General features: G+C 47.1%; 6 protein-coding genes, 1 long non-coding RNA gene and 1 pseudogene across 12 annotated transcripts; 6 read left to right on the top strand and 2 right to left on the bottom strand.

Moving 5' to 3' along the window:
• Positions 1-34177: 34177 nt before the first annotated feature.
• SPATA31F1 (SPATA31 subfamily F member 1) lies at positions 34178-40395 on the top strand (the record flags this gene model as incomplete). The annotated part of the gene is given in 7 exon segments (XM_082656904.1): positions 34178-34321; positions 34899-34944; positions 35493-35553; positions 36580-38113; positions 38117-38765; positions 38768-39807; positions 39811-40395. Coding segments are annotated over 7 exon segments (4059 nt in total).
• Positions 40396-58880: 18485 nt separating this feature from the next.
• LOC309823932 (small ribosomal subunit protein eS12-like) lies at positions 58881-59278 on the top strand (annotated as a pseudogene). Its single transcript has one exon. The product of its transcript is annotated as a small ribosomal subunit protein eS12-like (transcript).
• A 4232-nt stretch (positions 59279-63510) lies between these two features.
• On the top strand, positions 63511-64623 carry CCL21 (C-C motif chemokine ligand 21). The gene is made up of 4 exons (XM_082656061.1): positions 63511-63642; positions 63743-63863; positions 63959-64141; positions 64223-64623. Exons 1-4 carry the CDS (start codon positions 63576-63578, stop codon positions 64245-64247), a joined length of 396 nt encoding a protein of 131 aa, XP_082512187.1. The 5' UTR covers positions 63511-63575; the 3' UTR covers positions 64248-64623.
• A 7591-nt stretch (positions 64624-72214) lies between these two features.
• Positions 72215-96179, bottom strand: LOC309823930. The gene is made up of 3 exons (XR_014296882.1): positions 96098-96179; positions 85717-85829; positions 72215-73285 (listed from the first exon to the last, which is right to left on the bottom strand). It is a non-coding gene; the product is annotated as an uncharacterized lncRNA (long non-coding RNA).
• Positions 80041-81680, top strand: CCL19 (C-C motif chemokine ligand 19). The gene is made up of 4 exons (XM_082657585.1): positions 80041-80203; positions 80881-81007; positions 81235-81328; positions 81419-81680. Exons 1-4 carry the CDS (start codon positions 80143-80145, stop codon positions 81437-81439), a joined length of 303 nt encoding a protein of 100 aa, XP_082513711.1. The 5' UTR covers positions 80041-80142; the 3' UTR covers positions 81440-81680.
• Positions 95823-96842, top strand: LOC309823928 (uncharacterized protein; the record flags this gene model as incomplete). Its single annotated transcript, XM_082656599.1, has 4 exons — positions 95823-95886; positions 96185-96252; positions 96503-96562; positions 96686-96842. Exons 2-4 carry the CDS (start codon positions 96206-96208, stop codon positions 96840-96842), a joined length of 264 nt encoding a protein of 87 aa, XP_082512725.1. The 5' UTR covers positions 95823-95886; positions 96185-96205.
• A 3266-nt stretch (positions 96843-100108) lies between these two features.
• On the top strand, positions 100109-100708 carry CCL27 (C-C motif chemokine ligand 27; the record flags this gene model as incomplete). The annotated part of the gene is made up of 3 exons (XM_082656600.1): positions 100109-100178; positions 100319-100454; positions 100648-100708. 3 exons carry the CDS (start codon positions 100109-100111, stop codon positions 100706-100708), a joined length of 267 nt encoding a protein of 88 aa, XP_082512726.1.
• Positions 100709-100915: 207 nt separating this feature from the next.
• IL11RA (interleukin 11 receptor subunit alpha) lies at positions 100916-110346 on the bottom strand. 5 transcript variants are annotated; one of them, XM_082656761.1, is made up of 13 exons: positions 110262-110346; positions 106902-107001; positions 106553-106613; positions 105703-105872; positions 105451-105565; positions 105268-105300; positions 105016-105182; positions 103790-103953; positions 102843-102984; positions 102379-102498; positions 102164-102260; positions 101828-101910; positions 100916-101323 (listed from the first exon to the last, which is right to left on the bottom strand). In XM_082656761.1, the coding sequence occupies exons 2-13, from the start codon at positions 106999-107001 to the stop codon at positions 101307-101309; spliced, it is 1269 nt and encodes a 422-aa protein (XP_082512887.1). In that variant the 5' UTR covers positions 110262-110346; the 3' UTR covers positions 100916-101306. The 5 variants fall into 5 exon arrangements, with proteins under 5 accessions (XP_082512887.1, XP_082512886.1, XP_082512884.1 ...); XM_082656760.1 differs by lacking the exon at positions 110262-110346 and adding an exon at positions 110084-110164; XM_082656758.1 differs by lacking the exon at positions 110262-110346 and adding an exon at positions 110062-110116.
• Positions 110347-111268: the final 922 nt, after the last annotated feature.

The following is a 111268-nucleotide window of genomic DNA, read 5'->3' as shown; positions in this document are numbered from 1 at the left end:
GGGTATTAATTTTTCTCACTTCTTGTACAAGAACAGAATTTGAGAAAAAATGGTAATGTTTTAAGCTCCAGTGGAGACAGAAAAATCTATTTTTTATATATAAAGAAAGAAAACAAAATAAGTGTTTTGGGGGACAAAAATAGTTTGTATATAAAAGAGGGTATTTTTTAATCTCAGAATACTTATAAAGTCAATGGTTTGAATTCACTGTTAAAAATTCTAATGAAAAAATATAAAGCGACATGCAACTAAAAATACAATGCCCAGGAAAGTTGTCACACTTCACTTAAAAAAAAAAACACCAGCAAGAGACTGCCAGGGGCTGGTAAAAGGGAGGAATTGAGAGTGACTACTAATGGGCTATGGTTGCTTTGCGGGATGATGAGAATGTTCTGGAATTATATTGTGGTAATGTTGCACAACTTGGTGAATATACTAAACCCCACTAAACTGTATACTTTAAATGGTGAATTTTATGGTATGTGAATTATATCTCATTCAAAAAATACACTAGTATTGATTTAACATTTTGCTGAATGAAAATATGCATGCTCAAACCTCCCCATGGTTTACGCATGGTTTAAGAGTATAATCTCCAGAAAAACGCAAATCCCCTAACTCCCTGGTTGCCAGCATTCTCCTCCTTAAATAATGAACAGTGAAAGAAATGTTACATGTAGTTTCGGAAAATCACCTCTTTTGAAGAGGAATTGTGGTTAGGGTACAGGTAACTCAGAGTCCTTTGTTTCAGGTGATTAGGGACTCATCCTCACCAACAGCCTGATAGGTTTTGCCCTCCTAGAAGCCGTACTGCCTCCCAGACTTCCCCACTGAAATGTCTCCAAAAGCCAAAGGAGTCAGTACCTGACCCCAGGGTGGGTCAGCAAGGCATGCTCTTTGGTTTTTGGTTTTGGTTTTCAGTGGCCTGAACCAGCTAAGTTATTCCCAACTAGAGTCTCGAACTTACCTTTGTTCATAGGTCCAGGCCCCAAGTAGCCTGCTGAAAAAACTTAAATAGCAGCTCTTATTTATTGTAATACATAAGCTAAAAACATCCCTCTTGTAGAATTAAAACAATTCTATTTATGATTTTTATGATCATGTTAGCACACAGAGATTATAATTAGCCACAATGTCCGTTTAGCTTTTCAAAGTGTGCCTTCTCTCTACTGGTGAGATCTAGTTCGGTTTGTTTTTTGTTTTTTGTTTTTTTTTTACTGGAAAGTTGGTTCTGTCCTCAACAACTCTACCATGGATTCCTGTTTTCTGTTTTTTGGTCCCAGGAGAAAAAAAAGTTTACATTTTTTACCAAAAAGAATGCCTTGCTGGTGGGGAATTGTCAAACTGAACCAGGGAGGGATGGTTATTTTTGTGCCATGGTGTGATGAAAGTTTTGCCACTGCTGTTTGCCTAGGTGGCATCTATGGAGCCTAGGTTAGAATAGGCCTGACACCTATGTGTTGATATATGGTACTCAAGTTTAGGTGTTTGGTGCAATTGCACAAAACTGTGTTGGTATACATGTTATTGTGTTGTCTTTATTTATTTTCCCACAAAGTGTCTATATTTGTCTTACAATCTGTATATAATAGTATACCTTTGATACAGAAGTATTATCTTGGTCTTTGCTTCTGGGTTGTACAGCCAGTGCACCCAACTTGATTAGATTAGATAGGTGCCTGTGATTAACAAAGCAATCATCTTTAACTAATTGAACCTGAATAGATATTTTTGCAACAAAATCCAAATTAGAGACTTATAGCTCCATTAGAGACTTACAGTTAGCAATCTTGTTTAAAGAAAAGCTACTTATAGCTCTTTCAGTTGCCTTGCTAGGAAACCAAGATTATTACTAGCATTTGACTTCGTGAAGGTGTTCTCAAATTTAGAGTATATTTTTGGTAAGAACAAAAATAACTAATGTTTTTAACTTGAACTTAATTTGCTACACTTGCATAGTTCTATGCAAGTAACTCACCTTGTCTCAATTTTTCCTTGGAGAGCTTTTAAAATCACAGTTAAACTACACTCTTTTTTATGTATCCTGACACAATGGATAATATTTTAGTTTTGTCATGGAAAAGAACATTGGCTATGGAGACATTTTTCACTGTTAACTTTTAGCCTCATGCATTTTCATAATTTATTTTTTCCACTTGCTGCTTTATATGACATATGTGACATTTGATTATTTAATACTAAATATGATTTGCATGAAGCCAAAGCGTACAACCCTCTTGCTGAAGATAAAATTGAGTTTAAAGATATTTATTTTCATATTTGTACAGTGATCGGCTTCAGAGTCACGTTTTTTGTGGGCTTTTATTGTATATGTGTATGAGAAATTTCATATGTATATATTAAGAAGGCCTCAGTACTGAATAATTATTTTATGATTTTGATTTACATGGTTGACATTTTCATGGTATCGGCTATATTTCGTTTATACTGTTTATTTCTCTTCAAACCATTAATAATTATCCCGTAAAGTGTAATTTTTATAGCAATGCAAATGTCTAAGGAACTACAAATATTTTCTACATCATAAATTCAATAAAGCATGCTTGCTTTGGCCTTCTGGTGTTTCTTCAGCTTTGCTGCAGGCATTGCTGAAGTAATTTTAGTCCTACGATGTGCCTACGTGAAACCCTGCCTCTAAAACACTGGCCTGGGCAGCTGGCTGAGAGAGAAAAGGATGAACACATGGTGTGTGGTACTGTGGCACATCATGTCATCTCGGCCAGCGGGGCTACAGGTCGACCAGCTTGGGGTGTGACAGCCAGCAACAGTAAGGCTTTCGCAGAAAAATTTCAGGACGTGCTCTGGCAGTTCTCATGACCTCAGGGGTTAGGCCCCTCCTCTGACACCCCTGCGTGGCCCCCCACCCTGCCTAGCTAACTCCGCTCATCCTTCTGCTTTAGTTTAAACATCACTTCCTTCAGGAAGTTTCCCTTCTCAACCCCAAACCAGGATGAGGCTGCCTGCTTTCACCTGTAGAGCCCCCTTCCTAACTGGTCAGCATCCTTATTGCCCTCATACTTGTTTAACTAGACATAGCCTCTGAGCTTTATCCCTCTTGTCTGCTGCTGCCTCCCCTCTGCTATACACAGTGCTTGAATGGGAAATCAAAGAATTAACTGTTTAAAGGCAGGCTTTGCAGAGTTTCTGCAGACACACATACACAGAGACATACATACACAATACACAAGGACAGTATAAATAAGAGGCAACATATTTTGGTGGCCACAGGTCTGAGCTCTGCAGCCAGCCTGCCTGGGTTTGAACCTGGCCTCATGTACCTACTAGTCGCTAACTGTGAATAAGGGGCTTAATCTTTGTGTACCCCAGCTTCTTCATTGGTAAAATAGGGGTGACAACAATACCTTTCTCATGGAGTGGTTGTGAGGACTATATGAGTGTATGTATGGAAAGGCTTAGAATAGAACCTGGCATTTTGATCACCCTCAGTGAAAAAAGAAAAACTTTTGAGGCACCACTGATCCCATTGGTCTTGCTCAGGGCCCTGGGTACTACCATCAATATGACAGAACTCCCGAAATTTACCAGATTACTTTGAGGAATGGGGCATTGTAGAGGATTCACTTGGACATAAGTTCATTTACCTCCCACGTATATTCTTGGTATTTCATTAGGCACAAAGTTGGGGTATCATATAGGACAGAATATTCTGTAAAGAGTAGATTAAAAGAGAAGGAAATCATTGAGAGAAAAATGAGGGCCTGAAAGTTAGAATGGAAAGTTGTGAATGGAGTCCTTATAAGCGTATGCTCTCCGTTTATTAAGGGGTGACTGGATGAAGTAGTTGAAAGGACGAAGAATGTAACAGAGCTCTGACTGGGCTTTCAAATCTAAATGACAGTAAAAATGGTGGTGGGTATTGGGGTTATTTAAATGGAAACTAACCTTTATACTATGACCAATAGCCTGTTGACAAGGATTTCCTGTGTATATATCCAAAAGTCCACAGGATGGGAATGAATCTCCAACAAAGCATATTGTTTTGCAAGCCGTAAAATAAAAAATAACATCTTTTCTTTCCAGATCTAGACATTAAGATGTTTTCATAGCTGAAAATGGAAAATAGGCACAAATGCTTCAACTTGAATTACAGGTTAAGCTAAATTTTCAAGTGCAAAATTCTACGAATAATTACCCAGTTTTAAATTTTTTTCTGCATATCAGGTTTATTTGTGAATTTATATTTCTTAAATTTCTGTAGAATGGGAATTTAGTTGTAAGGCCCTTTAACTCGTGACCTCTCAGGCTGGCAGTTCAGGAACCATGTTTCGTGGTATTTGACATACATTTTTATAGAGTCCCTGACTGTCCTTAGGATTTGAGCTTTCTGAAAATTTCTCAATCCCAGTTTTCTGGCACATCTTCCCACTGCTGTGCAGCAGGGTAGAACTCAAGAGCTGGATAAAGATCTCTTCAGAGGAAGTTCTGAGTTCCAGTGTACTTTTAGGAGTAAAACTAATGCTCTTTAATTCGCCACAAATATCTTCTCTTCTTGATCAGTCATTTCAGAAACAGATATATTTACTCTTAGATAATATCCAAAAATTTCTTAACATGACCCCTCAGGCCCTCTGTGATCTGACTCCTAACTGTTCCTTTGCTAATTCAGTTATGTTTATTGAGCCTGACTGTCATGGGTGCAATTCTAGACCCAGGGGATGCACAGTGAGTAAGATCTGAAGCCGACTGCGTTCTGGTGGAGGCTGACAACAAACTTGTAAACAAATAAAGAAGATCCACATTCTGCCTCCTCCCCCTCTTTCTCCACCCCAAAGTCCCCAGTCGGGCACAGGAAACTGTCCCTCCGTCAAGCCTTGCTCTCTCCCCTCCAGCCCTTTACTCAGCTCCACTCTCTGCCTGGAACACCACTCTGTCTGCTCTCGTCATCTGCTTGCCCAACTCCTGTCTGTCCTGCACATCTCATTTCAGAGACCGCTTCCTCCCAGCAGCTCTACCCAACCCTGGGGTCTGAGCTAGAGCCTCTCCCCCATGATTTCTACCCCCAATGCCCATGGTAGACTTGGAGACTGCATGTCTCACCAAGATGAGCAGGTTACTTGTGTGCCTGGCATGCTGGATGATTTGTCTCCTGCAGCCGTTTAGACTTTACTGAGTGGGGGTAACCTTTCCCCACTCTCAGTGCACACTTCAGCAGCCTCATGACTTAAGATTCCTCTAGATCAGGGTCTCAAGGGTTTTTTTAATGTCACAGACTCCTCTGAAGCTGAGGAGCCCCTTGGAATAATGTTTTTAAATGAATAAAATGAAATACGTAGGATTATTAAGGAAACCAATGATACTGAAAGACTGTTCCCAGTCACAGATACCAATAATCCTATTGGGGTTTGTTGCTAGCATTTTATATTAAATGAAATGCTAAATTCCAATCAGAGTTTAGTAAAAAAATAAACATGTAATTTTTTCCCATTCAAGGTAGAAATATAGATTTTTACCCATAGACCCAATGGGTCCATGGCCCTAAGTAAGAACCCCTGCCCTGGGTGAGAAGCTGCAAACATAGTATATTCAGAAGAGAATTCCCACATAGTAATCAAAACTCCGAGCTTGACTTAGTGGTATTAGTCCTCTCCCTGATCCAGTTCAGTTCTGCTACAGCCTGGAAGCTCGCTGTGGGAAGCGGGGATTGGTCCCCCTGCTCTGTCCTACATCCCTGACTACCACTTACTGGTGATACACTCCCCTCCAGGTTCCAAGCAAGGGGAGCATGATGTTAACATTATAGATGCTGTTTTATATGTTAGCAAGCCAAATCTCACAGAAGAAAAAGAATGCATGTGGCCAATTGTTCTTGACCATCAAGTGTGCTGAAGTTTAAGGATAAAATGTGGTCCTTGCAGGAATGTGTAGTAATCCACCTCCTGCCTGTATAACTGCAGCTCTGAAACTAGTCTGATTTAATCATCCCTCTTATAGCCATGAATATGGGCTGAGGAAGTAAGAAAGGTTAAAGATTGAGGATAATTGGGTTAAGAAGCAGAAATAGTGAATGTTTTCTGGGGTGAGATGGCATAGCATTTTTCTCCTCTCTAAAACCCCACTGAAACTAGAATCAAATGGGTTTTTCTTTTAAAGATGCAGAGCCACAAAGGCAGAAGACAATAGGAACAAAATAATGAAGCTGGAGAGTAGATGGAAAACTTGGAACCGAGTTAACAACCTAAGAAAGCTGAACCCTAAGGTAGTGGGGGAAAGCTGAGAGCAATCTAGGTTTACACTGCCAATTTCCCAAAGGCAGAAGCACGTACCTCTGGAACTGGGAGTATAAGGGAAGGTGGGGTGAAAGTAGTTTGAGAAGCAGTTTTATCCTTAAATATTGTTCTCTCATGCTACGCCACTACTACTCTGACCAAAGTCTGGAGATGTATTTTCTGGAGTAAAACAGAGGGATGCTAGATTGGGGGCTATATAAGGCACGGTTGAGTGTGTTGGTACTGTTCAAAAAGCAGGGGAGTTAAATGACAATATGTAATCTGAGCGCTCAGTGCTAAAAGCTAATACTACCCACTCAGCTTTCAGAACACTGATGCTTTTATCTTCCAGAGATTGAAAGACTTTTCCCTGGAGTAATGACCAGATAAGAGGAAAGACCTTTTCTAAGAAATGCACCCTGCCTCCATCACCCTACAGTAAAGTTCAAAGTTGGCAAGTCGTTCCCATCACTCAGAACTTTCAATCAGGATGTTAGCTCCCCTGAACACCTGAAGGATCACTGGATTTTTGTGGAAAGGTTCTAACATGGAAAACAGAGACCAAATAAAACAGAAAAAATATCAACTTAGGGAAACAGAGCTTATGCAGAGAAAAAAAATCAATATATTTAGAGAGATAGACAAAACTACTGCAGCCATGAAACAAGAACAAGATACTACCAATAAGGAACATTCATAAATCAAAAATAAGATCTTAGAAATTCAAAACATGACAGCATAAGTTTACAAAAAAGTAAACAATATAGAGTTTGAAAGACAGATTTGAGGAGTCTTACAGAAAGAAAAGTGCAAAGAAAGAGAAACCAGGAGAGGAAGGAAGTCCAATATCCAAAAATAGCTGTTACAGAAGGAGACAACAGAGAAAGCAGGATAACACAATCAAATGTCAAAAGCAATTGATAGAATCTCCCCTCTCTGCTCCCTGTTGGTTATTGCTTAGATCTTTCTGGAGAACTCACCTGGGAGGCTGCTGTAGCTCTCTTGCCTATATCCCACTTCCACTGCCTAACAGCTGCATGGAATGAATGACACCTGGAATGAAGATCACAGCAGGACATGGAGAGGGGCTTGTCCCTCACCCCCAAGGGTAGGCAGGGACAGAAGCAGAGAGGAAGACCATGTAGATGGGGGTCTGAGTACCTGGGGCAGAAGCTGGGATGTTCCTAACCAGGGCATGTAAGGGAGAAAAGCCAATCTGCTTTGCACTCAAAGGAGCTTAGAGCCAGGAAGCCAACTCAAGGTCCAATACTTTTGGAGGAAGGAGCTGAGTAAATCTCAGCTGCAATCTGTTTGCCCATAAAAGAGCAGTGGGTTTAGCATTGAAGCTTCTGGGAAAGAACCACAAACACAAGAGGTTTTCTAAACATAATGGGTTGGCCAAAAAGTTCATTCGGGTTTTTTCCATAAAATGTTATGGAAAATACCTGAGCTGGTCGAGTTCCTGCCAGCAGCCTGTACTCAGCCCTGCGCGGTGTCTCATTTCTACACCACCTATACCTGGGATCCGTCACCACTTTCCTCCTTTCCACCAGCCTTGCCTCCCTGAATATTCATGTATCCTTTTATATATACTTACTTTTATATATGTATATTTATATGTATTTCATGTATATTATATGGTGCTAAACTCAGTCGGCTGTATCCCCTCCCAGGATTTGCCTGGTGCCTTCCCCTTAGAGGATGACTCCTGTCCTTTCCCCAACCAAAGACTGCATCATATAAGCTTGCCAGCTCCAGCCCTTCATTCCTGTCATCCTTCCCCATTTCTTCATTACGTCCCACTGCATTTCAGAAAGCACCAGAACTACTCACCTTGACTGTCAAAAGAAAACTTTAAGGCTTTAGAAACTGTCCTGTCCCATTAACCAGACCAGAAAGTGGCCAGGAATCTAGAATTTAATGCCACACCTAAGTCTTTAACAATCAGATAAAAGGCTCAGAACTGAACAGAGTCTGTGGCCCCTTCACCTCTTTCTGAAGATGTCCAATAATTGGCTATTTCAGAGAAATATCTGTTTATCATTCATGTAAATATGTGAAATTCTCTAAAACCCTTGGATTGAAATGGAGAAAGCTGGGGAGGGAGGTGGCTGAGAGGCAAGCTGAGATCTGTAAGCATCTACTAAGAAATGTAAGCCCCTCCAAACTACTTGTTGTCTCCACGCTCCCTCACTCACAGACTGAATGAAGTTCCTCCTACAGACTGTTTTAGGAGGTCATTCTGAGACATTCCTAGAGCTCCTTCCTGCTTCCTGTTCAGTCAGCCTGCATCCCACCCCCACCCCCAGCACCACCACCGGATGGGTGATCCACCACCACCGGCAGCCTGGCTGCATTAGAATGGATCTCTTAATGGTGGCAGTCACATTCCCTTGACCTCCTGAGAAGGCATAAGCGGACCCTGTCCTAGCTTCTTCTGTTAACTGGGTTGGAGCAGGAACTTGTCTCCCTGGAAGGAAGGCTGGAACCCCAGACCCTTCAGAAGGCCATGGCAGAACAGCATAGCTCAGGGCTGTGCTTGTTCCACTCGATGTAGGTTAAGTATAAGTAAAAGATTCGGCTCACCCCTTTCCCTTTGGAAGGAAACTTCTGGCTGAAGTGGCCAAAGAATGATTTCAGAGAAAGATGATAAACATGAACAAAGGGCAGCAAAACTACAACACAAGCAAAACATTACAAAATCCTTGAGCATGTGGTTTTTACAATTTTCAGGCCAAATGTGTGACCCTTGGAAAGGATGCAAATTCTAAGGTCAAAGTCACAAGGATGGAATGTGGAAAAAATCATCAGAGTTAGAATCCTAACTCTGACATTTGACAAGTTACTTAACATTTCTGAGCCCCAGTTTCTTCATCTGAGAAAGGGAGAATAACTGTACATCCATACCCAAAACATCATTCACTGTTAATGTGCTGGTAATTCCCAAAGCCACTTCTCTGCACTATCCTTTCCTCTGAGCTCCAATCGTACAGCCAACAAGCAGGGGAAGCTCCATCTTGCTCCAAAGACAATGCAAATTAATTCAAATTTTCCAAACGTCCACCACCCCACCAAACTGTTTTCTAATGTCAGGGAATGGATGTCACTATACATCTACTCAGACCATACACCGAGTCAGTCACTGGGTTCTAATTTTGGTATCAAGTTGCCCCTTTTCCTCTATTTTTTACTGCCTCTGCTTATAGTTCAGTTTCTCACTCTTCCTTTCCTGAATAATTACAATAGAGTCTCATATCCCCAGGGCTTAGAATAGTGGCTAGTGTACAGCAATACCTTAATAGTACTTGAATCAATCCAAAGTCTGGACTGAGGGGGCAGATAAATTACTGCATCAGTGTGATGAGTGCTATGGTATGTGAGGTCCTGCCACAGGAGGAAGTAGTCAGCTGATGAGGAGGACTGTAGGATCACATAAAGGGGTCACAATGAAAATGACCTTGAGAGGCATCTTGCATTTAACAATTAAAATATTTGAGTACTTACTATGTGCCAGGAACTATGCCAGACATTAACAGTCACCAAGACACAGGCCTTGCCTCCATGGAGATCATTATCTTGTGTAGTAGAAAGTCTCACATGCTCAGATTGTCTAATCAGAATATACACTTGGATGTCCAAAGTTTATCTCAAAAGTGAACTAATTCCCTGTGCCACCACTGCCACCACCCAATCACACATACCAAACCTGCTCCAATCACAGTATTTCCCACATCAGTTAATGGCACCTTTCTCTTGCCAGTTTTTCAGGCCAAAAATATTGGTGTCATCCTTGATTTTATTTCTAACAATCTGTTTCTGATCCATCAGTAAATCCTATTATCCCTACCTTCAAAATGAATTCAGAATATAACCTCTTCTTGCCTCCTCTGCTACTATGATTACTGCAGTAGTTTCATAACTATAATCACTCTGCTTCTTTCTGAGACCATGAGAATGTGGTCTATGTTGAGGATAGGCCATATCTATCCTCAACATAGAAGCCTTATAGTGCTCAGGGAGGGTACTGGCTACAGATGATAGACAGATGGATGGATAGAAAGACAGACAGAGGTATATAAAACCAAGAGACCAGGTAAGGTCACCAAAGGAATGAGTATAAATGAAGGAGAGATCTAAAAACTGGGCTCTGGGACATTCCAACATTAAGAAATTGAAAAGGGAGGGACTTCCCTGCCGGCCAGTGGTTAAGACTCCACTTTTCTACTGCAGGGAGCACAGGTTCTATCCCTGGTCCGGGAACTAAGATCCCACATGCCGTGAGGTGCAGCCAAAAAAGCAGAAAAAAGAAAGAAACTGGAAGGGAAAAGAGGAACCAGTAAGCAGAGGAGACTGAGAAACAGTAGCAGGGAGGAAGGAGGAAATCCAGAAGAGTGTGACATACTGGAAGCCAAGAGGGGAAAATACGGCAAGGAGAAAGTGATCAACTGCATGAAAAATTCTGAATTGGCCAAGTAAGATGAGAATCCAGAGTTGAACACTAGATTTAGCAACACTGAGCTCACTCATGGCTTTGAGAACAGACTCACATGTGATGGAGGTGAAGGCATGACTGGGGTGGATTCAAGGGAGAATGAAAGAAGAGCAGTTGCTGATAGCAAGTGTAATCAATTCAAGGAGGTCTGTTCCACAGAGGTGCAGAAAAACAAGGATACAGCTGTAAGAGGAAGAGGGGCGCAGAGAGGGGTTTTTTTGAAGGTGAGAGACAAAGTGTTTGATGTTGACATAAATGATGCACTTGAGGAGTGATAAACTGATGATGCAGGAGAGCAAAGGGAGAATGCTGGAGCCCTGTGGTGGTTACAGGTGAGGGGATGAGAGCAAATGTCCAAGTCCAGGAGATGGCCTTGGAAAAAGCACAGAAACTTTGCTGGTGGCTAATAGAGAGAAGGAAGCATTAATGAGGTAAGACTTTGAGTATTAGAAGCAAGATTGCTCCCCCATGTACGACAGTGTGGGCAAAAACTCAAAAGGGTAAGTGAGGAGCTGGGAAGGGACCATGGCTGGGGGTGGATGGAGGGGTATGAAGAACCAAAGCTGAAAGCCACAGGTGGAGACGGATTTTGGAAGTTACGAGGGCAAACTACTATTACAGCGTATGCAGTGGGTGTCCAAGGTCGCTGAGTTGCTGATCATGTGTGTGAAGAAGGTGCTCTTGGAAGACAAGCAGCAAGAAAGATTGCAGAGAGGTTCTAGATGCAGGCAGCCTTGCGCATGAGGCTAGAGGCACAGTGCAGGTGTGGCATCCTAGTGTCCATCCAGAGACTGGAGATGTCTGAGGGTAGGAGGAGAGACCTGGGAAGCAGAAAGACAAAGAGGCTGCCCTGAGTGATGGAAGGGACCTCTGTTTTGGACATCTCATTTCTCTCAGAAGGTGGCACGTCTGCATTTCCACCTTCTGACCTACCACAGAGGAGCCAAAAGCTGCAGGAAGGGCAGGAAGTGCTGTAGCTTCCTCGTGCTGTGGTATGGGGACTGTGGGATGCCCCTGCCTCACTGATTCCTAAGGAAATCCAGGATGGCTCAACATACCATCAAACCAGGACGTGGGGCATGACTCTTCCTCTGATAGGACCCAGCACTTAGCACAATGTGTCCTGCTAGCAGGATGCAGAAAAGCCAGGAGGCGAAGAAGCATGACTGTGTCCCTGCTCTGAAGGGTGATTCTGTGCCTAACAGATGGGAGCTCAGGCCCTGCTGTGGCCCCCCAAGCTGAGGAGGCACAAGGTCCAGGCCTGCTGAGCCACACCCTCCAGTGTTTTCCTAAAGCATCCCCAAAGATCATAGGGGGTCCTGTGGCAGGCACATCCTCCATGCCTGGTGAGAGCTGGGCAGAGAGCCACAGAGCAAGGAGAGGAGAGGGAGGCCCGGAATGAAGGGAATTGACTCAGAAGGGTCACAGCAGCATCACGTGGGAAGCTGAGGTTAATGTGCACACATCCTGGCTTAGGTGGAGCGGGTCCTTCCCATGTATCCCACCTGCCACGTGCCGGCATTGGCTTATGCTGCTGACCAAGTTTTGCAACAAAGGGCTAGGGGCACAGAGATGAGCTGGAACCAAGACCTTACGGATTCTCAGTTCTCAGCAAAATCAAGAGCTGAGAGAAGACAGAGTCAGAGCCTATGATTCATGCAGGATGTTGGAGAAGGATGAAGCCTTGCTCATCCCATCCTATAACCCTAGCACAAGCCCCACCTTCCAGCTCCCCCTCGGCTCAAGAAGTAAAATCAGAATGAAAACTCTCATGGCAGGGCACAAAATCAGGTATTCACTGCTCCAGAATTGCTGGTAGATGCTAGGGATATAGCAATGCTTGCTTGGGAACTTTGGAGTTCGCCTCTGCCCTCTGAGATACCATACTGTCGTGGCGAATGGCTCTGACCTTCTGGAGCCCTTCTCCTGGGCTCTGCAGAGAGCATTTCAGAATTCTACAGAGAGCATTTCAGGCAACCGAGTGCCTGCAGTGCGGGAGAATGGCTTCTCCACAAAATCACTTCTCTTGTTAAACACCAAGTCCCAGCAAATAGGGACCGTGGCTGCTTTGTTACTGTACCTCCTCACTGCAGCCCACGCAGGGAGGGCAACAACCACAGGATGCGCACAGGGGTAAACCCCAAGGCGCTGCTGCTTCCTGCACCTGTGAGAGGGGCTGAGCCTCTGCTCCTCACCATTCATCCAAAGCCGGCTGCTCCACCTGCTCCACGGCACAGGCCTGGGCTGTCACAGAATTAAGGACAAGAGTGGTTCCTGTGTCTACGGCAGGGACAGGAAATAAGGGAGGACAGCCGTGAGGGTGTGTGGGGATGTGAGGAATGAGCACAGGCAGGCCTGTAAGGTGCTGGGGGACGCAGAGGACCAGATGCCTAACGGGGCTTGTGGAGGACTGTCCATTCCCATGCGCACAGACAGTGAGGCCAGGACCCTGAATACTTGATCTGGATGAGAGCGTGGGGAGGAAAGAGGGGGCCTGAAGGAGATCTCTGTTTCCAGAAGGAGGGGTGCATGCTGCCAACTGCCCCCTTTCCCGCCTTGTCCCCCTCCTCCACTGTAACTTCTCTGGGTCCACAGCCGGGTAAAGAGCATATCGGGGGCTTTCCAGAGTGTAGCATTCCCCACACAGAGGCCTCAGGGGCAGGGCCCTGGGCAGGCAGCCGGACACATGGGAATCCAGAGAGTGGGAAGGGAAAGGAAGCCAATCTCTTGCAGTAAATAGTGCTGGCAGCTGGGGCGCATCAGGGGAGAGGGTCAGGGGAAAGTGAGAGGCCAGAGCAGAGTCTCACACACAGTCAAAGACACATGCGTACAGACACCTAGCCACACAGACACATACACAGGAGGACATAAAGTCAACAATGCCACTCAGAAGCTAACTCAGAGTACCCAGAGACATGTTCAGGAAACACACCTACATAGACTCATGAAAACCCTGAGTCAGACATGCCCCAGCAGACTCTGGCACCACACACATGCAGACAGACACAGCCCATCTTGCACACCCACAAACACAAATGCATTCCCAATCCATCCTTCCCAGCCTTTCTCCCCGATAAAACTAATAGGCCACCTCAGGCCAGGTCTGTTTATCCACCTCGAAACTGTGGTTTGTAATTTCTGTCCCATTGCCTGTCCTTTAATAAGGACAGTCTTGGATCCACGCACACACCCCTGGTCTCAACAACTTGGCTGTGTGCTTTTAAAGGAACGCCACGGTCAGCAAGTCAGTCCCCTGCCCTCTTCAGCAGCCCCGTCCTTCACCTACACTCCCATCCCTACCCCCGGGAGCGTCCCCAGTTTACCGCAGGCTCCTGACCCTCAGTCTCTCCGATGCAGCAGAAACAGAATCTAAAGGAAGAGTAAACCAGACAGACCTACTCTGTCAAAATCCCCCTCAGGAAACTGTGAAGAACCAGCTCCTGACTCGTCAGGAAGGAGCCCTTGATACAGGGCATGACCACATGTGTCGCTCTACCCCAAACTTCAACTGCAGTCCATGCCTTTCAACCCTAACCCTAACCTCAACTCCAGCCCCATTCACAAACAACTCTAAAACCAGTCCTTCAAGTGAGACCCTCAGAATAACTGTACCTCATAAAGGTAATGCTGCTGGGTATTACCCAAAAGATGTTTACATGGCCAGGTAAGTTCAGGATAGAAAACTGCGATGTTCCCTCTCCCCAGGAGCTAGATGCCTACTTCCCTCTAGTCGATCGCAGCTTCAGGGATCATAGGGCCATTTATAACTCTCAAGTGCAGAAGGCCAGAAAATGTCCAAAACCTCTCATCTAAACCAGATCAATATCACACAATACGCATAAGGTTAAGTCCCTCTCCAGACTATCTCAGAAGCTTAAAACTGACCCCCAACACAAAATTTATCTCCTTGACCCATTTTGATCTCAATTTCAAACTCAAACAGTATCCTACTCCAACCCTAACACAATCCTAATCTAAGATGCACTAGCTCTTTTTTTTCCTAAAGATCGAGTTAGCTTTACTGAACAGTTCATGAATTGGGCAGCATCCCGTTTAGCAAGTAGAGGGGAGCTCTAAAAGGCTACAGAAAAAGAGAGGTTTTTAAGAGTATGACAAGGAAGTCAAAAACAAAAACAGATTATTTCAGGGTTAGGTAATCTATCTATAGGGGATGAAGGAGATCTATGTGCCAGGTTACCTCATCTTCCTTTGGGGGATGGAAAGGATTACCTCACTGGTGCGGACCAGAAATTTCCATACTGATCAGTTTGGATTACATTCTTGGAGAAGGCTGTAACTTCAATAAGGTCAGGTATTAAGTCTTCCTTTTAGCATAAGTGACTCCATTTTGGGCCTGTCATTTCTTTTTTAACAGGGAAGTGGTGCCAGATCAACTCAGATAGGACACCCCTACTCCACCCACACTTCAGACTGCTGGAGAAGAAAGCAGACTTTTATAGACCCTTTCAATTCTCACCATGTAGATAAGCAGATTCTCCAGCTACTATAGGTGAGATCTACAAGATGCACTAGCTCTTATCAACAGGAACCATAAACGCAATTCCAAATCCTACTTTAACATCACCGTGATTCCAGCCCTATGCTTACCACTACCTACCTCCAATCCGTAACCACTATGTCAGTGCTGTTCCAAGCATAGTCCTAACTCTAACCCTGTCCCTAGGTAGCCACACTATGAGTAAAGTCTGCAACTATGCTGGGCACACAAATATCACACACTTATGAAGGTAATGGGTCATCTGCAGTCCAGGAAGCAGTAGCTTCCTCAGTAACAGCTGCACAGTCATCAGGGCAGCTGGTCCCTGGTGGGCTCAGTGCTCAGCTGGGAACCCAGGAGCACCAAGGCACCCAGGCCCTTTGACCCTTGTTACATATACAAGCGTACAGGGGCCCAGCTCACCCCAAGCCCTGTTCTAGCCCAGCTTCTGAGCTGAAATTCCTGCCATACCCCTCCCCGGCTCCTGCCTGCCAAGCTGGGAGCATCTGTTGCCCTGAAAGCCCCACCAGACAGGCACAAATGGGCCTGGGGCCTGGAGCTGAAGGGAATGTGGCCTCTTCCCAATGTGGGCAATTCCAGACTCCTGCAACACCCGCACCTAGGACCTCCACCCCGGAGCCAGGCCCAGGTGTCCGTCCTAAAGAGGCAGTGGGTCTGCCGACCCTGGGGGTGAGTAGGGGTGGATTAGCACACCTCCTCTCCCAGGCTCCAGGGTCTCAATCTGGCGTTAGGGTGTGTTCACTCTGCGCTCATCAGCAGACGTAAAGCTGAAGTGAGCCACGTGCACCTCCCTCACCTCTCACCCTCGGCACCAGGACCTCCGGTGTAGCAGTCCTCTGTACCTCGGCCACCGCAGAGATTGTCAAACACTACCTAGGCTCTCTCGAGAGCTCACACCAAGCCAAAGCCTTCACCCAACAGACTGGAACACTTAGGTGGATACTCACAGGTCAGATGTGTAGCCATCCGAGTCTCTGCGTCCCCTTCCTTACCGTCTACATCCAGGCTGGCCTGAGGACAAGACAGGGGCTTGGTTCAGGGCTGCAAGCTCCAAGATACGCACATGAGGTGCTTGATAAATTAACAAAATCAGCTTTAACTTCTAGAAAAACAAGTGATAAGGACTGTCAAGATCTGTGCAGGGTGTGAGATTTTACTCTATTTGTAACGTAACTAGCTATCCTGTTACTGTTCCATGAATGCTGGCAGAAGACACAAGACTCCTGGATCAGATATAAAGGATTTTATTACTCATAGCACAACCATAGCAAGAGCTTTAGCATGGTTTTTTGCGTCAGTTTCCCATGTCTACCAAGTGCCATGGGGGTGGCACAGGATCTATGATAGATGCCTGCACATACAGTGGGCTGTGTTACAAGAGAGGAACATCTGTAAGGCAGTAAGGCATATGTGTGCAGCACTGAGGTTCCGTGATTCACAGCTTATTTTATAGTAAGAAACAAGCCTGATCTTTTTCCAGGGGGAAATGTTGCCTTATCTGTCAAGGTTGATTGTTGCAAATACAATCCTGAGAAATGGCATGGAAAACAATCAGGGCCTTGTATTCTTGGCATACCCAGTAAGAAAAACATTCAGGAATACTAAAGGTCCATGAGGGTTTGCCTCTCTCAACAGTGATTAGCAATGCGTAAGAACAAATGGTTCATGAAAAAAACAAAAACAAAAAAAACAGCTTTCCCTATGCTGGAAGAAGTCCCAGGAGAGACACTCTGGTTAAAAAAGAAGTCAATTAACAAAGACCCTACAAATTATGCTTATTCATTACTTCTTTAGCTGATAGGTGGAACTGGGGATTTCTTTGTCCTTATCAAGGAAGAAAAGAGAGAAGACATTATCATAGGCACAACTTGAACGCTGAAAAATTTGTGGTAACCTGAGAAGGGTTTGGAAAAAACTTCAAAGGTCAGGGGCAGGTGGTGGTAAATAGCAGTGAAACAAGAAAGTAGAATAGGCCCATGTGGCTGAATGAAATGGAAGAAATGAGAGCAGATAACAACCTAAACCTTTCCTTGTTTGCAGAGACAGTCTCCAAGGTGGCTTCCCCTCATGATTCCCACCTCCTGGTATTCATGCTTTGTGTAATCCCATCCTCGAGAGTGTGGGTGGACATGTGATTTGATTCTAATCAACAGCACACAGCAAAGGTGATGGGATGTCATACATATGATTATATTACATTACATAATATAAGACTGTCTTCTAGCATACTCTAGAGACTACTTTCTGGCTTGATGAAGTGGCCACGTTGTGAAACCCCATGTGGAAAAGAACTGCAGGTGGCCTCTAGGAATTGTGGTGGCATTTAGATGTTGACAGTGGCCTCCAGCTGACAGCCAGCAAGAAGCTAGGGCTCTCAGTCCCACAACTGCAAAGAAATGAATTCTGCCAACAACCAGAGTGAGCTCGGAAGACTCTTCCCCAGTCAAGCCTCCAGATGAGAACACAGCCCAGCTAACACCTTAACTGCAGACTTGTAAGACCATAAGCAGAGGACCAAGCTGGACAACTGACCCACAGAGACTATGAGATAATAAACTGTGGGTTGTTTTAAACCACATTTGTGGTAATTTGTTACACAGTAATAGAAAACTAATACACTGCTGTAACCGTGAGAGTAAGAGAAGCATCTGTAAGGCAGTAAGGCATACATGGGCAGCATGGAATTTGCGTGTATGCAAGGCACACCCTAATTCCACAGTATGAGCTAGGGAAGAAATAGGGAAGGAGAAGGCATCTAGGGAACTCCTCTCCCTCAGCTCATTCTATAAAGACATGTAGCTATGGAGAGCCTGCAGCCCTCCTAATAGGCTGTAACCATCTCATCCTGCATATTAAATGTAAATTATCCTTTTGTGCCTTCATTTGATTCTTGATGTGGGACTGGCAGACATTTGTAAAAGGCTCAAAAATGTAACTAACTGTGATCTTTAGAACATGGGGAGGGGTAAACCCCAGGCAGTAATAAAGCAAAAGAAACCTTTGAAAAGGGAAGTAGGGATTTCTCTGATCACAGGAGAAAGCTACTAAATTTTGGAATTTAGTCAGTTTCCATAACACATCACATTTCTTTTGGATATTTACCCCAGAGTAGAATTGCTAGGTTATATGGAAGTTCTTTTTAACATTTTGAGGAACCATGAAACATTTTCTACAGCAGCTGCACCCTTTACATTTCCACCAGCAATGCAGCAGAATTCTAATTTTTCCACATCCTCGCAAACATGTTATTTTCATTTTTTTTTTCTTTTTGAGAATAGCCTGCTGTGGATGCGATGTAATATCTCACTGCGGTTTTCATTTGCATTTCCCTAATGACTAATGATGTTGAGCATCTTTTCATGTGCTGGTTGGCCATTTGTATATCTTGTTTGAAGAAATGTCTATTCATGTCCTTTTCCCATTTTTGAATTGGGCTGGATTTTTTGCTGTTGTTGAGTTGTAAGAGTTCTTTTTTTAACTGGATTATTAATCCCTTATCAGCTATATGATTTGCAAATATTTCCTCCCATTCCATGGGTTGTCTTCTCACTATCAAATGATAGTGCCCTTTGAAACGCAAAAGATTTAAATTTTGATGAAGTCCAATTTATTTTTTTCTTTTGTTGTGCTTTTAATGTCATACTTAAGAAACCATTCCCAAATCCAAGGTCACGGAGATTTTCACCTGCTTTCTTCTAAGAGTTTTATAGTTCTAGCTCTTAAATTTAGGCAAATATATACTCTTGCTTCTGTCTCTAATATTTCTTCCCAAATAAAATCTGAAAAACAGATTTCATGATTCCAACCTTTATGACCTTTATCAAGTTGCTTAATCTAAGTCTCAGTTTAATTATCCCTCAAGGGATAATTTCACATTATTTTAAGAGTTATACGATTAAACGTAACTAGTATAGTGCCTCGCACACTGGTGCTCAATAATCCTATGTATCCTTTCTTTTTTCCTTCAAAGTACTTTCTTTACAGGACCTGCCAGAGTCAGTTATTCTACCTGATTTTACTGTTTTCTTCCTGAGAGTCAAGCCCAGAGCCTCAAATCTCCTTTCTTTGCTTCAGAGGTCTCTCTGGTCCTCTCCTCTCTTACACCTTGTTCTCCTACTTAAGTTCCTGCCTCCACTAAAATCCAGCTTGAAGCCAACTGGGCTACCACGGAGAATACACATTCTAACGGGGTTCGGGGAGGAATGGACAAAGGCGCAGTCCCACAGGGCCCCTGCCTCTCGACCACGTTGGAGGGATCACAACTTAAGGCACACTGAACCCTCAAGGAGGTCAAGGCCAAAGACCTTTGGGCATAAGGGAAGTTACTCCTGAACCTCTCCTTCCAGTTAGAGATTCCTTCCAGGCAGTTCTGAGGAACAGTCTCAGGTCCTCCTGTATATATACAGCGGTCCTCTGTGGGGTCCATCCCCACAGTGCAGGCTCCCGAGGCTCCCCATGTTCCCAAATGCTCTTCCACTGAGACAACACCAGAGACCACCCTTGCCGTCCCGCATGTACACAGCTGGTCTCTCTGGGGCTGGTGTCCTGCACACAGGGACTCCCCGTGGCAGCAAATGCAGAGAGAGCCCTGAGAGTCTCCATTCGCACGTGGGTCTTCCATGGGGGCGGCTCCGCACACCACTTCCGGGACGCTCCCAAGAGGTAGAGGCAGGGACACTCGTGGCTCATATGCACAGGGACCCCCTCGGGGGCGGCTCCCATACAACACCTCAGAGTCCGCTGCCCGCAGACCCGCCCCTCACGGTGCCTGCCAGGTCCCCGCCGACCCCGCCCCCGCTTACCGGGACGGCCACGATGCTGGACACTGGTCCGGCGCTGGCTGACCCTAGCCTAGCCGGGTTACCCGAATTACCCGAGCGCTGGGAGCAAGCGGCGCGGGTGGAGCAGCACGGTGAGATGGCGTCAGCCCGCGCGTCTAGAACACACCCACCCTCCGCGCCCCACGCGGGGTATGGCGCGTGCGCACGCGCGAGACGAAATCCGCGGGCCTGGAGACGTGCGCTCCGCCCCGCCCCGCCCCGCCCTCCTGCTCCTCCACGCTCCTCTCGCGCGCTTCAGTCGGCTACAGCAAGCGAGATGAGGCGCCAGAGGACAGCTGAGGAGCGGCGGCCCGCCCCGAAGAGCTGTGGGTCCGGGTGCCAGTGGACGCTCCCCACCAGCGCCGCGGCAGGGTTAGTGCCCGCCCTGAGGAGGCGGCCCGGGAGGGGGCTCCTCGGGGGCTGCGGCACCTCCCAGTACCGCCCGCGCCGGGGCGAAGCGTCCGGCCGCCCGCTCCTGCCTGGGGAGGTGAGAATGACTCACCCGGCGGCCTCGGCTGAAGCCAGCCTCTCCTACCGAGGCCAGCTGCCCACTCAGGCCTCCGGCCCCACGACCCTGGCATCAGGGCATAGACTTTAGCAGTACCGCACAACAGAGGGTCCAAATGAGCCTCACAAAGTGCTTGACTGGCCCAACTCTTTCTGTGCGCCGCTTTCTGAGATGATTGGTCTTCTGTCTCCATCAGCAAAGCTGTACCCTGATGTGGCCCACTTTTTGCTGCAGCACCCTTGTCCTTCAGACTATCCAGTTAGCCGTTCTGAGGGCTGTAATGTGCATTTTTACCGAACTAGGTACTTTGAAGAAAGTGGGGGTAACAAAAAAAGTTAAAAGTCATGAAGCCCCCCAACAACTAATTATAAAGCAATAACTAAAGAAGTACAAACGATATGCTGAGGCTCTTTTTATTTAAATTATTTTTTAATTTTTTAAATATTTTATTTACATTTTAATATACCCCAAGTTTCCAGATGAATTCAGTTTCTATGTCACAAATACAATTCACTTCATCGTGTGGGGAATACAAAGAGGAACTCATTTTGTCCTTACTACCATGAAACTTACCAGTAGGGAAGACAGTACAAGGTCTTAAAGTACAGTGCTATATATTGCTCTCACTTTTAAATGAAATGCCACACACTAAACAGTGTACATATTAAGTAATTTAAACTTCACAACGTCACCATAAAGTACCATACTTTGATTGTTTACATTATACAGATGTAGAAAGTGAGGCACAGAGAGATTAAACAACCTGTCCAAGGTCACCTAGCTAATAAGTGGAATCTGGGTATTCTGACTCCAGAGCCCATACTCCTAACCGTTGGTTTTACTGTACAGCCTCCAGGACCATGTTTACAATATGCAGGATCCCAAGTAAATGTTTTTGCAAGGACCCTGATTATGTAAACAATTTGATTAAAATATGTATTATGAAATTCATGACCCCATGTGAAGTATAATATTTTATTAATGAAGATTTGGGGTAATGGGTAAAGAAGTGGGACTTACATATTTGCTTGCTGTCATATCAGTGCACATAAAATTCTTGGTACTAAGAACCATCTCTTTTTGTCTTTATTTCAGATGCATCATTCCTAGCTAATTTCACATCTCACACATGAGAAAAAGGTAATCATGGTATTATTACTCACAAGGTCATAACTTCAGAACCTTTTTGTTTTGAAACAATATAGATCTTCTTGCCTCTCTAGTTTCCTAATACCATTTATTTAACGCTAGTTACATCATTACTTATGCCACCACATCATCCATCTTGCCACCTGCGAATACAGGCTTCTAAAGACTCTTTCATTGGTTGCTACAGTGTTTCATTAATGATGAGCACAAATGCAAATCTTACCCAGAGTATATAGTCAAGTCTGAATGGTAATTTGTTTTCTAGATTGTTAAATTTACCCTTTGGAATTTTATAATGTAAATGTAGAACAATGTACCTCCAACCATGTCTTTTCTTGAATTCTTTAGGCCATAAGCACAACATTCCTAGAATAATCTTTTAGTGCTGACTGAACCCCTAGCTTACTCACACTGCTACCAGCAGGGAGAATAGGTGAGAGGCCATTGGCTGGTCAAGAAGAGCAATCCCATGGCACAGGATTATCCATCTGTCTTCCAGCATGACGTAAGAGCAACCAGGGAACAACCCTTCGTGATAAACACACTCAAAAAACTAGGAGTAAAAGGGAATTTCCCCAGCCTGATAAAGGGCATCTGCGAAAAAACCACCACTAACATCACTTAATGGTAAAAGACTGAATACTTTCCCCCCTGAGATCTTGAAAAAGAAAAGAATGTTCATTCTCACTACTTATATTCACATTGTACTGGAGGTTCTAGCCAGGTCTATTAGGCAAGAAAAAGAAGTAAAAGGCATCCAGATTGGAAAGGAAAAAGTAAAACTATATCTATTCACAGAACACATGATCTTATACATAGAAAAGTCGTAAGAAATGCACTTAAAACTACTAGAATTAATAAATGAGTTCAGCAAGGTTGCAGATTACAAGCTCAGTATACAAAAATCAGTTGTATTTTTACATACTTTCAATGAATAACCTGAAAATGAAATATTTTAAAACTTCCATTCTTAATAGCATCAGGAAGAATGATACTTAGGAATAAATTTACAAAAGGAGTGCGAAATGTACACTCTGAAAACTGAAAAATTATTGAAAGAAATTAAAAAAGATCTAAGTAAGGATTTTTTTATGAATCACTTCACTATATACCAAAACTAACAGCACTGTAAATCAACTACTCTTTTTTTTTTAAGAAATTTAAGGAAAAAAGATTTTTTTAAAAATCTCAGGTTCATGGATTGGAAGACAACATTATCAAGATGGCAATACTCCCCAGATTGATCTACAGATTCAACACAACACCTACCAGAATCTCAGCTGACTTCTTTGTAAAAATTGACAAGCTAATTCCAAAACACACATGGAACTTCAAGGGACCTTGAATAACCAAAACAATTCTAAAAAAGAATAAAGTAGGAGGACTCACATTTCCCAATTTCAAAACTTATTACAAAGCAACAGTAACTAAGTCAGTGTGTTACTGGCACAAGGAGAGACATATACATCAATGAAATAGAATTAAGAGTCCAGGGATAAACTATCTATGGCCAACTGATGGCCAACTGATTTTTGACAAGAGTGCCAAGACCATTCAATGAGGAGGAACAGTCTCTTCAATAAATGGTGCTGGGGGCTTTCCTGGTGGCGCAGTGATTGAGAGTCCACCTGCCGATGCAGGGGACACGGGTTCGTGCCCCGGTCCGAGAGGATCCCACATGCCGCAGAGCGGCTAGGCCCGTGAGCCATGGCCGCTGGGCCTGCGCGTCCAGAGCCTGTGCTCCGCCAGTGTGTTCATTACATGAGTCTGCCCTTGTTTAGAAAGACACTGATCCCACTGTCCTATCCACACAAGTACCCTCTGTCAGTAGGTACCAAATCAATAAGTAAACCTGTACTAAATGCCTAGTCTACAAAAAGGCATAAGATTGGCTTTGGCTCTGACTCCTCAGCTCTGAGACAGAGGAGCAAGGGCTGGGTAAGTTGCCGTAGAGGAGTTTGCAGCAGATGGTTTTAATGGCTTAGTGGGATGACAGTGATTGTGGGTTATCTGTAAGGTAAACAGTGCACCAGTTGGAGCTGGTGCCAAGTTTGCTGAATCTGATGATTTTGTCTGGGGCAAGAGGTCAGGCTAATGGGAGACTGAGAAATGTTGCAGCAACAAAAAGGTGGCAGTAGCTGCAGGAAGCAGGAGCTGATTGGATAGGAGATAAAGTATTCTGTTCACCTTCTCTTCATCCCACTGGTGTGGGAGAGTCCCACCCTAGGGTTCTGGGAATGGCCAAACACACAACACCTGACACTGGACCTATATGATTGACAGCAATTTATTAATCACATATATTCACAGCCCAGGGGAGGAGGACACAAAACACCATGTAGTGCCACACTGCACTGTTCTCAGAAATAGACTGAACAAACGGGCTACAAGAGGCAGGCTTTGTAGTAACAAGAGGGTGAGGTGACCCTTGGTTCCCATGGGAGGATATGATTGGTTTGTTTGAATAATCCACATGCTGTGGGGAGGTGAAGCCCATTAGGTTAAGGACGGGTCGCGTTCAGCTGGTCCAGCTGACAGGGAAACTAGTGAGTAGGGGACTTTTCCCACTGGGCGAGGGGCATATCTGGTGAGAGTAGAACTCATGGTTAGGCCTCTGGGACCCTGTAAGGCTCAAAGATGTCAAGGCTCAAAGGGACCCTGTAAGGCTCAAAGATGTCCCTACATATAGGGAAGGAATAAAAGCTATTTTGTAGGTTTCCTGACCTGCTATTTAAAAGCTAATACAAGCTGCTTTTTCCTTGTATATTCACCTTATTTGATTTTTATTAACCAATCATTCAGTGCTGTTTGGTAGAAAGTCTTCTTGTTCTTGTATTACGGAATTTTCAAGTTCAAGGAAGTTGTTGAAGGTTAAAATCCATCCCAGGTTCAGGTGGGACTATTCCTAAATTATCTTAAATGTAAGGATCTATTTTGGTTTTGAATAGATAATAAGAGGTTTTTAAAATAGCATGTAGTAATTGTTTCTTTGTATTGATTCACTTTGCTGTACAGTATAAACTAACACAATATTGGAAAGCAACTATACTGCAATAAAAATAAATAATAAAACGATGATACTATATATAGGAAACCCTAAAGACTCCACACGAAAACTACCAGAACTGATAAATAAATTCAGCAAGGTAGCAGGATACAAGATTAACATACAGAAATCTGCATTTCTTTACACTAACGATGAAATATCAGAAAGGGAAAATAAAAAACAATCCTTTTTAAAATCGCATCAGGGAGTTCCCTGATGGCCTAGTGGTTGGGATTCCAGGCTTGCACTACCATGGCCCAGGTTCAATCCCTGGTCAGAGAACTGAGATCCCACAAGCCGCCAAATAAATAAATAAATAAATAATAAAAATAAAATAAAATTGCATCAAAAAAATAAAATACTTAGGAATAAACTTGACGAAGGACGTGAAAGACTTATATGCTGAGAACTATAAAACATTGATAAAGGAAACTGAAGATGATTCAAAGAAATGGAAAGACAGCCCATGCTCTTGGATTGGAAGAATTAATATTGTTAAAGTGGCCATACTACCCAAAGCAATCTACAGATTTAATGTGATCCCTATCAAGTTACCCATGACATTTTTCACAGAACTAGAACAAATAATCCTAAAATTTATATGGAACCACAAAAGACCCAGAACTGCCAAAGCAATTCTGAGCAAAAAGAACAAATCTGGAGATATAACCCTCCCAGACTTCAGACAATACTACAAAGCTAGAGTAATCAAAACAGCTTGGTATTGGCACAAAAACATATATGGATCAATGGAACAGAACAGAGAGCCCAGAAATGAACCCACACACCTACAGTCAATTAATCTTCAACAAAGGAGGCAAGAATATACAATAGGGAAAAGATAGTCTCTTCAGCAAGTAGTATTGGGAAAGCTGGACAGCAGCATATAAATCAATGAAGTTAGAACACTCCTTCACACAATACACACAAAAAAAAACTCAAAATGGCTTAAAAACTTAAATATAAGACATGACACCATAAAACTTCTAGAAGAGAACATAGGCAAAACATTCTCTGACATAGCAAAGTTTTCTTAAGTCAGTCTCCCAAGGCAAAAGAAATAAAAGCAAAAATAAACAAATGGGACCTAATCAAACTTATAAGCTTTTGCACAGCAAGGAAACCATAAACAAAACAAAAAGACAACCTACAGACTGGGAGGATATGTTTGCTAACAATGCGACTGCCAAGGGCTTAATATCCAAAATATACAAATAGCCCATACAGCTGAATACCAAAAAAACAAACAACCTATCAAAAAATGGGCAGAAGACCTAAATAGACATTTCTCCAAAGAGGACATACAGATGGCCAGCAGGCATATGCTCAACATCGCTAATTATTACAGAAATACAAATCAAAACTACAATAAGGTATCATCTCACACCAGTCAGAATTGGCCATCATCAAAAAGTCTACAAATAATAAATGCTGGAGAGGGTGTGTAAGAGGGAACCCTTCCACACTGTTGGTGGGAATGTAAATTGGTGCAGCCACTATGGAGAACATTATGGAGGTTCCTTAAAAAACTAAAAGTAGAGATACCATATGATCAAGCAATCCCCACTCCTGGGCATATATCCGAAAATCTCTTATTCAAAAAGATGCATGCACCCCAATGTTCATAGCAGTACCGTTTACAATAGCCAAGACATGGAAGCAACCTAAATGTCCTCCAACAGATGAATGGATAAAGAAGATGTGGTAGTTTTGGAACCAAGATGGCAGAGTAGAAGGACGTGCTCTCATTCCCTCTTGCGAGAACACCAGAATCACAACTAGCTGCTGGACAATCATCGACAGGAAGACACTGGAACTCACCAAAAAAGATACCCCACATCCAAAGACAAAGGAGAAGCCACAATGAGACTGTAGGAGGGGCGCAATCACAGTAAAATCAAACCCCATAACTGCTGGGTGGGTGACTCACAGACGGGAGAAGACTTATACCACAGAAGTCCACCCACTGGAGTGAAAGTTCTGAGCCCCACGTCAGGCTTCCCAACCTGGGGGTCTGGCAACGGGAGGAGGAATTCCTAGAGAATCAGACTTTGAAGGCTACTGGGATTTGATTGCAGGACTTTGACAGAACTGGGGGAAACAGAGAGTCCACTCTTGGAGGGCACACACAGAGTAGCGTGCACATCGGGACCCAGGGGAAGGAGCAGTGACCCCAGGGGAGAGTGAACCAGACCTACCTGCTAGTGTTGGAGGGTCTCCTGCAGAGGCAGGGGGTGGCTGTGGCTCACTGTGGGGACAAGGACACTGGCAGCAGAAGTTCTGGGAAGTACTCCTTGGCATGAGCTCTCCCAGAGTCCGCCATTAGCCCCACCAAAGAGCCCAGGTAGGCTCCAGTGTTGGGCTGCCTCAGGCCAAACAACCAACAGGGAGGTAACCCAGCCCCACCCATCAGTATTCAAGAGGATTAAAGTTTTACTGAGCTCCAGTGTACCAGAGCAACAGTCAGCTCTACCCACCACCAGTCCCTCCCATCAGGAAACTTGCACAGGCCTCGTAGATAGCCTCATCCACCAGACGGCAGGCAGCAGAAGCAAGAAGAACTACAATCCTGCAGCCTGTGGAACAAAAACCAAATTCACAGAAAGATAGACAAGATGAAAAGGCAGAGGGCTATGTACCAGATGAAGGAACAAGAAAAAACCCCAGATAAACAACTAAATGAAGTGCAGATAGGCAACCTTCCAGAAAAAGACTTCAGAATAACGATAGTGAAGATGATCCAGGACCTCGGAAAAAGAATGGAGGCAAAGATCGAGAAGATGCAGACATGTTTAACAAAGACCTAGAAGAATTAAAGAACAAAGAGACAGATGAACAATACAATAACTGAAATGAAAAATACACTAGAAGAAATCAATAGCAGAATAACTGAGTCAGAAGAACGGATAAGTGACCTGGAAGACAGAATGGTGGAATTCACTGCTGCAGAACAGAATAAAGAAAAAAGAATGAAAAGAAATGAAGACAGCCTAAGAGACCTCTGGGACAACATTAAATGCAACAACATTCACATTATAGGGGTCCCAGAAGGAGAATAGAGAGAGAAAGGACCAGAGAAAATATTTGAAGAGATTATAGTCGAAAACTTCCCTAACATGGGAAAGGAAATAGCTACCCAAGTCCAGGAAGCACAGAGAGTCCCATACAGGATAAACCCAAGGAGAAACACGCCGAGACACATAGTAGTCAAATTGGCAAAAATCAAAGACAAAGAAAAATTTTTAAAAGCAGCAAGGGAAAAATGACAAATAAATACAAGGGAACTCCCATAAGGTTAACAGCTGATTTCTCAGCAGAAACTCTACAAGCCAGAAGGGAGTGGCATGATATACTTAAAGTGATGAAAGGGAAGAACCTACAACAAGATTACTCCACCCAGCAAGTATCTCATTCAGATTCGATGGAGAAATCAAAAGCTTTACAGACAAGCAAAAGCTAAGAGAACTCAGCACCACCAAACCAACTCTACAACAAATGCTAAAGGAACTTCTCTAAGTGGGAAACACAAGAGAAGAAAAGAACCTAAAAAAAAAACCCCAAAACAATTAAAAAATGGTAATAGGAACATACATATCAATACTTACCTTAAACGTGAATGGATTAAATGATCCAACCAAAAGACACAGGCTCACTGAATGGATACAAAAACAAGACCCATATATATGCTGTCTACAAGAGACCCACTTCAGACTTTGGGACACATTCAGACTGAAAGTGAGGGGATGGAAAAAGATATTCCATGCAAATGGAAATAAAAGAAAGCTGGAGTAGCAATACTCATATCACATAAAATAGACTTTAAAATAAAGAATGTTACAAGAGACAAGGCAGGACACTACATAATGATCAAGGGATCAATCCAAGAAGAAGATATAACAATTATAAATATATATACACCCAACACAGGAGCACCTCAATACATAAGGCAACTGCTAACAGCCATAAAAGAGGAAATCGACAGTAACAAAATAATCGTGGGGGACTTTAACATCTCACTTATGCCAATGGACAGATCATCCAAAATGAAAATAAATAAGGAAACAGAAGCTTTAAATGACACAATAGACCAGATAGATTTAATTAATATTTATAGGACATTCCATCCAAAACAGCAGATTACACTTTCTTCTCAAGTGCACATGGAACATTCTCTAGGATAGATCACATCTTGGGTCACAAATCAAGCCTCAGTAAATTTCAGAAAATTGAAATCATATCAAGCATCTTTTCTGACCACAATGCTATGAGATTAGAAATCAATTACAGGGAAAAAAACATAAAAAACACAAACACATGGAGGCTAAACAATACGTTACTAAATAACCAAGAGATCACTGAAGAAATCCTCAACAAAATACTAGCAAACAAAATGCAACAGCACATTAAAAGGATCATACACCATGATCAAGTGGGATTTACCCCAGGGATGCAAGGATTCTTCAGTATATGCAAATCAATCTATGTGATACACCATATTAACAAATTGAAGAATAAAAACCATATGATCATCTCAATAGATGCATGAAAAGCTTTTGACAAAATTCAACACCCATTTATGATAAAAACTCTCCAGAAAGTGGGCATAGAGGGAACCTACCTCAACGTAATAAAGCCCATATACGACAAACCCACAGCAAACATCATTGTCAATGGTGAAAAACTGAAAGCATTTCCTCTAAGATCAGGAACAAGACAAGGATGTCCACTCTCACCACTATTATTCAACATAGTTTTGGAAGTCCTAGCCATGGCAATCAAAGAAGAAAAAGAAATAAAAGGAATACAAATTGGAAAAGAAGAAGTAAAACTGTCACTGTTTGCAGATGACATGATACTATACATAGAAAATCCTAAAGATGTCACCAGAAAACTACTAGAGCTAATCAGTGAATTTGGTAAAGTTGCAGGATACAAAATTAATGCACAGAAATCTCTTGCATTCCTATACACTAATGATGAAAAATCTGAAAGAGAAATTAAGGAAACACTCCCATTTACCACTGCAACAAAACGAATAAAATACCTAGGAATAAAGCTACCTAGGGAGACAAAAGACCTGTATGCAGAAAACTATAAGACACTGATGAAAGAAATTAAAGATGATACCAACGGAGAGTTATACCATGTTCTTGGATTGGAAGAATCAATATTGTGAAAATGACTATACTACCCAAAGCAATCTACAGATTCAATGCAATCCCTATCAAATTACCAATGGCAGTTTTTACGGAACTAGAACAAAAAAATCTTAAAATTTGTATGGAGACACAAAAGACTCCAAATAGCTAAAGCAGTCTTGATGGAAAAAAACAGAGCTGGAGGAATCAGACTACCTGACTTCAGACTATACTATAAAGCTACAGTAATCAAGACAATATGGTACTGGCACAAAAACAGAAATATAGATCAATGGAACAAGATAGAAAGCCCAGAGATAAACCCACGCACCTATGGTCAACTAATCTATGCCAAAGGAGGCAAGGATATACAATAGAGAAAAGACAGCCTCTTCAATAAGTGGTGCTGGGAAAACTGGACAGCTACACGTAAAAGAATGAAATTAGAACACTCTCTAACACCATACACAAAAATAAACTCAAAATGGATTTGAGACCTAAATGTAAGACCGGACACTATAAAACTCTTAGAGGAAAACATAGGAAGAACACTCTTTGACATAAATCACAGCAAGATCTTTTTTGATCCACCTACTAGAGTAATGGAAATAAAAACAAAAACAAACAAATGGGACCTAATGAAACTTAAAAGCTTTTGCACAGCAAAGGAAACCATAAACAAGACGAAAAGACAACCCTCAGAACGGGAAAAAATATTTGCAAACGAATCAACGGACAAAGGATTAATCTCCAAAATATATTAACAGCTCATGCAGCTCAATATTAAGAAAACAAACAACCCAATCCAAAAATGGGCAGAAGACCTAAATAGACATTTCTCCAAAGAAGACATACAGATGGCCAAGAGGCACATGAAAAGCTGCTCAACATCACTAATTATTAAAGAAATGCAAAACAAAACTACAATTAGGTATCACCTCACACCGGTTAGAATGGGCATCATCAGAAAATCTACAAACAACGAATGCTGGAGAGGGTGTGAGGAAAGGAAACCCTCTTGCACTGCTGGTGGGAATGTAAACTGATACAGCCACTATGGAGAACAGTATGGAGGTTCCTTAAAAAATAAAAATAGAATTACCATATGACCCAGCAATCCCACTACTGGGCATATACCCAGAGAAAACCATAATTCAAAAAGACATATGCACCCCAATGTTCACTGCAGCACTATTCACAGTAGCTATGTCATGGAAGTAACCTAAATGCCCATCGACAGATGAAAGGACAAAGAAGTTGTGGTACGTATATACAATGGAATATTACTCAGAGATAAAAAAAGAACGAAAATTGGGTCATTTGTAGAGACGTGGATGGACCTAGAGACTGTCATACAGAGTGAAGTAAGTCAGAAAGAGAAAAACAAATATTGTATATTAATGCATATATGTGCAGTAGAAAAATGGTACAGATGAACCAGTTTGCAAGGCAGAAATAGAGACACAGATGTAGAGAACAAACGTATGGACACCAAGCGGGGAAAGCGGGGCAGGGCAGGGGTCAGTGGTGGTGAGATGAATTGGGAGATTGGGATTGACCTATATACACTAATATGTATAAAATAGATAACTAATAAGAACCTGCTGTATAAAAAATAAATTTTAAAAATTCAAAAATAAAAAAATATTTGCAATGCATATGCAAAGAGCTAATTTTCATAATATTAAAAAGTAGTTGTAAATCAATAAGTAAAGATAAATAATCTATTGGCAAAAAATAGTAACAGAGAATTAACAAAAAAGGAAATAAACATACAAAAAGGTGCCTAGCCTACCTTAAAATAAATTTGTAAATATACAAGATACATTTATCACTTCTCAGGTTGACAAGGATAAAAAATGTGACATGTATGGGAATAGAGGCACCCGTAGGCAGTTTTGGTGAGGATACAAATCCATACAACTGGTGGGGCAATTAGGCAATATCAACACTTAAAATACTCAAACCTCTTTATCCATCAATTCAACTCTTAGGAATTTCTCCTACATATATATCCATACTTGTGTACAATGACATATATATGAGGTTCGTGTCAGCATTATTATTCAGAGCCAAAAAAACTATAATTAACTAAATTTACATATAACTAAATAACCGAATGTGACATTGAAGATAAATTGTGTTGTAGCTCTATCAAAGAAGACTGTACAGCCATCAAAGAAAAGATACACAAGATATATTCATATTATTAAATAAAACAGGATAAGAAGTGTCTGTAATATGTTTCCATTTGTGAAGAAAAATATATCACTTTATTTATGCCTCCTATGCCGAATCAATTCTGAAAGATACACAGGGAAGGAAAACGGCAGACAAGAGTAAGAAAGAGACATACTACATACCTTCTTCTGCCTTTGGAATTTTGTACCATGTATATGTGTGCCTACTTTTAAAAAAAGCAATTACTTTTAGTTATTGAAATAAAATAAATGCCTCCATCAAAAGACCTCATCCCTGCTCCTCCAACCTTTCCCCTCAATCCAATCCAGTCCACCCACCTGCACCTCTGCTAGAGGTAGATTGCATTTCTTACTGCCAAATGAACTCCATGGCCCATGCATCTACTGGTAAGTTTCTCTCCTACACACACTCCTTTCACCCACAGCCTGCCCTTAGACATTCAACTCCAATGTCTCTCCACCCAGGAGCCTTCTCTGACTATCCATCAATGCTTTTTCCCCTCAAGAATGGGATGTTGGGCTTCCCTGATGGCACAGTGGTTGAACGTCCGCCTGCCGATGCAGGGGACACGGATTCGTGTCCCGGTCCCGGAAGATCCCACATGCCGCGGAGCAGCTGGGCCCGTGAGCCACGGCCGCTGAGCCTGCGCGTCCGGAGCCTGTGCTCCACAACGGGAGAGGCCACAACAGTGAGAGGCCCACGTACCGCAAAAAAAATAATAATAATAAATAAATAAATAAATAATTCCATTGCTGGCTCTTACTTTGTGTGGATTAGTCTTCTTTTGGAAACCAGATAGTGAAGTGTCTTGAAAGTAGGAAGGCAACATGACTAAAATATCTTTGTACCCTTGACACTGCCCAGCTTAGGACTAAGCACAGATTGATGGCTCACCATGCCAGATGGGTGAAGGACTGGATGCTGGAGGAAGAACCAAGTAGTAACTTCAGAGATACTGAGGCCAAGAATTTTTTGGCTGGGAGACCACTTTTACCAGGGAAAGACTCTCAAGGAAATTCAGAAATTTTGAGATATTGGAGTCATATCACGATATCCACAGACAGCCAAGCAGGTAACATAATGTCTAAATCAATAGTCAAGGTGTAGGAGTGATGGATCCTGGGGCTGGTTGGAAAACACCTGTCATTCCTAAAAGTTAGCAAAATCCAGGTTAAAAAAAAAAACGAACTCCTCAGGTAAACAGCATATATCCAGAGTAGATATATGGAAGTGGCCATATATTCCAATAATCCTTAGTTGGAAGTGGCCACTTATCTCTGTAGGAAGTCATCTTCCTGAGCAAGTGGAATGCTGTCACATGGGTAGAGGTGCTTTGGAACACAAAGCTTTGGATAGTCCTCCAGAAGTGAACCAGATTCATGTGCCTCCATTGAAGGCAGTGTTTACATTCTCTTCCCACCACACAGAATAGAGGCTTCCCTTCCGCCACATATTTAAATTTAAAGATGCTGCCACCTTGGCCTTTCCCTGCCACATCAACTATGGTCCCCTTCATGCACCTCTGGTTTCCCATCACCCACTGCCTGTAACATCAAAGTTCTCCATTCCCAAGCCATACCAGACTCTGCTGTCCCTAAACTCATGTGTGCTTTGCACATATATTTCCAGTACAGGTGGAGGAGTTTATAGAGGTTCCTCTGTCCCAGCCACTCTTCCTCAGTTTTCGGGGAATGGGTGACCAGACAACTGTTGCAAAGGAAGAGCCGAGCTGTCAGGCTGGTGGAGGGTGTGGAGAATGAAGACAAAGTGGGAGCACAGACACTGCCTGTGAGCGGCGCCTTCAGTCCTTACAGACAACCAGACACCCTCATCTACAGACTGAATCACCAGTGAGCTTCCCTAGACAGGTAAAGGTCTTTGACACCACACCTGCCTTGTGAAACAGGAGGGCTTTGTGATACAGTCTGGTGGCCTGGTTCTGTCATCTGTGAGGCGGAGGCCACAAGGCATAGCACTGGGAGTCATCAGGCACCAGGACCCTGAATGCCTACATATAGGGATGGTTGGTCTCCTTATGCTAATGAGGTTTAGACCATGCTGAGCCTGACTTCTGTTCTGTGGGATTTGGGGTATCCCTTATATACCTATGGCTCCATCTTCATTATTATCCTAATTATCTGGCAGGTGAAAAAGAGTTACCATGGATTAACACTGGAACCTAAAAGGAGCTGCTGCCTGGTAGGGAAACACGATGACCATGGCTGAACCAATCAAGCCTCAGATAAGATACATTCAATTACTCTTTATAGTAATTCTCTTTCTCAGAGCCTAGAAATAATTCTTTGCCAGGCCATCCCTGCAGTGTACTCTAATTGAAAAATCAAGAATCTCTCTATCGGGCTTGGGTTGAGTCCTAGGTAAAGTGGAATCCACCTCACTGGATCTCTTCTGACCTCCCAAAATGGGGGATTTTTCTGATTGGTGGACTTAGTAAGCAAAAGCCCTTGGCTGAGAACCACTGACCATTTAATCAGTTCCATTATTCCTCCTGTGTCACACTAAATCCCCTGAAAATACTGTCCTGGGAAAGGGGACAGGAGGTATGGAATGTGGAGAGCCCTGAAGTAAGCACACAATAAATAGAAAAATGAAATATTCAGGTGAAAGGGTGGAGTACAGGAAGGCAATATAGGACAGTGTATAACATACAGACAAATATATAGAAACAGACTGGGAAATGTATATTTCCTTTGTTTCACTTTAGACATGAAAAAGAAAATCGTGTCCCAGCTTCACACTCTCTTTGACCTTTAAGCGTCACCGGAAAGTCAGACAAAGGGCTAGAGATGCAGCATCAAGAGGTAAAGTCCCAGTCTCTGCTCTGACTCCCCTCCACTGTGGGTGAGATTCCCATGAACCCTGTCCCTCGATGACCCCTGGTGCCAGGAGCCAGGTGCTCTAACCACTGAAGGCTTCAGTTCTCCAAGTTGACAAAATCTGCCAGAAAACTGTTTTGGGTGGGAAATCAGAGTCTGGAAATGTTCCAAAATTCTCTACCTTACCCCTGGGAATGAAGAGTGAGGAAACAGGGAAGAAGTCCTTAATTGTGTCATTTACTAGTTTTATGTTTACTAGTTTCCACTTCCCTGTGGAAGTCACTTCATCTTTCAGTCTTGTTACCATGAAATGGGCATCTGATGATCCTGCCTCACTCACAGTGTAGTTGTGAAGATCAAATGAGAGTAGGTCCAGGAGAGCACACCATACCTGGTTGAGTGGTACACAGACGTGCCTCACAGCACTAACTGTTGGGGTTTGCGGTCTCCTCTCATTCAGAGGCCTTCAGCTTCCTATAGGATGTCCCTGGGTCCACTCCTGCTCCATGTAACACTGTCACCTGGTTTCTCAGCTAGGAGAATTTCCCAGGAAGAAGCTGAAAAGCCATGGGAGCTGCTCTCTGTCATGAAAAGGTGATCTCCTGCTCTTTGCAGTCTCCCAACTCCCAGCCTGGTCTGTGATCATTTCTCTGCTTGGCCTGGGGCAGGGTTGGGGAGAAGGACAGTGGCTGAGAGGGAGCCAGACAGTGGAGCCTGGAGCACTGGTTGAGAGCGTTGCCAGGGCAGAGGGGGATCAGATATTTCAGGAGAGAGGAGTTCCCTAGTTCTGCTCTGTGCTAGGCTCACAGTGGCCCTGGAATTCAGAATTTCACTAGTGCATAGTTCATAAAAGACTCTACATGGGTTTGCACTCAGCCACAAGACAAGTTTTACAGTCAGGAGGATGGATAATTGAGTGAATAATTTTCGTCATTTTCATATTCTCTTTACAGCTACACCCTTTCAAGGGCAGCCCCCTGGACCCTGCTGACATTACCTCCTCTGGTTCTGTCTTCAGCGGAGCCAGTTCCTGGGACAGCCCTCAGACAGGAGCTTGTCATATATTATACCCTTCTTCTCTAAATCTCTAGAGAATGGGGATGGACTCTCAAGAGATGTTGTGTACACCCTTTAATCCCCAGAACACAGAATTCCCAAAAGGATCTCCTTTTCTACAGTTTAGAAATACTGAATACCAGGCTGCGGCCTAAGCCCGAAAAGAGAATGACTCCAGGTTCTACCTGGTGATGTTCCTGGTGCTGCCCCATCAGCTAACCATTGGCTCCCCCATCTACCTGGTTCCTTCTCCTAGTTCAGCTTCTCAACACAGGTCAGCAGGGAACTCACCCACCTCCCAGTCTCTCAAGGCCCTGTGCTCCCAGCTGTTGTCTGAGACCTCGCCCAATAAGCCCCAGGCCATCAGCCCAGCCCACCATAACTTGCCAAATGGCATTTCCCTAGGAAAAAAAAAAAAAAAAGCACATGAGTAAACACCCAGCGGATGCAGGCCTCAGGGTTTACAGGACTAGGGGAGGGCAGGCACAATCTCCAGGCCACACACTTGTGAAGAGGCAGATGTCACTCCATCAGTAACAAACAGTTGCCATGTTTCCCTCCCAGCCGGGGCTGGCTTCCTCAGGAGGGGAGTGTGCAGCAGCTCCTGTGTGCAGATTCCTGCTGCCAAACCTGCGATGCCATGGCTCTGGAGATTCAGCAGGTGGTGGTGGGTGAGAACACCCTGATCTCCCCCACTTCAAGGAGGCTGTCACAGGGCTGCTCTTACCTAGAGATTTTGTCCACGTCTAAAGTGTCTTCTGAGCAGAGACTGGAGCATCGTTCCCCACACTCCAAAGACCTTTCACTTACATCTGCAACCCTCACAGTGTCAGAGAAATCCTTAACCCAGTCATCGGCCCAGTCAACAGGTGCAGCTAGCATCCATGATTACTGGGCTGAACACCTCAAGCTAAGGCAGGGATTTCAAGTACCAGAGGTGCCCAGGGGCCCAGAGACTATGTTTTCTTCAAGGTTTGAGGAAACTAAGGTTTCAGTGAACCTGCAGGAGATGATGCAGAGCAACCCCAACCTTGTCTATGGGAACCAAGGCCAGCAGCCCTTGAATTCTCAGGTCTCTCTGCGGACCCTGAACCGAGAAGTCACAGCCCTGACACATGCTATGGCCTTACATGTGGTCACTGTCCTCCCTGCCCACCTGTTATTCCTCAGTACTGAAGTCCGGAGGCTTCTTGAGGTACATGTAAAAGGACTGATGCACTTCCAGAGGTGGAGGCTCCCCAGACGTGTGGAAGAGTCCCTGAGGCAGCTTATACCAGATCCGCCATTATTTTACCACCCTGTACGTAACCAACCAGACTCTTTCATCCAGAATGATACTTCTCAGTTCTCTACTGAGAAATTTGGGACCGTTTCATACCAGAACTGGGGTTCACGTACGGTCGGCCAGCCCAGCCAGGCCTTCTGGGTTTCTAAGTGGTCCATTATGGACCCAGAACAAAGACACTACTACCAGCAAATCCCAGACAATATGGCTCTAGCCTTGCCCTCTCCAGCCCTTAAAGAATTAAGTGGCCTTTATCTAATGCCTGGGCAACAGGCTAACGACTCAGTGGGCCATGTGCAGCCGAAATATAGCCAGCCATTCTGTGGCCTCCCTTCTCTGCACAGTGAGTCCCGGGTTGACACTTTCTTGGATTCTCAAGGCCTCTCCATGAACGGGAGCATGTCCAAGCCCCCCTTGAAGCATCCTTTTCTCTTCAAGGAGCTCTCCTTCCTCCTTCTGATGCCTAAAACTCCACTCCAGTCAGCTCCACCCTCTTCTCCATCTTCCCCAAATTGGATTGCTCCAACTGAGCACCAACAAGCTCAGATCAATATCCCGTTTCTGACCCTGGATGAGTGTGAAGCCTTGGAGTGGCACCTGCTGCAGAGGCAGCTCCAGCTTCAGTGGGGCTTGCCAGATGTTTTCCAGAGAAATCAGCACACCCAGAGCCCCATGCAGTATAAGCCCTGTGACAAAGCCCAGTCTTCTGAGACTGTGACAACTTCCTGGCCAGGGCAGCCCATCTCAGTCCTCACAAGGGAACTACTCTTGTTCCCAGAGCATGCCAGGAGGCTGCTGGAATTCCACCTCCAGTGACAGTTGATTCACCATCGCCGGGGCCTGCCCCAGAAGATCCAGCAGTCCATCCATTTGCTCCTGTCCCCTGCTGACGAGCAGACTCTCTCCTGGAGCAGCACAGCCCTAGACAATGTGGACGTCCCCCACCCTACAGCTCTAGAGGGCACTGGCGTTGGCAACCCATTCCCAGCCGTCAAGGACCCAGGGTCAGTCCCTATGCCGCACTTGTCTGACCAGGCCAAGGCAATATTGCAGAGCTACATCAACTCCAAATGTGGGCAGATTCACCAGGGCAAGGTTCCTGTCTGCGTATGTGGCTCCTGGGAGTGCAGAATTCCTGGGGTCCTGGAAGTGGCTCCCTTTACCTGCACCCCAGAAAGCAAGCCCCTAGAACTACAGGCAGCAAATGATCCAGACAAACAACAGAAAATTACACCCTGGATGCCAACGGCCCTTGAGCAGCAGCAGCAAACCTCACCAGGTGCTAACACTGAACATCCTAAGCTGCCCCAAGCCCTGTCCGAGGGAGCCACTGAGACACTGGAGACAGCTTTACGGCACAAGGATCTGGCCTTCTTGTCAGGGATGCCTGCTGTTTATTATGTGGCTCTCTCCACGGCCATGGCCCCAGCAATAACTTCCCAAGCTGTGAAAACAGAGATGGTGCCTGGCCTGTCGAATTTCCAGGAGAACCTCTGACTCAGGTGACCTTACCTGAAGAGCAGGGTCTAAGTCCTGGGCCAGGCTTTCAAGATGCCAACGAGACTTGTGCAGACATTGCAGGTGAATTCCACGCTGAAGTGCAGAGGGAAGGAATAATCAAGATGGTGCCTCTAGAAAGCCAGTCAGAGCCTGCGAAGCCATACTCACTCGGGGAACCCATCTTGGCCAAACTAAATTTCCATCTGAGAAAGAAGATCCTAGAGATACAACTGGGAATTCCCCTAAAGGCAAGGGAGCCCTGGGAACAAACTGTAGCAATGCCAGAGAACATATGGACACAGGAGTCTCTTGGGAGTCTAAACAACCACGGAAAAACACTGCTCCAGGAGCTCCCCATCCCACCAGATATGCCACGTGCCCTGGATCCAGAATGGCTCCACCTCAAACAACAACTGGCCACTGAGTTAAAGGCAGTGCATCAGAAACAGAAACAACCCAGGTCCAGGGCAGTACCCCATGATTCTGTCCACTGGGCCTCCAAGATCTCACAACCCAGTGGGGACATGACAGAGACCCAGGCACTTTGTGTTCAGCTGGAGGCCAGTGTGAACAACCCCAGCCTAGAGGAGCCCCAAAGCCCTGACAAGAGCAAGGACTCAGCCCAAGACCCCACACTGGCAGAAAAGAGAGAGAAGCCAGGCAAACCCAAAATGACAGGGGACCACGGAGAAGGGGATGCCGGGTTTGCAGTCTCTTCCACAAGAGAAAAAAGCCACTCTGCTGAAGCCCAGAGGCCAGAAGGGATGCTTCTGAACGGGACACCCTGCAGCCCCTGGCAACAGAGACATCGCTATCACCTTGGTTCTCCCTGTCAGCACAGTCCCCAGCATCACCCTCAGCTTAAATTCCCAGAGATACCTCCTGGAGTCCCTGTGGGGAAAGATTCTGAGAAGAATGACCTGCAAGACAGTCAAGCCAAGCTCAATGTCATCCTCAAACCAGCAAGCGTTCCTGAGACTGTCCAGCCTGTGGTGCCCCAGGCATCATAGGGCCAGCCTTTCCTGGGCCAACTCATTCCAGGTAAGCCATTGCAGGGCCAAACTTTACAAGGTCAGGTTTTGCAGGGGCAGATGATGCTAGGCTATACTCACAAGAGGCCCAGCCTTCCAGAATCTGGCTTGAGAAATAAGATGAAATCTTTTCTACACTGTATTAACCCCAAAACCAAAGGCAAAGGGCATGAGGAATCCATGTCCTCCCCATGTGAGAAAGTGGCTAACACAAGAAAAGAAAATGTAGCAAAGAGCCTGGCTCCAGCCAAAAGTCCCAAGGGTCGAACTAAGACAGAGGAGACAAGAGGGGACCCAAAGGCCCAATTTCTGCCTACTGAGAAGCAGGTGGGCCTGGCCTTCTTGGATGGTCCCCATTCCCCAGACAGTAAGCTCCGGCACCGCTCCCACTCCCATCAACTCCACTCTGCCTCAGTCCTGGGCATCCCCCGCCGCTGCCCTCGGCACTGTCCACGAGTGGCTTGTGCCATCCAACCAGGGGACCCGCCCTCACTCTCACCTCTCACCTCAGATGGAAACATTGGTCTGCTCAAGAAGACCCAGTGCATTCGAAAGACTCTGTAGTCTCCTCAATGTCTGCGTCCCTTGAAGAGGACTGCTACTGTCATTTTCATTAATGTACAGGTGGGCAGAGTGCCACCCAAAATATACTCTATATCTCTAAGCAGAGAGGTGTCTGTCTGCTCCTCCTCTCTACTGTGGTGTGTTCAAGGAAGGCATAAGGGAGGTAAATGTCCTTTTTATCTAGGGAAGGAGTTTTAACTCACACTTAAGCTGGGTCGCACTCCACACAACAACACCCCCTCCCCGGACTGTGGATAAAGGAACTGGAGCAGAGAAGGAAGGCCCTTGTCTAAGGTACACTGAAGGTAAAGGTCAGGCTTGACTTCTATTATGGCGACCTTGGGCCCAGAGGAGCCATGTGGACATGAGGATAGTACTGTCAAGAAGGAGTGGCCAGGAATCCCACAGGCAAAATTCACTGATGACTTCTATATATGCCCACAATCTGGAGGGGAGTGCCAGTCTTCCAACCTTGAGGAGGCGCTTTGTTTACCAACAGCATGTAGCTAATATGACTAACGTCAAAAGCAAATGGTAGAATCTCCCCTCTCTGCTCCCTGTTGGTTATTCGTTAGATCTTTCTGGAGAACTCACCTAGGAGGCTGCTGTAGCTCTCTTGCCTATATCCCACTTCCACTGCCTAACAGCTGCATGGAATGAATGACACCTGGAATGAAGATCACAGTAGGACATGGAGAGGGGCTTGTCCCCCACCCCCAAGGGTAGGCAGGGACAGAAGCAGAGAGGAAGACCATGTAGATGGGGGTCTGAGTCCCTGAGATAGAAGCTGACATGTTCCTGGGACTTCCCTGGTGGTCCAGTGGGTAAGACTCCACGCTTCCAATGCAGGGGGCCCAGGTTCAATCCCTGGTTGGGGAAGTAGATCCCGCATGCTGCAAGTAAGAGTCTGCATGCCGCAACTAAGAAGTCCGCATGCCACAACTAAGAAACCCGCATACTGCCACGAAGATCCCGTGTGCTGCGACTAAGATCCAGAATAGCCAAAATAAATAAATATTTTTTTTAAAAAGAAGCTGACATGTTCCTGAAGAAGGCATGATAAGAGAAAAGGCTGGTTTGCTATGTACTCAAAAGAAGTTGAGCCAGGAAGCCAACCCAATACCCAAGTGCTTTTAGAGCATGGAGAGGAATAAACTGAGTTTTAGTCTGTTGTCCATCGTGTGATGAAAAGAAGTGAGTTGAGCCTTATTGTCCAAAGGAAATGCAAATTAATTCAAAATTTCTGAACACTCACCCCCCACCCAACAAATCTGTTTCCCAATGTCAGGGATTGGTGTAACTATAAATCCATGTTTTTGCTCAGCCCAAACATGAAGTCAGTCACTGTGTTCTAATCTCGATATATCTCAATTTTGCCCCCTTTCTCCTGTGTTTACTGCCTCTGCTTGTTAGGTTTCTCATCCATAGGTATCTCATTCTTGCCTGAGTAATACAATAGTGTGTTATAACCCCAGGACTTAGGATAGCGGCTGGTGCATAATAATACCTTAATAGTACTTGAATCCAAAGTCGGGGCTGGGGAGGCAGACAAATCATTACATTCGTATGATGAGTGCTATGGAATAGGGAATACTGCCACAGGATTACTGGGGTACTCAGCTGATGAGGACCCCAGAAGGGTCACAATAAAAAGAACCTTGATTATGCTGTACACCTTAAACTTATACAGTGCCGAATGTCAATTATATCTCAAAACTGGAAGAAAGGGGAATTCCCTGGCGGTCCAGTGGTTAGGACTCCGCACTTGCACTGCAGAGGGCACAGGTTCAATCCTTGGTCAGGGAACTAAGATCCCACAAGCCGCTCGGTGTGGCCGAAAAAAAACTGGAAGAAAAAAACTTAAAAAAAAAAAAAAACCTTGAGGGCTTCCCTGGTGGCACAGTGGTTGAGAGTCCACCTGCCGATGCAGGGGACACGAGTTCGTGCCCTGTTCCGGGAGGATCCCACATGCCGCAGAGCGGCTGGGCCCGTGAGCCGTGGCCACTGAGCCTGCGCGTCCAGAGCCTGTGCTCCGCAACGGGAGAGGCCACAACAGTGAGAGGCCCGTGTACCGCAAAAAAAAAAAAAAAAAAACTTGAGATGTGTCTTATATTCAATTAAAATATTTGCTTACTTACTATATGCAAGGTACTACAGTAAACACAACAAACACACAGGACTTACACCACAGAGCTCATGATTTGATGTGATAGACAGTCTCACCTGCCCAAATTGTCTAATCAACATAAATACTTGAATGTCCAAAATTCACCTCTATAGAACAGTGAACTCCTGATTCCCTATTCCAACCATCATCTAATTACACATACATGCTCCAGTCACAGTATTCACAACATCAGTTAATAGCAACTCCATCTTTCCAGTTCTGAACAAAAACACTGGTGTCATCCTTCACATTTTTTTTCTAACCATCCACATCCAATCCATCCTGTTGTCTCTACCTTATGAAATGAATTCAGAACATGACCACTTCTCACTCTCTCTGCTGCTATGATTACTGCAGTATTATCATGACTAATCTCCCAGCTTCTGCCTGAGACCACACTTCCAACAGTCTTTTCTCAACAAAGAAGCTTGATGGTCCTCAGGGAAGGTCCTGGCTATAGATGATTAGATAGAAAGATAGATTACATCATGATGATGATGATGATGATGATGATGATGAAGAAGAAATGGAGGAAGGGGTGAGGGAGGGGAGGGGAAAACGAGGGGGAGGGGAGTGGGAGGAGAAGAATTAGGAGAATAAGAATAAGATAGATAGATAGATAAATGGAGATGTAAAACCATGAGACTGGATAAGATCGCCAAGGCAATGACTGCAAATGAAAAACAGATCTAGGACCAGGCTTTGGGATACACCAACATTAAGAAATTGGAGAAAAAAGTGGGAACCAATAAGCAGAGACTGAGAAGTAGTAGCCAGTGAGGTAGGAGGAGAACCAGGAGAGTGTGGCATACTGGAAGCCAAGAGAGGAACGTGTTTCAAGAAGAAAGTGGTCAGCTGCATGAAAAGTTGCCAATCTGCCAAGTAAGATGAGGACTCAGAGTTGATTATTAGATTTAACAACATAGAGATCATTCATAGCCTTGAGAAGACTAGACTAAGGTCAGAGACGGAGGCAAAGGCATAACTGGAGTGGATCCAAGACAGAGAGGAAGAGCAACTGGTGATAGCAAGTGTAATCAACTGCTTTAGGGAGTTTTGTTCCACAGAGGTGCAGAAAAATGAGGAGATAGAATCAAGAGGGCTTTTTTTTTTTTTTTTTTTGCGGTACGCGGGCCTCTCACAGCTGTGGCCTCCCCCGTCGCGGAGCCCAGGCTCTGGACGCACAGACCCAGCGGCCATGGCTCAAGGGCCCAGCCGCTCCGCAGCATGTGGGATCCTCCCAGACCGGGGCACAAACCCACGTCCCCCGCATCGGCAGGCAGACTCTCAACCACTGTGCCACCAGGGAAGCCCCAAGAGGGATTTTTAAAGGTAGGAGATATAGCTTGTTGGATGTTGATGGAAAAGAACCAGTCAAGAGGAATAAACTGATGATGCAGGAGAGAAAGGGGGAACTGCTAGAGCAATGTCATGGTGCAGAAGTAACAGAATAGGAGTGAGTCCCCAGGTTCAGGGGTTGGCCTTGGCTAAAATCAGTAATCAGTAATGAGGAGGGACTTTGTGTATCATGAAAAGAATGGTTTCCCTACAATTAAGAGAACAGGGCAGGGGCTTCCCTGGTGGCGCAGTGGTTGAGAGTCCGCCTGCCGATGCAGGGGACACGGGTTCGTGCCCTGGTCCAGGAGGATCCCACATGCCGTGGAGCGGCTGGGCCCGTGAGCTATGGCCACTGAGCCTGCGCGTCCAGAGCCTGTGCTCCACAACAGGAGAGGCCACAGCAGCGAGAGGCCCGAGTAGTGCAAAAAAAAAAAAAAAAAAAGAGAACAGGGCAAATACCTAAAGGGGTGAATGAGGAACTGGGAAGGGTCGTGGCTGGGGGGAGGGCTGATACAGAGAGCCAAAGCCAGAGATGAAGAGGAATGCTGGAAGTTACCATGGCAAGAGGTTTTTTAGGGCCTAAGAAGTCAGTAGCAGCATGTGAGCCCAAGTGGGCAAAAAAAAAATAGTTGAAGTTGGTGATCACATGTGTGAAGAGGGTGGTCTTGGAATATAGGGGGAGAGATGTCAGAAAAAGCTCTAGATGCACAGAGCATGAAGAGGATGGGGCTTGAGACTGAGAAAAAGGGCAGGTGTGGCATCCTAGTGTTCATCCAGAGACTGGGGATGTCTGAGGGTAGGAGGAGAGAACTGGGAAGCAGAAAGACAAAGAGGCTGCCCTGAGTGATGGAAGGGACCTCTGTTTTGGACATCTCATTTCTCTCAGAAGGTGGCACGTCTGCATTTCCACCTTCTGACCTACCACAGAGGAGCCAAAAGCTGCAGGAAGGGCAGGAAGTGCTGTAGCTTCCTCGTGCTGTGGTATGGGGACTGTGGGATGCCCCTGCCTCACTGATTCCTAAGGAAATCCAGGATGGCTCAACATACCATCAAACTAGGACGTGGGGCACGACTCTTCCTCTGATAGGACCCAGCACTTAGCACAATGTGTCCTGCTAGCAGGATGCAGAAAAGCCAGGAGGCGAAGAAGCATGACTGTGTCCCTGCTCTGAAGGGTGATTCTGTGCCTAACAGATGGGAGCTCAGGCCCTGCTGTGGCCCCCCAAGCTGAGGAGGCACAAGGTCCAGGCCTGCTGAGCCACACCCTCCAGTGTTTTCCTAAAGCATCCCCAAAGATCATAGGGGGTCCTGTGGCAGGCACATCCTCCATGCCTGGTGAGAGCTGGGCAGAGAGCCACAGAGCAAGGAGGAGAGGGAGGCCCGGAATGAAGGGAATTGACTCAGAAGGGTCACAGCAGCATCACGTGGGAAGCTGAGGTTAATGTGCACACATCCTGGCTTAGGTGGAGCGGGTCCTTCCCATGTATCCCACCTGCCACGTGCCGGCATTGGCTTATGCTGCTGACCAAGTTTTGCAACAAAGGGCTAGGGGCACAGAGATGAGCTGGAACCAAGACCTTCAGGATTCTCAGTTCTCAGCAAAATCAAGAGCTGAGAGAAGACAGAGTCAGAGCCTATGATTCATGCAGGATGTTGGAGAAGGATGAAGCCTTGCTCATCCCATCCTATAACCCTAGCACAAGCCCCACCTTCCAGCTCCCCCTCGGCTCAAGAAGTAAAATCAGAATGAAAACTCTCATGGCAGGGCACAAAATCAGGTATTCACTGCTCCAGAATTGCTGGTAGATGCTAGGGATATAGCAATGCTTGCTTGGGAACTTTGGAGTTCGCCTCTGCCCTCTGAGATACCATACTGTCGTGGCGAATGGCTCTGACCTTCTGGAGCCCTTCTCCTGGGCTCTGCAGAGAGCATTTCAGAATTCTACAGAGAGCATTTCAGGCAACCGAGTGCCTGCAGTGCGGGAGAATGGCTTCTCCACAAAATCACTTCTCTTGTTAAACACCAAGTCCCAGCAAATAGGGACCATGGCTGCTTTGTTACTGTACCTCCTCACTGCAGCCCACGCAGGGAGGGCAACAACCACAGGATGCGCACAGGGGTAAACCCCAAGGCGCTGCTGCTTCCTGCACCTGTGAGAGGGGCTGAGCCTCTGCTCCTCACCATTCATCCAAAGCCTGCTGCCCCACCTGCTCCACGGCACAGGCCTGGGCTGTCACAGAATTAAGGACAAGAGTGGTTCCTGTGTCTACGGCAGGGACAGGAAATAAGGGAGGACAGCCGTGAGGGTGTGTGGGGATGTGAGGAATGAGCACAGGCAGGCCTGTAAGGTGCTGGGGGACGCAGAGGACCAGATGCCTAACGGGGCTTGTGGAGGACTGTCCATTCCCATGCGCACAGACAGTGAGGCCAGGACCCTGAATACTTGATCTGGATGAGAGCGTGGGGAGGAAAGAGGGGGCCTGAAGGAGATCTCTGTTTCCAGAAGGAGGGGTGCATGCTGCCAATTGCCCCCCTTTCCCGCCTTGTCCCCTTCCTCCACTGTAACTTCTCTGGGTCCACAGCCGGGTAAAGAGCATATCGGGGGCTTTCCAGAGTGTAGCATTCCCAAGGTCAAGTCCCACACAGAGGCCTCAGGGGCAGGGCCCTGGGCAGGCAGCCGGACACATGGGAATCCAGAGAGTGGGAAGGGAAAGGAAGCCAATCTCTTGCAGTAAATAGTGCTGGCAGCTGGGGCGCATCAGGGGAGAGGGTCAGGGGAAAGTGAGAGGCCAGAGCAGAGTCTCACACACAGTCAAAGACACATGCGTACAGACACCTAGCCACACAGACACATACACAGGAGGACATAAAGTCAACAATGCCACTCAGAAGCTAACTCAGAGTACCCAGAGACATGTTCAGGAAACACACCTACATAGACTCATGAAAACCCTGAGTCAGACATGCCCCAGCAGACTCTGGCACCACACACATGCAGACAGACACAGCCCATCTTGCACACCCACAAACACAAATGCATTCCCAATCCATCCTTCCCAGCCTTTCTCCCCGATAAAACTAATAGGCCACCTCAGGCCAGGTCTGTTTATCCACCTCGAAACTGTGGTTTGTAATTTCTGTCCCATTGCCTGTCCTTTAATAAGGACAGTCTTGGATCCACGCACACACCCCTGGTCTCAACAACTTGGCTGTGTGCTTTTAAAGGAACGCCACGGTCAGCAAGTCAGTCCCCTGCCCTCTTCAGCAGCCCCGTCCTTCACCTACACTCCCATCCCTACCCCCGGGAGCGTCCCCAGTTTACCGCAGGCTCCTGACCCTCAGTCTCTCCGATGCAGCAGAAACAGAATCTAAAGGAAGAGTAAACCAGACAGACCTACTCTGTCAAAATCCCCCTCAGGAAACTGTGAAGAACCAGCTCCTGACTCGTCAGGAAGGAGCCCTTGATACAGGGCATGACCACATGTGTCGCTCTACCCCAAACTTCAACTGCAGTCCATGCCTTTCAACCCTAACCCTAACCTCAACTCCAGCCCCATTCACAAACAACTCTAAAACCAGTCCTTCAAGTGAGACCCTCAGAATAACTGTACCTCATAAAGGTAATGCTGCTGGGTATTACCCAAAAGATGTTTACATGGCCAGGTAAGTTCAGGATAGAAAACTGCGATGTTCCCTCTCCCCAGGAGCTAGATGCCTACTTCCCTCTAGTCGATCGCAGCTTCAGGGATCATAGGGCCATTTATAACTCTCAAGTGCAGAAGGCCAGAAAATGTCCAAAACCTCTCATCTAAACCAGATCAATATCACACAATACGCATAAGGTTAAGTCCCTCTCCAGACCATCTCAGAAGCTTAAAACTGACCCCCAACACAACATTTATCTCCTTGACCCATTTTGATCCCAATTTTAAACTCAAACAGTACCCTACTCCAACCCTAACACAATCCTAATCTAAGATGCACTAGCTCTTTTTTTTTTTAAACATCGAGTTAGCTTTACTGAACAGTTCATGAATTGGGCAGCATCCCGTTTAGCAAGTAGAGGGGAGCTCTAAAAGGCTATAGAAAAAGAGAGGTTTTTAAGAGTATGACAAGGAAGTCAAAAACAAAAACAGATTATTTCAGGGTTAGGTAATCTATCTATAGGGGATGAAGGAGATCTATGTGCCAGGTTACCTCATCTTCCTTTGGGGGATGGAAAGGATTACCTCACTGGTGCGGACCAGAAATTTCCACACTGATCAGTTTGGATTACATTCTTGGAGAAGGCTGTAACTTCAATAAGGTCAGGTATTAAGTCTTCCTTTTAGCATAAGTGACTCCATTTTGGGCCTGTCATTTCTTCTTTAACAGGGAAATGGTGCCAGATCAACTCAGATAGGACACCCCTACTCCACCCACACTTCAGAGTGCTGGAGAAGAAAGCAGACTTTTATAGACCCTTTCAATTCTCACCATGTAGATAAGCAGATTCTCCAGCTACTATAGGTGAGATCTACAAGATGCACTAGCTCTTATCAACAGGAACCATAAACGCAATTCCAAATCCTACTTTAACATCACCGTGATTCCAGCCCTATGCTTACCACTACCTACCTCCAATCCGTAACCACTATGTCAGTGCTGTTCCAAGCATAGTCCTAACTCTAACCCTGTCCCTAGGTAGCCACACTATGAGTAAAGTCTGCAACTATGCTGGGCACACAAATATCACACACTTATGAAGGTAATGGGTCATCTGCAGTCCAGGAAGCAGTAGCTTCCTCAGTAACAGCTGCACAGTCATCAGGGCAGCTGGTCCCTGGTGGGCTCAGTGCTCAGCTGGGAACCCAGGAGCACCAAGGCACCCAGGCCCTTTGACCCTTGTTACGCATACAAGCGTACAGGGGCCCAGCTCACCCCAAGCCCTGTTCTAGCCCAGCTTCTGAGCTGAAATTCCTGCCATACCCCTCCCCGGCTCCTGCCTGCCAAGCTGGGAGCATCTGTTGCCCTGAAAGCCCCACCAGACAGGCACAAATGGGCCTGGGGCCTGGAGCTGAAGGGAATGTGGCCTCTTCCCAATGTGGGCAATTCCAGACTCCTGCAACACCCGCACCTAGGACCTCCACCCCGGAGCCAGGCCCAGGTGTCCGTCCTAAAGAGGCAGTGGGTCTGCCGACCCTGGGGGTGAGTAGGGGTGGATTAGCACACCTCCTCTCCCAGGCTCCAGGGTCTCAATCTGGCGTTAGGGTGTGTTCACTCTGCGCTCATCAGCAGACGTAAAGCTGAAGTGAGCCACGTGCACCTCCCTCACCTCTCACCCTCGGCACCAGGACCTCCGGTGTAGCAGTCCTCTGTACCTCGGCCACCGCAGAGATTGTCAAACACTACCTAGGCTCTCTCGAGAGCTCACACCAAGCCAAAGCCTTCACCCAACAGACTGGAACACTTAGGTGGATACTCACAGGTCAGATGTGTAGTCATCCGAGTCTCTGCGTCCCCTTCCTTACCGTCTACATCCAGGCTGGCCTGAGGACAAGAGAGGGGCTTGGTTCAGGGCTGCAAGCTCCAGACCCCTACAGCAAACTTAAGGTTCGGGTGGGACTGTGAGGTGAGATGAGCCCAAGCCAGCAACCGAGGGCAGAGGAATGGCTGGATGACAGACCTGGGGCCCCAGATAAGGAGAAGGATAACAACTCCTCTCACCGTCGCAGGTCCTTTCCTGGGGGCTGCATCTACATCTAAGCTCCACTTCCTTCCAGGTTCTCTTGGTGCCTCCCTCTCATGCCCCCACCTCCACCCCATAGGCTCAGACACCTGCACCCTAGTGTATGGCAGGGATTTCCTGTCATCCTCCTGGTCTGAGAGTAGCTATTTCCAGCCCTGACTTTATGTCCAGCCAGGTTTCTACCTCCGGCAAAGTCCCCACTCTTTCCTTCCCTTCCTTTAGGGCCCCTAACTTAGGTTCTAAGCCCCAGGAGCAAGTAAGGAGGTCTCAATGCCTCCAGTATGGAACATCTCCCTGAGGCCGGTCTACCACTACAGGGTCAAGTTCAGAGGTAGGGACTTAGGGTAGATCCTAGGAAGAGCTTCCCAAATTGAGGAAAGGCAATTGAGGATGGGACCTAAAGCGGCTGTGGACACCATCTAACAAACAAGAGGCCCTCATGATGGCACAAACAAGGGGAATGGGGCAGTATGTCCTGGGAGAGAAAGGGAACCTAAGATTTTAGAAGAGGAAACGTCTTAGTCCCCAACTCTTCCCTGTCATGTTCTCCCTCATTCCACAAGCTGTGCCAGGGCAGAAAGTCCTCCCCTCAGGAAGATTGGGGGTACATCATCCCAGCTTCCTCTTCCCCCAGACCACCTTTGTTCCCTTCCACTGGCTCTGAGCCCATCTGGAATTTGGGATGGGGAGCCAAATAGGCCCAGGTGGCTCTCCCAGCCCCACCCTACCAAATTCTTGGAAGTACCTGGACAGCTTGGTAAAAATACAGATAAATATATACAGCTTGGTAAAAAATACAGATCCTTTGGCCCTATTCTGAGATTCTGTTTAAGATGGTCTGGGGTGGTGCCTCTAATTCTGTATTTTTAATAAGCTCCCTGAGTGATTCTGAAGTGCAGCCAAGTTTGGAAACAGTGTAAACAATCTAATATGATATGACTCTGGAATCATAGACATGTCCCCCCAAGTCCATGCTATCCCACCTCTCTGGGAACTCTTCAGAGATAGGCTGCTCACTACTTACTTAGCCACTTCCACAAAAGGTAGGGCAGGTGTGGAAGGGGAGATTTTAGAGATGGGAATTAAAAGCTTTCTCATGCCAGGATTTGCCAGAAGACCAGGTAAAAGACGCAAGAAATCTTATCTCCTTGTTTTTTCCCGGTCCTGTTCCAGGAATGCCAGCCAACTTGCCAACTGGGGCACTCCCTGCCCTGCTTAAGGTCTCAGTCTGTTGTAAAACCGCAGACTCAAGATCTCAATGATCTCTCTTCAAATTCACTCAGGTTCCAGCCCCTCTGTTCTGTGGGCCTTGGGAAGGCCCATACCACATCCTCATCCCCATCTCAACAATATCCCCATCTCCAATCCCCATCCCCTCTGCATCCCAACCTTCCCCAACAGCAACACCCCTATTATGGGCACAATCTTTCTATCACTATCTTGTACCTGGCCCATGCTGTCCTGACTGCATCCCTCCCAATCTCTCCTCTCTATATCTCCCTATGGTCTCGTATTTCCATAAAGCTGGGGTGAGCCTGGTGGTGAGGGGCACACTGGGTTTAGCACTCTGGGAACCAGATGGATTTTCCAGTCCTAACCTGGTGATCACAACTCTGAGGTTCTACACTGGTTTTAAACATAGATTCTAAGTCAGGACCTGATAATCCTCACACACTACACTCCAGCATAAATTCCAAATGGAGGGCTTCCCTGGTGGCACAGTGGTTAAGAATCCACCTGCCAATGCAGGGGACACAGGTTCAAGCCCTGGTCCAGGAAGATCCCACATGCTGCAGAGCAACTAAGCCTGTGCGCCACAACAACTGAGCCTGCACTCTAAAGCCCATGAGCCACAACTACTGAGCCCGTGTGCCACAACTATTGAAGCCTGTGTACCTAGAGCCCATGCTCTGCAACAAAAGAAGCCACCACAATGAGAAGCCCATGCACCACAACAAAGAGTAGCCCCTGCTTGCTGCAACTAAAGAAAGCCTGCACAGCAACAAAGACCCAATGAAGCCAAAAATAAATAAATAAATAAGTGTTTAAAAATTCCAAATGGATAAAAGATTTAAAATGTTAGAAATTAAATACAGAAATGACAGCATGAAAAATGTCAGACTAGAAAGCTCTAGGGTCAGTCCCTCCACCGAAGCAACCACTGAGCTGAAAAGAGCAATTGGAATCACCTATTTCAGAATTCTGGAACCTAACTGAGCACATAACAATCAGGGGAGTGCTTGATGAAGGCAGAGGATGTTGATCTTTCATAAGAGAACGTCATGCATGAACTAGCTACTAGTCAATGCTGTAGGGACGGCAGCCCACATTCCCGGAGTGGCTGGCTGGTGGCAGAGAACCTTGTCCTCCAAATATTGGGGGTTTTACATTTTGGTTGGTCTGGGGGTTCCCGGAGAGATAGGTGCAGAAGCTTGCCTTGGTTTTAGCCCTCTTGGGCTGCAGTAGCTTCCACAGTGGCATATATCAGAATATTTAAGGGGACATAACTCTTTTGTGGGAGAGGGGGAGAGAAATCTTTATCAGGTCATTGGCTGACCACAGAAGTAAGAGAACAGAAACCTCAGGGACCACACACAACAAAGAATACACTTGGCAAAACTTATTTGGAAAAGTCAAAATGGACAGCTACAGCCCTCAACAAGTAAATATCTGAAACCCCTAAGGAGTGGAAGAATCAGATTTCCAAAGACACCACATTTTAATACTCAGAATGTATAGTTCTCAACAAAAAATTAACAAAGCATACAAAGAAACAGGGAAGTATGACCCATTCACAGGAAAAAAAAGAATTTGACAAAAATCATTCCTAAGGAAGCCCACACATTGGACATATTAGATGAAGACTTTAAATTAACTGTCTTAAATATGCTCAAAGAGCTGAAGGAAACCATGGGCAAACAACTAAATTCTAGAGCCAAAAATACAATAACCAAAGTGAAAAAATTCACTGAGGGAGTTCAACAACAAATTTGAGAAGGCAGAAGAAAGAATCAGCATACTTGAAGATAAGGCAATTAAAGTTATTGAGTCTGAGGAGCAGGATAAAAAGATAAAGAAAAACGAACAAAGTCTGAGAGCCCTATGGGATATCATCTAACATACTCACCACAGGAGTCCCATGAGAGAGAGAACAGAGCATAAAAAAATTTTTTGAAGAAATAATGGCTGAAAACATCCCAAATCTGATGAAGGCATGAATATACATATTCACAAAGTTCAAAAAATTCTAAGCAGAATAAACTCAAAGAGATCCATACCAAAACACATTCTAGTCAATTTGTTGAAACCCAAAGATAATTGAAATTTTGAAAGCAGAAGAGAGAAGTGACTCACTACATACAAGGTATTCTCAGTAATATTAACAGTTGATTTCTTCTCTGAAACTATGGAGGCCAGATAGCAGTGGGATGATATATTTAAAATCTTGAAAGAAAAAACTATCAAACAAGAATTCTGTATCTGGAAAAACCATCCCTCAAGAATTAAGGAAAAATTAAGACATTTCCAGATAAACAAAAGTACAGGAAGTTCATTACCAGTAGAATTGCCTATGAGAAATGCTAAAGGGAATCCTTCAGGATGAAAGGACAGGACAATAAATGGTAACTTGAAGCAATACAAAAAAATAAAGACCTCTGGCAAAGGTAACCACATAGGTAAATATAAAAGATAGTATATTATATTTTTGGTTTATAACTCCTCTTTTTTTCCTTTGAGAATTAAAAGGCATAAATAATAATTATAAATTGATGTTAATGGGTACACAATATATAAAGATGTAATCTGTGACAATAACTATATAAAGGAGGTAGAACTAAGATGTATAGGAGCAGAGTACTATTTGTTTGTACTATTGGAACAAAGTTGGTATTATTCAAACTAGATTATAAGTTTAAGATGTTAATTTCAATCTCCAAGCTAACTACTAAGGAAATAACTTAAAAATATACAGAAAAGGAAAAAGAAGGGAATCAAAATGGTACACTAAAAAAATCAACTGAATACAAAGAAAGGCAGTAATGGAGGAAATGAGGAACAAAATCATATAAGACATACAGAAAACAAATAGCTAATTGACAGAAATAAATCCTTCCTTATAAGTGATTTAAATAAATGAGTCACGAGTATGAAATGTACAGTGTCAATATAATCAATAATTATGTAATATTTTGTATGGTGACAGATGGTAACTAGACTTATTGTGGTGATCATTTTGAAATGTATAGAAATAGTTCCTGCACCAGGAACTAACATAGTGTTGTAGGTCAGTTGTAATTCAAAAACAAACTCATAGAAAAAGAGACTGGATTTGTGGTTACCAGAGGTGGGGGTGTGGGAAGGGGGGATTGGATGAGGGTATTCAAAAGGTACAAAATTTCAGTTATATTAATTATGTTGTACATCACATAACTGCATAACACTACTATATGTTGTATATGAAAGTTGTTAAGAGTAAATCCTAAGAGTCCTCATCACAAAGAAAAAAATTTTTTTCTATTTCTTTAATTTTGTATCTATATGAGATGATGGATATCCAGTAAACTATTTGTGGTAATCGTTTCATGATGTATGTAAGTCAAATCATTATGCTGTACACCTTAAACTTATACAGTGCTGTATGTCAATTATATCTCAATGACACTGGAAGAAAAAATAAACAACATGAAAAAATAAAGTAAATGAGTTCAACTCTCTAATTAAAAGGCAGAGATTATCAGAATGGATTAAAAAAAAGCATGATCCATCTATATGCTATCTACAAGAGACTAACTTGAGATACAAATACAGAGCTTTAAAGAAAAAGGATGGAAAACAATATCCCATGCAACTAGTGACAAAAAGAGAGCTGTGGTAGCTATATTACTGTCAGACAAAATACACTTTTTGTCAAAAAAGGTTATAAGGGACCAAAAGGACATTATATATTGATAAACTGTTTGATACAGCAAGATACAACAATTATAAACAACTGACAGCCAAGCCTCATAATATATAAAGCAAAAACTGACAGAATCAAAGAGGAGAGTTGACAGTTCTACAATAATAGTTTTAGAATTTAATATCTCACTTTCAATAATGGATAGAATAACCAGACAGAAGATCAAGAAGGAAATAAGAGAACTTGAGCAACACTATAAATGAATTAGACCTAATAGATATACACACCAAAAACACTCTGCCCAACAACAGGAGAATACGTATTCTTCTGAAGTTCCCATGGAACGTTCTCTAGGACAGACGACATGATAGGCCACAAAACAAGTCTAAATAAAATTTTAAGACTGAAATCATACAGAGTATCTTTTCTGATCACAATAGAATAAAACTAGATATCAGTAACAAAAGGAAAAGTGAAAAATTCAGAAATATATGGAAATTGAACAACACACTCAAACGATGCATCAAAGAAGAAATCACAAGGCAAATTAGAAAATACTCAGACAAATGAAAACAAAAACATAATATATCAAAACTTTTGAGATCCAGTGAAAGCAGTGCTAACAGGAAAATTTATAGCTGTAAATGTTTACATTTTAAAAAGATTTCAGGGACTTCCCTGGTGGTCCAGTGGTAAAGAATCCACCTTACAATGCAGGGGACACGGGTTCAATCCCTGGTCAGGGAACTAAGATCCCACACGCCACAGGGCTACTGAGCTTGCGCACCTCAACTAGAGCCTGCACACCACAATTATAGGGCCCACTCACCGTGGAGCCTGTGAGCCACAACTAGAGAGAGAAAAACCCACACACCACAATTAGAGAGAGGCCTGCGTACCACAATTAAGACCCTGAATGCCACAACTAAGACCCAATGCAGCCAAAAAATAAATAAAATAGATAAATAAATAATAAATAAATCTTTTTAAAAAAGAAAGAAAATACTTTGAGACAAATGAAAACAAAAACATAATATATCAAAACTTTTGAGATTCAGTGGAAGCAGTGCTACGAGGAAAATTTATAGCTGTAAATGTCTACATTTAAAAAGAAGATTTCAGGTACTTCCCTGGTGGTCCAGTGGTAAAGAATCCACCTTCCAGTGCAGGGGACGTGGGTTCAATTCCCTGGTCAGGGAACTAAGATCCCACATGCCGCAGGGCAACTAAGTCCATGCGCCACAACTACTGAGTTTGTGCACCTCAATGAGAGAGTCCACGTGCCACAAACCACAGAGCCCACATGCTCTGGACCCCGAGTGCCATAACTACAGAGCCCACGTGCCCTGCACACCACAACCAGAGAGAGAAAACCCACACACCACAACTAGAGAGAAGCCTGCGCACTGCAATGAAGAGCCCAGGCCGCAACAAAAAGATCCCACACGCCTCAGCAAAGACCCTGTGTGACACAACTAAGACCCAATGCAGCCAAATAAATAAATAAATAAATAAATAAATAAATAAAAAGATTTCAAATCAATAACCTAACTGTACACTTTAAGAGATTAGAAAAAGTCAATAAAACCAAACCCAAAAATAGCAGAAAGAAGGAACTAATACAGATTAAAGCAGAGACAAATGAAATAGAGAATACAAAAAATAGAGAAAAATAAACAAAACAAAAAGATGGTTCTTTGACAAGGTCGACAAAACTGACACAATTGAGGTTAGACTGACTAAGGAAAAAGAAAGAAGATTCAAATCAGTAAAATCAGAAATGAAACTGGGAGCATTACTACAATTTCATAGACATGAAAAGTGTTATGAGAGGATACTATGAACAATTGTACATCAACAAATTGGGTAATCTAGATGAAATGGATAAAGTCCAGAAACACAAAAATTATCAAAACTTACTCAAGAATAAATAGAAAATCTAAATAGATCTATAACAAGTAAGGAGCTTCAATCAGTAATGAAAACATCTCAACAAAGAAAAACCCAGGACCAGATGACTTCACTAGTGAATTCTACCAAATATTTTTTTTCTTCCAAACATTTAAAGAAGAATTAGCATCAATCCTTCTCAAACTCTTCCAAAAAATTGAAGAGGAGGAAACATTCCCTAATTTTATGATGGCAGCATTACCCTGATACCAAAGCCAGACAAGGACACTACAAGAAAATAAAAGTACAGGTCAATATCCCTGATGAACATAGATGTAAAAAGTCTCAACAAAATACTAGCAAACCAAAGTCAACAGCAGATTAAAAGAGTCATACATGGCGATCAAGTGAGATTTATTCCAGGGATATGAGGATGGTTCAACATCCACAAATCAATCAATGTGATACACCACATTAACAAATTGAAGAATAAAAATCATATGATCATCTCAATAGATGAAGAAAAAGCATTTGACAAGTTTTAACACCCATTTATGATAAAAACTCTCAATAAAGTGGGTATAGAAGGAACGCACTTCAACATAATAAAAGCCATGTATGACAAGCCTTCAGCTAACATCATACTCAAATGTGAAAAGCTGAAAGCTTTTCTCATATGATTAAGAACAAAAGATGAGTGTTTATTATCACCACTTCTATTCGACTTAGGACTAGAAGTCTTAGCCAGAGCAATTAGGCAAGAAAACTTATATATGTACATAAAATCCCAAACACTTCACCAAAAAACTGTTAGAACTAAGAAACAAATTCAGTAAATTTGCAGAATACAAAATCAACATACAAAAACCAGTTGCATTTCTATACACTAACAGCAAACTATCTGGAAAAAAATTAAGAAACAATCCCATTTACAACAGCATCAATAACAATAAAATACTTAGGAATAAATTTAACCAAGGAGGTGAAAGACCTATACACTGAAAACTATAAGACACTGATGAAAGAAATTGAAGACACAAATAAATGGAAGGATATCCTGTGCCCTTGGATTGGCATATTAATATTGCTAAAATGTCCATAACTACCCAAAGTCATCTACAAATTCAATGCAATCACTATCAAAATTCCAATTGCATTTTTTCACAGAAACAGAAAAAATTCTAAAATTCATGTAAAACCACAAAAGACCCCAAATAACCAGAGTAATTTTGAGAAAGAAAAGCCAAGGGGCTTCCCTGGTGGCGCAGTGGTTAAGAATCAGCCGGCCAATGCAGGGGACATGGGTTCAAGCCCTGGCCCAGGAAGATCCCACATGCCGCGGAACAACCAAGACCATGCGCCACAACTACTGAGCCTGTGCTCTAAAGCTCGCGTGCCACAACTACAGAGCCCACATGCCACACTACTGAAGCCCACGCACCTAGAACCCATGCTCTGCAACAAGAGAAGCCACTGCAATGAGAAGCCCACACACTGCAACAAAGAGTAGCCCCCACTCACCACAACCAGAGAAAGCCCAAACACAGCAACAAAGACCCAATGCAGCCAAAAATAAACATTAATTAATTAGTTTAAAAAAAAAAAAAAGAAAAACCAAGCTGGAGGCATCATGCTTCCTGATTTCAAACTATATTACTAAGCTACAGTAATCAAAACAGTATGGTACTGGCATGAAAACAGACACATAGACCAGTGGAATAGATTACAGAGCCCAGAAATAAACCCATGCATATACGGTCAACCAATCTTTGAAAGGGGATCAAGAGCACAAAATGGGGAAAGGATAGTCTTTTCAAAAAATGGTGTTGGGGCTTCCCTGGTGGCGCAGTGGTTAGGAATCTGCCTGCCAATGCAGGGGACACGGGTTCAATCCCTGGTCCAGGAAGATTCTACATGCTGTGGAGCAACTAAGCCCGTGAGCCACAACTACTGAGCCTGCGTGCCACACCTACTAAAGCCCACATGCCTAGAGCCCATGCTCTGCAACAAGAGAAGCCACTGCAATGAGAAGACTGTGCACTGCAACAAAGAGTAGCCCCCGTTCACTGCAACTAGACAAAGCCCATGCACAGCAATGAAGACCCAACTCAGCCAAAAATTAAATAAATTAAGAAAAAAAATGGTGTTGAAAAAAATGGATAGTTACATGTACAAGAATGATACTGGACCCCTACTGTACACCACTCACAAAAATTCAAATTAAAAACTTAAATGTAAGACCTGAAACCATAAAACTCCTAGAAGAAAACACAGAAGAAAATCTCCTTGGCATCAGTCTTGGCAATGATATTTTTGGATATGATAACAAAGGCAGAAATAAACAAGTAGGAGTACATCAAACTAAAAAGCTTCTGTATACTCTTTCCCTGCCTCCGCTGAGTAACTCAGAGGTGGAGGTTGGGGTACATTCAAGATTCAGTTCCACCCATTACCCACCACCATGGCCGAGGATGGCACTGGTGCTGGAGGTGCAATGGACGTTAATACTGTTTTGCAAGAGGTGCTGAAGACCACCCTCATCCGCAATGGCCTAGCACATGGAATTTGCAAAGCTGCAAAGTGTTAGACCAGTGCCAAGCCCATCTTTGGGTGCCTGCATCCAACTGTGATGAGCCTGTATAAGTCAAGTTGGTGGAGGCCCTCCATGCTAAACATCAAATCAACCTAATTAAGGTTGATGACAGCAAGGAACTAGGGGAGTGGGTAGGACTCTGTAAAACTGACAGAGAGGGAAAACCCTGTAAAGCAGCTGGTTGCAGTTGTGTGGTGGTTAAGGACTATGGCAAAGATTCTCAGGTCAAGGGTGTCATCAAGAAGTACTTCAAATGCAAGAAATGAACAAATTAAAGACTTGGCTCTTTAAAATAAATAAATAAATAAGCAAGTTTCTACACAGCAAAAGAAACAATCAACAAAAAGAAAAGGCAACCTAGGGACAGAGGAAATAGGAGAAAATATTTACAAACCATATATCTGATAAGGGGTTAATACCTAAAATATATAAGGAACTCCTACAACTCAATAGCAAAACAAACAAAAAAATCTGACTAAAAACTGGGAAAATGACCTGAATAGATAGTTTTCCAAAGAAGACATTCAAACAGCAAATTGGTATATGAAAAGATGCTCAACATCAATAATCATCAGGGAAATGCAAATCAATACCACAGAGATATCACATCACACCTGTTAGGATAGCTATTATCAAAAAGATAAGGAATGGAATATAACTTGGCATTAAAAAGAAATTAAATATTGATACATGCCACAGCATGGATGGACCTTAAAAACATTATGTAAGTGAAAGAAGCCAGACACAAAGAGCCACATATTATATGATTTTCCATGTGTATGAAATGCCCAGAAAAGGCAAATCCATAAAGAGAGAAAGAAGATCAATGGTTGTTAGGGGCTGGACAGAGCGGGGGGGGGGGGGGGGGGGGATGGGGAATCAGTGCTTAATGGGTATGGAGTTTCTTTTTGAGGTGATGAAAATATTCTAGAATTAGATAGTGGTGATGATCACAAAACGTTGTGAATATACTGGAATCCACTGAACTGTACACTTGAAAATGGTTAAAATGGTGAATTTTATGTTATATAAATTTTACCTCAATAAAAAAAAGGATGAGGAAAAAAAAAAAAGATAAGGGATAAGAAATGCTGGAAAAGGTGTGGAGAAACTGGGAACACTTTTGCATTGTTGGTGAGAATGTATATTTGTACAGTCATAATGGAGAACAGTATGGAAGTTCCTCAAAAAATTAAAAAAGAAATACCATATGATCCAGCAATCCCACTTCTGGGCATATATCCAAAGGAAATGAAATCACTACCTCAAAGTGATATATTCCCTTGTTCCTTGCATCATTATTCACAAGAGCCAAGATATGGAAACAACCTAAGTGACTGTTAATATAATAGATGAATGGATAAAGAAGATGTGAGAGAGAGATATATATATACACACAATAGAATATTATGCAGCCATAAGAAAAAGAAGGAAACCCTGCCATTTGTGACAACATGGATGAACATGGAGGGCATTATGCTAAGTGAAATAAGTCAGAGAAACACAAATACTGTATGGTATCACTTACATGTGGAATAAAAAAAAAGGTCCAAACACATAGAAATAGAGAGTAGAATGGTGGTTGCCAGGGGCTGGGGGTGGGGAAAATGGGGAGATGTCTATCAAAGGGTACAAACTTTCAGTTATAAAATGATTAAGTTCTGAGGATCGAACGTACAGCATGGTGATTGTAGTTAATAATACTGTATTGTGTACTTGAAATTTGCTAAGAAAGTAGATATCAAGCATTCTCACTACAAAAAAAAAAAGGAAAAGGTATAGCTATGTGAAGTGATGGAGGTGTTAATTAACTTGATTGTGGTAATTATTTCACAATGTATACATATATCAAATCATCATGTTGTATATTTTAAATGTATACAATTTTGTCAATTATACCTCAGTAAAGCTGGGGGAAAAAAACATAAGGGGAAATCTTCATGGCTTTGGATTTGGCAATGGTTTCTTAAATATGACACTAAAAACACAGGCAACCAAAGAAAAATAGATAAACTGAATTTTAAAATTTTGTGCATCACAGGACACTATCAAGAGAGTAAAAAGATGGAGCTGGAGGAATCAGGCTCCCTGACTTCAGACTATACTACAAAGCTATAGTAATCAAGATAGTATGGTACTGGCACAAAATCAGAAATACAGATCAATGGAACAAGATAGAAAGCCCAGAGATAAACCCACACACCTATAGTCACCTAGTCTATGACAAGGGAGGCAAAAATATACAATGTAGAAAAGACAGACTCTTCAATTAAGTGGTGCTGGGGAAATTGGACAGCTACATGTAAAAGAATGAAATTAGAACACTCCCTAACACCACACACAAAAATAAACTGAAAATGGATTCAAGACCTAAATGTAAGGCCAGACACTAAAAAACTCTTAGACGAAAACATAGGCAGAACACTCTGACATAAATTGCAGCAAGATTTTTTTTGACCCACCTCCCAGAGTAATGAAAATAAAAACAAAAATAAACAAATGGGATCTAATGAAACTTAAAAGCTTTTGCACAGCAAAGGGAACCATAAACAAGACGAAAAGACAACCCTCAGAATGGGAGAAAATATTTGCAAATGAAGCAACCGACAAAGGATTAATCTCCAAAATATACAAGCAGCTCATGCAGCTCAATATCAAAAAAACAAGCAACCCAATCCAAGAATGGGCAGAAGACCAAAATAGACATTTCTCCAAAGAAGGCATACAAACCATAGATGGCCATAGATGGCCAACAAACACATGAAAAGATGCTCAACATCACTAATTATTAGGGAAATGCAAATCAAAACTACAATGAGGGGCTTCCCTGGTGGCGCAGTGGTTGAGAGTCCGCCTGCCAATGCAGGGGACATGGGTTTGTGCCCCGGTCTGGGAAGATCCCACATGCCGCGGAGCGGCTGGGCCCGTGAGCCATGGCCGCTGAGCCTGCGCGTCCGGAGCCTGTGCTCCGCAATCGGAGAGGCCACAACAGTGAGAGGCCCGCGTATCGCAAAAAAAAAAAAAAAAAAAAAAAACTACAATGAGGTATCACCTCACACGAGTCAGAATGGCCATCATCAAAAAATCTACAAACGATAAATGCTGGAGAGGGTGTGGAGGAAAGGGAATTCTCACGTACTGTTGGTGGGAATGTAAACTGATACAACCACTATGGAAAACAGTATGGAGGTTCCTTAAAAAACTAAAAATAGAACTATCGTATGACCCAGCAATCCCACTACTGGGCATATACCCTAAGAAAACCGTAATTCAAAAAGACACATGCACCCAAATGTTCATTGCACTATTTACAATAGCCAGGATATGGAAGCAACCTAAATGTCCATCAACGGAGGAATGAATAAAGAAGAGGTGGTACATATATACAATGGAATATTACTCAGCCCTAAAAAGGAACAAAATTGGGTCATTTGTAGAGACGTGGATGTACCCAGAGAGTGTCATACAGAGTGAAGTAAGTCAGAAAGAGAAAAACAAATATCATATATTAACACATATATGTGGAATCTAGAAAAATGGTATAGACGATCTTATTTGCAAAGCAGAAATAGAGATAGAAACATAGAGAACAAATGTATGGATACCAAGGTGCAAAGGGAGGTGGGTGGGAGGAATTGGGAGATTGGGATTGACACATATACACTATTGATACTATGTACAAAATAGACAACTAATGAGAATGTACTGTATAGCACAGGGAACTCTACTTAATGCACTGTGGTGACCTAAATGGGAAGGAAATCCAAAAAAGAGGGGATATATGTATATGTATAGCTGATTCATTTTGCTGTACAGTAGCAAATAACACAACATTGTAAAGCCACTGTACTCCAATGAAAATTTTAAAAGAGAGTGAAAAGACAACCCACAGAATGGGAGGAAATATTTGCAAATCATATATTTGATAAGGGTCTATTATCCAGAATGTACAAAGAACTCTTACAATTCATTAGTCAGATTTGTATTTTAGGAACAGTCCTCAGCCTGCTTGAAGGAACAGGAGAGTGTGGAGCCTGGAGTGAAACAAGTGTTCCAGAGGAGAGGCGGTAAGGCCTGCACCAAGACAGTGGCTGGGGATAGAAGGAGGGCCTTTCAGGGACTTCCCTGGTGGTCCAGTGGTTAATAAGAATCCACGCTTCCACTGCAGGGGGCGCAGGTTCGATCGCTGGTCAGGAAACTAAGATTCCCGCATGCCACCTGGCACAGCCCAAAAAAATTAAAATTTAAAAAAAATTTTAATTTTTAAAAAAAAGGAGAGCCTCTCAGATTCAACTAATATTGAGGAGGTAGACTCAGGCAGCTTGGGGGACTGAATGGCTGTGTGAAGTTTTCATTTCCGCATACTAGTGAGGCTGGTTGCCAGGACAGGATCTGTCTTTCAGGAAGGAAAAGGAGGGAGATCCCTATACTTGCCTGGACAGAGTAGCTGGGGATGGGGGAAGTGAAAGTGTCTGCCTGCATAAATAGGCGGCACACCAGTCCCAGCCCACACACGGACCCCCAGTTTGGAGCTCTCCACCTCGCCCGAGCTCTACCGTGGCCATGGGTCAGTCGCTGATTCTGAGCATCCTTGTCCTAGTTCTGGCCTTCTGCATCCCCCAGACCCAAGGTATCAAGGAGGGAGTTGCCTAGGATGGGGGCAAGGGGGTGGAGAGGCCGGGGTAGGAGCCTCCAAGCAGCCCCTCACTCCCTGTGAACCCCACCTGCAGGCAGTGATGGAGGAGCACAGGACTGTTGCCTCAAGTACAGCCTAAGGAAGATTCCCACCCACGTTGTCCGCAGCTACCGGAAGCAGGAACCAAGCCTGGGTTGCCCCTTCCCAGCTATCCTGTAAGTGGGTACAAGGGGGTGGGTGCAGGCTGGCAGCTGAGTGGGAAGGCATGATGGGCAAGACTAAGACAGGCTTGCTAACCCCTGAACCCTAGGTTCTCACCTCGGAAACGCTCTCAGCCAGAGCTATGTGCAGACCCTAAAAAGGCCTGGGTGCAGCAGCTGATGCAGCGTCTGGACAAGCCAGCAGCCCCATGGAAACCAGCCCAGGACTGTAAGAAGGACAAGAGGGCCACCAAGTCTGGCAAGAAGGGAAAGAGCTCCAAAGGCTGTAAGAGGTAAGGAAGCTAAAGGGACGGGGGGTGGGAAGTGAAGGGGAGCCTTGATCATCCCCTCAAAGCCCTCTTCTGCCCTCCCAGGACTGAGACCCCAAAAGGGCCATAGCCCAGTGACGAGCCCGGAGCCCAGGAGGTCCCCACCAGTCTCATCAGGGCTTGGAGCCCCAGCCCAAGGGACAAGAGGTGGGCTAGGAGAGAAGGAGGACTCAGGGGGCCCAGAGCAGCCACCCCATGCTGGCCTCCCCTCACCCCTTCTCCAGCTTCAACCACCCCTTCTGTATACCCACCCTACCCTGCACGGCTGAGCTGCCCACATCAGGCCAGGCCTAGAGAGGCAGAGAAGGGAAAGTCCCATAGGAAATGTGAGAGGTGGCAGCAGGACTGTCCCCTCTGAGGAAAGGTCACCCAGGGCCCTGGACCTGACCGTGCTCCACACTGCACCCACCTCGTCTTTGTAAATATGATTTATACCTAACTGAATAAACAGCCATTCTGGCCTTCCTCCCAAGTATCTGTTCCTGTGTGTTTGTGTCCACAGAGAAGCCACTGTCACCACAGGGTGGAGTCACACACTCTGGGGTCCTGGCCAAGAGCTCAGGCTGGCAAATTCTATATCCTCACCCACCCCAAGAGTTTCCTTGCTTCCCAGGTGCCCAGACCTGTGGGCAATAAAAGGGAGGCTGACAGGCAGGGTGGGACTTGGGCTGCCCCTGGTCTCTGAGAAATCCCTGCCAATGAAGAGACAGTGGATCCCAGGCACATGTCCCCAACAGCTCCATAGGCCTCTGAGACCCTGAAGAGATCCCTTCCCTGATTCTGCCCAGCATTCTTTCACTCCCAGCTTCACCGGGGACTGCCTCCCCTTTCCTTGGGGTCTACTGGAGGGAGGCGGGAGCCTGGGCCTGCCGGTAACACAGGTGAACACAAGTTCTACTGAAACCTGCCCTACGCAGAGTTCCAGCCCTGGGAGCCCTCGAGAGCCCCTATCTCCTCCCAAAGACCCCAGAGGACTCCCTTCCGCCCTGACCGGTGAAGCAGGGTCTATGACCTCTCCTTATTGTTTGATGGGGCTATGTGCTCTTTATTCCTGAGTTCTCTGTTCCTCCCTCGGCTTCCTTCCAGTTGGGAAAGCATCCTCCCCTTCCCTTTTCTCCTTTCTCCCCTAGGCGGGGCCTGGGGCACTTTAGCCCCTTTAACCTCTTGAGGCCAAGGAATAAGTCTCCAATGGCAGGAATTTGGAACCCCAGAACTCAGATGTAAATTAGTCTCCTCTCCAAGAAGGCTCCAGTCTAACTCTCCTCTACCTCTCCCTCCCCAGAGCAGAGATCCTCCAATTCCCCGCTTCGCCCTTAGGCTAGGAGAGAGAGGACCATTAGATGGGGCCAGGCCACGTGGGAAAGAAGGGAACAGATCCTGGGAGAGGGGCAAGGAACTAGAGGTGGTTGCCACCACCTTCTCCTTCCACCGGGGCCTGCGCATGCCACAGCACTTACCGCTTATTATAGTCATTAAAATATTTGCTCTCTGCTCCTTCTGAGTACAGTGAAGACAGGGGATGCTCCCTACCTATCATCATGCGGCAGGTGTGATCTTAGTCTACAAACTCAGATGTTCAAGATTTACTGTACTTTAAAATGTTCTTTCAGGAGTTCCCTGGCAGTCCAGGGGTTAAGACTCGGCACTTCCACTGCCAGGGCCGGGGTTCAATCCCTGGTCAGGGAACTAAAATCCTGCAAGCCACATGGCATGGCCAAAAAATAAAATAAAATGTTCTTTCAATGAACCTACTCCAAGCCCCTGCACCAGAGCGCTGGCATTCTTGGGGTCCCATCTGCCAAGGGCTGTGCAAAGGTCAAAGAAACAGCAAGGCACAGGAGAGGCTTCCTACATGCCCTCTACCTCATCCCATCATTGGACATCAGTCTCACCAGTGAATGCTTTGGCCCCTGTGTTCCCAGCAGGTATGACTCCCCAGGTCCTGGACTCTCAAACTCTTAGCTCTGTGCCACATTTGAGCCATGGGAGCTCAGCTATGAGAGCCTCCGGGCTTGGACCTAGCTTCCCCAGACATCTCCCCAGAGCCATCTACTCAGGTGGCTTGCTTGCTTCATCCCAGTCAAGGATTAAAGCCCACTGCCCATACTGGCTGGACATACACACCAATCCCCTCCACAGTCTTCAAGAACTCTCTCCAAAACCCTCCCTCTTCCCAGTCCCTCCAAGGTATAACCTCTTCCCAGGTTTGCTTTAGACTTTTACAAAGACAGAAGGGACTCTAATATCAGGGTGCTACTACTCTCAGCCCTACCAAAACCCTCGCTTGCTCTAAAGAGAAAAGAAAATCATCAGCAAAAAGAGAAAAAAAGGAAAACATAGGCAAAACAAAACAAAACTTCATATTTCACTAAATTATCCTGCCACACTGCATAGCTGGTATTTGCCTCAAGCCCTGCCCTGATTAGCATGCAATATAATATCTATCTTATCAGAGAATGAGTCCCTACTGTCCTTTTCTGCCTTCATCTTTGACAATACCGTCCTGTTCTTTCTTCTTTCTGTAAGATTCATAATTCAAAAAAATCAAATAATACATACTCATGGTTAAAAAAAATCAGAAAGTACCAAAAGGCTTATTCTGAACAACCATTTCCTGCAACTTTCAAGCTACTTCCTCTAGGACTTAGTGCCATATGTCTAAATACTTTGTTCATACCTCTGTTTCTTCATTTACCTATTTTTAAAGTTATCAATTGAGGGACTTCCCTGGTGGTACAACGGTTAAGACTCCACGCTCCCAATGCAGAGGGCCTAGGTTCGATCCCTGGTTAGGGAACTAGATCCCACATGCATGCCGCAATTAAGAGTTCATATGCCACAACTAAGGAGCTGGTGAGCCACAACTAAGGAGCCTACCTGCTGCAACTAAGACCCGGCGCAACAAAATAATTAAATTTTTTTTAAGTTACCTATTGACTTCCTATTATAAAAAGTGGAGATTTAGCTCTCTTACGAACCCTCTTCTCCTGTCACCCTATCCTCTAAATATAGCTATACCACTATATTTAGACGATGATCAGAATTTACATTATGATGACCATGTAAATGTTGTTCACTGCAGAGCAAGGTAGCGTACTGTGCTTACTTTCCTTTTGTCACTGAGCTTTTTGTTTTTCATAAAGATTCAAATTGTTCTTCCTTTATTTAAAATACCTCTACCTTCCCATTATCATAGCCTCAGTATTTTTCAAACACTTCATCATAGGATTAAAGACCTAATGTTTAAAATATATGTTATAGAAGACAATATAGGTGAGGGTGGTTATAACCTTGAGGTAGAAAAAGAACTTGTTAAACATAAAACCATAAAACACAAACCACAGGGGGAAAGATCAACACCACCGAATTCAAAGACAAGTAGGAGTTCAGGGTAAAGATGGCAAATTAAACACAGGAATTTATTTTCACTCCTTCTTGAGCCCCAACTAAAACTAAAGTAAGTGTTTCTAAGGACTTCCCTGGTGGTCCAGTGGTTAAGAATCTGCTTTCCAATGCAGGGGACGTGGGATCGATCGGGGAACTAAGATCCCAAATGCCACAAGGCAACTAAGCCCGCGCTCCACAACTAGAGAGGCCACGCTCCACAACAAAGACCCAGCGCAGCCAAAAAATAATAATAATAATAATAAAATAAATAAAGTAAATGTTTCTGGTGTGTGTATACATTTGTAAAGGCATCAAATCACAAAGACCCGAATGGGAGGGGAGATAAAAGTAACTTTCCAGAAGATTGCTGTTTAGATAAGTAAATATTTCAGTAAAAATAAGTATAAAGCATAAAATGAAATTATAAAGTTGGAGGACTTCCAAATTGATGCTCATGCATACAGTAAAAAGAAATATTTTACTGAATACTAGTCTGCCAGTGTTCAACAGAAAGACAATTAATGGCTTTTACTAGAAATGTGAAAAGAAAAAAATTCCAAAGATCAGTCATCCCCCAAATTTACAAAACCATCATCAAACAAACATGAAAACTCACTGTAACCCCTGGAATTTCCTTTAACAGTAATTACTATCTTCTAACAATGTCACCCTCAGTGCCATTCAGAAAATTACCAATACCATGTTTTCAAATGATTTCAGCACTATCTCTTCCATGAAATGATAACACACCCACACACAATTACGAAATGGTGGGCCAGCTCCCTCTTGTCAGTGTTGCCTCAAAGTCTGAAGCCTTCTGCTTCCCCTGGCTCACTCCTTCTTTGTAAATCCTTTAAGGGCCTCTTTAACACAAATGTAAAGGATGGACGGGGCTAGTAAGAGCTCCCAGAATTACAGCTAATAGAAATGTCTTAACAACCTCAGTCATATGAACTGGAAACTAATTCCAAACTGAGCAACCAGATTTCTTAACACTCCTCTCCCTCCATGGTACCTGGGCCACATGTTCGCTAGCCACTATTTCATTCTTTACTCATCAGTCATTAGAGGGACATGATCACCAATGACAGGATCTTTCTTTTGACATCTTCAAAAATGGGGTACTATGGGGCTACCAGCACAGCACCACTGACATATTTGGCATCTTCTGCCCAGCTTTATGGCACAGGAAGGTCAGGGGGACTGGGTCTATACTTGCTATTTATGAAAGCTCAAAATTAATTTGTTTCCTAGCTTTAATCATTTACCTGTGAAAATGTCTTCAGCTTCAACTGACCTCTTTTGTGAAGTTCTTTTTCTTTGCATGTCCAGGTGTTATTTATCCTTGTATTTGGGGACAAAGTGATGCTATTTTGTTAAAAATCATCAATGTATCTTTCCTTTGCCATCAATGAATTACGACTTTTATGAGTGTTGAAATTGCCAAGGCTTTTTCTAATGCCTATATTTGGTATTCTTCTAGCGGTGGCTCTTCTGCAGTTCCCCTACAGAGATTGTGTTAGCTAGCTATGTCAGGAAGCCGAAAACTTCATTTTCTTCAAGAAATCCATTTCCCAGTTGGTGGCAAACAAAAACACCCCAGGGAAACTCTGATGCCATGTTCTTGAAGACTTTTGTTTTAGAGTCCTGGATTGTGCTAATAATAAATTTCAATCTAATATTAAATGAATAACCGAACTCCACCTGTGATTACCTGAGCAGCCGGCGCCAATTTCGGTTCACAATACCCACAGCGGACGGGATGTTAAACTCCACTTGGCCTCATTGCCCGACTCCGCCACTAGGAGGCAGCATCGTCGTCGCGGTCCTCCGTCCTCCAAAGGCAAACAGGCTTGTGGGTTGAACACTACTGTTCTCATTTCCTTCATCTTTCTGGGATTTTTTTTCCCCCTTTATTATTTGTCCTCAAATGTGTCTCATGCTAGACCAGGGGTCTAGAATTTTCCCATGTCCACTGATGAGCAGGACAAACTCGTTTTCCGTCCCTGTCCAGGTGAAAGCACTTCATCCTCCGGCACCGAGCGAGCGTCGCGCCGGGCACACAGTTAGGCTTTCAATAAACCTTGAAAGCCTATGGTTTCAACCTAAAGGTTGAAAGAAACCTTTCTTAGAGCTGGCACCGTAATTACGTGGTTTAAGGAATCAATCGGGTGCGGGTTATTTATGTTGCGAAGGAAGTCCCGGAGGTAATGTGAACTTCCTTCAGCCTTTAAGACAAACATTGCTTCCTGTCTTCCACGTTGGGTGCCCTGGCCTCAGGATAAATTGGGAATACTTGGGGTGGGGAAGACAAATACTCACGGAAAAACACCGGCCTCCGGCCGCCCATGCGTCCCAGCCTGCCCAGCCGAGTACCCGCGGATTCAGGGGCCCGAGTGGCAGAGATTTGGCGGGACAGCCGCTGTGCTCGGCCCGGGGTAATCGCCGCTCGGGGGCTTCCCGAGCCCACGCCGACCCCAGGTCCTGGAGCTGCGGGTCCCACCCGCAACCCGAGTCTCCCTTCTGCACGTTCCGCCCGTGTGCCGGGACCTGCGCGCTGGGACCCGGGGCCGGACCCTCGGCCTCGGGACCAGCTGGGGCCTGGAGCGGGGACAGCACCAGAGGCCGTGCCAGGCCCACGGACTTTGGGCCCAACGCCCTTCTCAGTCTCTCTGAGCAGCCCGCCGGGTCAGGGCCGCATCCCGCCCTTGCTAGAGCACCCCCCACCCGCCAGCGCCCACCCACCCCTCAGCCAGACCGGCGCCCACTCCAGAGCCTCCCTTCCCAGGCTGGTGCGCCCTCTGCAGGCCTGGGAGAGGAGACACATCAGGCACAGACGTGGACACAGAGCCACAGCTCTCGCTCTCTCTCACTCTCACACACACACACACACACACACGCGCGGATGACGGGCACACCAGTCACGCTCAGCCCCAGGGACACAGCTCCTGATACTCACATTCATCCATTCAACAAACATTTATTAAGCATCTAATCGAGATGCTCTCCACAACCGTTTACTCCCTGGTACTCCCACTCCTACCATGGCCTTGGTTGACTTTCCCGGCCTCGCTGCTGCCTTACCTGCCTCGATGGCTAAAGTGCCCTCCACCCAAGATCTCCCACCCCTGCGGCATGGATTTGATCAGATCAGGGAGCATGAAGGCTGAGCGGGCTCCTTGGGAGAGTGTGGTGCCAAGATGAGCTGAACTGCCCTGAGCTGGGAGATTTGTCCAAAACTCACACTGAACCAGGAACCCCAAGAAGGCCACGTGGCTGAGAAGAGGGTGAACTAGGCAAAGCAGGTAGCACACTGAGGGCTCTATGGGTGTGGTCAGAAACTGTTTCAAACCCACCTCCCTGGTCTCCACCACCCCACCACTGGATCATTTAAACCAATGGCTGGGGAGTTGGTGCCTTAAACCTTCCACCCATAGGGCCTATGCCCTCCCCCTTTTTGCCATGATAGAAGGTACCATCAGAACACCTGACAGCTGTCACCTTCCCCGATTCCTCTTCTTCTCCCTGATCTGTCAGTGTTAGGGAGCTCCAGGCCTTGGAACTTGACCCCTTCTATCTACACTCACTCCCTTGATGACCTCATTGTCTTATGGTTTTAAATACCATCCATATGCTCCCAAATTTTTATCTTCAGCTAGAATCTCTCCCCTGAACTCTAGACTCATACTACCAACTACGTACTTAACATCTCCACTTATATGTCCAAAATGCAGCTTCATCTTAAAAAGTCAAAACAAGGCTCCTGGAGGGCGAGATAAATTATGAGTTTGGGATTAAAATATACATGCTACTATATATAAAATAGATAACTAACAAGAACCTGTATAACACAGGGAACTATACTCAATATCTTGTAATAACCTGTAACGGAACAGAATCTAAAAAAGACCAGCGGACCAGCGGTCCCCTGTATATATACAACTGAATCACTTTGCTGTATACCTGAGACTAACACAGCATTCTAAATCAACTATATTTCAATAAAAATTTAAAAAAAAAACAAGGCTCCTGACCTTCTCACAAACCCACTCCTCTACAGTCGTCCACATCTTGGTAAATATAACTCCAACAATCACATTGCTCAAGCCAAAAACATTGAAGTATTTTCTCTGTCTCTCTTTCTCTTCTTTCTCTCATATCCTATGCTGAACCCCTCAGCAGAGCCCACAGGCTCTACATTGAAAATGTCTCCAGAATCTGACCACTTCTCACCAACTCTCAGCAACCTCATGTCCTCCCTGGATTATTGCAATTGCCTCCAAGCTGGTCTCCAGGCTTCCATTTTTGCACCACTTTTGTCTATCTTCCATCCGACAGCCACAGGGAGCCTTTAACACATGCCAGATCATGTCACTGTTCAAAACCCTCCAAAGGTTCCCCAACTCATTCAGAGTAGAACATAAACTCTGCAATGGCCTACAAAGCCCTACACTATCTGGCCCATGTTGTTGTGTCCCAGTGCCAAGAACAGTGTCTGGAACATAGGACGCCCTCAATAAATATTTATTGAATGAATGTGGTGTAAATCCCTTGTTTATTATTAGTTCATTATTTCACCCTTTGCTGCTGATTCTCAGGATCTTTCCCAACAGGCATTCCAGGAAGACAGTATTGAAATTTATGTGAAACCTTTATGCCAGCTCTGCACTATACTCTTGTATCATATAAGACCTTGGAGGGAAACAAATGGCATGACCCAAAAGTCTTAATAGAAAAGAATTTAGTGAAGGGTCAATTTACAGAGGTGAGGGCAAGGTTGTTGTGGGAAGCCACTGCACATGATTTTGTATAGCTCCAAACTTCAGGCCATCTCTCCTTCTGACAAAGTGGACATTAAATGTACTGCCTGAAATTCTGCCCACTGAGAGGACTTCCCTTCACCACTGTCTTTCAGGGCCACACCTGAATGTAAGCAACTGTCTACTTTTGACTGATGCCAGCATACCTTAGAGACCCATCTGAAAATCAAGACCATACACTTCCTCTCTCTGTTAACTGTTTATAGAAAACTTCTCCATGAAGGCGTAAGTATAATCAGAAGAAGAAGCAGAAAACAATAAAAGTAGGAATCTGAGTCACCTCCCCACACTTTTACTCATGCCTTCTGAAATTTCTAAGGCCTGGTCTCAAATGTACAATGTTCCTTTGAAGTGGAACGCTGGCCATGCACATCCAACTATATGACTTGCTATAGATAACACCCTAGGTTGTGTGGTCACTGGGTGATCTATAGTCTGAGTTTTAAACCAGGGCCCAGTGGCAAATCAGGACTGATTTTCAAAGAGTAAATAATCGTTAGCAGAAGAGGTATGTCCTTACTCCAACACCCTAAGGGTCTTTCCTGTAATGCTCCTTCTGGGGTTCCTGTTGCACCCTTCTCTGCCACAGACAATCTGAAATTCCCTGGATTTGTGAGTCATAAGGCCCAAGTAGACAGGCAACTTTTCCCCAGAGCCTAGACCTGCTGCAGACCCCTTCCTTGCTCTGGGCCTCATTCAAAACTGTCAGCTTGGGGCTTCCCTGGTGGCGCAGTGGTTGAGAGTCCGCCTGCCGATGCAGGGGACACGGGTTCGTGCCCCGGTCCAGGAAGATCCCACATGCCGCGGAGCGGCTAGTCCCGCGAGCCATGGCCGCTGAGCCTGCGCATCCAGAGCCTGTGCTCCGCAACGGGAGAAGCCACAACAGTGAGAGGCCCGTGTACTGCAAAAAAAAAAAAAAAAAAAAACTGTCAGCTTTATGCCATATCCAATAAACATTTTGCTGTACTACACCTAACTATGATGTATGTTGCCTCCAAAATCCAAACAGCTCTTTAAGCATTGTGCCTCTTCACGGTAAATGTGCAACATTCCCCAGATCACTGGTTTTCAGCTTCTCCCTACCTCTAATCGCCTAGAAATTTTACCTATGTTGCAGGATCCTGAATTTTTGGAAGATTTCTTTCTCTCCCTCTGACATACATAGGTCTTACTGAGGGATTTAGGGCGACTGCTATTTCTTGTGCGCCAGTAAACATAATGTCATCAGTTTAAAGGACTGCTTCGATATTCTGTGAGATATCCAGATTATCTTATGATAATCAGAGCAGGAAAGCTGATAATATCCCTGAGGTAAAACAGTGAAGGTGTATTTCTGTCATTATAGAAAACGAATGGATTTCAATGGTCTTTAAGTGACAGCTACAGAAAGAAGGCACGTGTTAGATTATTAGCTGTAATATGCTGTACCAAGGGCTGAAGCATCTTTAAGTCTTTGAAGGTGCTCTATTCTATGCACATCCTCTAGCAACAAAGCATTGCTTTAAGTTTACTATTGTAGGGGGGAACATGGTGGGGCAGGCACAGTTCAAAGGACTTCCACTTGGCCCTTCCTACCATAATTTTCCTCACTCCATGGTCAAGGAACCAGTGTGGAGACCTTGCTAATTACTAAGTATAGTTATTCCCACTATGCATTCTGAAACTAGAGAAATAACCACTGGATAGGTCTTACAGATTCACTGTGAGATGGACCTGAACCAAGATCCTTCTATCACCTGAACTCCATAAACCCTTACTCTGACTAGTGGACCACAATGGGGTTTTGGGTCCCCAAGACTAGTATTAACATGAGACAGTATCTAATAATCCCCCAAAGATCTGAATATTTTCTGTTCACCATTCATATTCACCCTGGCAAACGGCTACAGATCTCTCTAGGGAAGGCTTAGAGAAGTGATTCTCGAATTTTAGCATACATCAAAATCACCAGAAAGGCTTGTTAAAATACAGATTGCTAGGCCATTCCCAGAGTTTCTGATTCAATGGAGTTGAGGCAGAGCCCAAGAATTTGCATTTCTGCCAAGTCCTCAGCTGATGCTGATGCTGCTGGTCCAGGGACCACACTTTGAGGACAACTGACTAGAAGAAAGATATATAGAGTCCACCTGTGAAAAGACTCAAGCCTTCCCACCCACCCCCACCATCCAGTCAAGGGGCTTCAGGTCTGGGGAACTGATCTAAGTCAAGGAAATGGGTAAAACACTGTAAATCCCCAATATAATTTGAATCAAGTTTCTCCCTACCAGGCCTAGACATTTTACACTTATATGGGTCAGTAAGTTGTCCATCTATTTCATTCCTAGGAAAACTATGATCAATTAGCTACCACCACAGATCCTTATGGGCAAAGCACAATGATTACCACTTGTCCCTGAAGCTTATTTAATAATTTCATTCATCTTATTGCTCAGAAGGTGAGCATCTAGACTCTACCACTCAAAGATTCCATTATTCTCCTTGAAATGAGATTGCCCAGTCCCAAGAGAACATCTCCCATCCTCATCTCCTGCCTACTAAAGAAACCACTACAGGGCTTCCCTGGTGATGCAGTGGTTAAGAATCCACCTGCCAATGCAGGGGACACGGGTTTGAGCCCTGGTCTGGGAAGATCCCACATGCCGCAGAGCAACTAAGTCCATGCGCCACAACTACTGAGCCTGTGCTCTAGAGCCCGCGAGCCACAACTACTGAAGCCCACGTGCCTAGAGCTCGTGCTCCACAGCAAGAGAAGCCACCGCAACGAGAAGCTCCTGCACCTCAACGAAGAGCAGCCCCCGCTCGCCGCAACTAGAGAAAGCCCGCACGCAGCAACGAAGACCCAACACAGTCAAAAATAAATTTTAAAAAAATAATAAATTTATTTTAAAAAAAAAGAAACCACTACAGTGCTTTTCATAGTTAGTGTTCTCATCACCAGTGCTTTTCTTATGGCCTTGGAGAAGGAATTATCTTCCTGGACCCTTCAGAGTTAGTGGTTGCACATAAGAGGGGCCTCCAACATTCCCATCTCTGTAACCTTTGCATTCTTTCCTCTGTTTTGCTACTCAAGGTATACTCTGAGGACCAGCAGCATCAGCATCACTTACAACTTTGTTAGAAACACAACATCTTGGACTTCACCCAGACTTACTTAATCAGAATCTGCAGTTTAATAAGACCTCCCAGTAAATCATATGCACCTCAAATTCTGAGGAAGACTGTTCTACAATATGCCAGTGAGGTTCTAGCACCCCAGCCTCACTGATCATAGGCCACTGTTGAGTCCAGGCTTCCAGTAACCAACTCAACAGATTATTAACACCATTCCCAGGTGCTCAGCTAATACAGTAATACCCAAATCCTGGATAAGGGCATACATATCAACAAATTTGTCCACACTGGTCCCCGAGATTCTCCCAATACGGTTGACAAGTTCTTGCAACTCCTTCAGTGTACACGCTATTGTTCTTGGAGCATACCTTGTACATTCCCATCCAGGCTATGTTAGAATCAAACTCGCACTATGGGCCTGGAGGCTATGAAGGGTGGTGAGGGTGGATCCTGAAGAGGACCCCTGCATGCCTTTTGCCAGGGAGTTATTAAAAATATTTTTTAATGGATGGGAAGGCTGGATCATTCATGGTTTGCAGGGGGAGGAGTGTTCTTCTGCCAGCAAGGAAGGTTTAAGGGAATTAAAAGGTCCAAAATTCTCAGCTTTGTTCATCTCTGCCTAAATGTCCCCATCCCAAGTCTCAGAGCCCTTCTCCTTCCCAAGAGTGCGCTTATTCTAATATTAGGAATATGGTGGGGTTGTGCATTTATCCGGTGTTGCAACTCTACCACACATACAATCGGTTTTGGGGTTTGAGCCATATCTGCCATGTGGCTATGGATGACATAAATTAAAGATGACTTAAGAATTCCATAGTGAAGGGGGATAAATTAGGAGGAGAGGGATAAATTAGGAGCTTGGGATTAACAGATACACACTACTACGTATAGAATGAATAAACAACAAGGACCTACTGTAGAGCACAGGGAACTATATTCAATACCTTGTAATAACCTATAATGGAAAAGAATCTGAAAAAGAATAGATACATAGATATACATGTAACTGAATCACTTTGCCGTACACCAGAAACTAATACAACATTGTAAATCAACTGTACTTCAATTAAAAAAAATTCCATAGAAGTTGTCTGAATCTCTACCCATAACTTGAATTAGAATTTCATGTTCTTTTTTTTTTTTTAACCTTTACTGGGTTTTTTTTTTATTTTTTTTTTTTACATCTTTGTTGGAGTATAATTGCTTTACAATGGTGTGTTAGTTTCTGCTTTATAACAAAGTGAATCAGTTATAGAATTTCATGTTCTTAAACTTTTCTTTTTCTTCTGTAATTGTGCCAGCACAATCAGAAACAGGCAGCCCACCCAACCATATATGTAAGACCCTTTGAAATCACCATTTGCGGCCATAGCAATTAAGTACCTGAGGCATTTTATCTCCTAATGTCTTTCCCTCCATCAGCATCCCACACTGCACCTCACTTAGTGATAGTCTTAAGTGATGGTGATGCTTCTTCATGTTCTGGATTTACTCGTGTCCTCTTTCCCCATGCAAGGAGGTTTGTGCGCTCAGCAAATATATGAGCAACACAATCCCAGGATCCCATTTTGGAAATCTATTTCCTGGGATGTCTTCTGGTACCATTTACTGTATCAGTTAGGATCCTGGCAGGAAACAGATGGCACACTCAAAAAAAGTCTAACCAGAAAGATTTTAATAAAGGGGCTATTTAAGAGGTGGGGGTCAAGATTAAGGAACCAACAAGGAAGAGTGAGGCACTCAGGGTTCAGCAATAGTGGGAAACCATTACCATACCAAGGCCTGAAGGGGTCAGAGGAAGGAACAGTGTTTTGGGAGCCTCAGAGATAAACCCACGGAGAGGAGGCAGCCCAAAAGAAGCTAACTGTAGATCAGTGGTTCTCAAACTTCAGCATGTATCAGAGTCATCAAGGGTGTGTTAAATACGGATTGCTCCAGTAGGTCTGGAGTAGGACCTGAGAATTTACATTTCTAACAAGCTCCCAGGTGATGCTGATGCTGCTGTCCGAAGACCACTCTTTTTTTTAAATTAATTTTTTTTTTTTTTTGGCCGCGTTGGGTCTTCGTTGCTGCACGTGGGTTTTTCTCTAGTTGCAGTGTGCAGGGGCTACTCTTCGTTGCAGCACATGGGCTTCTCATTGCGGTGGCTTCTCTCGTTGCGGAGCACGGGCCCTAGGTGCGCGGGCTTCAGTAGTTGTGGCATGTGGGCTCAGTAGTTGTGGCTCGTGGGCTCTAGAGCACAGGCTCAGTAGTTGTGGCATACGGTCTTAGTTGCTCCACAGCATGTGGGATCTTGCCGGACCAGGGCTCAAACCCATGTTCCCTGCATTGGCAGGCGGATTCTTAACCACTGCACCACCAGGGAAGCCCCCAAAGACCACTCTTTAAGAACAACTGCCACAGAGTAAATTATTCACTGTCAGAACTATAGCAAGATGAAGGATTTGGAGAATTAATACCCCAACCTCTCTCTCCTATCACTTATATCCTGCTGCTGTCTCCCATGGCCAAGCCCAAACAGAAGCTAAAGGATAAGGGATCCTGAGTAATACTGTCTGTAGAGGTCACTCTTCTAGAGAACAGAGCAGGGCAGAGAAGAGTGGAGAATGGACGGGGGTGGGGCAACAGAGAATAATCAGAACCACCATAAAGACAAGGATCCATGGAAAGATGGAGAGATAGATGCACTGACAGACATCTGAATAAAAGGATAGAATAATAATAATGGTTAATATTGAGTGTTCATTGTGTACCAGCCTCTAAACTAAGGGTTTTGCTCAGATTACCTCATTTAATCCTAAGAATTAAAAGCTATTACCATTCCTCTTTTACAGATAAGGACACTAAGACACAGAAACTAGATACTTTGTACATGGTCACACAGCTAGCAAGTAATGTAATCTAAATCCCAACCTAGGCATGCTATGTGTAGAGCCTCACTCCCCTGTGCTGTTGTGTGATCAGTGGCAGACAGGCAGTGTGGGATGGTAGGAAAGAGTGTAAATCTTAAAGATGCCTCAGTTCAAGACACTTATTTCCTTTGTGACCTTGTGCTCTGAGCCTCATTCCTTATGTGTTAAAAGAGATAATAATATGATAATAATAAAAACTACTTCCTAGGGCTTCCCTGGTAGAGCAGTGGTTAGGAATCTGCCTGCCAATGCAGGGGACAAGGGTTTGAGCCCTGGACCGGGAAGATCCCACATGCCGCGGAGCAACTAAGCCCATGCGCCACGACTACTGAACCTGTGCTCTAGAGCCTGCAAGCCACAAGTACGGAAGCCCGCGCACCTATGCTCCGCAACAAGAGAAGCCTCCATAATGAGAAGCCCGCGCGCAGCAACAAAGACCCAACGCAGCCAAAAATAAATAAATCTATTAAAAAAAAAAAAACTACTTCCTAGTTTTTTGGGGAAAGTTAAGCAAGGTAACAGTGGTCAAGTCCTTGGTATGAAGTCTAGCACCTAGTAAACATCAGAAATACTATTACTACTATTATTATTAATGGATGGAAAGGAAAATAAGTCAGAAACTTATGAGTGAAACACTCTCCCATCCAAAAGAGGGTTCAGAGCTTGGGTAGGGATGGGTGAATGGGTGTCCCACATATTAATTTCTCTTCTGAGGACTTCTGATCTATCTCCAGTTTTTCTCATAAAGATGGGAAATCACTTGTCCCCACCCCCATCTGTCTATTCCTTGGAATTTGGGGATTTGTGTGAATATGAGCTGGCCAGCCCCCTCTCCTTAGAAATCCCCTCTTGGTTTCCAGGATCCAGAGGAAGGGAAAGATGAAGGGAGTTATGCCAGGCCAGGCTCCCTCCAGCTGTTCTGTTGACCCAGGTGTTGGGCATATGAAAATGGTAACTCAAGAAAGAGACAGTGCTGCTGAGTCAGGAGGTTGAATCCCAGAGGTCTGAGATGTGGGAAGAGGTGGTAGGCCTCCTTCCAAGGAACATTCCTTCTCAACTCTGCTTGTCTCAAGGGAGAGACTGGTTCCCAGACCATGGATGGGCAGGCACTGTAATGACCTGGGGAGGCTACCCCAGGCTCCATGGTTGTTCTGAGAGCACCAGGGAGTCTTCTTCATCACCACCAGCACTAGAGAGAAGAACCACAGAGAAGAGAGTGAGGATAAGGGATAAACCTAGGGAAGGGCACGCAGCTCCTCACTCAGGCCCCTCCATCCCAACCATCATCTAGAGGCCAGCCCTGTGGCTGATGACACAAATGCCACCAGGGAGGTGATAGTGCAGACTCTCTCTCTGGAGCTGACAGCACAAGGTCCCCTTCTCTTGGCCAGACTGCAGGCTGCTTAGGTTCTTAGAGCTGAAACCAAGGAAAGCAGAAGAGAAGAAAAGAGGGAGGGCAGGGTCAGTTTCCATCAGAAAGAGGGGGGCAGAGGGGAATCCACAGAACGGACTTGGAGGGGAATTTCTGAGCAGAGAAAGTGAAAGTTCCGGGCCATAAATGGGTGGAACGGACAGCTTCCTCCAGCTTCATCCACTCTCGCATTCCCAGACCCCTTCACACACCGCACTTCTCGGCACTCTCACCCGCTCCCAGCCAGGCCTCGGCTTCACACAGACTCTGCCCAGATTCACTCACGCTCACAGCTTGCTGGCAGTCAGTCTCCGCTCATCCTCCATGGCATCCCATGCAGCTGCACTACTAGCCCTCAGCCTGCTGATTCTCTGGACCTCCCCTGGTAAGGCTGAGGGGAGGCTTAGGGTGGGGGGCAAGTAACAGGGGTGTCTAGGGCTCAGACTGCTTGACGCTGGACGTGAGGGACTCTGTGAGTTAGGATTGCATGTTTCAGTGAACCTGGGTTGTGCCCCGTGTGTGTGCCTGTGAGTGGCGGTGTACCTGGGTCCCTGAATTCCCATGTGTATCTGTCTCTTGGTGTATCCAGGGCCTATGACTACCCCCCTCTCTTCAGGCTCTATTTCCTGCTGCCTCAGTTTCACAGGCGGGAGAGAACAGTATATACTTTCTTAAGGTGGAGAGAATGGGAGACACTGGTCTAAGAAGGGTCAAAAAATTTAACAACTCCTAAGTTCTGCTAATGCCACCCTCCTGTTACCCACCCCACCCCCTTCCCTACCCCACATTCTTCCCCCAACTGACACTGTAACCAGCGTGAACTCTCCATTTGTGGGGAAGTTGAAAGGACTTGGGAAAGAAGTTGGGGTGATCAGCAGGAGGGCATTTGTGGGGCTCAGGACAGCGGTCGTTTGCCGAACTGCTTAGAAGTGCTTCAATATATTTAGCGAATATCAATCAGGTCTAGCTGCCGCCACACACAGACAGGCATCCTTAATGCCAGTGAGGGCTGTGGCCTCCGTTCCTCAGTGTCCCTGTGTCCTGACACTAATCCTACCCCAGCTCTGGGAGATGCCAACGACGCTGAAGACTGCTGCCTGTCTGTGGCCCGGCGCCCCATCCCTGGATCCCTGGTGCGAGCCTATCGCTACCTGCTCATCAACAATGGCTGCAGTGTGTCTGCCGTTGTGTGAGTTGCGGGACAAGCCTGACTAACCTCACCTCCTCCATCAGCCCCTGGGGAAACCCACCCCCACCTTCTTATCTCTCTTCTCTTTGCCAAGCCCAACCTCTGCAAGGAAGCCCCTGAAACAGGTTCCTAGGTGTGGTCCCCAGCCGCTGCCCCTCACACCAGGGTCTGCCAGGAAGCTGGGTTCCAGGGCTCTATTTTCTCTGACCTCTGATCTCTGTCTCCAGGTTCACCACACTGAGAGGTCACCAGCTCTGTGCACCCCCAGACCAGCCCTGGGTGGACCGCATCATCCGGAGACTGCGGAAGAACTCAGCCAAGGCAAGCCTGGCCCTCCCCAGCCCTGCCTCCTCCCTGCAAGCCCCTGTCCAAGACCCCAGCCCATGACTTTGCCTCTCCTTCCTCTCCCAGGGAAAGCGCTACAGCAGGTAGCCCATGATAGCCCCAGAGGGAGCCCTGTGTCTGAGGGAAAGAATGTGAATCACTGAAGCCCTGGGGAACCAAGGACCAGAAGGGAGGACCAGGCCTCCGGCTCCCCTGCCCCAGACCTGACCCAGCTGGGGCGGGGCAGGAGTGTGAGTGTGAGTGTGAGTGTGGATGAGTGTGGTGGAAGCACAACTTCTCCATGCCCAGACTGCAGTGTTTCCAATAAAGCCCAGCTGGTACCCACGAATCCGTCTGTCTGCGTCTGTTTGCTGTCTGTCCAGGAGGACTGTGATAGGAAGGCGGAGGTGGGATGGCCGGGTTAGTTTCCACCCTGCAGCCCAAGCAACGTCCTCATTGACCTCCACCTAATATGCTGTGTTCTCAGGATCAGCTCCCACGATCAGGGCCCCACCTCACATCTCCTCACAGCCCTATCACACTCCACGGCTCAGCAACACTAAACCTGTGCCCGTCCCCTGAATGACCCAAACTCTCTCAGGCCTCTGAGTTTTTGCCCTCCAGGACAGGTGCTCAAGCATCCAGGTGTCTCAGGGATCTGGTGTCACTGGGGGCGGGGAAGGGAGTTGTTGGGAACCAGCTCTCATGGCTGGAGGAGGGCCAGGAGGCCCAACTCTGTTGCCTGGGGAGAAAGAACCCATCCACCCAAGCCATTCCCTCTGTCTGGAACACTATTCTCTCTCTTCTGCCTGCCTGGCTTCCCATCTGGGTCTGGATGACTCCTCCTCCAGGAAGTCTTCCCTGACTGCACAGTGGGTTAGGCAACCTCCCTCCCTCCCAAGCTCCCAGAGCCCTCTGCTCCTCTCCTCTTGCAGCACTCAAGATGCTGAGTTATAATTGTTACTTTGTCAGCCTTCCTGAACAGGGATCTTGTCTATTTTGGTTTCCACTGTCTCCCTGGTATGAAGTACACGGCTTGGCACAAGGTAGTCACTCAATAAATATTTGTCTTGAGAGCAGATAAATATGTAAGAAAAGGGTCAGCAGCCAGAGATGAGGGCCCATCTGTCCATATAGAATCTGACCTCCAGTCCAGCCCTCTTCTCTCACCCAGTCACTCTGGGCCAGGTCCAGCCCCATCTGGGTCCACGTGGCAATCCTGGAGCCATGCTTCTCAGGGATACTGACAGACAGACCTGGGAGCCAGAGGTCAGAGTGGGAGAGGAAGGAAAAAGGAACAGCCAGAGAACTGGGGAGATTCAGCATGGGGGGACCCCCACCACCTCATAGCCACATGGGCTCCAGGGCCAAGGCAACACTGAGACCAGAGGAGTCACAGGGAAGGAGTCTCAGCTCTGGGAGACAAAAGCCCTCGACTCTTGGAACATCTCACAAGACTGCTCTGGGAGGAATGAACTCCTCGTGCCCGGGAAGTCCTCTGGGAAAGCTGGCTGGTTGCCCAACTATGGCCCCTAAGGGCCTGTCCAGCTGGGAGCAGCAAGTCTGTGCCCCTGGGGTTGGGATGACAGCTAGTACACCAGACTGAGCATCCTCACCTGGGAACAGGGGCCACCACTACACCATATACCTTATCTGGTAACAAAAGCAGGCCTGGGCAGGCTTGGGCAAACTTGGAAGGGAAGCAGCAGTGAGGGGTTGTGCCAGCCCCTCCTCACTGAGCTGAGAGCATAGCAGCTTCTTCATCACCTCTGCTCCTAGGACGAGGTGTCCAGAACCTCAGATAAATCAGGTCTTGGAGTCACAGGAGTGGGTGGAATGGGGAAAGTTTGCAAGAACAACTGGTATAGCCAGGAAATTTGGCTCCGCTACCTGGGGAAATTACCCATCCATTCATGCATGCATGCAGCCATCCATCTAGCTGTCTCTGATCCATTAGACCTCCACCCATCCATCCACCCACCCCCCACCAACTCATCCATCCATTAAGTCAGCCAACCATGGAGTTCCAGAGGTCACAGCTGTGGACACTCTTTGGACCTATGCCCTGCACCGCAGCAGGCAGAGGACAAACACAGGTGTGAGGAGGGGGTACATCCCCTCAAATCCTTCTGGGTCCCCAGTGAAACCAAGCAAAGTTCAGCCTGCCACAGAGGCAGAGACAAACTCACCCTCTGGACACTTGCAGAAACACACAGATGGAGTAGAGAAGGTGAGGGTGGGAGCACTGAGGAGGTGCTACCAGGAGAGAGGCACCTGGACACGACCTCCCTGACACTGCCACAGGTGGGGGGGGGGGGGCAGGGATGCAGGAACAGGTCATGAGCTCAATGCCCGGTCCCCAATCCCCCAATCCTGTTTCTGCCCCTGACTGTGCAACTCTGGGGAAGTCCCTTCCTCACTGCCCCCTCCAAGACCTTACTTCCCCCATCTGTCAGGTGGGGGATAGGGGGCTTCACTTTTAAGAGCCCCTCCAAACAAAGACTTAATTCTTAAATCTTTGGATCTTAGGCTAACCCTCTCCAGCATTCACACAGTCTCCCCAAAGTCATGCACATTCAGAAAGGTCCCCACTCGGACTTCCCTGGTGGCGCAGTGGTTAAGAATCCGCCTGCCAATGCAGGGGACACGGGTTTGAACCCTGGTCCGGGAAGATCCCACATGCCGCGGAGCAACTAAGCCTGTGTGCCACAACTACTGAGCCTGCGCTCTAGAGCCCGTGAGCCACAACTACTGAGTCCACATGCCACACTACTGAAGCCCGCACACCTAGAGCCCTTGCTCCGCAACAAAGAAAAGCCACCGCAATGAGAAGCCCTCGCACCGCAACGAAGAGTAGCCCCCGCTCGCCGCAACTAGAGAAAGCCCGCACGCAGCAAAGAAGACCCAACGCAGCCAAAAATAAATAAATAAATTTATTTAAAAAATAGAAAGAAAGGAAAGTCTTCACTTCCCGGGGCCCCAGGGACCACCCTCTGGGAATAAAGGGGAAGCTGAGGTTCAGGAAGAAAGAAAATAATCTAGGTGCTGGTGAAGTGGCTGGAACAGCCCCCTGCTGGACCCTGAAGGCCTGGAGGGTGAAGAATTTCGAAGAAGCCTGAGCCCTCCCCACCTCTTCTCCAGCCAGTGCCTTTCCTCCCAGCTTTCTCCTTCCCTGTTTTTCCCACCCCCAGCCACCAACCCTCCCAGACACTAGGTCTTTTTCCCTTACCTCCCTGCCAGACACAGGAGGGCTTAGCCCAGCAACCTGTGACTTGTCCTGATCCACTTAAACATTCTCAGCACTCTGATTTCATCTAATCAACACCTGCCCTGTTTCACTATGATTCACTGACAAGTGTTGAGTCTTTATTTCAAGTTCTGACGGGCCTGCCTACCTGACAATGATGAAGCTGCCCGCTCTCTGAGGGGTGGGGTGGACTCCTAGCTCCCTAACCAGGATATGGGGGCCTTGCTGCCTGCCTCTAAGTAGACACCTTCCTCTCTCGGGCACACGGCACTTGCTACAGGTCTAAGGCAGGCAGCTGAGTGACACTTCCCTACCTGAAGTCCTGTGGTCCCATTAGCCAACATCTCCCTAAAGGGACCTGACATCCCTACTTAGAGAGCTTCCAGCCTTTTTGTCCACCCCTATGGCAGACAAAAAGCTTCCTATCCACGGGGGAATTCCCTGATGGTCCAGTGGTTAGGACTTGGTGCTTTCACTGCCGGGACCCCAATTCAATCCCTGGCTGGGGAACTGAGATCACACAAGCCTCTCAGCCCCCCCCAAAAAAAAGGCTCCCTGATAGAGTTCCCAGGGAACTGCCAACATTGCTCTGCCCAGGGCCTGGCACAGAACAAGGCCTAGTACACATCTGAGTAACAGAAAATGGAATTGAACATGACCCTTTCCCACGATTACCCCACCACCGCTCACACCTGGAGCACATCCAGTTCTCGGGATGGGGGCTGTCTCAGTTACATGGCTAAGTGTTTGGTCAGAGCCAGCTCCATACGGTTTTGATCAGATTTTCATCATCTCATGTTCAATTTCTCGGCAAGCCTCCACGACATACCCCCTTCTCCGGCCTCCGGGAAACTCAGAAACAGCCAGAAAACCTTGGGAATAAGAGCTTCACAAGGGAGCAGGACTCCCAAGTGGGGAGTTTCCTCCAAGAGGCCCTCTGTCAGAAGAAACAGGCACTTTTCTGGTCAGAGAACTTTCGTGATGGCTCCTGAGGCTTTGTCCACGTGGGAGGGCTTGGCTCTGTAGTACTAGCTATATCACCACTAGTGCTTACTAGGTGCTGGGCACTGCTTTAAGCACTATTATCATTCCTATGTTGCAGCTGAGGAAACTGAGGTGCAGAGGTTAAATAACTTACCCAGGCTGGATGGCCGGTAAAGTGGCAGAGCTGGGGGTCCTGGCTGGGCAGACGGGCTCCAGAATTTGACTCTTAGCTACCACACATACCACCTCTCTGAGTTGATCCACCTCCTAAATAAAAATGGGAAATAGTACAGCAGGTGCAGGTCTGAGGAAGTGGCCCTCAGAGAACAGGGAAAACTGTTCCTTTGAGGTGCTGACCATGTGCCAGGCTCCAAGCTGAGTCCTTTATGTGCATTATCATTGCATCCTCAAACAACCCTGCGAGGTGGGGATCACTAGTCCCATTCTATGTATGAGGAAATGGAGGCACAGAGAGGTAGAGTGATCTCCCAAGTCCACTCAGCTGGTTAGTGGCAAAGCTGAGACTGCAGCCCGTCTGCCTGATGGGTAGCACTTAAGCTGAGGGCTGGGGGCTGGGATGTCCAGATGAGGTAGAAAGGCTTGGCTTCCTAGGAAGAGCTGGGAAAAAAACAAGAGAAGAAGCTGAAGGTCTCAGGCAGGCCCCCAGTGCTTGAGCTCAGACACAGATATGCCCCTTGGAGGCCTCCTGGGCCGGCCTCTCCAGCAGAAGGGGAGCCTGCTTCCCCAGAGCCTCCGGGAGGAAGTGGGCACAGGTTCTCAAGGTCTGCTCAGGCCTCAGTTTTTCCAGGAGTGGAGCAGTGGAGAAAGGGCTCAACCTACAACTATGCCCACCTTCTTACCTCCATTCCCAGGGGAAGAGCAAAGGCCAGGACCTGGTAATGTTGAAAGGAAAGGAGGAATGGAGGGCAGGGTTGGGATCTGGAGGGCAGGGATAGGGGAAGGACTAGGGGTCTGTGGGCGAGACTTCTGGAAGGAGTGGGCCTCTCAGGGGGCCTCTGAGCCAGCCTGGCTGGGGCCCCTGCAGGGCAGAGCTTCTGGGGACTGCAAGCGTCGGATCAGATCCTGAAGGACCTGCTTCTGAGGGCTGCTTCCATCTCCTGAGGGGCCAAGCATGGGGTGGAACCTCTGAGGATCAGAGTAGATGGGGGAGTCAGACCTCCCAGCCCACTTCTATTCCTAGGACCTTTGAGTCTTCCATGGCTCCGGAGGGGAAGCATAAGACCTGAGCTGCCCTGGGCTCCAACCCGGCCGAAGTAGGATGGCTGTAACCCCAGCAGCTTCGACACTGCCCTATCAGACAACAGGACCCACCCCCCACCCACCACCCCCCAGAGTTCTGGATCTCAGAATCGCACTCACTGGAAATCTGGACCCATTACCATCAAAACCACAATCACCTTGCCGACCTCATACCTGTCAGACCATCACTTCAAGGATCCTCCCCCAAGAGGAAGACACCCCTTCCTACCAGGGACCCAACACTGTAAAGCTCTCCATCAATTCAGGAATCCTGGCAGGACATCCCATCACCTGTTGGCGTCCCCACTGCTGACAGGAGCCCCATTCATGTCAAGGTCCCCCCATCACTATCAGGCCACCATTCCTCTTGGGAAATCCTATCACTGTCAGGAATACCCAAGCCCGTCAGGCAGGACAGCAGTGATGCACCACTCCAGGAACACCATTTTCCATGTAGTCTATGTAAATGGCACCTCTTGGCATGGCAGCCCTAAGTGTCAGAGCATCTGTTAACACAGAGTCCCCAATGGTCTTAGGGCTGCCATGACATAGAGTCCCAGCCCTGGCAAACCCTTGTGTTTAAAGTGACGCTACATCACTGTCTGGAACCCAGAAATAGTTATTCACGCCAGGCACTGTTCTGGGTGCTGACAGTACAATAGTAAGCAAGACAGATATCTTCTTGGGATTCAGGGAGCTGAATGTAATCCTTTGGGGATTCTACGATGGAAGGCAACATCTACTGGTAAGTAAGACTAATATAATAAGAAATTCCTCAAACACAGAAAGGGGTTAAGATTGTGGGCAGTGAAAAAAAAGATAAATACCTTGATAATCCACCCTACGGCTGTCCAACATCAACATGCATCCTTCTTACCAAACCCTAGACTTAACATTTTAAGGGTGTCACCTAACATAAGATCACTGTTGTTTATACAACCAAAAAGATTCACTGCTCCCCAAAAAGAGACTCTTCAGAGCCTTAGCAATTACCACACCTGTCTTTGCTTGGGCTGCCATAATAAAATACCATGGACTGAGTGGCTTATACAACAGAAATTTATTTTCTCACAGTTCTGGAGGTTAGATGTTCAACATCAAGGTGCCGGCATGGTAGGTTTCTACTGAGAGCTCTCTTCCTGGCATGTAGATGACCACCTTCTTACTAGGTCCTCACATGGCAGAGATCTCTCTCTCCCTTCCTCTTCATTGAAGGCCACAGTCCTATAAGACTAGAGCCCTACCCTTATGATCTCATTTAACCTAAATTACTTCCTAAATACCCTATCTCTAGATATAGACACATTGAGGGTTAGGGCTTCAACATATGAATTCTAGGGGACACAGTTCAGCCCATAGCAAAAGCCAAATCTAAATCCACGAACTCAGAATGACATCCATTCCTCCTCTAGTTTTGCTGTAATCTCATATCTCTATTCTACAACACCTGGTGACCACCAGCAGCACACCTGATTGGTCAGGATAGGTTGGGTGAGGCTGCAAGAACAAATGACACCTAAATCTGAGTGGCTGAACACAACAAAATTCTGTGCTGCACACATACCAAGCCTGCTGTGAGTCTAGGCAATCTCTAGCACAGCTGTACTCCATGTGGTGGCTCAACATTCCAGGCTGCTTTGATCTCTTGGCACGTTCTTTCATCTCAACACATGTTTCCATGCTGACTCCAGCCAGGCAAGACAGCAAGGGGAACCCTTCCTTAAATGCTTCTATCCACAAATGGCACATGCATTTCATTGGCCAAAGTGGGTCATACCTCCATGCCTAACTTCAAGGGAGCAACTGCCAGGAGGAGAAGCAAACCAGAATCTTGGTGAGTAGTAGTAATATTACCACAACAACCTATATTCAGGAATGGAATAAAGGGGGATGAAAGAAAAGAGGAGTTAGTTAAAGAAATGGGGACATTTCAGAGCCAGGAATGAAATATGAATAAAAGCTGTAGTCAGTAGTTCTGAAACTAGTCCTGGGGCTTAACTAGAATTTATTACTTCTTTCTTATATTAGTTTTCTATTGCTGTGTAACAAATCACCACAAATTCAGCAGCTTCGAACAATCCAAATTTATTATCTCACAGTTTCCGTGGGTCAACAATCTGGGTACAGGTTAACTGGGTCCTCTGCTCAGGGCCTCACCAGGCTAATCTCAGGTGTCAGCCAGGCTGCCATCTCATCTCAGGCTCTGAGTCCTCTTCCAAATTCACTGGGTGTTGACAGTTGTGGTTTTAGGACTGAAGCCCTGAGTTCCTAGAGCTGCCTGCAACTCCCTGCTCCATGGCCCTCTTCACAACAAGGCAGTTTGCTTCTCCAAGGGCAACATGAGAGCATCTGCTGCTGCTGTTTATTTCTTAGCCCTAGACACTTTTTTAAAAGGCTCACCTGATTAGGTCAGGCCCACCCAGGGTAATCTCCCTTTTGACTAACTCAAAGTCAACTGATTTTGAGTCCTTAATTACATCTGCAAAGCCCCTTCATTTTTGCCATAGAGCATAACCTAACCACATCACTGATATCCCATCATATTCACAGGCCAAGAGGCCAAGGGGATCCCCTCAAAGCGAGGAGATTATACAGGACATGTACACCATGAGGGAGGAATCTTAAATTCTGTTTGCCACACTTCCTCTATGATTCATTCCCTTTACCTCCAACTGGCACTTCAGCTGGTTGACATTCTATGCCTGCTAAGGGACCCAAACCTTCATGCCCAGGGAATACTGGTCCCTGGTGGTCCTGCCTGATTAAGGTTACAGGGGTCTTCCATGAACTTTGACCACTGGGCATGGCATCACCAGGAGGTATCCCAAGTACCCCAGGGATTACCCCCACATACATAGCTTCTCACACCACTTGCCTTCTGCTGCCTCACACACATCAGGATTAATCACAAAGCCCTGTCCCTCCTGAACCTCTGTGCTTGCTGTTCATTCCACCTGGAATGTCCTACCTCCTGCCTCACCCATCCTCAAGGCTCTGCAGAGCTCCCTGTTACATGTAGCTTCCCTTGCCTTCCCTCTGGCCCCCCTACCCCCCAGGCTCATCACCAGCGACACAGGTCACCTTCTGCTTGGTTTCAGAGGCCCTTGTTTCCTGCACGTCTCCTGAGAAAGCTCAGTCCAGGCCCAGAAACCCTGGGGCCCAGAGTGGCCCAAACTGCAGAAAATGAAGGAGAGGGGATGTTCGGGAAATCCTGGCAGTGGCTGAGGCAGTCCTTCAAGCTGCTGAGGGCAGGAGGCAGAGAAGGAGGGTGTACTGTTGCTCAAGACTTCCCCCAATCCTGATGTCCAGTCACCTCCGGAAGTGCTGTGCAATATCCTACCCACACTTGGACTAAAGGGACAAGCTCTGCCCTGCAGGCTGGGCCGGGACCCTCTGGATATGGACAGAGGGTTTGGAGAAGGATTTGCAGGGTGAAGCAGACCCCCTCCTAGGATCAGGGACTTTCAGAAGCTGAGTCACCAGGCTTCTTGCCCATTTCCAGCTCCTTTCTGGAATAAGAGAGCCCAGGCTCCTCAGACCAGAGCTCCACTTCCACAGGCCACACAACCCATTTTTTTCTAGACACTAGATGCCCTCTGCAGGCCCCATGAGGTTGGAGCACAGGCCAGGAGCCTCGCATCCCCTTTCCCTATGCACTGGATGCCCCCTGCAGGCCTTGTGAGGTTGAGAGCCACAATGGGATGGATTAAACAGAACACACATATACACACAAACACAAAAGTGGGGACACCCTTACCCACATACATACGTCCATACCCACACACACATACACAGGCATATAATCAAACACAGTGCCAATCACTCACATCTACCAAGGACACACCACAGACATTTAAGCATATAATCACAGTACGGACACAAGGGGACATATAGACACACATACACAATTACACACAAACCGTCATGGGCACACAGACACAAAGACACACATGGACACAATCTTTCCTCCTAGAGAAGAGTATTTGTTTGGAAGAAATATGTTAAAAAGCCACCTGGGGAACAGGGTAATATCATGAATGGTGGACTTAATAAAAGAAGGTACCTAAACTGCCTCTCAGTCTAATGGGGTCTGTTGACTAGAGAGCCTTTTGTTTTGCTGGGCACTGGAGTGGCTACATTTGTGGAACAGTACAGAGAAGAGTTGGGGTAGAGCTACTAAAAAGAGAAATTTGGAGTTTGCAAGAGCTTAATCTATATAACTCGTATGAAAGCGCATTCTTAGAAGTTGGGCTCCTGAACTCAGAAAGCCAGGTTGAACTACCCTCACTGCATCCCAGGACGCCCTCCTGATGCTGGTAATATATGGGAGGTGATGAATGAGAAAAGGGGATGGACCTAACTACCACTGAATGCACCCACTGTGAGTCAGGCACATGGACTACCTCACAAGATACATATTATTCCCATTTTACAGATCCCGTTCCCTCGACTGTCCAGGGTTCTAAAACCGGATTCAAATACAAGAGTTTGAGTATAAAAACCCTGTTGTTTCCACTACATTAGTAATGGCAAATGCAAGGAATATAAGTTTCCATTCCCTACTCATGTTCCCAACAATGACAGAACGTATGTGTCTTCCCCACTGATCCAGATCAGTGATTGGCAAACTATGGCCCAGCCAGCCTGCTGCCTGTTTTTGTAAATAAAACTTTATTGGAATATAGCCATGCCTGTTCATTTACATATTGTCTATGGCTGCTTTGGGGCTACAACAGCAAAGCTAAGAAGTGACTACAGAGACAGTATGGCCTACAAAACCTTATTTATTAGCTGAACCTTTAACAAAAATTTTGCTAACCTCTGATCCAAACCCAGCCTCAACTTGGAGTTGGCAAGTCTTCTTGCCTTTGGTGTCTTAGACATTGAAGGATGGTCAGATAAATAAATAACTGGGATGGATGGATAGATGGATGGATTGAACCAACAGATGGACAGACATATATGGGTAGTATATCAGAGTTTTGCTCCAAATATGTACCAATGTTCTGCCATTTATAAGCGATGAAACATTGGGTAAATTAATCTTTCTAGAACTTAGTTTCCTCATCTGTAAAATGGGGATAATAATACAATGATCATTATCTAGGGCTCTTTCTATTGCAAATGACAAAAACCCAACTTAAAGTAGCTTAAGCAAAAAGTTAAATTTGTCATATCACATAACTAGATTAAGATTTGGTCTACTTCAGCACTGGTTGGACCCAGGGATTCAAATGATGTTACCTCCATCTTTTAACTTGACTTCTCTCTAATTCTTTTTATGTGGAGGCCTCATTCCTGTTATAGACAGGTGATCTTCTAGCAGCAGAAAATATGGCCACTGGAAGCCTCAAGTCCACATTTGTATAGTGAGTGATCCAAAACAGAGGGCCTCTTTCTTCTAACATCAAAGCTCATGAAAAGCTTTGAACTGTGCTTGTGACACATACTCAGTTCTTCAATATATTACAGTGGCCAGGGAATGGAGTACTCTGATCAGATCACTATGGTGAACGCAGTCACCAAGACCACGTGAAGTGAGAGAGAAATTCCCTAAAGGAACCAGGAAAAGGAGTATAAAAAAGTGTCTGCATGAACAAAAGCATCACTCACAGCATTCTACTTCATAGATTTGTCATGAGAAAATGATTTTAGAGCAGTTAGCATGGTGCATGGCACTTAAGTATCAACAAATGTTCATTATTACCATAACTGATAAATAGATGAATGGATGCATTAAATAGACAGCTAATGGTTAAACATATAGATGAATAAATGAAGAAGATGTGAAAAGATAGATGAAAGGAAAGATGGGAGAATGGACCGATGAAGAGACAAAGATGGGGAGACATATGGACACATGGATAGACGGATCGATCAATTGATAAGTGGATGGATGATGGAAAGAAAAGGCAGACAAAAAAGGGCTCACAGTTAAGTTTGTCATATCATATGCTCTAGGGCTGGGAATGGGAAACAGAATAGCGCTCCACAATTGGTGTCTCCTGAGAGGTCTCCTCCTCTGGTCTCTGTCTCTTGGGTCCCTCTCATCAGGTGGGGGAAACACTTGCTCCCCTCCCTCGTCTCTAGTTTCCTTGTGTCCCTGTGAGTTAACCAGCCCCTCTCCTCAGAAATCCCCTCTCAATTCCCAGGATAGGGAAGGCATGGCAGAAGGGGGTGTTTTAAGCCAGGTTCCCCTCATGCTATCGATAATTCTCTGACTCAGTTTGGGGCACAGGAAAATAATGGGGGAGAGGGACAGTACTGGCTGGGCCAGGAGGGTGAAGCCCTAGAGTCCTGAGATGTGAGATATGGGAGCTGGACCTGCTTCCAAAGAACTTTCCCTTTAGCCCTGCTTGTCGAAGAGAGGAGTAGGTCTCAGATGATGGATGTGTAGTCACTGTGATAGGCCTAGGGAGACCTGGGAGGAGATCTTCTCCAGCCTTACCCTGCTACCTGTGATTGTCCTCAGGGAATCTGGGGTCCCATCTTTCCCACTCCAGTAGTCTTAGGACCACAGAGAAGAGGTGGGAGTAAGGAGAAACCTGGGAAAGAGGGAGGTCCCCTCCACCTTGCTCTGACCTCTAATCCTGAACCAAGCGCTGACCCCTAGCCTTAAAACTGATGTTCAAATGCCTTCAAGAGGACGACACTGCAAACCTTCCTCTAACAGGGACAATGCAACCCCCTTCCCTTGTCCAAAATGTTGAGTGCTGAGGTTCTCAGAGCTAAAGACAAAGAGTGGGAAATGGGGACAGGGAGACTACTAAGGAGTTATGAAAGGGAAAAAATGTTCTAGATAGATGGAGACAGTGGGGAGTGCACTCAGTGGAAAGGTATTCTGCTACCAACTCATGTACTGCAATTCAATTCAGACACTAACAACCCAGAGCTAGTGTTAGACTTCACAGGTTTAAGGGCACAGTCCCAGCAAGCCTGCCCCCACTTGAGATGCCAGTCACAAGTGGGGTCCCCAGGCCACCTGCATTTCTGCCTAACTAGCTACAAGTCCAGAGGTCTTCAAACCCCCCTCAGGTCCAATAGTTCACTAGAATGACTCACAGAACTCAGAAGTGCTATACTGACAACTACTTTTTTGTTTGGTTTTTGGTTTTTGGTTTTTTTTGCTGTACGTGGGCCTCTCACTGTTGTGGCCTCTCCCGTCGTGGAGCACAGGCTCTGGACACGCAGGCTCCGGATGTGCAGGCTCCGGACACGCAGGCTCATCGGCCATGGCTCACGGGCCCAGCCGCTCTGCGGCATGTGGTACCTTCCCGGACCGGGGCACGAACCTGTGTCCCCTGCATCGGCAGGCGGACTCTCAACCACTGGGCCACCAGGGAAACCCTGACAACTAGTTTTTTATAAAGTATATAGATCAGGAACATCCAAATGAAAAGACACACAAGGAGAGTCTCAGCGCAGAGCTCCCATGCTCTCTCCCCATGGAGACACAGAGGGCATGTCACCCTCCCAGTACATCAATGTGTTCACCAACCAGGAAGTTCCATGAGCTTTGGTGTCCAGAGTTTTTACTTAGATTTCATACATAGGCATGAATGAATTGTAGGCAACATGACTCGATCTCCTCTGATGGACTGGCTCAAAGCCCCAATTCTGCAATGATATGGTTGGTCTTTCTGCTGACCAGGCCTCATCCCAAGTCACCTCATCTCTTAGCATCAACTCAGGTGTGACCCAAGGGGCTCATAGATAACAAAGACACGCGTATTACTTGAGATATTCCAAAGATTTAGAGTCTCCCTCTCAGGAACAGGGACAAAAGCCAAATTCTTTAGTATACAACAGACAGAGCCCTGCATCTGAGTGAAGGGATGTGAATTACTGAAGCCCTGGGGACCAGGCCTCCTGTTCCCGTGCACCAGACTTGACCCAGCTGCAGCAGGGCAGGAGTGTCACTGTGAGAGTGAGTGTGAGGGTGAGTGCGGTGGAAGCACAGCTTCTCCATGCCCAGACTGCAATGCTTCCCACTGGCATCCATGGATCTGTCTGTCACCTGTCTGTATGTAGCCCAGGCAGGGGAAGATAGGTATGAGAGGGGAAAAGCGTGTGGGATGGTGGGAAGAGGATAGGTGAATCTATTCTCCACACTTCAGCCTGAGGGAACTTTTACTTCACTCATTTCTGGTCATTCTCTCCCATACCGTCCAGCCACAAGGCTCCCTTCCCCCCTCCCCAGACCAAATAGGGCAGCTATTTCCAACCTCCCACACCGGGTTAATTGCTCTTTCTTGGCTTTACCAAAGCACCCTCTACTGCCCCAGCCAGTCAGCTTCGTCTATTGTAGTGATCTTATTGTCTCTTTTGATTGCCCTCACCCCTCCAACCTAGATGACAAGCTCTCTGAGGGCAGAATCTGTGCCTCTCTTCTCTGCTGTATCCTCATGCCCAAGCACATCACCCAGCACATAGTAGTCACTCGATAAATATTTGTTGATTAGTGACTGCAGGAACAAAAATCACAAGAAAGGAGGTCTCAGCTCAGAAAGGAAGGGCTGTGACCCTCTAACTATGAAGTGACTTGGCCAAGGCCACTCAGCCAACAAGTATTCCCATAGCCTGGCCTGTCTAGACTGGGCCCTCTCTGGAGCCCTATTCCTCCTCTGCCCACAATCATAAAAATAGAATGGGGCAAACAAGAAAGGCAATTGTCAGAGCAGAAGCCAAGAAGACAGAGAGGAGAGGGGATGGCAAAAGAGTACTGGAAGCGTCCCAAAGCTCTTTTCTTGCTGCCTGGTACTGAGGTCTCCGTCTTCCCAAGGTGGAGCTCCGAAATCTGACTCCGCCCTTATAAAAGAGGGTCCGTGCCCTGCCTCTTAGTAATAAGCCCTGACTCCACCCCTTTATTGATAGGCTCTGGCTCCACCTTCTGGACTATGCCTCCTCTGAAGAAATGCCCTGGCTCCGCCCCTTCCGGGTAATAGGCAAGCCCCACCCCTAGTGCGTGACGGTGTCCTTGTGACGTAACGTACCGGCCTGTTTCCGGGGTGGAGCCAGGGAGGGTGGGCGTTTAGGCTGCGTCGACCCCTCAGCCCCCCTCCAGGTGACCCCAATCCCCGAAAATCCTCACCCGGGGCCCCAAATATCCCAGCCCCATGACCTCGAAGGCCTTTGGCTCTAACCCCCTAAATGCCCCATGCCCCCGAGGTGCCCGACCTCCCAATCCCTTAACGTCTAGTGCCTCCCAAATCTTCAATCCTACCCTGTCCCGATGTGGCAACTGAGTCTTCCCGGGGGCACCTGTCTCATATTACCCGAGAACAAGTCAGACTGGTCCAGAGAATGACAGAGAAGGGGATCCGGGATTGGGGAATCCTTGATCCAATCATGCCGCTCCCCAGGAGACGTTCGGAACCCAGGACATGTCGGGATTGAGGAGATACGAGGTGGCGCTGGAGGCTGAGGAGGAGTGAGTGGAGGCGGGGTTCTGCGGAGGAGGAACCTAGCCGCTCCGGGGTGGTGGGGGAGGGGCGGGGAGGGCGCGAGGTTTCTGGGGCGGGAGAAGCGGGAGGGGTGGGGCCTCTTAGGGGGCGTGGGCTGGAGGAACCGCCTCTAAAAGACGGGGCGGAGCCTTCCACGAGAGGGGCGAGGCGTCCAAGGGGCGGAGTCGGTGGGGTCAGCCCCGCCCCGCCCCGCCCGGCTCTGCCTTCTCTTTGCAGGATCTACTGGGGCTGTTTCTACTTTTTCCCCTGGCTGCGCATGTGGCGAAGGGAGCGGAGGTGAGGGGGCTGCGATACCGCGGACCCGCCCGGGGCATGGACGAGGCTCAGTCCGGGAGAACCGATCGCGGGGAAGCCGGGAGCCCCCGCCCCGCCTCATGCCTGTGTCGGGTCGCCCCACAGCTCAGCGCACCCTCGGGAGCAGAAGCTGGAGCCTCTGCGGGGCCTAATGAGCTGTCTGTCAAGTGGACTGGGCACTGCTCCCCAGCGCTCCGGTCGCAGCCTCCCCCGCCGCACCCCCGCTGCCACTGCCCAGCCAGCTGGTGCATTAAAGATTTAAACCAAAGCCACCGTCCTGCCCTCCTGATTCTGCCGCCGCTGCCGCCATTCGGGCTGGGAGCCCCTCTCCACGCCGGCTGTTTCCGTATTGACAGGGCCTCTGTCCCTGATAGGGTGTCCGTCCGTGTCCAGGCTCCCATTATTCCTAAGGGTCTCTCATCAGGGTCAGGCCTCCCCTTACTACCAGTGATTGCCTTCCACCACCTAAGCCCCCCGCCCCACCACACACACACTCATCTCTATGAGTGGTCTGTATGGAGGGAGCTAAATAATCCTGGCTTTATCTTCCTCCCAGCCTTGTCCCCACATCCATAAATCCTCACAATCCCAGCTCTCTGCTTCCACCTTCCTCCTAGACAGGACTTTGCCAGGTGCCTGAAGAATCTTCTCCTGGGAGTGGATCTAAAATATTTTAAGCCCATAGTTGTAGGAAGTAGGCTGTGAGAGGAGGGAAAGATTCCTAGAAGCTGCTACCCTCGGCCTGCCATAGGGGAATGACTTAGAACTGTTGGAGGTCTTTCCTACAGTTAACACCCCAGCTTCTGGCTCCTCCAGTTGGATCCCAAGTTTAAAGATACTTGGCATCAGGGACTTCCCTGATGGTCCAGTGGATAAGACTCCATGCTCCCACTTCAGGGGGCATGGGTTCGATCCCTGGTTGGGGAATTAAGATCCCACATGCCGCACAGCGCAGCCAAAAAAAAAAAAACAAAGGTACATAGATACTTGGCATCAGCCCCCCGAAGTGTAACCTCCCTAGGAGAACCCAAGGGCCACTGCTCCCTACCTTTCCTTTCGGTCTTGTCACCGAGTTGGGCTGAAACCCACTAGTTCCTGAAGTGATGAAGGGTCAGGGACTCCTAGTGGGTCTGCTTTCAGTTAGGGACTGGCCCCAGCACCAGGGAGGGCACCACAGAATTAAGTTAAAGGGACTGCCCAGTTTGTGGGTGGGGTCAGAGCTAACTTCCAGCCTGGTGCTGACCCTGCCATAGCAGGTTGTAGCTGGGAAAAAGACTTGGCCCGGGCTTCCCTGGTGGCGCAGTGGTTGAGAGTCTGCCTGCCGATGCAGGGGATACAGGTTCATGCCCCGGTCCAGGAAGATCCCACATGCCGCAGAGCGGCTGGGCCCGTGATCCATGGCCGCTGAGCCTGCACGTCCGGAGCCTGTGCTCCGCCACGGGAGAGGCCACAACAGTGAGAGGCCCGCATACCTCAAAAAAAAAAAAAAAAAAAGAGACTTGGCCCTATCTTTGGAGAAGCCAAAGGGGAGAGATGGGTGCATACCTGGAAGAATTTGTTTCTTCCTTCCCAGGCCTCTGGATTGACTGGTCCAGAAAAGACTCCAAAGTGTGTGACAGCCAGCCAGCTGAAGATCTGTGACAAGATGATGGTGCCTCAGTGGGTGCACCCAAGCTCTGGGGTACAAGTCCAGACTGGAGGGTGGGTGAGAGATCCTAAGGCCTCTGGTACTAGAAATTCAAGATGAGTGACCTCTGGGTTGTGGCCACCTTCAAGAATGGACCCAGGCTCTTGAGGCATTTCCTCACAATGTCTACATTGAGAACCCTGACAAAAGAGTACCCTGTCCAGCCCTGGGCCTACACCTCAGAATCCCTCAGGATACTCAGATTTCCTGAGTATCCACAAGACAAGCTCCAGGGAAGGAGCCCCCAAGCCTTACCCTGGACAGGAGCGGGAGAAGCTCGAGTCGTTCAGCCTGGGAGGGGGATTAGTCCCTACTCTCCGAGCTTAGGGTCGCTCCTGATTGTTGCAGCCGCCCTGCAGCAGAAAGATGCCCAGGGAGGTGTGAGTCCCCATCCCAAGAGTAGGCCTGCCCCATAGAGGGTAGCTGGTGACAGAGCAGAAGGTTGTAGAAGGTACCCCTGCAACAACCAGATAAGGGCTGGATTACTGGGTGATGATCAGTTTATGTTTAAAATATAGAGCAGGACAGGAGGGTTCAAATCTCCAGACCAGGAGTGGGAAATTCTTCAGGGTGCCAGGGGCACTAAACTTAGCAGCTTGCCCCCACCCTAGGCTGTCCCCAGCTTCCTGGAAAGGACAGGAGGAGGAAGATAAGGAATAGTTTTGCATTGGGTGGGGAGGGGGGTGGCTAGGGGAAGAGGGGGTGAGGGCTGGATATGGGATTTAAAAAGAAGGGACAGGAAGGTAAAGGGAGGTCGGGGCTTTAGCAAGAGGATGGGATGCAGAGGGTGTAGGGGTTGGGGAGGGGGGGGTTTCTTCCAGGCCCACAATAGAGAGAAACTGGCATTTGAATAGAACAAAGGAGAGGTAACTGAGCTCTTGAATCTTATGTCTCAATAAGCCAGGGGCTGGAAACCCCAGGTCCCTGCTGGTAAGAGGCTGGCATGTCTGGGACAGGACTAGGCAAAAACAGGAACGTAAGATTGCTTGGGTCTCTTACCTGTTGGACAGCAGCAACCTGGCACCAAAGAACTTTTATCTTCCCTCACCTACCCTCCATATCCACCCCATCCTTCCTCCCTATCTCATCTTCCTGGGGAAAGCAACCCACACCTCAGTATCCCCAAGGCAACCCATTACCACCAAAAAGGGCCTTCTCCCAGCTTCGCAGTCTGAATGTGACTGGCCCAGGCAAGACTCCTCCTCAGTCAGAAGGGCCTGCTTTAGGGAGCCATTCCCATCAATTTTTCCTAATAAGACAAGCAGGCTAGGGCAGGAAGCGGGCAGGGGGAAATGAAGGCAAGTTGGTGCTGGCCTGCCATCTGCTCCCAGCCCACCCACAACTCCCCCATCAGAATCTGGGTGTGCTAGTGTGACTGTGTGGTTGGACGATTGTGAAAACACAACCGTGTGGGAGTGGAACTCTGAGTATAACTGGGACTGTATGATTCCATCCGGGGTTGTCTGACCATGTGAGGTTGATCGAGTGACTGAGGTGTGACTGTGAATGTGTAACTATGAGTATGTGAGTGTTATTGTCCATCATCGGATGCCACTGTGGATCCTTGGCCGCCCTTAGTTACTGTACCATCAGTCCCCACGTGCACAATCCCCCTCCCCAGCTTCTCTGCCCAGGATTTAGGAGCCCATGGGAAATTACTGTCCTAAAAGAGGAGGGGGTCTGTGGCACAGGGGTCTCTGGTAATTAGGGCCCAGGAGTGTCACAGGATGAGCAATACATCTTCACCTGCCGCTGACTCACCTGGTGCCCCAGGTAAAAGGCACCCAGATAAAAGGTAGGGAAGGAGGCAGAGAAAGAAGGAAGTATCCAGGCTGAGCATCATGAAGGGGCCCTCACCCACCAGCAGCCTCCTGCTGCTACTGTTGCTCCTAAGCCCAGACCCTGGAGGAGGTGAGTGTTTGGGGGTCTAGAAGGCCAGGGGTCTGGGTGAATGGGATGGAGGGAAAGGGGCCCAGGAAGCCCAGCCTCCAGCTATCTGATGGAGCTTAGGGTCAGAAGCCCTCCGAACACATGGTCCTGTTGTCCCCTAGCATTGCCACTGGCACCCAGCACTACATCATGCTGTACTCAGTTCTACCGACAGCCACTCTCAAGCAAACTACTGAGGAAGGTCATCCGAGTGGAATTTCAGGAAGCTGATGGGGACTGTCACCTCCAGGCCTTCGTGTGAGCTTTGACTCTGCCCCTGATTTGACCCCTGACTCTGACCTCAGTCCCAACCCCTGATGCTGATCTCAACCCCACCCCAATTGCTAATTCTGATGCCAACTCAGGTTTTCATCTGGCCTTTGCCTCTAACCCCTGGGCCTTACCCTCATCTCCAAGCTACGACCATGGCTTTGGACCTTTCCTTTCCCAGGTTTCACCTGTCTCGACGCAGCGTCTGCATCCACCCCCAGAACCGCAGCCTGACTCTGTGATTTGACTGCCAAGGGAAGAGGCTCCAGGGGACTCTGCCCAACTGAGTTTGGAAATGATAGGGAAAATGGGCCGGGGCCCCCAGTAGCCAAAATAATAAAGCAGCATCGCCCAGTAGTCTCTGACTGTGGTCTCCAAGTTCTGTGTATTCTCCTGTGAGTCCCGAATCCGGAGCTGTGAGACATGTCAATAAACAGAAGAACCTCCTCATTCTCTTTATTCACACCTTCACAACCCCCGCCAGGGGCAAGGCCGAGAGCCAAGGAGCCACACACACTCCCCAGGTACCTATATACATACATGCAGAGAACACATGTTCCCTGCCTCACATACACGTGGACACACATGGACACAGACATACACATCTACACACATTCCTCAGGTGGGCTGCCAACTCTGAGATGAAGCCAGAGGTCCAGGCACCTTTCAGCTGGCAAGTTGGGAACACAGAGTCTCATAGAAATGAGCTCCAAACAGAATTTCCAGCTGAGAACCCCACTCCGTGGGGATCTACTGTCCTGCCTGGGTTCCACCTGTCTGTCCATCCACACCAGCAAGACAGAGTTATAGGTGGCATCAGCTGAAGCTTTCCAAGATCCTCTACAGGTTTGGGACTCCTAGAAGAAGGAGGAAAATCAAGGGAGATAGTAGGACTGGATCTTGTCCCAGATTCCCTGAGAATGAGGGAGGAGACCCAGCTCTGAGCCCAACACTCCAAAAATGAATAGGGGAGCCCACCTCTGTGTAAGCCCCAATACCCTGAAGATGAGGGAGTGGACCTAGCTCTGGGCCCAGGCACGTCAAGAATAAGGCAGGGGATCCAGCTCTGATCCAGACATCCCAAGAATAAGGATGGATATCCAGCTCTGAGCCTAATACCCTGAAAATGAGGAGGGAATCCATCTAGGAGCCCCAGTATCCTGCAAGAGACAGAAGAGACCCAACTCTGAGCCCGGGACTCAAGAACGAAAGGCCCATCCCTGAGTCCAGAAGTTACAAGAATGAGGAGACCCAACTCTGATTCCCAAAACCCTTATGACTAAGGCACCTGGCTCTTAATCCAGACACTCAAAATGAGGGCACACATCTCCAAGTCCAAACCTCCCAGAGGTCATACTCACCTGGAAGCTTGTCCACCGGAATCATCGGGGCCAAGAACCCAGACTTTTGGGGTCCATCCTTCTCACATGGTCTCAACCTCAGCCTGGAGCACAAAAAGGAAGCTGTCTCCCTGACAATGTGGGGCATCTCAGTCTCTTCCAAAAAGGTTTGTTAGTAAAGGGTCAAGAGAGGAAAGGGTGAGAATCATGAAGTTGGGGGTGGGAGAAGAAGGAGGAATGGTTCCAGAATCAGACACGTTCAGTGCAAAGTCATGAGGGGTGGCAACGAGTGTGGTCTATGGGTATCAGAGCCCCTGTGTGGGATCAGAGGATGAGAGGCCAATGGCAGTCACTTACCAGAGCCCCAGTGCCAGGGCCCCAGCCACCAGTCCCAAGAAAGAGAATATTCCCAAAGATGCCAGCATAGCCACCTGCTCCAGGGCGTCTCTGTGGTCTGAGGGGGAGGGTCACGTGCCAGCTGTGAGAGCAAGCCTGCCTGACCAAACTCGGTGCCCTCTTCTCTCTGGGGCTTTCCCATCCTCTACCACCTTTGCCCATCTGCCCAAGCTCACCAAGTGGCCGCGGGTCTGGTAGGAGGGACGGTCTTGGGGGAGCAGGGCTAACCGCCTGAGGTTCTTCCTCTGGCTGCGCGTGTTGCTGGCCCCCAGCTGGTATCTCCTTCGGTAGGGGTCCTGGAGGGAGACGAGACCTGAGGAGAACTATCCACGCGGGGTCGGGGCGGAGGCCAGGGCCCGCCAGGCGAGGCCAGGGCCAGGGTTGGACACAGGGGCGCCTCGGAGGCGGAGCATGAAAGGGTAGAGCCAGCTTCTGGGGATGTAAGCAGGGGTGGAGGCTGAAGGGCGGAGGCTGAGGGGCGGGGTTTAATCTGGGGCAGGGTTTAAGCTAGGGCGGGGCTGCAGGCAGCTACAGGTGAAGCCTGGGGCCGCAATTGCCACGCCGCCCGTAGCGCCTGCAGTTCCGTCAATAGATGCTGGGCAGCGGGGCCTCTGCCCTTTCCCTAGGCTCTGTCTCTCACCGGTGCTCGGAGTACCCCAGGCCTCGGGGCTCCAGGCGCTCCAGGTGCCTGCGTCCAGAAAGTCCCGGGCACTGACCCGCACGGCATGGGGCAGCCCAGCCACAGCGTCCGTGATCACCTCCTCCAATCCAGCCGGTTCCACCTGTCAGTGCAGATGGTTCGTCGGCACGTTATCCAGGTTATAAGCACTCAGCCTATCTGCCCCCCAGAGCCAGTCTGCAAAGAGCACCCCTTCCTCCCAGTCCTGTCCTTGTCAGCCTGATGCAGCCGTCTGGGCCTCACGTAGGGTGGCTGGTGGTGTCAGGTCTACACCTAGTGTTCAGAAGACAAAAGTGCACAGTGGTTTTGTAGACAGGCTGTGACTTCAGACTGCCTGGGTTCAAATCTTTGCTGTACCACTTACTGAGTGACCTTGGACCTCTCTCTGTGCCTCAGTTTGTTCATTTGTAAAATAGAGGTGAATACACCTAAATGAGATAATACATGTAAAATGTGTGGCACAGTGCCTGGCGGACAGATGGTGTTCCATAAATATTGGTTATTGTCTGAGGCAGCGGCTCCGCAGGCCTGATGCTGGCCAATCTTTGCCATCTCCAGATGTGGGACTTCACCTCTATCCACATCTGAGTATATGAGTGTTTGTATGCGGCTGTGCCTCTGGCTGAAAGGCACTCCTTTTCCTAGAAAAGTTATTTTTAAAAAATCACTGCTGTCTTCCCACAGATGGGTTGAGATCAGCTACAGCCCTGCAGGGCAGAGGCTTGGTCCCTCAGGCTCTGCTACAACCCCAGCACCCAGCACAAGGCCTGGCCCATGGAGAGTACGCTGTAGGGGAAGGCCACGGGGCGTCAGTTACCTGCCAGATCTGGTCACGCAGAACACCCAGGAACATGAAACTAGAGACAGGACCCACAGCCCCAGATTGGGACGCACTCCAAGGGCCTCACCGTGGACCAGGCTGGATGCTGTGCTGGACGGTACTGCAGCCGGAACTTGAGCAGGAAGTGGGGCTGGCGGGGCCAGGAGGCAGGGTACATCCAGCTGGCACGCAGGCGGCGAGGATAGCCAGGTACCGACTCTACCCGCAGCCCCTGGGGTGGGTCAGGGCGCACTGGGGGCAGTGGAGACACAAATTCAGGGCACAAGACAGGTACTCATCCCTTCCCCACCACCTCCCAAGGGAAGATGGGTGTGTGCCTAAAGGTCCCTGAGGGGAGGCACTTCCAAGGAGGTTGGGGAAATCTTAAGCTTGATCATCCATTAGGCACAGGACCTATCTGTCATCCCTATTATAAAGTAAGCTAAGATCTGAGGACAGATTTTTGAAATGTTTGTTGAGTGAGTTAAAGAGTGATTCTGGGACTTCCCTGGTGGCTCAGTGGTTAAGAATCCGCCTGCCAGTGCAGGGGACACGGGTTCGAGCCCTGGTCTGGGAAGATCCCACATGCCACGGAGCAACTAAGCCCGTGTGCCACAACTACTGAGACTGCACTCTAGAGCCCACGAGCCATAACTACTGAGCCCGCGTGCCACAACTACTGAAGCCCGCGCGCCTAGAGCCCATGCTCCACTACAAGAGAAGCCACCGCAATGAGAAGCCCACGCACCACGATGGAAGAGTAGCCCCCGCTCGCCACAAATAGAGAAAGCCCGCATGCAGCAACGAAGACCCAATGCAGCCAAAAATCAATAAATAAAATAAATAAATTTTTTTAAAAAAGAGTGACTCTGCTGTCCATCCAAGGAAGATGAGTTGGCCCAAATTCCAGCCAGCACTTTGGTGACCCCCTTCCACACACAGATCAAGAGGAAGGAGAGGCCAGCAAGGGCTTCCACTGGGCAGGGAGGACATGAGATAGAAGTGCCTTCAGCACAAGGCCTAGAAGCAGAGAGGCAGCACTGGGGCTAGGCAGCCAGGAAGGACTAGTAGGGAAGGGGGTAGTGGCAGCAGTCTCTAGAAGCTGATGTAAGCCTGCCTCCTAGGCTCTGATCTCCCTGGGTTCTTAGTCTCCATGGGGGCCATCTGTGTGCCGAAATGGGTCTATGTTGGGAGGGAGCTATGTGGGAGCTCAGGGGAGGAGAGTTCTGAATTTGGGGGGGTACCTGTACTCTGGGGTCCGTTTGGGGTCTCTGTGGTAGGGATTTAGGGAGAGCTCTAGGAGTGGGTACTCACAGATGCTCTGCAAGCTCACATCCAGCAGGCGTGTGCTGGCCCCCAGGGGGTTCACTTCAGTCACATTGATCCGGTACTGGCTCCAGAACTCTGCCCCATGGACCACACAGCGGGCAGCCCCTGGGGGGTCCTGTGGGCATGGCCAGGGCCCTGTGGATGGACTCATCCTAGGAGAGAGGATGTGGTCTTGAGCTTTGGAAATGCTCACTGTGGTACCCAGCTAGAGCCCCCAGCTTCCCCCTCATGTCCTACCTTTGGCCATCGGCTCCTGGTACCGTCTTCTTCCTGGCAGGGAGGAGGCCATCCGAGGTCAGGAAGGAAAGGAGGGTCCTCCTTCTCTCTCAGGCCTTCCTTAGGACCTCCTTACCTACCTCCCATACCCACGTTTTGCTAAACACCCAAATATATAGGTATACACACCGATCATGCACACACCTGTAGGAGGTGAGGTAGCGGGTGGGTAAACCGCTAACCTGGCTGGGACTCCAAGTGCAGGAGAAGTTCTCATAGTCAGCTGCTTGGCAGGAGACAACAGGGCGGACTGGGGGGTCTAGAGGCAGAGGGTGCAGCTGGAGACCGAGAAGTTCCCAGCCCCTACCCATCCCAGAGGGCTTACTCAGGGCCTGGATTCCCCCAGGAGCCCCATGTCTCATCACTGCTACCGCCAACACTCCCTCCCCAACTCACAGCCCAGCTGCAGGGTCACCATGCCCCCAAGTGCACCATCCAGGGTCCGGCAGATATAGGTGCCCTCGTCAGTGCTTTCTGCCCGGGCCAGGACCAGTTCGTGCCCTAGATCAGAGTCAGGTCCCTGGAGCAGCCTTGTCTCCCCGTCCCGAAACCAGGACACCGGGGCCCTGGGGGTGAGATGAGATGATGACAGATAGAGGGAAGATTTAAACTATGAGTCCAAGCATGTCACAGCTCTCCACTGGCTTCTCAGTGCTTGCAGTAAAGCTCAAACTCCTTTTGCTGGCTTACAAAGCCCCTGGTGATCTAGCCCTTGCCTTCCTTTCCTTCTTCATCACCTTCCTGTCTCCCCCTCCCCCACTGCACTCCAGTCAGGTTGTGCCTCTTTTGGTTCAAGAGTGCAGAGCTCACTCCCACCTCAGGGCTTTGCACTAGCTGTTCTCTCTGTCAGGAATGCTTGCTTATACCCCAACCTTCAGAAATCAGCTTCAATGTCACCTCCTCCGAGAGGCCTTCCCTTATTACCAATAAAAAGTGGTCACTCAGTTACCCTCTTCTACCTCGCTCTCTTTTGATTTTCTGCCCTGCAGGTATTACTACCTGGCATCTTGCCTGGCTTGTGCACTGCTGCATCTCAGGGCCTAGAATAGACCAGGCACTTAGCAGGTGCTCAATACATGTTGGTTGAATGTTCTGTTGAATAAGGATGGTTTGAGGGTTAAGACAGACAAAGAGGTGAGGATTACAGATACAGGGGCAAGGATGGGAGGGGTGTGAGGACTGGGCAAGGTCAAGAAATGGGTCGTGAAAGGGTCCTGTCAGCCCAGCAGGCTGGTGGAGCACTTACCCAGCAGTCACTCCAGGGCAACACAGCGTCATGGCCCTGCCAGGCTGCCCATACTGGACCCCTGTTGAAGGCACTTCTGAGCAGAGGCTCTTCCTTTCCCTCTCTCCCACCCCACCCCACACTTTGTGACAGTGACAGGATAAGGGGTGGACTTTTAAGACCTGAGTGGGGTCATGGGGTCAAAACATCATGTTATAATCTGGAGACAGAGGTCAGAGAGCAGGGTAGAGAGATGTTGCCAGACTGGATTTCAGGGGTTGGGAGGATGACAGGTTAGGCATGAGAGGGGCCACGGTGATGGTGGCAAGTCACAGGTCAGAGTTGGGTCATAGAGCAGAGTTTTTCTCACCTGGGGGGCCCCAGGCCTGGGGGCAGGGACAGGAGGCAGACACCAGGGCTGTAGCCACGGCCACCAGGACCCTGCTCAGCCCTGAGCAGCTGCTGCTCATCTGTGGGGAGAGAGGCAAGGTCAGCGATCCCCCATTCCCAAGATGGGAGGCTAAAGTCTGCCTCCCCCTCTTCCAGACTGAGGCTTTCTAGGAGGAAACCAGGTGCCCAGTGGGGTAAGGACATCAGACATCACTGGGGGCTCTGATGTAAGGTCCCCTTTCCACCATACGCCCAGCGCTGTGTGTGAGTACACACACACGCACGCACACACACCCTCACACCCCCCCTTCTCAGTCGTGGGCTTAGGGCCCAGAACAAAAGCTGGAGGCGACAGACTGTGCTAGCACCGCCCCCTGCACCACCCTTGGCACCCACCCCTGGCACCAAGTGTTGGCACCGGCTCAGTCACTCCCATTAACTCCTCCAATCCAGCTGTTGGGAATTCCGTGTCCATCCCACCTGGCCCAGGGATAGTCGTTGCCTCTGACCGACCTGAGGCAGCCCTCATCACCCTGGGGTGGGACTGTCATGGTGGGTCTGAGCCCACCCTGTACCCCTGCCATGAGGCCTAGCCCTGCTCTGGCTGCCAAGCCTCTTCTCGCCTGGGCCTGGCTCCTTGCTCTGCGCCGCTCATCTGGGCCTGACTCTGGAATCTTGCTGGTCTTGAGCCTGTGAGGCCGGATGGGGCTAGGGTGCAGGCTGAGGCTGCGGAGTTAAGCAGATCCAGATGCCCTGACTGCTGCCAGAGGCTGGGGGTGGGCGAGGAGCCAGAAGATGGAGACAGGGTGGCGGGACAGGAGAGGAGGCTGAGAGAAGCTGGGAGGCTGCAGGAACAGGAGGCTGGGGTGGAGGCCACAGGACAAAGAGATGCTCAGAGATCAGGACTGGGAGGCAGTGAGAGCTCAACGAGGTGAGGGCTGGGCTGGGGCAGCAGGATCTCAGAGAGGCCAAAAAGGTAACCAACCATGTGTGTACAGGGGATGGAGGTGCTAGGAGAGAGGGAATCCTGGATGGGAGAAAGCAGGATGAGGAACGCAGTGGGGAAGAGGGAAGCGGGGTGGGAGAAGGCGCAGATGGGCAAAGGGCCCTGGGCGAGGGCTCCAGAAGAGGGAGAGCCCAAATCCCTCCCAGGTAGAGCTGAGCAGTGACCTCCGCGTGTCTGTGTGTCTGTCTGAGTGTGTCTAGTGGCTCACCCCGGCCTCCCGGCCGCATTTACCCTGCTCAGCCCTGCCCTACCTCTATGATTCCAGTGGTTGACTGTCCATGGCCTCCAGGACTTCCTCCCACCAGCTACAGCACCCGTCTCAGCTCTACTCAGTTCTGGGACCCCAGAATCGTCCCCTCCTTCCCCTTCCCTGCCCCCGCCCCTCTGGGCCATGGAGCTCAGCCGCCCCTAGCCAGGCCCCCTCCTCTCTCCTTTCTCCTCCCTCCTACTCTCCCACCCCCTCCCACCCAAGGCCCTGGGAAGGGAAGAGGCCTCCCCCGAGTCTGGAAAGGAAGCCACAGGCAGAGCCAGGCACAGCCAGGCACAGCAAGGGGGAAAGGAGAGCTGCTGTGTCCCTGTCAGCAAGAGGTTCCTGTGTTTTCACACAGCAGAACACAGGCACATTCACGCGTGGACTCCCCAGGCACAGTCAACAAAGATACGCCCTTGAACACACGCGGACACAGTCAAATCAAAAAGCAGACACATACTCGTGCTCCCACTCTTTTCACTCCCCAGCAAATATTTCCTTAGGGCACAGCTGTCTGTATTTTAAGGGGAAGAGGGCCCCATGTTGGGGGATATAAAGAAAAGCCAAAGAGTCCAGTTTCCCCCTCCCCTGGACGTTCCAGCCATTTCTCACCTCCCCCGCTACTCTTCAGGCCCCAGCACCAGGAAATGCCTTTGGTCCCTTGGTGCCAGATACACAAGACCCACACTTACCCTCAGACACACACTCTCAGACACAGCCACTCACAGTTACACCGATACACTCAGACATCCTCACCCAGGCTCAGACACTTAAACATTTACACATACCCAGACACACACACAGACACACATCTCCCTCTTCCTTGCACAGCCAAACACACACACTTAGCACTCCGCCCTGGGATGGGGGGGTCACAGCACTCTCTAAAAGCAACTCCTCATCATAGTGTAAGCCCCCTCTTCCAGGGAGCTCTTAGCACGGCAGATCCCCCATCTCATCACCATTTCAGGCCCCCAGGTAGCCAAAGAGACAAAGGTGAACAGGGGAGTCAGGCACAGGGGCACAGAGAGAGAGACAGAGATGCAGAGAACATGAGAGGCAGGACTAAAAAGCAGATACACAGAGATACCTGGGGAGACGAAAGTGTGAAGACACACAGAGCACTAGCTCTAGGAAGACAGTAGTAGAGAGAGAAAAAGAAATATAAGGAAACTGAGTCAGACAGGGAGACAGAAAATAAGGAGCACTGGACCAGTGACAAGGATTCTCAAGCACTAAAAGAAGGAGGGAGAGCCAAGTGTGCTGGGGATGGTCTGCTTACCCTGGCCACTAAGTAGAAAGGTCAGTCCCATTGGCTACTGAAGTGGGTCCCCAAAATGCAAACCCAGCTCCACTTCTCCTCAGTCTAACAGGATACAGAACACACGCCGAGTGCAAGTCTCATTCCTCCTCTGCCATGCTGAAGTCACACACTGGCACACGCAAACCCAGCCATCCACTCTCACGCTGTCAGACACAGTCTCAAACTCCGCAGAGACCTTCCCAAAACACATTCCCTGATGTGGTCACAGGCCCTCTCACACACACACAAACGCACGACCCGGTCTCTGCCCGCAAACTGCACACTGACACACACACATAATCCCACACAGGCACAGCCACATGCAGACTCAGCCTCAGCACAGCGACACCCGCAGTCACACTAGCTGAGTTTCACCAAGCGACACTTGCGAAGTTTCGCACACTGAGAGAGTCACACACAGCCTTGCAGTCTCTCTCTCTCTCTCTCTCACACACACACACACACACACACACACACACACACACGCACGCACGCACTGACATTCCGTCAGTCACTCCGGGCCCTTCAAATCCCACACCCCCAGGCCCCGCCCTCTCCTGGCAAGGCTCCCTCGAGCTCACCCGCGGCCCCATCAGGCCTCACCTTCTGCGGCCGCCGCCGCCAGCGCCCTCAGTCCTCACCCTCTGCCCCGGCCTCTACTCCCTGCCGCCCTGGGGCACGCCGTGGGGCGGCTCCACCCAGGCACCAATGGAAGGAGAGGGGTGAAATAGGGGGGCTCGACCCATTGGAGCCTCCAACTGCCAATCATCCCCACACCCACCTCTGCCGGACACTTCCTGTCCCGTCCGGGACTGAGGAGGCTGCCGGGGACCGAGTTTAGAGCCGGGTTCCTGGGTTCTGGCCTGAAAGCCTCTCCTCCTGGGACAGCAGGACCAGAGCTCTCAGGCCCCGCCCCGTCCACCCCCCAGCTGTCCTCAAACAAAGCCTCAAGTTCAGTGGCTTAGGAGCTACTGGGCAGGTGACCAGAGAAGCTGAAGGTGCCCCTGACTCCAGATAAGGAGGTGGACTGGTTGTAAGGCAGTGGGTCTCAAACGTCGCTGGACACTGTGGTTTTAAAACTCTCAAGCCACACTCCAATTAAATCAGTACTGTTTAAAACTCCCCAGGTGATTCCAAAATGCAGGCAAATAAAAGGTGTAGGATCAGGTGTGTGTGTGTGTGTGTGTGTGTTTGTGTGTGTGTGTGTTTGTGTGTGTGTGTGTGTGTGTAACTATGTATGTCTCCCATCCAGGGTTCCACTCCCCAGCCAATGGGGGCTCAAGGGAAATGTGTACATTTGTCTGAGCTTCTTCCAAACCAGGGTAACACTCCAAGTTGACCCTTCCCCTCCAGGGTCTCTAGGAAGAAAGAATCCTGGACCGGAAGGCAGGCAGCCAAGGTTCTCCTGGGTCAGATCATCACTGTCCAGCCTTGTGTGATTTCCCCTCCCAGAGACTCAATTCCCTTGAGAAGAATGGAGACAAAAAGTGTTCTGGCCATTCCCGCATTACTCACAAGCTCCTGTCCTCACCTAAAAGTTTGGAGGACCCTAGGTGGCATCGTGTCTCCTGGGTTGTATGACTTGTTATTCCCACAGTTACAGTCTTGCCAGGGAAACAGCTCCAGAGGGGAGGGGGTAGACCCAGGGTCACTCCAAAAACCATCCCCTCCTACCATGGCCCTGAGGCTCCTAACTCTGGCACCCCTTCCCTGCCAGAGCTGTCTTCTGCCCTGTGCAATGATTGGGGCACAGGGGCAACAGAGGTGTACAGAGCCCGTGCATAGACG

This window comes from Grampus griseus (genome assembly GCF_964374135.1).
Source record: "Grampus griseus genome assembly, chromosome: 6".
NCBI lineage: Eukaryota > Metazoa > Chordata > Mammalia > Artiodactyla > Delphinidae > Grampus > Grampus griseus.
Note: the sequence above shows the minus strand (reverse complement) of the source record. Positions and strands in the feature narration are given on the sequence as shown.

Excerpts from the sequence above, each read along its gene's own strand:
- CCL21 (XM_082656061.1), top strand. The coding sequence starts at position 63,576 with ATGGGTCAGTCGCTGATTCTGAGCATCCTTGTCCTAGTTCTGGCCTTC. Across the intron at positions 63,643-63,742 it reads CTGCATCCCCCAGACCCAAG|GCAGTGATGGAGGAGCACAG; the intron begins GTATCAAGGAGG and ends CCCCACCTGCAG. Across the intron at positions 63,864-63,958 it reads TGCCCCTTCCCAGCTATCCT|GTTCTCACCTCGGAAACGCT; the intron begins GTAAGTGGGTAC and ends CCTGAACCCTAG.
- CCL19 (XM_082657585.1), top strand. The coding sequence starts at position 80,143 with ATGGCATCCCATGCAGCTGCACTACTAGCCCTCAGCCTGCTGATTCTC. Across the intron at positions 81,008-81,234 it reads TGCAGTGTGTCTGCCGTTGT|GTTCACCACACTGAGAGGTC; the intron begins GTGAGTTGCGGG and ends CTCTGTCTCCAG. Across the intron at positions 81,329-81,418 it reads TGCGGAAGAACTCAGCCAAG|GGAAAGCGCTACAGCAGGTA; the intron begins GCAAGCCTGGCC and ends TTCCTCTCCCAG.
- IL11RA (XM_082656759.1), bottom strand. Across the intron at positions 105,183-105,267 it reads CCAGGAGCCGATGGCCAAAG|GATGAGTCCATCCACAGGGC; the intron begins GTAGGACATGAG and ends CCTCTCTCCTAG. Across the intron at positions 102,261-102,378 it reads ACCAGACCCGCGGCCACTTG|ACCACAGAGACGCCCTGGAG; the intron begins GTGAGCTTGGGC and ends CCTCCCCCTCAG.